Source organism: Acartia tonsa, chromosome 12 (genome assembly GCF_053477335.1).
Source record: "Acartia tonsa isolate MP-2025a chromosome 12, ASM5347733v1, whole genome shotgun sequence".
Taxonomy (NCBI): Eukaryota; Metazoa; Arthropoda; class Copepoda; order Calanoida; family Acartiidae; genus Acartia; species Acartia tonsa.
Window position 1 is genome coordinate 11,382,623 of NC_137271.1, and position 144,179 is coordinate 11,526,801.

Consider the following 144,179-nt stretch of genomic DNA (forward strand, 5'->3'; position numbering starts at 1 on the left):
AAGTGTAATAGTCGACGCAAAATTGTAAGTAAATTTGTTGAAAAACTGCTTGATACAGGATAATGTGTATGGACACACTTATATTTTTAGGACTTGATTATAGAGTTGCTTCGCTTATATTATTGTTCTTTGCTGTCCCAGGAATCAATATACAAAAATCAGATCAAACGGATAATTAGATCACATAAAAATTTGTTGTTAAAAAAAAGTAGAAAAATCAACATGTTTAAAATGTACATACGGACATTCTGGTAATGATTATAGAGTTGCTACGCTTTCTAAATCGTACCTAACTACTACAGGAATCATCGTGCAAAGTTTGAAATCGGTAGGACAATTCTAACATGCCTAAATTAACGAATAAAAGCTATCCGTCTGTGACGGAAATACGGACGGACCGATCCTATTTATAGAAAAGCTTCGCTTTTAAAAAATATTCATAGAATTATTCGTTCATTAATACTAAATTTATATTTTACATCCTTAATGAAATGGTAGGAAATACGAACATTAACACATGTAGAGTGTCAGAACTGAAAAAGTGGAATATGAAACAAGTCTAAAAGCGTTCCTTGGGGTGCAGGGGGTAGTATACACCAACATCCCCCCCCCCCTTACTTAATTTTGCCAGGGGCTGTATACACCTCCTACAAACCCCTTCTGCACGCCTCTGTATGAAATACTGGCTGACAATTAGTAAATTTGACTTTTTAAAAGCGAAGCTTTTCGATAATGAGGGATGATCCGTACGTTTGTCCTTCCGGATCAGTTAGGTCTTTTCGTTAATTTAAGCATGTTAGAATTGTCTCCATAATGTCCTTACGTCCGTTTTAAACACGTTATTTTTTAACTTTTTTATATCTTTTATGTGATAAAATTATTCGATTGATTCTGATTTTTGGAATACTGATTCCTAGGACTACAAAGTACAATGTTATAAGCTTAGCATCTCTATAATTAAGTCCTAAAAACGTAAGTAGGTCAACAGTATCCTGTATTTAAGCAGTTTTTAACAAATTTATTTAAAATTTTGTTAGGTCTTTTATACAATTACTAGCGGCTACGCCCCAGAGGCCTCTAGGGGCACTTAAGGAGGAGAGAGTCGAATTTAATAATTCAATTTCTTATTTTAGATTTTAAAAGAAAAATAAAATAAAAATTTTTGGGGGGGCGAAACAAAATTTTTTTTTTTTGGGAGGGGTTGCCCCCCCTCATTTTTAATTTTAGTTAAAAAAAAAAATTGGGGGGGGGATTTTTCAGTTTTTGGGGGGGTTGGGGGTGTCCCACCCCACAAGAAAATAGTTATAAACCTTTCCGGGACCTATGAGAAGCTACCCTGTTAAGGAGAACCCGATCGGTTCAGCGGTTAGCGAGATCCTTCGGTACAGACACACAGACAGACACACAGACAGACACACAGACAGACACATAGACAGACACACAGACAAACATCCTGTTACTTTAGTATAAGGATATTCTGATTATTCAGTTCTGACACTCTTCAAGTGATAATGGTCGTTTGTTCTACCGTTTCAGAGCTTCACTTTTATGGATGTTGTCATCCTTGTTAAAACAACGTGATAATCTTTATCTAAATATTTTTTTTTGGTATTTGCAATTTTACTTATCTTTCAATATTTATAAACATGTCTCCCTGGGCCAGTTTTTGTCTTCTAAATAATATAAAGTAGTAAGGTTTTTTTTTGTCGGAAGCTTAATATCTTAATAACTACTGAACCTAAGCTTCACATAGGTCCTATGATGGTTTCAGGCTATTCTTTTTTAAGTCTTTGGATAGTTTTATTCTTTTTTTCTAGCTCCTTTGAATATAGTGTCCCTAGAAGCTAGGAGCATAGCCACTAGTAAGTAATATAAAATAGTAAGATTTTTTGTTTAATGCTGAAGATCTCATTTTTCCCCCAAAAATTGGTTGTACTTTCCAGGGAAGCTTTGGGGTAGTCATAGGTTATAATATGTTTAATGTTATAATATAGACTAATTGACTTACGGATTAATTAGTTTGGCAATTGTGTTTATATGAAGTGGGATGCAGCTCCAAGCCAGAGTAGCTTTGCTCCTCTGTCCAAACACCTAATGCGTCGATGAGGCGGTAACAGCAACACCTGAATGGAAAGGTACCGAGCCACCACAACAGGGGGGAAGGAGTCACCACCCCGTAGACAAATTGGAAGCCTGTGCAATAAAGATATAATTTATTCTATCCACCTGTGTTTATTCTGTGGCGTAGCAACTATATATTAACCTGCTACTTTTGAAGCAAAGCTTTTCTGCAATTAACCTTGTCCCACCGAACATTTCCACAGATCACTTCCGTCCCGATACATTTAATAAAAGTGAAGCTTTTCTATTATTAGGGCCAGTCCGTCCGTCCGTAGGTCCGTAACGGTTAGCTCTTTTGGTCTAATTGGTTAGAATTGTCCTATCGATTTCAAACTTTGCATGCTGATTCCTATAACAGCCTTTACTTTTTTGATAACAAATTTTTGTATGTTGAAATTATTCTATTCATCTAATTTTTAAATACTGATTCCTATTACAACAAGGTAAATGTTATAGGCGAAGAATCTTTTTAATCAAGTCCTAAAAACGTCAGTATGTCCTTAAGCAGTAGTGTGTTTTTAATCAGTTGTGCAACAAATTTACTTACAAATTTTTATAGATTTAATATCAAGTTTATTCAGTTCTGACACTCTACAAGTGTTTATGTTCGTTTGTCCTACCATTTCATAGCCTCGCTTTTATGGAGGGTGTCATCCTTGTATTTTAATACTAGCCACCGCTCCCTTAGGCTCTAGGGGCTCTATATTTAAAGGTATATGAAAGGGCAGAAAAATAGCCCGAACCATACCCAGACTTATTCATAAAAATATCCTAAAACCATCTTAGAACCTAAAAGCTTCACTGTAAAGGAGAACCATTTCGGTTCAGCAGTTAGCAAGATCTTTAGCTAGAGACAAAAAAAGCTTCCAACTATATAGAATAGGATATGTATTGTATACTTTCATGTCATATTGCAATATTAGTAGTCTATTAGTACGTATTGGATCATAAATGGGATGGACGGACAAACTATATATAAAGCAGGGAGGGAGGGTACATTGGGCTGTTTATTACACTAGTTCCCAAAGTTTTATTCTAACGTTTTCTTATACAATACATTGGACTTTTATTGATTTTTGATTGGTTGTTTCATTAAGTTCAGTGTCCAAACGTTTTAACCATTAATTATAATCTACAGAAATGGTAATTTTGTGTATCATAATTGGGATGTATATTAGGGTGGGTCGATTTTGGACATTTTTTTCTGAGACCAAAGCGGGGATCTGCAACTGACTTTTATGAGTATAATACACCTCTGGATGATTTAAAATTTATCCTAAGTCTTAAAACCGCTGACGACCAGACATTTAATTGTATAGCCAGTTGTAAATGGGTGTCAAAAATTTATTGAATCAGAACTATGGCTTCATGGTGCTTCCAGGAAAGGCATTGGGGAGTAGAATCAGGAACTTTTGACCGTTTCAAAAAATCTCGTTCCTTGCCTGAGAAATTTTTTTAAAAACCTCTAAAAATTGGACAATTCTCAATAAACCTTTAAAAATGGTGGTTTTTTAGTCATTTCTTAGGCTAGGAACGAGATATTTTGAAAAGGACAAAAGTTCCTAATTTTACTCCTAGCCATCTAGCACTAATAAGAACTGAGATGATAAGTGGTGAGAACTTGAATGTCGTCTTTGCATATTTTTTATTAATAAAATACATTTTTAAGTGGTCGCATTCTTTTTCGGTCAGAAATTTTATTTAAGTTGGTTTTATCTGTTGCACACCTCCTCTTTGTCTAATACCGATATGAACTCGCCCTAATGTATATCAATTTATCAGCCATTGTCTTATCCCTACACTCAGAATAATTTGAAACACACTGTTGTCACTAAAAAGTACTCATTTCCAATGTCAAAATGTATGTATTAAGGCAAAAAACCAACTTTGTATTTAATTTTCAGGTGGTCCATGCGAGTAGTGCGTGTCAAAAGTACTAAATTGTTCTTTTTTAATATTCATACAATTATATAATATATATGCTTTATGTAATGTTATATAATATTAACTATTTGGCATCTAGTGCAGTTCACGGTAAAATGTTCATGGTAACTATTTTCTCCAAAAATCTGTGATTTTTAATGGCTGCTAGCTGCTAAACGGCTAAATATACACAGAATGCCCACTCAAAAGAAGGCTATAAATAATCTGGAATAGCCAAGATCAAATGATGCACAGGGAAAGAAAAAAGCGTCTTTTTAATAAGTCTTTTTGGATAGATATATTATTACTTGGATATTGCTCTAGATTTTCATGTACTATAATAAAGTGTTACTCGCAACGGGCTAAAAAAACGATGACCCTTCCCCCCATATCCATCCCCTTTACTCCGTCCCCTTCTACTGGATGAATGAAATGACCTATAAATAAGGTCCATGTTAGCAACCTAAGTTGACGACCAATTTCTCCCTGTCATAATATCCACGTATATCCTATATCATTTCTTGTTTGTCATGGGCTCATAGGGTGTTCGTGCTAAACAACGAATATTTTTATTTAGTAAATTTCTCATATAATAGTTATTTCTTTCATCATATCATAAACAGCTTTCCGCGGATATAGAATGTACAAATATAAGATTAAAACCAGTTTTTTTTTGCACCGAGGTGCTGAAGGCACGGGCTAAAAAAACTGGTTTTAATCTTATGATTGTACATTTTTATATTCGTAGAAAGCTGGATTTAATACGATGCTAGACATAGTTTTTTCGTATGGATAAGAACCGGTTCCTATCCACCGGATTCGAATGAATACGAGAAAATGTTTTATTTTTCACATGGAGAGAGGAGATCGTGGTCTGTATATTAATTTGACCCCTAAAGTTTTATTAAGACGTTCCCTCTGTTGTTGAAAACTTTGGGGAATTTAATTATTACATCTTGATTGGTTGGTAAAAAGAGATATATCCATTAGGGTAAAACACTAGAGGGAGAAGGGTTAAATAACTGTATCTCCCCATCGCAATCGTCTTGTGCTACCTTTCTATTGGGTCATTGAAAATCAACTAATGGTATCGCTTATATTAACACAGCTAAGTAGCAGAAAATTATTTAGAAGCAAACGAAAGAGGTCTTTGAAAAATGAAGAGAGGTAGTTGTCTGTATATACAATATACATCTATACTATAGATCTGTTATATATCCAATCTTCTTCAATTATAATGTATAATTTCAATCTTCAGCGAGGGTAATTTTGTTTATCATTGGATGTTAGTAAAAACAATAAATTTCTTGTACTGACCAATGATTTGTGGAGCTTCCCTTTTCGGATGTTGTCATCCTTGTTTCTCTACATTGTATGGACATAATGTGAATCTACCGTTTAGTTTCGTCACCTTTTGGACAAGATAAAATCATTTTCGGAGCTGATACATTTCATTTCATAACAAAATATGATTAAATTTTCATGGCTTTAAAGTAAAGATTGATTGTACTGCATATTGTAACATTAGAAAAAGTTTTTTTTTACATACATAAAAATAAGGAAATTTAAATTGTCTAGTAATAACGATTATCAACTAAGTTTGGTTTAAACGCCAGAGAATTTGATAACACCATTCTAAGGTGTGTAAATGAAATGAATAAGTAGCAGACTCTAGGGGCACTAAAGAAAAAGGGGGGGGGGGAGAAGTCAACCGCCCCTATTTTTAAATTTAAATTTATAAAGAAAAATAAATATTTTTTTTTTTTTTGTGGGGGGGGGGAAGATAAATTTTTATTTGTAGTGTGAAGATACCCTCCCAAAATAGTTTAAACCCTTCCCTGAAACAATAAGGAGCTTCACTGTACAAGAGAACCATTTCAGTTTAGCGGCTATCGAGATCCTTCGATACAGACAAAAAAATGTTAATGGTAATGTTAGTAGGCCTTATGTTTCTATTACTCTTTACTAAATCATCTGACATAAGTAGATTTCTAAAAATATTTAATTACAGTATAATTTCTCACGAAATTAATATGTTAAAATGATTTTTTATGTAACAAAAAGCCTTTAGAACTCGCGTGTTACAACATTTTTGTATCATGCATTACAGTAAAATAATTTATTATAGCTAAAATGAACGAATCAACATTATATATTTTATTTTATATCCTATAATATAAAGAAGTAAGTTTTTTTTGTCTGTAGCGAAGGACGTTGCTATCCACTGAACCATTATGGTTCTCCTTTATAGTGAAGCTTCTTATAGATACTGGAATGGTTTTAAGCTATTTTTGGAAAAAAAATCTGGGTATGATTTTTAGGCTCAATAGGTTCAGTGATTAGTGAGACCTTAAGAGACAAAAATTATCCTTATTATTAGTAAAATTCAGCATTTAGTAAAAATTTGGAAGAAGAAAGGGGTGTATATTAATTCAAACATCATCATAATTTATCGGACATTATCTTATCCCTTTAGTTCCCTGCATACCCTAGCTAAAGAGTAACTAAACTGCTATAAGTTTGACTTTCATAATTTTGATTGGCGATTTTTTTGCTGACTTACACATGTTTATTTGTTGTTATTTTGCAGGAACGTTTAAGGGAGAGATTAAAATGTGTGAAGGCACAGTAACAAGTTAACTTTTCAAGTGTAAAGGTGCTGTTATGTAATATATTAAAAAGTGATGTAATTTATGAAACATTAAAGTAGAAATATTATATCGTAGTTATTTATCGCATAGTACCATAGACAGCTTCCCGCGGATATTGAAATAAAAAATATAAGATTAAAACCAGTCTTCTGATTTTTATTTTAACATATTTGCAATACGATGTTTTACATTATTTTTCAGTATGGCTGAGAACCGGTTCTAATCAAGCGGATGTTAATGGGTTTTGAAGCCATAATGGAAATTCTAAAATCGTCAATTCATAATGTAAAACGATATCTTACAGTCCGTTTAAAGCTTATTTGACGATTTTTTCCTACTTAAAAGGAAAACTTGATACTGGGCACAGCCACTAGTATTATAGAAACAAACAAAAATATTAGTTTATTTAATAAAAATTTAATTTATCTTAATTAGTGTTATATTAAAACATGGATGACAACAAAAGTAAAGCCTAGTAAAACTTGATTGTTGAGATGTTTCGTTATAACATGGTGTCTTATCGCCTTAGAAATTACCATTTTAAACATCAAGGTAAAATAGCAAGTAAATCACGCAAAAATTTATATCAAAATATAAAATAGCTTTCTAAAATGTACTTCACTGTTACAGGAATCATCATGCAAAATTTAAAATTGATAGGAAAGTTCTAACATGACTAAATTAACGATCAGGGTTATCCGTTACTGAATGACGGACAGACAGGCCCAAAATTGTTGAAAAGCAAGGATCTTTAATAAACCTTCATTATTACTCTATGATTGACATATATCATCATTCATAAACCAGGGATAGAATGAACATTGGGCTTTTTATTACAACTAGCGGCTTCGCCCCTAGCCTCTAGGGGCTTTGCCCCAAGAGGTGATTAAAAAAATAAGGCGAAATTCGTTACAAGACCAAGGAAATCTTCTACAAAACCTAAAGAACCTAGGAAATCTTCTACAAAATCTAAAGAACCTAGGAAATCTTCAGCAAAAAAAAAAAATGGGGGGGGGATTTTTTGTTTTTGGGGGGGTTGGGGGTTGGGTCCCACCCCCCAAGAAAATAGTTTAAAACCACCACAGGACCAATAGAAATATACCCTGAAGAGTAGAATCCAATCGGTTCAGTGGTTACCGAGATCTTAAGCTTCAGACGGACGGACGGACAGACGGACAGACAGACATCGTACTACTTTGTATTATTGATAGTCTCCAAAGTTTTATAATAATGTTTTCTTATTATTTGTCTTAACTACTTTGTGTACTTTAATTGAATTTTAATTGAAGGTTCATTAAGTTAAGTGTCCAAGCGTTTCATCCTCTAGTTGTAATTTTGTGTAACTTTATAGGGGATTACATTAATTTATCAACCAATGCCTTATACCTTTAGATCCCTGTGCATAAATACACAACAATTTAAATACGTGTCACGTGACAAATTTATTAATATATGTATAGCGTGATTTTACTTTGTAGTATCAGCGCAGCTACTCTATAATCAATGTTTTGATAAAATCCATAGAAATATTAATAAATATTTTGCATAATTAAATCAATAAACTCTATATTGAACTTTTAGTGAATGGATTTTTATTAATTGGATATTACTCTAATAAAGTGAAACTTGCAGCTGGCTAAAATAACGACTTCCCCTCTACCCCTATTGGATGAACGAACTAACCAATAAGAAAATTTACCCTTGTCACATAATTCCCACGTATACTCTAAGTAAATACATTCTTCAGTGGTATACCTTTATTTTCAGTGAAAGATACCCAGTAGTCCGAGAATGTACAAACAAACCAATGAATTGGTCTCAATTCTCCTTGTTTTGTAAGATGTACTTTTTAAAAGCGATATCCTTCAACTGTACCCTGTAATTATGCAATATTGCAGCAAATCTATGGAAGACGAAGAAAGTCCCTCAAAAAATCAGCATGTTACGTTATAAAAACGAGGAATTATCCATCTCTTTTTTAGGGTTTTTTTCCCCACTCCTCCTCTCCTCATATTCATTTTTATAACGTCATTTAAGGACTTTCTTCGTCTTCAATTTATGTTTATGTTTATAATTACAAAATTATGTTCTGCTTATAAAGTTCTGACACACAACAAGATTTATTGTTAGTTTAACCTTCCTTCTGATTTTAGAGCTTCTCTTTCATGGATGTTGTCATCCTTTTTAATTAATTAAACCCTTTTTTTAATAATATTTGATAAACTCTAAAATGGCCTTATGTACCTTTTATGTACTGTACAAAATGGGAACCTCAATTAGCATTTATCTTATTGCTCATTAATAATCTTTATAAATAATTGGGCTACGTATGGCTGTCTGTACGTCTGTCTTAAGCATAACATCGCTGGATCCATGAAGTTATTCTTTTTAGGATAAAGAGATTTTATTTGTGGTTTTTGACTATTATCCAAGAGGTTACCACACCCTCCTTCTAAAAATTGCCCCACCCCTTACAAAAGAAAAGTCAATGCTACATCAAGTAGACAAACGGGGGACTGCCATATCCAGCAAATTTACAGTGGATGTGTTTTCGCCAGTGAAATGGATGTATTTATGACAAACTGAATTTTTACTGTATAAATGACAGTAAAATCGATTCTCATGCCATAAATACATCCAACACTGGCAAAAATACATCCAATATTTTTATACTATGTAAAAAATACATCTGACACTGACACAAACATGTATTGTGGTGGAAGGTAACACACCTTAGAGGCTAGAGACGTCACTACACAGAAGGGATCTAAATAGCTAAGACAATGGCAAGTAAAATGATATACATTCCCATTGATTATACACAAAATTACCCCTTATGTAGATTACAATAAGTGGTTGAAACGTTTGGACACTTAATTTAATGATCCACCCAATCAAAATTCAATCAACGAATAAAAAACGTTATTATAAAACTTTGGGGACAAGTGTAATAAACAGCCCAATGTACCCTCCATCATTTCTAAATTGAGATGGAGTTTACATTCTGCCTTGTTTTGAACAAAATTCAGCCGATTTTATGCTTCTGTTTTATGGATGTTGTCATCCTTGTTTTGTAACATCCCAGTAACTCGAACAGGTGAGAGGTTCTGGCTGTCTTATCTCTTTATATTCCACTGTGGGCTACAATTGAATCAAGACAAAAGTAAGTGCCGAGCCCTGGGACCTATGTAGGGTGAAAATAGACATAAATCCTTGATGATTCCAGGTGGAGACAAAATATTTTAGCGGGGTCTTTTTGTTTTTTTTCAATTTAAAGTTCAGAAAAAAAATTTAAAAAAATATGAAAATCTTTAATAAAAAACAAACAAAAAATAATTTTCAATATTTTTTTTTACTAAAAGATACAAACAACTTATATAAACACTATAAGCTTTAAAAAAATCACAATTTTCAAATTTAGACTTTCAATATAAAGATTTGTAGAAAAAACCTAACAACAAATTCTAACATATTTCTGATCAACATAGCAATAAAACGTCTTTTGCAAAATCTTTATCATCAAAAATAAATAGCACTTACTAAAGACTTTTTTTCATTTAAACTTATACTTTTCACATTAATTAACTTTAAAGATTGGTGTTTTCTAAAAGAAAGGTTGCGTGATTTTTTTATTCATAATTAATTGTCTAATTTTGAGATTCAGATAAAAAACTTTACTACTTTATATTAATGGATAATCTTCTACCAGCGGCTACGCCTCTAGAGGCATATGAGGCCCTTGGGTTGGGGGGGAAGTCGAACCCCCCTTACAATTACAGTTTTTTTTTATTTTGGAGAGTTAATTCTCTTGGGATAGTGGTGGTACCCTTTCCTAAAATAGTTATAAACCTTACCAGGACATATGAAAAGCTACCATGTAAAGGAGAACCATAGTTCACAAAGACTCACATAGAACCTGTTACTTTATTATAAAGATACACTAGCGGCTACGCCTCTAGAAGCCTCTAGAGGTAGGAAGAGGAAAAGTCGACCTAATCCCATTTGAAGACACCCTACCCAAAAAAGTTTAAAACCTTCCCAGGACCTATGAGAAGCTTCACCATAAAGGAGAACAATATCGGGACAGACAAAAACGCTTACTACTTTATTTAATCGCCCCTAGAAGCCTCTAGGGGCACTTAAGGTAGGAGGGGGAAAAGTCGACCTCATCCCATTTTAAAATTGAGTTTCAAAAGAGTAAAAAAAATTTTTTTGGGGGGGGAGGGGTGTGAAGACATCCTCCCCAAAAAGGGTTTAAAACCTTCCTAGGACCTAAAAGAAGCTTCACTGTAAAGGAGAACAATATCGGTTCGGCGGTTAGCGAGATCCTTCGTGACAGACAAAAAACGCTTACTACTTTATATATTAGGAGGATATATAAACAGAAACTCTACAATCAGAGTATGTCTGTTTGTTCATCCGTCTGTATAAAAACAATACAGAACATATTTATTTTGCTATAGCGGCTTCGCCCTTAGAGGCCTTTAAGGGCACTTAAGAGGTGAAGAAGGGGTTGAATTCAACAACTATATTTTTATTTTAGGCTTAAAAAGATAAAGTTTTTTTTTGTGTGTTGTGGTCCTTTTTTAAGGGGCGATTTCTCTTTTTTTCTTAAAAGAAGTTATAAACCTTCCAAGGACCAATGAGAAGCTACATAGTAAAGTAAAAAAAGAACCATATCAGTTCTTAAGCATCAGAAAGATGGACAAACAGACATCAATCTATTTTGTATCATAAATAGTGCTTTAAAGCAGGGAAAGAAATATCATCTGGAAAAAAAAATTTTCCTATCGTTTAAAAGTTATATCCCTGTATAAAAAAGATAGAATGTCCGTGTGTTTTTTCTGTCTGTGCCTAAAGTTCTTGCTAACCGCTGGACCAATTTGGTTCTTCTTTATTGACCTATCTTTTAGACTGATGATAGGATCAACATATTAAGGAGTAGTTTAGTGTCTATTAATCCTTTTATAAAAGTAACAGTTTCTGTGTCTGTCTGTTTGTGTGTATGTGTGTGTGTGTGTGTGTGTGAGGGTGTCTGTCGGTACCGAAGATTCTTTGTAACCACTTAACTGATATAGTTCTTCTTGGTTCAAGTTTTTCATGGTCCTGAGAAGTTTTGAGTTTAGAAAAAATTAGTACCTACCCAACATTTAAAAAAAACTTTTTCTTTTACATACTAAAACTGAAAGTAGGGGAGGGGTCAACTTCCCCCCACTTGTCAAGGGCCCCTAGATGCCTCTAGGGGCAAAACCGCTAGGGATAAAATTATTTTTATCTTGAATTATAATTAAATTGTTCTTTTTCCATTTAATAAAATATAATTGTAATTATCAACCTCAAAGAATATCCAGAATTAGGTAATTGGATTTAACAAGGGAAAAAGACAACATCCATAATTAGTGAAGCTCTTATGTTTAAAAGAATACAAATAAAGACAATAGCAAGTGTAACATACAGATACAAAAATATATTAATCAGAGCGAGATGGGACAATGGGCTGTTTATTAGACTAGTCCCCATAGTTTAATATAGGAATTTGTTATTCGTTGGCTTAACTACTTAGGGGACCTGTTGCGATTTTTGTTTGGTTGGATTATTAAATTAAGTGCCCAACATTTCAACCATTAACTGAAATATACAGAAGGGAGATCCATGTATCATATTTGGGAATGTAAATCAATTTAGCGGTCATTGTCTTATCCCTTTAGATCCCTGAATAGTAATTAAAAATGATCAATGGTTCTTTTTTTCTATGTAGCTTCTCATTGGTTCTTGGAAGGTTTATAACTTATTTTGGGAGGGTACCTCCACCATCCTAGGAGAAATCAACCCCTAAAAAGGACCCCATTTCACACACAAAAAATAACTTTTTCTTTTTAAGTCTAAAATAAAAATCTAGTTGTAGAATTCAACCACTTCTTCCCCTCTCAAGTGCCCCTAAAGGCCTCTAGGGGCGTAGCCGCTAGTACCAAATAAATATATTCTGTAATGTTTTTATACAGACAGATGAACAAACAGACATACTCTGATTGTAGAGTTTCTGTGTATATACATATGTATCTTTATAATAAAGTAACACGTTTTATGTGAGTCTTTGTGCACCAAGGGATCTCACTAACCACTGAACCAATATGGTTCTCCTTTACATGGTAGCTTCTTATATGTCCTAGTAAGGTTTATAACTATTTTGGGGAAGGGTACCATCACTATCCCAAGAGAATTAACTCTCCAAAATAAATGTTTTTAACTTTTTCATTAAAAAAAACTGTAATTGTAAGGGGGGGTTCGTCTTCCCCCCCAACCTAAGGGTCCCTATATGCCTCTAGAGGCGTAGCCGCTGCTAGTAGAGTATCCAATGATATAAAGCAGTAAGGTTTTTTATCTGAATCTCAAAATTAGACAATTAATTATGAATAAAAAAAATCACGCAACCTTTCTTTTAGAAAAAATCAATCTTTAAAGTTAATTAATGTGAAAAGTATAAGTTTAAATGAAAAAAAGTCTTTAGTAAGTGCTCTTTATTTTTGATGATAAAGATTTTGCAAAAGACGTTTTATTGCTATGTTGATCAGAAATATGTTAGAATTTGTTGTTAGGTTTTTTCTACAAATCTTTATATTGAAAGTTTAAATTTGAAAATTGTGATTTTTTTAAAGCTTATAGTATTTATATAAGTTGTTTGTATCTTTTAGTAAAAAAAAATATTGAAAATTATTTTTTGTTTGTTTTTTATTAAAGGTTTTTATATTTTTTTCAATTTTTTTTCAGAACTTTAAATTGAAAAAAAACCAAAAGACCCCGCTAAAATATTTTGTCTCCACCTGGAATCATCAAGGATTTATGTCTATTTTCACCCTACATAGGTCCCAGGGCTCGGCACTTACTTTTGTCTTGATTCAATTGTAGCCCACAGTGATTCATTAGAATTAAAATTTTATTTCAACACGTACTTTGTCAGTGCGGCGCCTGACATGTCTGTAGTAGCGTCGCTACTCTACATTACACATTTCCAGTCCTTAAATACCTACCTTGATTATGAATACACAACCTTTGTCTGCAAGTCCTTAGTATGGTGATCAGATGTGTCTGTTTATGAATTAAACTTCACGTTGTAAGAATCGCAGCTTTCCTATAACTGTATTTCAAAACATCCGTCGAAGCTAGCAAAAGTATCTCAAAAATCAGCATGTTACGTCATAAAAATGAGGGATTATCCATCTCTTATTTAGGGGTTTTCTTTCCGACTCCTCCTCTCCTCATCCCTCATTTTTATGACGTCATTGAGGGACTTCCTATGTCTTCCATCCGTCTTCCTTTACGCCAAAGTAAGGTATGTCAAATGTTTGTTATTTTCTGGGTTATTCCGTGGAGGGAGGGGACATTTGGCTGTTTTTACACTAACCCCCAAAGTCTTATGACAACGGCTTCTTATTCGCATTAAAGCCTTAGAACTTTCATTTAATTTTGATTGGTTGGTACATAAAGTTGAATGTCCAATCGTTTCAACCACTAATTGTAATCTACAGAAGGGGTAATTTTGTGTATAATCATTGATTATGATAAGTGACTAAATAAATTAAATGAACCTAGTAAAAGTGTCTGACTCTGATTATGACGTAAAAAAAATTAGCCAATGAGAGGCCACTATAAATTTTACCATTGGTCAATTACAGTGTATACTAGCCTCTTATATATTGGCTGATTTTTTTTACGTCATAATCAGAGTCAGACACTTTTACTAGGTTCCTTATATAAGAAGAAAGTAGGTGAACAAACAAAAATATGTTTTTTAATAATGATGATTATGCACTTATTTTGCAATGCATTTAGTTAAAAAGATAGCAGTTTTTTTTATCAATTTATAGCCGGTCGCAAATTTTGTTTATGCTAAAATAATAACTATGAAATAATAACTCCCCCTTTTAAACAGGTACCACAGCAGAACTGCTCTATTTTAACATTCAGCAGCCAGACTACATTATTTGCAGCTTCAGCATCTTAGCTGCTACAAATTTAGTGGCAGTCTAGCCCTAATAGACACAACAATTTGAAACAACTTTTAAGGTTGTTCGTTCATCTATTGTTTATCATAATATATTAAATAATAAGCGGGGGGGGGGGGGTAATAAGACACAAAATAGGACCAAACAAGACATTCCTTAATAGCACAGAAATATCTAAACAGCCTTTTTTAACCTCTAAATTATAGATATAAAGAATCTTCCCGACCTAGGAACCTTTACTATCATGGAGAGCCATATAGAACAGTGGTGAGCGAGATCTTTTAGTACAGACAAACAGACAGAAAGACATACTATTAGACAACCTATTACTTTTATACATGTATTATCAAAGAGTGATTTTAATATAACAATACTTTTAACTTTAAGTGTAATATGAGCTTTTAATTGTCTTTAAAAAGTAAGGCTATTCCAATTATCTGACTTAGTCTGTCAGTCTGTCTGTTTTTTTTAAGAGGTTGGAAAGTGTAATCACCTTGCGGTACTTTCAAATCTGCTTCAATATCAGTCATTGGCTATTTTTAATATCAATTCTTATTCAACAAATATTACTTAGACGGTTATTATCTATGGGTATCTTTAATAAAAGCAAAGCTTCTTTATAATTAGGGTCGGTCCGTCCGTCTCTTAGTGCTTTTCGTTAATTCAAACAGGTTAGAATTGTCCTATCGATTCCAAACTTTGCATGATGATTCCTGTAGTAGGTACTATTTAGAAAGTAACTCTATAATTGTTACTAGAATGTCCGTACGTCCATTTTTAAAATGTTGATTTTTAACCTTTTTAACAACTAACTTTTATGTGATAAAATTATCCGATTATTCTGATGTTTAGAATACATATTCCTATAACAAAAAATACAATATCATAAGCGAAACATCTCTATAATCAAGTCCTATATCTATCCTGTATTTAAGCAGTTTTTTAACAATTTTACTTACAATCTTCAACTTTTATTGATTTATGTTGTGATTATTCAGTTCTGTCACTCTACTAGTGTTGATGTCCGTTTGTCTTACCGTTCCAGAGCTTCGCTTTTATGGATGATGCCATCCTTGTTCTTTAAATTAGAACATAAATATTTTTACTTTTAAAAGAAAATATTGTTCCATTGTTTTCTATTTAATTGTGTTTATGGTTTGATTTATTTGAAAATATATTATCTTATCTTAATAAAAAGATTTTCTTGATCTTGGAATAGTGATTTCCATGACGTTAAGGCACAATTTTTTAAGCAAATCATCCCTGTTATCAAGCCTTTAGGCTTTTAATTATAATGATGATTATCTATTAATAAATGTTTGCTTTTTCATGATGTTATCAACCTCTTGATGAATCTTGTCTAGGGTCGGTCCGTACGTCCGTCCGTAACGGTTAGCCCTTTTATTAATTTTAGGCATGTTAGAATTGTCCTAACGATTTCAAACTTTGCATGATGATTCCTATAAATGTTAGGTACAATCTAGAAAGCGTAGCAAATCTACCAGAAAATCCGTAGTTCCATTTAAAACAAGAAGCGAGGCAACTCTATAATGAAATTCTAAAAATGAAAGTATGTCCTTTTACTGCACAATTTTGAAATGTACAGTTTCGTTTAGACTTAGAAATTAATGTTCTGCTTATTCAGTTCTGACAATCTACAAAGAGTTGTTGTTCGTTTGTCCTTCCTTCTCAATTAGAGTTTAACTTTTATGGATGTTGTCATCCTTGATCTAAAAACTTTACCAATGTACTTTATATACTAAGGATATGCTAAAATTGTTTAACTGTTTAATTGCAAATATATATTGCTTTGTTTGCAAATTCAGAGGTAACGTCCAATGGGTGATTGATTACCTCCCCCCCCCCCACCAAAAAATTGGAATATCCTACCCCCACCTCCCAATAAAAATTAAACTTCCATGTTAAACTTTGAAGCTTTGACGAGGGGGAGGGGAGTTCCCCAAAAATCCATTGACACCCATTGAAAAAATTAAACTTCCCCCCCCTAAAAAAAAATTCTTTAAATTTTCAAATAACAATATTTGTTCTATTTGTTTTTAAAGATTTATCAACGTTTTTAAACAAATTTAAAATTGGTTGTATCAGCAAAAATTCTTTATAAAATTATGTTACATTATGTACAATGGTACATACAATCCGTTGCTCACATTCAAATCATAGGCGTTAAAATTTTGAAGCTCATTATAGTGCCTACAAAAAATGACGTCATACAATAGCAATGACCAATAATAGGCAAATACACAGACTAAATTTTAATGACAGGCCAGTATATATTTTAATTGACCAATGGTAGACCAGTATGACGTCATTTTTTATAGGCACTAAAAAAAGCTTCGAAAATTTTAAAAGAACAACGTACAATGTCTCCGTTTTTATGTACTATGTCTAGAATAAAAATTAGATAATGCTTTCAATTGTTTAAATATAATTGTACATTTTACTCTGGGGTCCGTAAATAAGATTTGTTAATTTGTCACTACATCTCTATGTCAGAGTAATGAGGGAAGTTTGTCGGGGAGGTGATATGTTCGAATCTAGGCCATACGCTGTATATTAACTACAGACGTTAAAAATGGTTCCTACCGCTGCTATATCAGCCCCGCGACATAAATAGTTAGAGAAGGGGAAAGCCTTGGTCCATAAACAGGCCCAATTAATTACCATGCACAGTTAGGACTTATCAAACAAAGGTCGTGCAATCAAAGCGTTGATTGTCTGTTGGATTTTACTTAAATTTTTATTCCTATCTAAAATGTGAAATATTTTTTTCCTTGTTATTGCTTTGCTTCTTAATGGACATAATTTTTCTGTTTAATTGAAACAAATGGATAGTTTGATATATCATGTTGACACATCCCTGCCATTATAAACTTGGTTTTATGTGTAATCATTATGGCCTAAAGGTTACTTTAATTGAACTACAACATAACAATTTTATAACAAGGTTTTGTAACTTTAAGTTTAGGAAATTTAAAAGGTATAAATAAATTGATTAATTGCATTTGCTCTATAATTGAGATAAAACTGTATGTCTGCCAATGATTTATGAAATATAATTACGTTAGTTGTAATTTTTTGTAAGAAAAGAGAAAATATGAAAATCTAGAAATAACAGACAGATGGACAAAACAATGTATAGATTATATGGGCATATGTCATAGGAATCTTCACTAAAAATTTCAGCTTTCTATCTTTTTTTGGCAGTTTCGCCATTGATATTTTTAGTAGCGAAGCTGCTCTGTAATTCACTTTGCCTATCCATCAATCAGTCCGCACAACTGTGGAGAAAATGTTATTTTCTCAGTTCTTATTTAGGATATACAGCTGTAATTTCAGAGAAAAATTCAAGACATATGCTGCACAAATAAGCTGTACAATGTTTTGTCCGTCTCTATCTGTCATTTATTCTTTAAAGTTTTCGTGATTTTCTTCGAGTTTTTGCATATTCTCTCTCTCTCTTTTCTTTGTAATGAAAACTGAAAATCTGCTCTATAACTTACTTTGTCCATTTAACCATTAAATTATTTTTGTGCTTTGCCATTTAGATTTTGTTTTATTTTCAACCTTTAAGTAAATCTTATACAAAGAAAAGATCATTAAACTCCATACACAGATTCTGGTCCAGTTAAAGGAGCAGAGCTACTCTTTATTTTTTTAGAATCAGATTTGATTAAATAAGTTCAGTAGGTAAAGGATAGGGCAACAGATATATAATAAAACAGTACATTTGTGCTTCATTGGGTTAAATTTTGCTTTTGTCAGAGAGAGTGTGTTGCTTCCCACCCCCTCTTGGCCCCCCTTGACTTAGGAATATATAAGTCTCTCTAGGGACATTTAAGAACGGATAAGTTGACCATCTACCTTATAAATATTGGTATTTAAAAGAAAACGTTTTTTTCATGGGGGGTATTTCTTGCAGAATGGTGATGTAACTTACGCAGAAACCTTCCCTGGATAAATAAAAAGCTTCACTGTAAAGGAGAACCATTACAGTTAGCTACAAAGAAACATCATGTTACTTTTAGTTATATATAAATATTAGGATATTCTACTTTTCTTGATTCACTTTTCTTTGTAAAATCATTATTATGGAGTAATAATAATAATAAATATATATGTTGTTAAATACATTAATTTCTCGGGTTTTATCAATTTCCTTACTCATAAACAAATATTTTATATCAAAACTTCCTAGTAATCCCATGACCCTTATTTCCTTATCCAAATTGCGACCTTGAGAAAGCTTTTGTTATTGTTGATCAGCTGATCCCTTCGATGGCAAATTTCGTGGTTCCCAAAACTTAACAAAATATTTTTCGCGCATTTTCAAATTAATTTTTTAAGTTTTTTTTATTCATTTTGAAGTGAAATTAAATAAGTATGGAAGGGGTCATTGTAAATAAACTGTAAATTATACCGGTACCCAAAAATTCTCTAATTTATTGACTTAAAGTTTGCGACTTATTTTAGTATAAATAGTTTGAAACAATATTTTTATTCTACAAAAGGCATATTTTGTGTAAGATTTGGGATGTAAATGGAAATGGTTATTTTTGCAATTAATAAATGGTAAATCATTGTAAAAAATAGTTGGATCATGGAAAGAAAACGAAGTAGCGGGTTTCCATATTTACACAATATATACCTTTTGATAGGTTATTTTAGGTCAAGTAACTGACCCAAAGTGTTAAAATTTTAGACCCACAGGGGCTAGAAAAAGGAGAAAAGCTACTGCGAAAATACGACGAAACCCGTGCTTCTTCGTTTATGATCCAAATTTTTGTTGTTGTTTTGTCATGCAAAATTTCCGGCAACCATGAGGTAGGACATTGAGAGAGCTCTCCCCGTAAAAGCAGACGAGACAGCAACCAAGCAACAATGTGAGTGAGAGAGAGAGAGTGAGTTTAGGCAACAAACATGAATTTTAACAAGTTATAAAGTTAGACATAGTTACGTCATAATAAGATTATGTTAATTTTTTATTAATTTTGCATTGTGTCATTAAAAGAATGTTATTTTAACTTTATATGTCAAATTTATCGTAAAATTTACGATTATTCCTAATAAAGTCTAAAACATATGTTTTCTCGTATAACGTATAAAAACGAAATATGAAATGTTTATTTTTACTTCCCAAAAGCATTTATTATTAGGATGACATTTTCAGCATTTTGTCGAAAAACTTTTTATCTTTGACATTTACTGATTTACAATTTTATATTAGTCTTTAATTATTTATTTGTGAAATTTAGCCGTTTTTACTCATCTATGAAATAGCCTTTTTTGAGACCTCTGTTTAAAGTCGACTCGGAATTTCCTGGATTTTGACAAGTGATTATATAGTATTTTTTCATTCTTAAGATATTGTAAAGATGGATTTTAATTTTCTAGATTTTATTGTTAAGTTACGAGTGCCTTAAGTTAGCAAATTAGATCCTATTTTGTAAAATACCTAATATTTTTTGTCAAACTTAAACGCTTAGAAACTATACCCCCCCCCCCCCCTCAGACACCAAGAATTCATTTATATTCTTAATTTAAGTGTTATTTTATCTAAAACTTTTTTGTTTTTTTGGGGTATATTATTTATTATAAAAGCCATTAAAATTACCTTTAATTTTTAACTTGTCGGTTGAAGTCTTTGAGTGAGCACATAACTTTAAGATAAAAGGTGTATTTATGCACCCCCTTTATTTTATGGATTAAAATAGTAGAATTTCCCCCTTCTTTAACAGATATTTGAGTTTAATTTATGCAACGTTTTTTAAGGCCTCATTTAGGATATAATAAGATTTTAAAATTCTTATTAGTTTTCACAAGAAATGGATTATTCTCTATTTATAGAAATTACGTTAATCCCACACCCCCTTTCTAAAAGGTAATATGGCAGGTAGAATGATTAAATTAGAACTAGATACCTAATTATTGTGTATAATATTAAAACTTTGAGTTCTATTATTAAATCTTGATTTTTGTTAAAATAGCAATGTCTTATCTATTCAACTAATAATTTTATTTTACAGGAGGCCTAATTTTTTTTTGTCTTAATGGGGATGCACATACTAAGTATTTATTGTCAATTGATTTATCTTTTGAGGTCCCTGTGTAATACAGTCTAACGGACACATTGAGTTTTAATATAAATGCTTCTTGTGAATTGCTCTGTTTTATTTAAAAGCCAAGATAATCACATTTTCCTTTAATTTAATTCACAGCACGGATGAACAGTGGTTTTGAGGAAATGCTCGTTAGTCTAGGGAATATTCACTAATTTAAGAGATGTCGCTTTTGTTTTTTATTACCTACAAGCGGAAACGCCCCTAGTGGTCATTAGGGGCCCTTGAAGTGGGGGGAAGTAGTCGGCCCCACCATTTTTAATTGTAGTTTTAAATAGAAAAAGTTTCAGCATACCTCTTCTAAGGGAAGACAAGGCACTATATTCTTTGGTAGGTATTTCTTTTCTAGAAGTGATTTCTCTTGAAATGTAGATGGAGCCTAGGAGAACCTTATTGTTTTAGCGGTTATCGAGATCCTTCGTTAAAAACAAACAGACAGACATCGTTCTACTTTGTATCATAGATTTTTGATAACAAAGTGAGTTAGTAATAAAACTAGAAAATGTGTTAATTTGTATTATTAAAAACTTATCTTTATCATTGCTTAATCCTTATTGCTTTCGATTATGTTTTGCTATGAACTGTGGTTAACATTAAACAAGTTTAAAGAGTTCAAGCATATATTATATTTTATTCACTATTTTCCCTTTGAAATAAACAAAAATTAAATAGGAAATTATTAATGCTGATGATGGTTTTTTTTATTGTTTAAAATTTCCTTAAATTAAAAGTATTTAGCTCCGCTAACTATGCATTTTTTACCCTTGTGATTAATACCTCAAATTTTTAATTTCTTAACTTTTATCTTTTGTAATTTATAATTAAGATTTTAGTCAACTTTAATCATTTGGACTTACAACTTCAAATTTTGCTCTAGCTTACATAACCTTTCTCTTTATTAGGTAGGTACCTTTTCTTTTATTTTTTAAAAATAATAAAGGGAGAGGTCATTTTCTAGTAAATCCCGTAAAGGTGTGTGTTATAAGGCCTAAAAATAGTAGTAGAACGATAAGGTGCTCTATATATTTGTATTTCCTATTGAATAGAACAATAGGGAAGACATTTTTTTTTTTTTTTTGATAACCGTACCTGGAATATCTGAAATTTCTATCAAACGCTTTGTTTGGCTCAAACTGACACAAATAAAAAAAAATATAATTATAATAAATCAACCTGTAAAGAATGACTTCTTCCTTTGTTTAATGGTATAGATTGTTCTTAACCTTTACCTTGTACCTATAGAAAACATTATTATTATAATTATATTTTTTTTTAATTTTTGTCAGTTTGAGCCAAACAAAGCGTTTGATAGAAATTTCGTATTTTTTTTAGATAATCCAGGTATGGTTATCAAAAAAAAAAAAATTTCCCTATTGTTCTATTCAATAGGGAATACATATATCTAGAGCACCTTATCGTTCTACTACTATTTTTAGGCCTTATAACACACACGTTTACGGGATTTACTAGAAAATGACCTCTCCCTTTATTTTATAGAATCATCTACTTATGTTTTTTATATTTTTAGCTTAAATTTTTTTTAAAAATACCTACTTATAATTTTTCTGTTTATAATCTTTTTGTCTAGGGTATATAAGTGTATAAAAATGAAATATTAAACATGTGTAAATAAGTTTGTTTATGTTAACAAATTGTTTAAAAAATGCATAAACAAAATAAAAAAAGTTATTATTCCTGTAATTTCCTTATTTTGGGTTACTCATGTCAGATTGACAAAAATTAGGATTAAAGGTGACGCTCATTCCTTACGTCTTTTTTGTATTATTCTGTCCTAAGTATAAAAAAATCTTCCAAAATACTTGGCTTCAACTAATCAAATTCAATTTTCTGTCGTTAAAATATGAAGGGACAGTTAAGTATTTTTTAAAGTAGCCTAAAACCATCCCTTAACTTATGCAAAGCTTCCCTAAAATAAAATTTAATCGGTTCTTCTAGGGTTGGCGAGATCTTAAAGGACTGACAAAAAATCTTACCGCTAGATACAACAAGATTATCTATGTTATTGGCCAAATGTAATCTTATGCATTGGAACCGAATTTTGTTTTATTGTATTTTAAAATAAACTGATGAATGGGCTGTTAATTGAATTATTTTTTTTTATAAACAAAACAGAAACAAATATTCTCGTAGCTGTGTCATCGCCTACTTCCATCAAATAGTGTATTTTCACGGATTTTCCTATTTTTTTAATGAGTAAACTGTACAGGTTATGTTTCTATGTTTATTTTTAATTGGGGGGAGGCGGATGAGACACTTTTTAAAACTAAACCTAAAACCCAAAGGAACTAAACCAAAAATTAGATACAGCACTGAAATTTGACATCCCCTCCCTTCCATCTTTATAAAGTAGGAGAGAACGCTTATTTTCACTAAATCAACCGACAAAGTGAATGAAAGAACTCTAGGGTAAAGCGGGGCGAACTCGGTCTTTTTTTCGGTTTTTTGAACCTGCAAATCGTAAAAATTATTTTTTTAAAATGGAACCAAGACCAGTAGAAAGATCTCGGAAAAGTCGATCAGGTCCTAAAAGGACGTAAACCTAGGACATTGGGAAGTTTGTCAAAATTGATCTCTAAAACGGCACCGACTTCGCCCCGCCTTGAGGCGAAGTCGGTAGGGCATTTTCAAGCTTCGAAAAATCGATGACGTATTGATTTTATTACAGCATGCCCAAAAGGTAAAAGTTGCTAAATGTAATAAAGAGTATGCACAAAATTTTTTATTAAGTTAGGACAATTTTTTCTACCAAAAAAATAATTTTTCCGAAGTACGCGAAATTTGACTTTTTTTTCGAAAATTTTTTTGATAAAAAACATAAAAATACTACTAGAAAAAATAACTTTTTATGACTTTAAAGGCCTGATCCTTAAAATTCAGGCAATTTTGAATAGATTTGGCCAAAAAAAATTAGTTCTATTAGCAAAATTTCCTAAAAAAATCAAGTTGAAAAAAAGAGAAAAGTTTGGCAAAACCTGTGGTCGATTTTCCAGCTTCAAAAAACCTATGACATATTGATTTAATAACAGCATGCCCTAAAGGTTAAAGTTGCTAAATGTAATAAAGAGCATTCACAAAAAAAATATGAAGATCGGACAATTTTTTCTACAAAAAAAAATTTTCTAAGTACGAGAAATTTGACTTTTTTCTCTCGAAAATTTCACTTTTTTATATAAAATTGAAAAAGTTAGTATAAAAAGTGAAAAAACCGAATTCGCCCCGCTTCACTTTAAGTCGATTTAAGAAAAAACTATGCAAGCTTTTTTAAAGTTTTAAATGGAAATGGATAGCCTATTAGATTCTTAATAAAGCAGTTGCTTTATAGGGGTACAATATGGAACTGTGAAGAAAGGCGGCGCAACCGCCGAAAACCGCCGAGAAAAGGCAACAAAAATTACGGCGGGAAACGGCGGTTTTCGGCGGTTGCGCCGCCGTTTCTTCACAGTTCCATATTGTACCCCTATAAAGCAACTGCCATGCAAAATCTCAGACCTGTAACCCTTTTTTTAGTTGAGTTCCTTTGTTGACTCTTAGTTTTGGTTTCAAAAAGTGTCACTTTCGCCCCCCCCCTTTTAAATGAAGAGAATGACACATGTATCAACAGCTACTTTTTATCAACACTTAAATAGGGCCATCGTATTTATATACATTTTTAAAACTTAATACGTTGCTAAAATTCAATGTTTATGTTAATAATGCTCTGTTCCATTTTATGGAGTTGCTAGCCTTGTTCTATTTATATAAATAGCGGTTACGCCCCTAGAGGCCTCTAGGGATACGTAAAATTGTTACTTTTAAATCTATTTTAAAATCAGCTAATTACCAAAAATATATTTTTCGCCGATAGATGGTGTTAGTTAGGTAGGTATTTTTTTTAACTAATTGCATAAAATGTCCACATTACGGCGTTTTAATTTTTTTTATATTTTTATTTCGATTTCTCTGGTGAGGGTGGTGTTACCCTCCCCCAAAATAGTAAGTTATAAACCTTCCCGGGACCTATGAGAAGCTACCCTGTTAAGGAGAACCCGATCGATTCAGTGGTTAGCGAGATACTTTGTTACAAACAAACATGCAAACAGACAGACAGACATCCTTCTACTTTGTATTATAGATGATTAAATATATTTTAAACTATAAAAGTGTTCTACCTACATATTTTACCTAGCTAAGTTTGTTCTATCCTATTGCTTGTTAATTTTAAAATATAAAATATTTGTAATTTATATTTGTACTAAAGTCTTGAAACTATTCGAGGGTTTAGCAAATGTCCAGTATTTACTTTTATTTTTTTCATCTTTTTAGTATTGTTTTTCTTTCTGCTTCCTAGTATATAAGTTTTTTAAATGTTTACATTAGTATTAACATTAAAGTAAAACACTAGAGAGAAAAGGGTTAAATAACTGTATTTACTCATCGCAATCGTCTTGTGCAACCTTCCTATTGGGTTATTGAAAATCAACCAATGGTATCGCTTATATTAACACAACTAAGTAGCAGAAAATTATTTAGAAGCAAATGAAAGAGGTGTTTGAAAAATGAAGAGAGGTAGTTGTCTGTATATACATCTATACTATAGATCTGTTGTATTGACTGTGCCCTTAGAATATAAGTACATTTTTTCACGCAGTAGGAAATAGCTTAAAACCACCCCAAGACTCAAATTCATCAATAAAAAAGCCAAGACACATACATTGGACCTATATAAAGCCTCCCTATAATGGTTAACTCAATCAGTTGAGTGATTAAGCGTCATCTTGACAGACAAATTAATATAAAAACTTAATAGGTACTTTACATACATAGTTATATTTTCATAAACATTTTTTTCTTCAGAAGTTTAGATAACAACCCCTCCAAAGAACAATAATGTTGCTTGGAGGCGGAGGAGGGGGAGATGTGGGAAGGATGGGTTGGAAATCCTGTGCACACCTGGCTCTAGCTGTGATATTTGCCATACTGAGTGGCGCTATAGGAATGAGTCATTTATGCTTTGATAGCATTTTTATGCAAGCGCAGCATTAAACAAATCCCCTTTTTTAAGTAGCGCAAGGACTCAATAGTTCCAAATGTCATATTGTAAGTCTTTTATCAATCAATTATCATCAATTATGTAGGAATAAACTTTTTAAAACATATTTTTGGTTTAATTCATGTTGTATGATAGCAATAACCATTTTCAAAACTTCTAGTACCAACAGCTACCGTCTAGAACCGTTTGATAGCGTTTTGGAGTGGAAAAGAGTATTATGTGGAGATAGGTTTCGTGACTAATTTGCAATATAGATATCCAAAAAATGGCAAAACTTTTTGTTCGATTTAGGGAAAATAGACCTACTCATGCAAAATTTCAGATGGAAATTCGAATTCTAAGTGCCATTTGCTCACTGATTACGAGATGGTTGCATTACCCCCCACCCCCCCTTTATTAAAGTTTAGACTTTAAATCCTTTTTGACTTTAAGTGTTTACTTACTGTAAAGTATGATTGAAAAGTAAATATGACTCTAAATGTAATATACAGGTAGTGACCAATCAATTTACACAATTACTCAACAAGAACTGACAACACTCATAGATAGTAAAGATTTTCACAGGGATGTTAGCTTTACACTTAAAAAAAAGTTTAAGGGTCATGTAGATATTTTCTGTTCCAGCCTAAGCACAATGTTAAATTGGATTACTATTATATTTGTGACCTATACAGTTATTAAGCAGTAAAAAATCGCTTTGCAAAAAACATTAATGCTGATGAAATTTTTAGTACCTATCAATACTATTAAACATAAACAAAAAAAAACATATTTATTTGGGCATAAAAATTAAATATAGTCATAAAATCAAAAAAAAATATAAAATACAATTAAAATTACTTTAACAATGAACAACCTTAGTAAAATCTTAAAACTATTATTATATTCAAACAAATTGTAAGTCTAAGAGCTAACATTAAAATCTATAGAATTCGTAATGTTTTGAAATATGAAGGAGCTTTAGCCGTTACAGGTTTCTTAAAAATACAGAGAAAACATAAATTATCAGAGTAGAAAAATGTTCGTCCTTCTGTCTAGAGAAAAAAACTCGGCATTTACTAAACAAATTTGGTTTCAGTTTTCAGGGAATCTTCCAAGAGGTTCAATCATGGTTTCATGGTATTTTCATGGGACTTGAAGCAATCACGTCCTGGGAAAATAACTTTTTTTGTTGATTCATATGCTTTTCTTATAAGGTTTAACAGGCAGGCATATTAGAGAAGTACAGTTTCTTTTTGCACATTTTTATGAATTTTCTTTGTATTTTTAAAATTTAACCAGATTTGGGTTCTGATTACAGCCAAGCTGTAGCTGATCTTAAACTGTCTGCGCCGTCCTGTTTGCAGCAACTCAGGTAATTCCTTTTAAAAAAATTAATATACGGTGGATCAGGGGCGTCCAAGCTTTTTATTTTGGGGGGGGGTAAAAATTTTTTAAGGGGGGGGTAAAATGGCGCGCGAAGCGCGCCGCAAATTTTTTTTAACCCCCCCAAAATTTTTACCCCGGGGGTAAAATTTGCTTGGGAGGGGGTAATTACCCCCCCTGAAATCTGTTGGCAGGGGTAAAAGGGGGATGTGGAAAATAACCATTTGGGCAGGGGGGGGGGGTTTACTCGAGAACCCTTAGAGCTAGAGGGAGCTAATTTTGGATATAAGCTTCTATGGGGCCAAAGTTACTTTTAAAATTATCGTCGACCCCCCACCCCCCCCCAAATTTTTTTTTTGGGGGGGGGGCGGGTGGATTATACTATGGGATGTTTCTCATAAACGACTTGAGATAAATGGAGCAAACCTTGGGATACAAGTTTTGTAGGCCTATATTTGATATTAGAATTATCGTTGACCACCCACCCACCACAAAACCCCTAATTTGGGGGGGGGGGGGGAGGGGCGGGTGAATTATACTATAGGGTGTTTCTCATAAACGACTTGAGATATATGGAGCAAACCTTAGGATACAAGTTTTGTAGGCCTATATTTGATTTTAGAATTATCGTTGACAACCCACCCACCCCAAAACCCCTAATTTGGGGGGGGGGCGGGTGAAATATACTATAGGGTGTTTCTCATAAATGACTTGAGATAAATGGAGCAAACCTTAGGATACAAGTTTTGTAGGCCTATATTTGATTTTATAATTATCGATGACCACCCACTCACCCCCAAACCCCTAATTTTTTTTTGGGGGGGGGGGGCGGGTGGATTATACTATAGGGAGTTTCTCATAAACGACTTGCAGCAATTTTATTTTGGGTGCTACTCCCTTAGTTTTAGAGATAATTGGATGAAATCTTTTGGGCTGGGTCACTAATTACCCCAACTATTGGTATCTTTCAAAAAACGGCTGCGAGACCGCCACTCCCGCCGCCCGCCGCCATTTACCGCCGCCACTAAAAAAAAAACTTTTATTGCATTTCTCGCCGAATTAGGCAATTTGGAATCATTTGAGACCATGTTATTTTTTTCAAAAATTTTTCACCTTACAAGCAACCCTGCGGGGGATTTAGTCATTTTTTTCAAATTCTCAAAAAAAAAATAACATGGTCTCAAATGATTCCAAATTGCCTAATTCGGCGAGAAATGCAATAAAAATTTTTTTTTTGATGGCGGCTGTAAACGGCGGCGGGCGGCGGGAGCGGCGGTCCCGCCGCCGTTTTTTTAAAAAGATACCAATAGTTGGGGTAATTAGTGACCCAGCCCAAAAGATTTCATCCAATTATCTCTAAAACTAAGGGAGTAGCACCCAAAATAAAATTGCTGGTATGTCGTGTGATAAGTCACCACATTTCCCCCCCCCCCCCTTTACTTACAATTTTGTTTCGACTTTTATTTTGGGTGCCACTCCCTTAGTTTTAGAGATAATTGGATGAAATCTTTTGGGCTGGGTCACTAATTACCCCAAGTATTGGTATCTTTAAAAAAAACGGCAGCAGGACCGCCGCTCCCGCCGCCCGTCGCCATTTACCGCCGCCACCAAAAAATTTTTTTTTTGCATTTCTCGCCGAATTAGGCAATTTGGAATCATTTGAGACCATGTTATTTTTTTCAAAAAATTTTCGCCTTCCAAGCAACCCTGCGGGAGATTTAGTCATTTTTTTCAAATTCTCAAAAAAAACATGGTCTCAAATGATTCCAAATTGCCTAATTCGGCGAGAAATGCAATAAAAATTTTTTTTTTGATGGCGGCAGTAAACGGCGGCGGGAAGCGGGAGCGGCGGTCCCGCCGCCGTTTTTTTTAAAAGATACCAATAGTTGGGGTAATTAGTGACCCAGCCCAAAAGATTTCATCCAATTATCTCTAAAACTAAGGGAGTAGCACCCAAAATAAAATTGCTGGTATGTCGTGTGATAAGTCACCACATTTCCCCCCCCCCCCCTTTACTTACAATTTTGTTTCGACTTTTATTTTGGGTGCCACTCCCTTAGTTTTAGAGATAATTGGATGAAATCTTTTGGGCTGGGTCACTAATCACCCCAACTATTGGTATCTTTAAAAAAAACGGCAGCAGGACCGCCGCTCCCGCCGCCCGTCGCCATTTACCGCCGCCACCAAAAAAATTTTTTTATTGCATTTCTCGCCGAATTAGGCAATTTGGAATCATTTGAGACCATGTTATTTTTTTCAAAAATTTTTCGCCTTACAGGCAACCCTGCGGGGGATTTAGTCATTTTTTTCAAATTCTCAAAAAAAAACATGGTCTCAAATGATTCCAAATTGCCTAATTCGGCGAGAAATGCAATAACAAAATTTTTTTGATGGCAGCTGTAAACGGCGGCGGGAGCAGCGGTCCCACCGCCGTTTTTTTTAAAGATACCAATAGTTGGGGTAATTAGTGACCCAGCCCAAAAGATTTCATCCAATTATCTCTAAAACTAAGGGAGCAGCACCCAAAATAAAAGTCAAAACAAAATTGTAAGTAAATTGGGGGGGGGGGGGAAATGTGGTGACTCGTCACTCAACATACCAGCAATTTTATTTTGGGTGCTACTCCCTTAGTTTTAGAGATAATTGGATGAAATCTTTTGGGCTGGGTCACTAATTACCCCAACTATTGGTATCTTTAAAAAAACGGCAGCAGGACCGCCGCTCCAGCCGCCCGCCGCCATTTACCGCCGCCACCAAAAAATTTTTTTTTTTATTGCATTTCTCGCCGAATTAGGCAATTTGGAATCAATTGAGACCATGTTATTTTTTTAAAAAATTTTTCACCTTACAAGCAACCCTGCGGTCCCGCCGCCGTTTTTTTTAAAAGATACCAATAGTTGGGGTAATTAGTGACCCAGCCCAAAAGATTTCATCCAATTATCTCAAGGGGGGGCCTAATTCGGCGAGAAATGCAATAAAAATTTTTTTTTTTGATGGCGGCTGTAAACGGCGGCGGGCGGCGGGAGCGGCGGTCCCGCCGCCGTTTTTTTTAAAAGATACCAATAGTTGGGGTAATTAGTGACCCAGCCCAAAAGATTTCATCCAATTATCTCTAAAACTAAGGGAGTAGCACCCAAAATAAAAGTGGAAACAAAATTGTAAGTAAATTGGGGGGGAAAATGTGGTGACTCGTCACACGACATACCAGCAATTTTATTTTGGGTGCTACTCCCTTAGTTTTAGAGATAATTGGATGAAATCTTTTGGGCTGGGTCACTAATTACCCCAACTATTGGTATCTTTAAAAAAAACGGCAGCAGGACCGCCACTCCCGCCGCCCGTCGCCATTTACCGCCGCCACCAAAAAAATTTTTTTATTGCATTTCTCGCCGAATTAGGCAATTTGGAATCATTTGAGACCATGTTATTTTTTTCAAAAATTTTTCGCCTTACAAGCAACCCTGTGGGGGATTTAGTCATTTTTTTCAAATTCTCAAAAAAAAAACATGGTCTCAAATGATTCCAAATTGCCTAATTCTGCGAGAAATGCAATAACAAAATTTTTTTGATGGCGGCTGTAAACGGCGGCGGGAGCGGCGGTCCCACCGCCGTTTTTTTTAAAGATACCAATAGTTGGGGTAATTAGTGACCCAGCCCAAAAGATTTCATCCAATTATCTCTAAAACTAAGGGAGTAGCACCCAAAATAAAATTGCTGGTATGTCGTGTGATGAGTCACCACATTTCCCCCCCCAATTTACTTACAATTTTGTTTCGACTTTTATTTTGGGTGCCACTCCCTTAGTTTTAGAGATAATTAGATGAAATCTTTTGGGCTGGGTCACTAATTACCCCAACTATTGGTATCTTTAAAAAAAAACGGCGGCTGGACCGCCGCTCCTGCCGCCCGCCGCCGTTTACAGCTGCCATTAAAAAAAAAAATTTTATTGCATTTCTCGCCGAATTAGGCAATTTGGAATCATTTGAGACCATGTTATTTTTTTTGAGAATTTGAAAAAAATGACTAAATCCCCCGCAGGGTTGCTTGTAAGGTGAAAAATTTTTGAAAACAATAACATGGTCTCAAATGATTCCTAATTGCCTAATTCGGCGAGAAATGCAATAAAAAAAAATTTTTTGGTGGCGGCGGTAAATGGCGGCGGGCAGCGGGAGCGGCGGTCTCGCAGCCGTTTTTTTAAAGATACCAATAGTTGGGGTAATTAGTGACCCAGCCCAAAAGATTTCATCCAATTATCTCTAAAACTAAGGGAGTAGCACCCAAAATAAAATTGCTGGTATGTCGTGTGATGAGTCACCACATTTCCCCCCCCAATTTACTTACAATTTTGTTTCGACTTTTATTTTGGGTGCCACTCCCTTAGTTTTAGAGATAATTGGATGAAATCTTTTGGGCTGGGTCACTAATTACCCCAACTATTTGTATCTCTTAAAAAAAACGGCGGCGGGACCGCAGGGTTGCTTGTAAGGTGAAAAATTTTGAAAAAAATAACATGGTCTCAAATGATTCCAAATTGCCTAATTCGGCGAGAAATGCAATAAAAAATGGTGGCGGCGGTAAATGGCGGCGGGCGGCGGTCCTGCTGCCGTTTTTTTTAAAGATACCAATAGTTGGGGTAATTAGTGACCCAGCCCAAAAGATTTCATCCAATTATCTCTAAAACTAAGGGAGTAGCACCCAAAATAAAATTGCTGGTGTGTCGTGTGACGAGTCACCACATTTCCCCCCCCAATTTACTTACAATTTTGTTTCGACTTTTATTTTGGGTGCTACTCCCTTAGTTTTAGAGATAATTGGATGAAATATTTTGGGCTGGGTCACTAATTACCCCAACTATTGGTATCTTTAAAAAAAACGGCGGCGGGACCGCCGCTCCCGCCGCCCGCCGCCGTTTACAGCCGCCATCAAAAAAATTTTTTTTATTGCATTTCTCGCCGAATTAGGCCCCCCCTTGAGATAATTGGATGAAATCTTTTGGGCTGGGTCACTAATTACCCCAACTATTGGTATCTTTTAAAAAAAACGGCGGCGGGACCGCAGGGTTGCTTGTAAGGTGAAAATTTTTTTTTAAAAATAACATGGTCTCAAATGATTCCAAATTGCCTAATTCGGCGAGAAATGCAATAAAATTTTTTTTTTTTTTTGTGGCGGCGGTAAATGGCGGCGGGCGGCGGGAGCGGCGGTCCTGCTGCCGTTTTTTTTAAAGATACCAATAGTTGGGGTAATTAGTGACCCAGCCCAAAAGATTTCATCCAATTATCTCTAAAACTAAGGGAGTAGCACCCAAAATAAAATTGCTGGTATGTTGTGTGACGAGTCACCACATTTCCCCCCCCCCCCCCAATTTACTTACAATTTTGTTTCGACTTTTATTTTGGGTGCTGCTCCCTTAGTTTTAGAGATAATTGGATGAAATCTTTTGGGCTGGGTCACTAATTACCCCAACTATTGGTATCTTTAAAAAAAACGGCGGCGGGACCGCCGCTCCCGCCGCCCGCCGCCGTTTACAGCCGCCATCAAAAAAATTTTTGTTATTGCATTTCTCGCCGAATTAGGCAATTTGGAATCATTTGAGACCATGTTTTTTTTTTGAGAATTTGAAAAAAATGACTAAATCCCCCGCAGGGTTGCTTGTAAGGCGAAAAATTTTTGAAAAAAATAACATGGTCTCAAATGATTCCAAATTGCCTAATTCGGCGAGAAATGCAATAAAAAAATTTTTTGGTGGCGGCGGTAAATGGCGATGGGCGGCGGGAGCGGCGGTCCTGCTGCCGTTTTTTTTAAAGATACCAATAGTTGGGGTAATTAGTGACCCAGCCCAAAAGATTTCATCCAATTATCTCTAAAACTAAGGGAGTGGCACCCAAAATAAAAGTCGAAACAAAATTGTAAGTAAAGGGGGGGGGGGAAATGTGGTGACTTATCACACGACATACCAGCAATTTTATTTTGGGTGCTACTCCCTTAGTTTTAGAGATAATTGGATGAAATCTTTTGGGCTGGGTCACTAATTACCCCAACTATTGGTATCTTTTTAAAAAAACGGCGGCGGGACCGCCGCTCCCGCCGCCACCCGCCGTTTACAGCCGCCATCAAAAAAAATTTTTTATTGCATTTCTCGCCGAATTAGGCAATTTGGAATCATTTGAGACCATGTTATTTTTTTTTGAGAATTTGAAAAAAATGACTAAATCCCCCGCAGGGTTGCTTGTAAGGTGAAAAATTTTTGAAAAAAATAACATGGTCTCAAATGATTCCAAATTGCCTAATTCGGCGAGAAATGCAATAAAAAATTTTTTTTTAGTGGCGGCGGTAAATGGTGGCGGGCGGCGGGAGCGGCGGTCTCGCAGCCGTTTTTTGAAAGATACCAATAGTTGGGGTAATTAGTGACCCAGCCCAAAAGATTTCATCCAATTATCTCTAAAACTAAGGGAGTAGCACCCAAAATAAAATTGCTGGTGTGTCGTGTGACGAGTCACCACATTTCCCCCCCCAATTTACTTACAATTTTGTTTCGACTTTTATTTTGGGTGCTACTCCCTTAGTTTTAGAGATAATTGGATGAAATATTTTGGGCTGGGTCACTAATTACCCCAACTATTGGTATCTTTAAAAAAAACGGCGGCGGGACCGCCGCTCCCGCCGCCCGCCGCCGTTTACAGCCGCCATCAAAAAAAATTTTTTTATTGCATTTCTCGCCGAATTAGGCCCCCCCTTGAGATAATTGGATGAAATCTTTTGGGCTGGGTCACTAATTACCCCAACTATTGGTATCTTTTAAAAAAAACGGCGGCGGGACCGCAGGGTTGCTTGTAAGGTGAAAAATTTTTTTTAAAAATAACATGGTCTCAAATGATTCCAAATTGCCTAATTCGGCGAGAAATGCAATAAAATTTTTTTTTTTTTTTGTGGCGGCGGTAAATGGCGGCGGGCGGCGGGAGCGGCGGTCCTGCTGCCGTTTTTTTTAAAGATACCAATAGTTGGGGTAATTAGTGACCCAGCCCAAAAGATTTCATCCAATTATCTCTAAAACTAAGGGAGTAGCACCCAAAATAAAATTGCTGGTATGTTGTGTGACGAGTCACCACATTTCCCCCCCCCCCCCCCAATTTACTTACAATTTTGTTTCGACTTTTATTTTGGGTGCTGCTCCCTTAGTTTTAGAGATAATTGGATGAAATCTTTTGGGCTGGGTCACTAATTACCCCAACTATTGGTATCTTTAAAAAAAACGGCGGCGGGACCGCCGCTCCCGCCGCCCGCCGCCGTTTACAGCCGCCATCAAAAAAATTTTTGTTATTGCATTTCTCGCCGAATTAGGCAATTTGGAATCATTTGAGACCATGTTTTTTTTTTGAGAATTTGAAAAAAATGACTAAATCCCCCGCAGGGTTGCTTGTAAGGCGAAAAATTTTTGAAAAAAATAACATGGTCTCAAATGATTCCAAATTGCCTAATTCGGCGAGAAATGCAATAAAAAAATTTTTTGGTGGCGGCGGTAAATGGCGATGGGCGGCGGGAGCGGCGGTCCTGCTGCCGTTTTTTTTAAAGATACCAATAGTTGGGGTAATTAGTGACCCAGCCCAAAAGATTTCATCCAATTATCTCTAAAACTAAGGGAGTGGCACCCAAAATAAAAGTCGAAACAAAATTGTAAGTAAAGGGGGGGGGGGGAAATGTGGTGACTTATCACACGACATACCAGCAATTTTATTTTGGGTGCTACTCCCTTAGTTTTAGAGATAATTGGATGAAATCTTTTGGGCTGGGTCACTAATTACCCCAACTATTGGTATCTTTTTAAAAAAACGGCGGCGGGACCGCCGCTCCCGCCGCCACCCGCCGTTTACAGCCGCCATCAAAAAAATTTTTTTATTGCATTTCTCGCCGAATTAGGCAATTTGGAATCATTTGAGACCATGTTATTTTTTTTTGAGAATTTGAAAAAAATGACTAAATCCCCCGCAGGGTTGCTTGTAAGGTGAAAAATTTTTGAAAAAAATAACATGGTCTCAAATGATTCCAAATTGCCTAATTCGGCGAGAAATGCAATAAAAAATTTTTTTTTAGTGGCGGCGGTAAATGGTGGCGGGCGGCGGGAGCGGCGGTCTCGCAGCCGTTTTTTGAAAGATACCAATAGTTGGGGTAATTAGTGACCCAGCCCAAAAGATTTCATCCAATTATCTCTAAAACTAAGGGAGTAGCACCCAAAATAAAATTGCTGCAAGTCGTTTATGAGAAACACCCTATAGTATAATCCACCCGCCCCCCCCCCAAAAAAAAAAATTAGGGGTTTGGGGGTGAGTGGGTGGTCAACGATAATTATAAAATCAAATATAGGCCTACAAAACTTGTGTCCTAAGGTTTGCTCCATTTATCTCAAGTCGTTTATGAGAAACACCCTATAGTATAATTCACCCGCCCCCCCCCCCCCCCCCAAATTAGGGGTTTTGGGGTGGGTGGGTGGTCAACGATAATTCTAAAATCAAATATAGGCCTACAAAACTTGTATCCTAAGGTTTGCTCCATTTATCTCAAGTCGTTTATGAGAAACACCCTATAGTATAATTCACCCGCCCCTCCCCCCCCCCCCAAATTAGGGGTTTTGGGGTGGGTGGGTGGTCAACGATAATTCTAATATCAAATATAGGCCTACAAAATTTGTATCCCAAGGTTTGCTCCATTTATCTCAAGTTGTTTATGAGAAACATCCCATAGTATAATCCACCCGCCCCCCCCCCCCCAAAAAAAAAATTTGGGGGGGGGGTGGGGGGTCGACGATAATTTTAAAAGTAACTTTGGCCCCATAGAAGCTTATATCCAAAATTAGCTCCCTCTAGCTCTAAGGGTTCTCGAGTAAACCCCCCCCCCCTGCCCAAATGGTTATTTTCCACATCCCCCTTTGTTAAGCCCCCCCAAAATTTACCCCCGGGGTAAAATTTTTGGGGGGGTAATTTAAATTTTATCCAAAATTTAATATTAAAAATGCGCGCAAAAATTTTTTTTGTTAGAGATTTTCTATTTTGGGGGGGGGGGGTAAATACCCCCTCCTAAATGATTGAGGGTGCCGTAGGCACCCCCAGGGTAGGGGTAAATTTTAAATGGGGGGGGGGGGGGTAAAATGAAAAAAATTTTGGGCCCCAAATTCGTTTGGGGGGGGGGTAATCGCCCCATTACCCCCCCCCCCCTTGGACGTCTATGCGGTGGATAAGAACTGGCTATGAGCTATACCGAAAAAATCACATGTGTAGCATCGAATTACAGACAATTTCCCACGAATATTAAAATAAAATAGGTTGTATAATGTATATAAGCCATTTAGGTGGTTTAGAATTATGCAATATTTTCTTATTGTAAAAAAATAAATTTTAAGATTTGTTTATGATATTTACCTAATAAAATATTATATTTTATTATGTAAACATTTCATGGAAATACGTATCCTTTTAAGACACCACTAAAGTTTTTTCTTATAACTTCTTTAAAAGCTATTATAATTTTAACACACTAGTTTTAAAACGACCATTGACTTTTTCTGTATCATCCTCCTTTTAGGTATCCTGAGTTTGTATTACCCGATGGGTCTCTGCGTACAACATTTGCGCGGGAATCAGTTGAACAACCAACAGCTGTCTATCCGCCATGTTTGTCTGAAACTAGTGATGTCATCAGCCGCCATTTTGATTCTGTTTTTGCTTCAGTGGCAAACCTGCTTGAAAATTTGACTGAAAAGGTATAAAAAATTAAATATAGGTATTGTAAAAGAAATTTCTATTTGAATCAGTAAGTAAAAGGTAGGTAATTACTCCTAAAATTATCAAACACATAGGTAGTTACCTACCTAGTATAAAAAAATCTCCCAAAATAACTGAGTTTTCAATTTACTTACACATCTTATAATTTCAGGAGAGCTTAAGATGGAAATCTGCCAATGGTGAATCGGCCCAACCATTTAGTGACCTCCCTATCAAGGTATAATAACATCAAGGATGCCAATATCCTTTAATTCATAGAAATATGAGTTATAAAAACTATAGCGTTTAACATTATTTCGATTAATTTGGTTAAGGCACGGGCAAAAACTAGTTTTAACCTTATGATTGAATATTTTTATATTTATAGAAAACTAGATATAATACGATGCTAGACATTTTTTTCGTATTGATTAGAACCGGTTTTAATCCACCGGATTCGAATGAATACGAGAAAACCTATCCTCCATTTTTTTTCTCGCTTGGATGTGGATAGAAATTACCCTTTTTATCCCTTTGACTGTTTATTTCAGGAGCATATCCACGTGTACCATGGTGGTGTCAAGAGTGAGGAGGGTTTTGCCACCCCCTTCCACACTGACAATGGAATTCTGCTTCTCATCACCCCTTTTCAACAACATCCCCTACAAGTAAGTATTAGGTTGTTGGATGCAGGGAGGAAGGGGACATTGTGCTGTTTATTACACAATATACTAGTCCCCAAAGTTTTATAATAAAGTGTCCTTATTCGTTGACTTATTTATTCGGTTGGTTGTTTTATTAAGTTGAGTGTCCAAACGTTTCAAGCATTAATTGTTATCTAAGAATGGGTAATTTTGTGTATCAACATTGGTGATGTACATCAATTTATCGGCCATTGTCTTATTCTGCCTTATTGTCACTAGATCTTTGTATTACCTGTATGATAAATGTGAATAATTCGTAGATTTCTAATCTTTTTTCCTTATCATATTTATAATAATTTTTTTAGTCATAAAATTCAGGAATCTTAAGGGATGACACAATGAATGATAAATTAATTCACATTGTACACCCAAATTATCATAAACAAAATACCCTTATTTAGATTAAAATAATTGATTAAAATGTTTACGCAAAAGTGTCAGATCCGACCCCCCCCCCCCCCCTCCTTGATTGAAATGTTTGTACAGATAAATCACTATTCAATATACACTTTTAAAGTTTTAATCTAACAAATGACCGAACATGTTAAGAAACTTTGGAGTAATTGTAATTTATTGTCCATTGTCTCCTCCCTACCTAAATATTACAATGTTTGAAATTAAATGTAAAATATATTTTGTTAAGACGTAATTTATTGCCATAAATTTTACAATTATTTCATGTAAATTACAATTCATAGGTAATAATTTTATGTAATTAATAAAAAGATTAAGATTGGCAATCCGATTCTGGAATCTTCAAATTTTTGGACAATTTTAAAATTTAGAATCCGAATCCGGAATCCGTTATTTTATAGCGGATTCGGATTCTTAATTGGTAGGCTAAAATTAGAATCTTGAGTTTTTTTGGTCCGAATATTTCACAGTAGCTTTTCATGCTTATTTTAGGTTAGGTTAGGTTGAGTAAGGGTAAGAAATCCGAATCCGGTCCAAAAATTGGACGGATTGCCAATCCTTAAAAAAATAGATCCGGTATTGTTCACTGCAATACCTAATCCCCAAGATTTTTTGTTAGTTTGTCCTTTAATACATCGCTTAAGAATAGATCCGAATGATTTCTCAGTTTTGGGGAAGCTTCACATATCTTCTTGGAGCTTTACTTCTGAAATCTTGGGATGGTTTTAGGCTATTATTCTGCACTGTCACTTTTTTTCTTTAAAAGAGCCTCTGGTACTAGGGTCTATTCTGTTTGGGCCAAGTCGTAATGTACGTGATCGTTGAGCTTGATAGCCCTAGTTGCTATACAAAAGTGTCTTGTCCTACTCCGATCCATGACTTCTAACTTAGGTCCAAACACTAAGAAACAATGGCTATAATAATTACACACATCATCACTATTATATAAGAAGAACCTCTTCATTTCTTTGTTCGCATATTGTTATTTAATTTTAGTTATTAATATTTTAAATACATTTTAGATTAAAAGTGTTGGAGGAAAGATTATTGATACATCTAGTTTGGACGATTCTTCTGTGCTTATTCTACTCGCAAGGTAAGATTACAAAAATAGAAATAATCTATAATATATAGTAGAACAATGTGTGTCTGTCTGTCAGTCTTTCGGGATATAGTTTAATAATATCGCAAATCGCCGGACCGATTAAGTTCTAGTTACCAAGAAAATATAGTTTATTATATGACTGAAAAAAGTTTTACAAGTCTTTAGTAAATCACAAATTATTATAATTTTATAAACAGCTTTCCGCGGATAAAGTTGCCTGTAATACGATGCTATACATGATTTTTAGTTTGCTGAAAACTGTTTCAAATCCAGCGGATATTAATCGGATTGGAATTCATACTTGAAATATTTAACAAACTTTTTGTTTACCTACTCAAGTCTCTTCACACACACACACATCTCTTAATCAATGTATTTCTAGGGCACTCCCTGAATGGCTGTTGCGAGGTACCCGGGAGAGTAAGGAGTTCCGGCCAGCTCCCCATGCTGTTCAATCCTTGGCCACTAATATCAAGGACAGGACTGTCTTTGCAAGAATGATGGTACGCCTTTTTTTTAAGTAGCAAAGCTACTTTAAAAGTTTATTGTTCAGTTAGTTAGTTAGTCAGTTACAGCTACATTTTTCTCAGGGAACAACATAGAGGTATTGTACAATGGGCTAAAATTAGAGTTTTACAGTATTAGTTAAAGCTAGAAGCACAATAGTCTTCAAAACAAGATTTATCAAGAAAATTACAAGAATTTGGTTAAGAAAAAGATAGTCTTAATAATGAATTTTAGATTCATTGTCTTGTCTCTTTATCCATCTAAAGTATAAAGTAAGAAAAATATAGCTGTAGTAGAAGCTAATATTTCTTTTTGTAGTGGAACAACTTTATAACACTGATCCTATGCATAATGTATACATAAAGAGGTACTAAATAGATTAAACTTCTCCACTGATAAAACTTTTTTTTTGTGTAGGTTGCGCCACTGGATGCCGTACCAGCCTCTAGTTACGCCGCCCCCGTGCCATTCAGAAAGATTTTCTTCAACCAACCTACATCACAGGATTGTTTAACAAGTGAAAAATAGATAAAAACCTGCCTTAGATCTAAATTTTTAGTTACTTGAAAAATAAATCTGCTCGATGATGATTGATTTTTTAATTTACAGACAAAAATCCTATTACTTTATATGGTTACACGACAAACGCAGGAGTCCCAAACGTCGGAGTGGACAAACGCAGGAGGTTAAGATATGAATATACAAATAAGCCCCCCGCAGGGGTTAGGAATTAAAAAAAACCTAAAAATGGTTTAAAATAGGTTAGGTTAGGTTAAGTTTTCACTCCTGCGTTTGTCCACTCCGACGTTTGGGACTCCTTCGTTTGTCCTAGGACCCTTTATATTAAAGTTTAGCTGCTACATCACACAAAGGCAGAGGCCACTTACCATAAAAAGAAATAACCTGTTATTAGGTTTCAGTTTAAACTGAAGAGTAAATTTTTATTAAGGGTTGGACACCTGCATTTTCTTGGTAATAATGACTAGTGGACTTGTGGTCCAACATCAGATATTAAATTATCCATCTGATATCTAAACTTGAAGTATTCTTCGCATTTTATAATCGTATTTCATCCAAATAACAATAACACTAAAAAAACGGCCTAACCGACCAAAAAGTACAAATGTTATTATGTTAAACAATTGCCAAAATCAGGGTGACCTGTGCTTGACAGGTGAGGAACACCTTGACCTTGTCCAGAACTCCAGAGTTCCCAGGGAGACTATGGAGGGTCATGCAGGTCATGCCATGAAAATGGACCACTCTAAACACAATAATAACAGGTGAGGGACATGCAGGTCATGCTATGAAAATGGACCACTTTAAGCATAGTAATAACAGGTGAGAGTCATGCAGGTCATGCCATGAAAATGGACCACTCTAAACTCAATAATAACAGGTGAGGGTCATGCAGGTCATGCTATGAAAATGGACCACTTTAAGCAAAGTAATAACAGGTGAGAGTCATGCAGGTCATGCCATGAAAATGGACCACTCTAAACTCAATAATAACAGGTGAGAGTCATGCAGGTCATGCCATGAAAATGGACCACTCTAAACACAATAATAACAGGTGAGGGTCATGCAGGTCATGCCATGAAAATCGACCACTCTAAACTCAATAATAACAGGTGAGAGTCATGCAGTTCATGCTATGAAAATGGACCACTCTAAACATAATAATAACAGGTGAGGGTCATGCAGGTCATGCTATGAAAATGGACCACTCTCAACATAATAATAACAGGTGAGGGTCATGCAGGTCATGCCATGAAAATGGACCACTCTAAACACAATAACAGGTGAGGGTCATGCAGGTCATGCCATGAAAATGGACCTCTCTAAACATAATAATAACAGGTGAGGGTCACGCAGGTCATGCCACCATGAAAATGGACCAATTTAAACACAATACTAATATAATAAAATGTGATGAATACTTGTTTATACTATGGAGTAGGTATCTATAAAGTCAATAATGAAGTTAATCTCGTATGTGAGAAAATTTAATCTTTATCAAGTTTCAAAAGGTTTGATGGAAAAGCATTGTTTTTAATAAAATGTTTCGGTGCTATTTTTGGCGTGTAATTTAAATACAAACATAAGATGTTAAAATATCATAATAAAAAAAAAAAAATAATCTTGTTACTTAAATTAAAACTATCTATATATCATCTGATAATTTTAATGTTTAGAAATAGATTTTCCATGATGTTATTTTTCTATTAATACAGAAAACTTTTTTCCCAGGACTGAGAAGGCTTACAAAGACCTGAAAGATGACGAGTGTTCAGATCCTACAACTGCCTATTGTTGGATGGGTTGCCTCGCACTTCCTGATTCCTGTCCTAATCCGGTATATATTTTTATGAAAAACGCTGTTACAATATATTTAGTTCTTTTGCACTATGTAATTCTTGTGCTGACTAAGGTTTACATTATTGCCGGAAGCAAAGCCAAAACATATTAAAAGCTTGTACATACTTCAGTGTACAAGTTACATTGAATGTAAACTACAAAATAATAGAGATTCCAGGTACTTTGTTCTGCTTGAAATGTCAGTACACCAATGTCTAACTAGCTGACATACAGACAGACATCCAATACAATAACATACAGAAAGATATCCCATTACTTAGTTATCTATTTGTAGGACCAGTACGTGTGTACAAATTCAGCTGATAGAAACTATCATGATAACATACAGATAGACATCTTAATACTTTATTTTCTGTCTATTTGTAGGACCAGTACGTGTGTACAAATTCAGCTGATAAAAACTGTTGTACTGACCCTGCTGATGAAGGAACTGGTAAATACATTTTTTCACAAGAAAAATTGGCCTTTGTAGGGATATTAAGGGATAAGACAATGGATGATACATTGATGTACATTGTACACTCCTAATGATGTTAAACAAAATAAACCCTCTGCCTACAAATAAGTAGGTACCCAATGTTTTGTCACAATAAAGTGATTTTAATAAAATAAACAATAACAAAACTAAGATTAATTTTTTTTCAGGTAAATGTGCTGATATGGACCCGACCTGTACTTGGAAATGTTCTGACAAACCGGATGTATCTTCCAGGTAGAAACAGGATTCATACGCGCATTTTCCCCCCATGTTAGGAGCTTGAATAGATGTGCCTTAAGTATGGTTCAATTAAAAAAAAATAGGTATTAGAAAAAAAAATTGTTTAGACTGTAAATTTGTAGTTTTTTTATGTTATACTTAAAAAATTTCTTTGTTTGTTGACTGTTTTTTTTTATAGTTGGCTTATACTTGGTAAAATTCAAATGGTAAAGGTTCAGCCAGACGATTAGATTTTTTGGAAAAATATAATCACATTTAATCTTTAATTCATGTAACGGCATTTTATTTAATCATTGCATTCCAAAAAAACACAAAAAAAATAATAAAAATAATTTGAAAAATTCACCAAAAAAACAAACATATTTATTCATGACTTATTTTTAAAAATGATTATATGGAGAAAATTTTTTTGAAACAATCTAATAAAAGAACACTATAGGCAAATGTTATAACAAAGAATTTATTAAGGGGGGGTTCTGACACTTGCGTAAACATTTATTATAGGCTTTGTCTTTACTCTTTAGAGTGAGAGGATAGGTTATTTCCCAAAAAAGTTTCCTTTTGTGATGTAGTTTCCCTATTTAAAAAAATTGGAATCGGCCTCCAGGTTGAACTCTAACTCTTAAAAAAAGTATTTTTTCATCTTTACCTGTCCAGAGACAACCTGGAGGCCTGCAGCACCTGAACTTGAAAGCCAAATCCAATATTATTTTTAAAGTAGGGAAACTACATCCGAAAAGAAAACTTTATTGTGAAATAACCTATCCTCTCACTCCAAAGACAAAGCAAAAGTGTCAGAACTCCCCCGCCCCCCCCCCACACTGTTTTAAAAATATTTCTCCCTACATTTTATTTATTTTGTATTTTTGAAACAAGATGGCATTCAAAAAATAAAAAAGACAAATTTCAATATATTTTTAGTAGTTAGATTTCATATATTTTTGTAATTTTATTTGTTGATTTTTTTATTGTAAATAAACGTAATGCAAATTTAATCTCTTTTTTGTTTTTATTTGTCCTTTTGTTATTCTATTTTGATTTTTATATTTTATTTTATTTTGATTTTTATATATTATTTTGTTTGAATATTATAGCGTTTTATGTTATTTTCTTTTTCTCCCTTTTTTCAGACGATTTAAAGGGTTAATGTAGAGATTTTATTAACTAAGTGTTTTTTTAACATTTAGAAACATCCTGGAACGCTAACATATCATTATTAAATAGGTATTTGGAATCGGGGAGGGACTTTGGGCTGTCATTACACCAGTCCCCAAAGTCATATAACGTTTTCTTATTCGTTAGCTAAGCAACCTTGAGACTTTTATTGAATTTTGATATGTTGGTTTATTAAGCTGAGTGTCTAAGCGTTTCTTTCACTAATTGTAAGCTACAGAAGGGGTTAATTTGTGTATCATCATTAAGGATGTGCATCAATTTATCGACCATTGTCTTAACCCCTTAGTTGCCTGACTTGGAAGCGCAATTGGAATATGTATTAAAATCTAATTTTTAACCTTTCAAAATACCATAGTTTGTGAAATTTTAAAAAAGTTATTGATATAAACTCTTTGGGATATAGTCCCTTTCGTGACAACGCCTCTTAAGGGGCGTTTATTCGTATTTTCACAGTAGCTTTTCTTATAATGTCTAGCCCCTGCGTGCGGCTCTAACCCTGCGGGACCAATTGCCTTACCCTGTGGGGCAATTTCCTAATCTAATATAAATTAACATAACATAAAATAACCTATCAAAAGCTACTCTGAAAATATGACGAAGCGCCCCTTAAGAGGCGTTGTCATGAAAGGGACTAAACCCACTCTTTGAAAGGTTAAAAAAAGTACTTTTTGATCCAGACAATTTTAAAATATTTGACGATATTACACGTTTTTGGGTTAATTTCAATTGGCCTTGCTTAATAAATGTGAGAAGCTGTATATAAACCAATTAATTGTAGCTTCTTTGTATAATGTATATTTATAAATCGTGCAAAACATCGTTTGTTTCGCCATCTCTACCTTAATCCTCTACCCTTGGTTGTTCAAAACAAAAAGAGAAAAATGTTTATGATTTTTTTCTATAAACTTTTATTAATCGTAACTAATACCAAGATTTATTTGGTATTATTGCAAAATAATAATTAAAATTATGCGTTTCTTCTTTGAAAGTTTACCAATATTGTCATAAACTTCCATTAGATATAAAGAGAATTGTATAAGGCATAAAAAAAAAAAAAAAAAAAACATTCAGCCTTCATTTTTTTTCATTAAAAGTTTTAATAATAAAACAAAGATTGTTATTTAAATAGAATAGTACATTATTTTAGAATATTTCTTAAGCAGAGGACAATTAGTAAGTAGTAGGCAAAGTAGTTTTCCTTCGGATTTTCTATCTCATATCCCCCATTGAATGCGTTTGAATCCTATTTCTTACCAAACTAGTGCTCAACATTCAACAACGTCCCATCAGCAACCAATTACAACCGATCCTCCAAAAGAAAGGTGAAAAAATTTGATAATGTCATCTGGAGAGCCCATAAATGTATTCTCATTTAAAGCGAAAATTATTGTTAAAAGTTCAAAATATCTTATATATAGAAAAAGTAAAAACTACGGTAGTTTAACTACCCCTTCCCCCTTATTTTTTTCAAAAATGGTAGAGGAGGGAAGAGAGGTTCAGGATAATTTTTTCTGTCTAAGAAAGAAACTTTAGTCGATAAACGCTCTTTGGCTATGAATTTAGCCTTATAAACTTACAGAATTGGGATCTAATATGTTTAACCTTGCTCCGATTTTCGTCTTATAATTTGTTTCGGGTCATTGGTCCGTCGACTTAAGATTATTGTTAGACTCTGTTTTTTTTTTACTTTCTGTCCGTTACTGTCCACCAGGTTTAATGTCAGAAAAAATCGTGTCTTTTAGTTTTCTTGAATTTGTCTTTTGTGAACTCACCTGGTTTGCTGACTTTACGTTTGATCAGCTTTGTTTGGTTAAATTGTTAAGGACCACGAATGGTAAGCATTGGAGAAAGTTACCCCCCCCCCCCCCACCCACTATCTCGAATTCATTCATAAAATAAGGGAAGCTGTTTTCAATACATAACAGCTAATTCTTGTGAAAGTTGTAAAAGCACTAGGTACCTAGGTATTGATTCTCAATATTTTTAATTGCATTTTTTGTAGGTTTTGTATTCCCGGCTCTGGAACGGACATGTATATGGCAGGATTTGAGATCAGTGGGCAGCCGGATAATGCCTGTGTCATTCTATTTATAAAAGCCTGGACTTTGGATACCAGAGTCAAGTTTCTCTTTGGTTGTCTCGGCTGTATTGTTCTAGGTATGTTTTGTTCAGTTAATTCAATTTGATATGCTAATGCTAATGTCGTTTGGGTGAGTTGCACCTGGACTGAACAGTCAACTTGTCAACTCAAGGCCAGACCCTTGGTCCTTCACCTCATACCCGTAGTACAGTACATTACAGACAACCAACTCTCTGTGATGCACGACCTTTGTCTGAGAAGTCCTAACTGTGCATGGTAACGAGTTGCGCCTGTTTTGGGCCAAGGCATTCCCCCCACTCTAACTATTTACGTCGCGCATTTGACATAGTAGCAGTGGGAACCATTTTTAACGTCTTTAGTTTTGACGCGGTGTCGGACCGAGATTCGAACCTATCACCTTCCCGACGACGAGCGAATGCGCTACGTGTTGAGCCACGGTCGCGGGTTAATTCAATTTGATAACAAGCTAGATACCAAAAGGCAGAAAATAACATGTTAGAATGAAGGGAAAGAAAATGAATTATGCTCCAATTTCCTAGTTATACCCTTGTCCCATTTTTAATATACATTCAAAACTTACACATTAAGTTAAGAATGCCTATTTAACATAAAAAACCTTAAAAGCTATGAAGAAAGAAGTAACTTTTATTATTGTATATGTCTTGAAGAAAACTACGATCAAGGGGGGGTGGAGTTCTGACACATTTGCGTAAACCTGGTATATAGGCTTTATCTTTGAACTGAGAGGATAGGTTATTAGGGATAAAATCATTCTATCCTCTCAGTCCAAAGATAAAGCCTATATACCAGGTTTACGCAAATGTGTCAGAACTCCCCCCCCCCCCCCTTGTTCTAATGCTCAGATTGCATATCAAATTAATTATTTTTATGTTTCACTAATCCTCAGTAGTCAATTTTTATACCTAATTATATTTTAGGAATCTTCGTGGAAGGGCTTCTTTGCTTCAGAAGGCTCATTCAAAGTAGAAAGATACTCAGAATTATGTCAAGTCCTGTTAGAAGAGGTATATATATATATGGATAGAAAGTAGATACCTATTACCTAGGTAGATAGTTAGTTTTACTATCCACTCAAAGTAGAAAGATACTCAGAAAGAATTATGTCAAGTCCTGTAAGAAGAGGTATATATAGATAGATGAAAAGGATAGAAACTAGATAATTACCTATGTCGATAATTAGTATTACAATTCCAAATATTATTTAAGATTTATTTCACTTGTTGGTTATACCTTATACCTGGAAATTTACAGAGAAAATTATTTTATTATTTCAGGATGTATTATTGGTTTGTTCGGATTCAACATTGCTTTTGGATATCTAGCTATGCTGGTAAGTAAAAATTAAGTAGCAAATCAACAAATAAATAGTATAGATGAATACACAGACAACTACCTACCTCCCTTTCTTTTTTAAAGACCTATTTCGCTTGCTTTTAAATTATTGTCTGCTACTTGGCTGTGTTAATTTAAGCTACACCATTAGTTGATTGTCAATGACCGAATAGAAAGGTTGCACAAGGTAATTGCGATGGGGAGATACAGTTATTTAACCCTTTCTCCCTCTAGTATTTGACTTTAATAGCAAATCTATTCATCAATTTTCATTGTTTGCTGGCTGTTAAATATTCACGCAATTTAAAACAGATGTAATCACTAACACACAAACAAACTTTTATTGGCGAAAAATAGAATATTTCTTACAAATTGATTAGGTATGTAAGAAATGAAAATAGTTTTTACAACGTAATTCTTACCCTTATCGTTAATGAATTTAAAGATTGTACTATGATTACTTAATTACGTACGGATTTAAGTAGATTTTATTGATTTTGTTTTACAATGGAGTTTAATAAATTAAAAAATAGAGACAGATGCTTAGGTTTTTCCTTATATTAAAAACTGCTTTATATTTTTTTGTTCAACTACTTGTCATTTCCTTAAGAATATTTATTCAATTTTATTTTTAGGTTGCCATGACATATTCCGTAGAACTTTTTATCTGTATGGTTATTGGCCTGGTTTTAGGCCATGCAATTTTCAATACATCTGCCCCGGTAAGTAGCAAAAGATTTATTATTACCTGGATCTTACACCAAATTATCAAGTCCCACAATTAAGTGAAACTTATAGCTGGATAAAATAACAATCCCCTTTCTCCTCTCTTCCTGGATGAACGAACTGACCAATACGTGATGTCCATGTTAGTAACCTATTTTTGCTCTCATAATATCCACGTGTATTCTATTCTATATCCATTTAATTAGTATTTTATGGAGCTACTCTATAACCCTATAAAAATACTTTTTAAAATTAGTTTAAGTTATTCTATTTGAGGTGAGTAAGAGATCTTAATGTTCAGACATATATGGACACATTATAACTTTTATTCAGAATGATAAATATTTTTTTTTCTAGGTTGGTGAAAGTGTAGACCCTTGCTGTGCATCACAGGTAAATGATTGTTCTCGTTTTTTTTTCATATCTAGGTACAACGTTTGGCATGTTTCAGCAAAGGGAGGAATACTTAATCTTCCCTACCCCAGGGAGGGAAAAAAACGTTGGACTGTAATTACACTTGTACAAAAAGATTTATAATCAAATTTTCTTATTTTTTGGCTGAAAAATATTGGTTACTTTAATTGAATTTTTATTGATTAGTTCCTAACTAGTTGTGTTCAAAATTTTTAACCAATAATTTTGTTTTTCATCACTTTATTAATCGTCCTTTGTCATATCCCTTTAGATCTCTCTCCCTAACTCCACCTAATGTCTATCAATATAATTTACCTTTATAAAAACAATAGTTAGTATCAAAGTGTTAATATAATGTATCTAATTTAATTTTTTTTTCTTCAGGTTATTGGTCAAGCGAATCATTCTCAGGGCTCTGATTCCTCTCACATGTAGGAACCTTTCATTTTAATAGGATTATTCCATCTTATGAAAAAGACAGTCTGAAATACATCCAGTAAGACATTGCAGATAACATTTAATTTACAGATTTTTGGATTTAATTCGATTATGAAAAAATGGATCTACTGCAGTTCACGGTAAAATATTGCTGGCAACGAATATTACTAAAAATCTGTGAATTTAAAAGGCTGGTAGCTCCCAAACGGCTCAACGTACAGATCATTCCCGCACACTGTTTTAAGTGGCATAAGAAGGCCTACAAATAATCTGGAATAGCCATAAATCAATAATGCATAATTATCTCGCAGTGCAGAGAAATGCGCGAAAAAGGCCTATTTTACGCGTTTTTTCTTCAGTGAAGCTTTCCCTGTGCATCATTGCATCTTGGCTATTCCAGATTATTTGTAGGTCTTCTTATATCGCATAAAATGGTGTGCAGGTATGATCTGTACGTTCAGCCGTTTGGCAGCTAGCAGCTTTTAAAATTCATAGATTTTTAGCAATATTCGTTACCAGCAATATTTTACCGTGAACTGCAGTAGATCCGGAAAAATTCTTACTGCAATGTTCTAACACTTGTGTTTTAGTATTATTTTCTTTCCCAAATTACATTGAAGTTGGATTTTAAAACGACCCAAATTCAATTGACTTTAAAATCATTCCATACTTATTGATTGATTAGATATACCTACGTAAAACTTTTTTAATGATTTCTTTTTCATCCAGCATTTGTATACACCAAGTTTTATTTGATTTGGAAAGATATTTTTAAAATAATCAAATATTTTAAATGTTAAGAATGTCTTTCCTGTTTTTTTTATAACCCATAAAGTTTAAAAGATTTCTTTTGATTTTTCAATGCAATGATACTACCCCTACCTAGTATTATTAATCATTATAATTTTAAATGTGATTATTTTTATGGGTTATTCTTTTAAGTTAAAAAGATTAAAAAGTAACTAATTTTGTACTTGTTACAAAGTTAAATACTTTAACTGTACAGTTGTAGTGCTTTCATTAGATTTTAAATATTTAAATTTGCATTCCGTTTTTTTTTTAGATGCTTTCCATTAAAAGTATACAAACAGTTATAATTTAGAATACAGGGATTTTAAAAGATTTTTTTTGACAAAGTTATTTAGTTCATCCAAAGGATATAAAAAACTTAAGATATAAGCTAATATTTAAAAAGTTTTAAAACCCCAGTATTGAATATTACTGATATTTATAAAAAAGATATCTCTAAAGATATAAACTAAAAACAGAAAACTTTAGAAGATTTTTTTGTGGATTGTATTATTTTCTTGCACTTGTTTTTTTGCACTAGATTTAGTTATTTGCTTTTTTGACACTATGTTCTTTTTTTTATTCCTTAAATGTTAGGATATCATGTAACAATATTTTAGAAAGAAAACATCGCAAAATATTGTTATACCCTCACTTTATGACGAAAAAATATTGCAATGTTAAGGAAAAAGCCTACAGAACCCGAGCAACAAAAAAGTTTTGAAAACCGTTGCTTTTGCGTTGAAGGTAAGCCCAGGGGACCATTTGAATAAGGGTTATTGATCAAAGTTGCGCTCTTCCACCAAAATCTTATTATCTTAAAGTTGCGTCTTCTTTTACTTTCCCATGTGAAAAGTCTGGCTTTCATTTTTAAGCTTATGATAGCATCTTAATTTGATTGTCTCTTTAAATGTATTTTTTTTGATATTTTTATGAATTTGATCATAACTTTTTAAGGAAAATTTGAATACATCATTATTTAAACTTTATTTTATTATTGTAAGGAAGTTTTATATTTGGGATATTTTTATACATTGAAAAGAATTTAATTTGCATATAATGTTTAAGATTGAAATGATTTGATGTTATGAACCCTGAACATAAAAGGTTATAATTGTCTATTTTTTTTTGAAGGGAAGTATTTAGTTGAGTTTATTTAACTTTCTTTTTTGGGGGAGTTTATTTAGTGTCGTTAACTAAAGTATATAATAAGTTTTCTCTTGCATCGTATTATAAACAGCTTTCCGCGGATATAAAATGTACAATCATAAGATTAAAACCAGTATTTTAGCCCTGAGATGCCAAAGGCACGGGCTAAAATAACTGGTTTTAATCTTATGATTGTGCATTTTTATATTTGTAGAAAACTGGATAAAATACGATGCTATCCATAGTTTTTTCGTATGGATGAGAACCGGTTCTAATCCTCCGGATATTAATAAGTTTCGAATAAATACGAGAAATTAAATTATTTCTTGGGTAAATAATTAAGATTTAGAACTTGTACAACAAATATAAAGGCAGAATAATGTTTCTTATTATTGGTTTTAAAAAATGATTGATTTTTTAAAATGCCCTCTCCCTTTATGAAATGCAAAATGTGCCAAATTGAAAGTTTATTTTGCCTGTATACAAAAAATTACGTTATTTATTATTGTGTCTTAAAAAAAAACGATTTATTTGAATCAAATAAGTTCTCTAGGTATTTAAACGTCGTCTTAGATTCCTTAAAATTTTTAACTCGGGCATTTAATATTGTCACAAAAGAATAAACAAAAAGTGCAATATTTTTTTTTTTACATTTTTTTGTGATTGTTTTTAGTTTTTAGTATTTTTTTTTTGCATAAAAAGTAACTTATTTGTCCTCATGTCCTCATAAACTTAAAAGATTTAATAATATTTTAAGATTTTTATTTTAAGACTTTTTTTTAATTCCAAATCCTTAGATTTTATTAAGAGAAAATAGGTTACTTTTTAAGACATTTTTTAGGTGCTTAAACTCAATTCATGTTTTTATACAGCCATTTATCTTATAGAAATTTAATTCAAATACAAAAGTAAACAGTAGTGATATTTGATTAAAAGAATTAGCAAACCTTTCAAAGTACTTATTTGGAGCAGTATAAACATTAGAAATGGGTTTTTGTCGACCACTCTGTACATATGTTTTTTTCTCTCTTTTGCTTTGCAATGCATAAAGAATAAGCTTTTATGTCAAGGATTGGGGAAAAATATTCTGAAAAAAAATAAACAATAGAACAGGTGAGATTATTGAACAATTAGGTTCATACTAGATCAGGTTGATTGTTGCAAGGGGCAGCTCGACTATGGATAGAAATGTTAATTTTGGATTTATAAAGTTTTTTTTTGTCTCTCATACCTATAATACTACCTACACATTTGAATTTCATTTAAAAAAATGTCTTTCTGATACAAAAAAGTATTAAATACCCCCTTTAAAAATGCATTCTCACATAAACGACCCCTTAAATAGTGGATGTAAATATTCTTTTTTCTCCCTGAGGTAGTCATTTTTTTCCCCCGGGAAAAAATGCGAGAAAAAATATGTTTTTTAAAAAGAAATCTTCTATCGGTTTCAAACCTTTTCCATTCGATAGATCTTCCCTACTTTGGTAAAACTGTCAGACCGATTTTTGAAATTCAATCTGTGAAAAAAGATATTCCAGTTTGAATTTTTTGTTTTGAAAATATTAATTTACATGTATTGACGCCATCTTGGATTATGATAATTTTTTTGTTTGAAGATTTTTTTTACAAAATAAAAAATAAAAAATTTTTACAATGAAAAAAAATCTTTGAACTTAAATTGACCAATAATTCAAAGATTTTTGCTATTAAATTTGGAAGATTTTTTTTGTTTTAAATTTTAAAGTTTACCTTGGGGGAAAAAATGACTACCTCGGGGGAAAAAAATGCAAATTAAAAACCAAAATTAAACCACATTTTAGCATAAAAATGAGTTTTTGTTTAAATGAGAATGATATTCCTAACCAGTTTTTTGTTTAGGAATGAATATAATGAAAAATATTCATTCCTAAACAAAAAACTGGATAGGAATACCCCATTCTGGATTGTTTAAAGTCTTAATGCGACTAAACAAAAGTCATATCTGCTGCCAAAATACTTTTGCAAATTCAAAAGTCCAACCCGTAACAGTCAGGCCCACTTACAGATCGTTTGGGTTCGTGGGGGGGGGGGGGGGGGGATTTAATATTTCATGTCTCAATACTTTATTCGTAAAATTAATCAGTTATAGCCATCTATCTTTTATTCAGAGATAGTTAAAAACTTGCGGAGGGTCAATACGAAGTTGATAAGGGGTTAATAAATCTTAACTTAAATCAAATATTCAATCATTCTGTTCTACAATTTTGTTTGCAGAATGCTTTTCCCCATTCAGAATTAAAGGTAGCAAGGAAACCTTTTTGATGTAAATTAGTTTTTCTTGCGAGCTTTTTAAAATAAAAAGGATTTTTGCTGATGTTTTACTTCTCTATTTAATTAATTTTTTTCAGCTAAAAATAGTATAATGGAAAGGGAATAAGAGACCTTAGATTAAGAGAGTCCTTGTTTTCTATTTTAGACCTTTACTTAGAATACTAAGTAAAAATATAGAATATTATTGCTTACTTTTTTTAAAAAAAAGATAACTTCTTTAATTTATTTTTATAAAATCAAAAAAGTTTTTATATTGATTGATAATCTATGGCTTCAAAACTCCATTTTTCTGTTTTGTTTTCTTGTTAAGAATATTGCTGATGCCTATCCTTTTTATTTTAATAATTTTTATATATGTAGTATTGCTATGATTTTTTTGTTTTGTTTTTATATTTAGAAATGATGCATGCTTTGATTTTATTTTTTATAAAATTTCATATACATGATATTGATTTTAATTGTATATTATATACCTAGATTTGTACATAGAATAAAATATATTGGATATTTTTAAGTTTTAATATATTTGTAGTTTCCTATATCTATCCTTTATATTATTTTACAGTATTCACAAAAGGGTATAAAAAGTTTAATCACATTTATAAGAAGTGCATCAATCAGCTATCAATTGCCTTATTAATTTATTATTTTGAATTCTAAATCTTTAGATTGTAGATTAAAGAATAAGGGACAGACATTGACTATAAAGGGGGGGGGGCGAAAGTGACACTTTTTGAAACCAAAACTAAATGTCAACAAAGGAACTCGACTAAAAAAAGAGTTACAGGTCTGAGATTTTGCATGGCAGTTGCTTTATAGGGGTAAAATATGGAACTGTGAAGAAACGGCGGCGCAACAGCCGAAAATCGCCGTTTCCCGCCGAAATTTTGTTTGCCTTTTCTCGGCGGTTTTCGGCGGTTGCGACGCCGTTTCTTCACAGTTCCATATTGTACCCCTACAACGCAACTGCCATGCAAAATGTCAGACCTGTAACTCTTTTTTTTTAGTTGAGTTCCTTTGACTTTTAGTTTTGGTTTCAAAAAGTGTCACTTTCGCCCCCCCCCCCTTACACTGTTTCCCAAAGTTTTATAAACATTATATCTCATTCTTGGACTTAAAAACTTTGGCAGGTGTAATTTTGTTAATCAATAAAAATGATGAAATAAGACTTGCATATTTAATTTACAAAACACTATTCTCTAGATATTTTGTCATTTTTGTTATTCATTCGTAAGTGACGCTTAATTAACAAATTACGCGTTATATATAAATTGAACACACTTTGATAAAAATGCGCGTCACATTTCATACTAACATACTATCATACATAGTTTCGGGGTAAATTACATAGGGAATTTGTCCTGTTATCTTTAGATTTTAAATTACATTTTTATATATAATCTTATTAACAAGAATGAGAGCATCTATAATAGCGAAGTTTATAAAATCAGAAAGGCATAAAAACGAACATTAACAAACACAGAGTATCAACGCATTTAATATTTAACATTATTGAGAAGTTAGAAAAACACCTGAAATTACTTAAATGACTAGATAATTCTAACATGAACAAATCTACGATAAGAGCTATCCATTAAGGGCTGATGGACCAACCCTAAATGTAGAAAAGCTTAGATTTTAAAATTACAAGCCAATATTTCTTCTAGTAATTATGTGTTTTTACTCGTAGGGCTCAAGACACAAGCGGCCTAGACGATAATGACATTCAAACTGTAGCAATTCTTCACCATTAGAATATAAGTAAACATTAAAGGACTTCAGGACAAACGCATTGAAATCAAATAGTAGGACATGCAGATATAATGCAAATTGGTTTTGTATTATGTAGGAGTCAAGTATTCACTATAAAAACAAAATATATTCTTTAACAACCTACTATTGTATACTGTTTTCTTCTTTAACCAAGTTAATATTTTAATTGACGGTCTTGTTCTACTATTTGTTTATCAGAATACTTGTTACTGTTTCTAAGCTTATTTAATAATGTATTTATTAGTTTTATAATATTCTTTAAACAAGGATGAAACATTCATAAATAATGAAATAAAGCTTATTAATAAAGTATAAATAAGCGTGAAGGGGGGGGGGAGTTTTTTTTATGATTAACCTATGTGGGACCTAACCCTGCGGACAACCCAAGTTAAAATTTTCTTACATTAAAAAAAAAAATTTTTGAGACTATTTAGATATATAGAGTGGCTACACTTAACAAAATGCAATAATTTTTAACTTTTAAAAATGCTCAAAGATCATTTTATTTTAACAACAATTTTGTTAATTATTGCAAAGCTTTGTATATAAATATTTAAATAAAGGACAACTCAAATATCAATATAAGTTGAAACAATTATTTACAATACATTTGTATAGTATCTTAATGTATGAAGAAATTAAAAATTTCATGAAATTGTGCCTTAACAAGGATGGCAACATCCATAAAAGCGAAGCTCTGAAACGATATGGCAGACGAACATTAACTTTTGTTAAGTGTCAGAACTGAACATACAAAATATGAAAATATAAGGTTTGACAAAATTATACGCAACTTTGTTGCAAAACTTCTTAAAGGGAGTGTGAACGTAAAAATTTCTCATCTGATTATCAAATCTTAAAATTTACTAAGCACATTTCACTACACTGATCAACCAAAAACGTCCTATTAACAAAAATATCCAGGAATAATGCCTTGATTTTATGGTATTTTGAGAGGGAAAAAGGAAAAAACAGGGAAAATCTGAACGTTTTTGATTCTTATAATGTTTGTAGGGATATTTAACTTGTCATATATAGTTGAAACAATTTACTTACTGTTAAGGATTTATTTTATGCTATAAAATTGCCAATTAGTTTTTTTATAACGTAGTAGTTAGGTAATAAAGACATATTTTAAATTCGTATTATTGACAAAAAAAAAATACCTCACTGTCTACAAAGGGTTGAATCTCATAGGTTATTTAAAATAATAATATCCTTTTTTATTGTGTTGGACAATAAATAACCCACTTTGGAGAATTAGTTTACACTTTTATCAGAATGTTTATAAAAAAATATTGCGTCTTTATTATTTACAAATTTGTAATTAAAGGTGGGCGAGAGATGGGCCATCTAAAGTTAATTGGATAATAATAAAAAACCTGTTTCTGGCTTTGTTATTGTATTTGGTTTTCAATAAAAAAATATTGCTTATTTTATCAATTTCTAAGTAACTATACATTAGTTTAAAGCAAGGATTATGTTAAAAGTCAGCTTAACTGTTAGGAAAAATCTAGAACTATTTGAAAAAGTTCAATTTTAGCTATAATGGGAGAAAAAATCAATTTAATGGACATTTTATATAATACGGAAAATTTCTTCCTTTCCCTGTACCTTATAAAAATCGTCGGAAAAAGCCGTTTTTTAAGCAAACAAAAGCGCGTTTTGCTCTATCTGTGAGATATTATGAATGAGATAATGTTAAGATTTGATATTAAGATGAGAAAAATTTACGTTCACAGTCCCTTTAAGTACAGAATTATGTTTAAGGACATACTGACATTTTCAATACTTTATTATACAGATGCTTCGCTCATAATATTGTACCTTATTGTAATAGGAATAAGTAACCAAAAAGTCAGATCGATCGGATTATTTCATCACATAAAAATTTGTTATTAAAGTAAAAAAATCAACATGTTTAAAATGGACGTACGGACATTCTTGTAACGATTATAGAGTTGCTACGCTTTCTAAGTCATACCTAACTACTACAGGAATCACCATGCAAAGTTTAAAATCGATAGGACAATTCTAACATGCCTAAATTAATGAATAAAAGCTAACTATCTCGGACGGACGGACCCTAATTATAGAAAAGCTTCACTTTTAAAAAGAGATAGAAAGGCGTTCTATAACGTATTTAGTAGATAAGCGTAGCTTCGCTAAAGTAGATTCAAACATATCCAAGCTATTTATTTATTTTACATATAGTAAATATCGTATCATGATACCTATATTATTATGTATATTTATACCATACACTTTGTGTAATAAATGTTTTTAAAAAAGCTTTTTTTTGTTTATTTTTTTAGAAACCTTAATGGAAGGGATATATCATCTGGATCAATATTTTTGTAAATTTATTATCCGAATTAAATTATGTATTATATTCCAAAACAATTTTTTGCAACATATTTTTTTTTGTTCAGTGGCCATATCCGTTCTATTCTAAGATGGATCTTTAAATCATTTCAATGGTGCGCCAAATCGAGGTGATCCAACTTTCCACCAATGAGAGCACAGCATTTTACGAAATGCCGCGCTGTGATTGGCTGAAATTCAGCGCACCCCGATTTGGCGCACCATTGAAATGATTTAAAGATCCAGCTCTATTTAATGCTTTTTAGTTGCTTTTTGATATTGTTGAGTTAGCACTTTTTAATGAAACACCACAATTTTGTTTAAACTTTTATTTAGAATGTAGTGTTTTTAAAAGCGAAGCTTTTCTATAATTAGGGTCGGTCCGTCCGTCCGTACGTCCGTCCGTACGTCCGTCCGTCCGTCCGTCCGAGATAGTTAGCTTTTATTCGTTAATTTAAGCATGTTAGAATTGTCCTATCGATTTCAAACTTTGCATGGTGATTTCTGTAGTAGTTAGGTACGATTTAGAAAGCGTAGCAACTCTATAATCATTACCCAAATGTCCGTACGTCCATTTTAAACATGTTGATTTTTTTACTTTTTTAAATAGCTTTTATTCGTTAATTTAAGCATGTTAGAATTGTCCTATCGATTTCAAATTTTGCATGGTAATTCCTGTAATAGTTAGATACAATTTAGAAAGCGTAGCAACTCTATAATCATTACCAGAATGTCCGTACGTCCATTTTAAACATGTTGATTTTTCTACTTTTTTAACAACAAATTTTTATATGATCTAATTATCCGTTTGATCTGATATTTGGTATATTGATTCCTGGGACAACAAAGAACAATATTTTAAGCAAAGCAACTCTATAATCAAGCCCTAAAGATGTAAGTATGTCCATAAACATTATCCTGTATCAAGCAGTTTTTTAACAAATTTACTTACAATTTTGCTTCGAATCTTATACTTTTATATTCTGATTATTCAGTTCAGACACTATACAAGTATTAATGTCCGTTTGTCCTACCGTTTCAGTGCTTCGCTTTTATGGATGTTGTCATCCTTGTTTTATGTTAATTTAATCTAGCTCGCATTAGGATAATGAATAATGTAAAGACAACAGGTGTTAAATTTATGTCTCGAATGATGAAAAACAAAACTTCGGAAGATTAAAATTATTGGTTGAAAAGTTTGGACATTTTTGATTTGAACCCGCCAATCAAGATTTAATAAAAGTACCCAAAGTTTATGAGCCAACCCTTAACATAATATGTTAATAAAACCTTAGGTACCAGTGTCCCCTCCCTCCCTCCCTATCTACTGTAATAATTTTTAAAATAATATTTTTTATACAATAACATTTAAACCACACCAAAAGAAAAGTAAGAAATACAGCATCCAAAAATTAAATCCAAAACATAAGCCTATTTTCTGTCGTTTTTGATTAATGCTTTTTAGAAAACTCTATCCTATTTGACCATGGTTTAAAATAGAATGTTTTTATAAAGATTTTGTGTGAATGTGGATTTTACTTTTCCAATTTTCATAAGAAAATATTTGGAAAAAGATTTGATGCAATTTTTACCACCTACTTCCTATTTAAAAGTCAATTTTTTAGTTTCCAATTTAACATTCGAACATTCGGATCATGGAAAGAAAATAAAGTAGCAGGTTCAAAGTATTTTCATAGTAGCTTTTAATAGATTATTTTAGGTTAGGTAATTGTTAATGATTGTCCCGCAGGGTTAGAGCCCTCCGTCCGTAGGGGCTAAAAAATGAGAAAAGCTATTGTGAAAAATTGACGAAATATGTTACTTTGTTTTCTTTCTATGGTTCGAACATTCCTATACTAAACTTTAATGCAAAGTAATAAGTTGTGTGTATGTGTGTTTGTCCGCAAAGAGCCAGGGAGGAAGAAGACATTTAGCTTTTTATTACATTAGTCCCCAGAGAGTTATGATAACGTTTTATTAGTCAATAGCTTATTAAACCTGAGGACTTTAATTAAATTTTTATTGTTCTGTTCATTTAGTTGAGTGTCCTAATATTTCAACCGCTAATTGTAATCTTCAGAAGGGGTTATTTTGTGTATCATCATTGATGATGCACATCAATTTATCGGCAATTGTCACAGATCCCTGGCTAAGAGCACAGTCAACAATTTTCAAGGATAATTATTATTGATCTATCCAAGCTAAGTTTTATGCTATACGACTAATGCGTGCACCCCCCCCGCCCCCCCCCTCCCAAAAAAATTACAGTAAAGATTCAAAAGACCAATCAAATCTTCAGCGTGACAACGGATTTTCCTCCAACGGCAGCATCAGACTAAAGCGATCGTGTCCGCCCACCTGTGGCGGTGATATGGACAATGGCGACGGGCACGGCAGATTGTCTGCCCCTATTATCCAAGATAGCGAAGGACAAACTGACTGTAAGCTGGTATGTGAAAAGTGCCCGGCTCTTGCAAGATAAGTAAGTCATTTTTGCAAAACTACTCATTTATTTACTTTGTCTGGTAAAAATTTTTTTCCTCCATATTTTTATTGACAAATTCTTTGCTAAAGTCAAAGACACGTACATAAATTGTCGATTTTATTATTTTATCAACCTGGTATTTCTTGTGAATTTGTTTTAATATTATTTTTAATCGTATACAGATTATACAGTATTTCTATACAGATTATGTTAGGTTAAGATAAGAATGTACAAATAATCCCCCTGCAGGGGTTAGGCATTTATTAAACCTAAAAGATGGTCTAAAAAAGGTCAGTGTCCACTCCTGCGTTTGTCCACTCCGACGTTTGAGACTGCTGCGTTTGTCCTAGGACCTAAATTTCAATTACAATGTGCATAATTTTGTATGATAAGATATAAAAATAGTACAATAAAAACAAATTATTTTCTTTTTGAGAGGACTAAAATATCAAAGTCAAACTATTTTTTGGATATATATTTCTTTTCCTAGATTATTATTATTTTGTAGATAACTTTATTCTATTTTAGCACTCAGAGAACTGTAAAATAACTAGTGACCAAAGAACATATCCTACTATCTCAGAATGCCACCTTAACGGCACAAATCAGCAGAAGTTACCTTTCCAGCAATCTGGTGATTATAAATCCATAGAACCGCATAATGTACCATTTCAACAAGCAACCAAAGACTGTAGTACCTCCGGTGACGTCATAAGCATGCATTTTTGTTGTGAAAAAAATCCGTCAATTAATATCAATCAATCAATAAGAGTTTCGCGCGCCAAAGGCGTGAATGCCACGCGCAGTAATTTACACCTTGGAGGCTTAGGAAGAAAATTAAAGTCAAGTGGTAAAAGATTATTTTTGAGGCAAAAATCTCTAGTTTTAAATGAGAAAAAGTTAGTTTAGATAGAATTTGATAATGACTTATATTAGGATAATAAAATGTATTACCAAAGCTTAATTAAGTCGCATTAATTGTTACTATTACTTTTTTTTATCATGTCCCTTATTCAATGAAAAATGATAACCTTTGAGTTGAATTTTTTTTGCAATTAAACTATTCCTACCTAGCAAAACAAAATTGTAAAAGGTCTAGAAATTTTGAAATTAAATAATTTTTCAACAGTAGAATGAAAAAAGTTTCCTTTAAAAATTAAATTTTATCTTAAAAATACTATAAATCCTTCCTTAATGATAAATAATTTAAAGCAGGATGGCAACTTTAAGCATGAAAATTTAGTTTTCTGGTGCCTTTTCCCTAACCAAATGCTTATATTTTGTAGCTTTTAAATAATACTTAGTAAAAATTATTGTGCAATAATTGTTATTAAATTTGATTTGTTATGTATATATGTTATTATAGTATATTTTATTAATTGTTTAGCTTCAAATTTATAGTCGGGATTTAATATATCGATGTATGAAAACTAGTTTTTTGGAAAGCGAAGCTTTTCTATAATTAGGGTCGGTCCATACGTCCGTCCGTCTGTAACGGATAGCTATTTCGTTAATTTATGCATGCTAGAATTGTCCCATCAATTTCAAACTTTGCATGATGATTCCTGTAGAAGTTAGGTTCGACTTAGAAAGCGTAGCAACTCTATAATCGTTACTAGAATGTCCGTACGTCCATTTATTTGATTTTAAAACTTTTAACAATCATTTTTATGTGTAATAATCATCCGATTGATCTGATTTTATGGAGTACTGATTCCTATTACAATGATTAAAAGGTCTTAATTTAACGACATTAAAAGCACTAAAATTTGTTGAAACGGATAATGTATGCAAAAACTTATTACATCATCCTGTATATTTTTACGTTTTTGTAAAAAGCTGCAAATAAAAAAATAAAATTTTCAGTATGGCGATTATTAATCGCTAGATTAGAACCGGTTATCAGCCATACTGAAAAATCATGTTTAGCATCGTATTACAGACCATTTTTTACGAATATTAAAATGAAAAATTATAAAATTAATACCAGTTCTGATAGCAAAGGCCTTGGGCCCAAAGGGGCTATAAAATATTTTCAATACTTTTTGTTTTTCATTTAACATTTGCGATGAGCTGACTATAAAACGATGCGATAAATAACTATTATTTAACTTTTTCATATGACTTTGTATGGAACGTATTGAAACTATTTTTAGAAACGCTTTGGGCTTAAAACAATATCAAAAGTACGCAGTCTATCCAAATTAAATATTAGTTTCATCCTCTTATACAATACTAAATATTTATATTAAAGGTTATAAATTGGAGACTTTTATGCAGCAGGGGGGGGGGGGCTGGGGGAAAGTACTTTTTTCTAGGGATGATTTCTCTGAGAAGGATGGTGTTAACTGTCCCCACAAAAAAGTTCAAAAATTTTCACAGGGCCTATAAGAAGCTTCGCTGAAAAGGCAAATATATAGGCATATCGTTCCAGGGGTTAACGAAATCTTTCTCATTGGTTAGTACATAAATTTTTATTGGTTATTTCAAACTAGAAGTTTTTAAACTTAACAACCAGTAATTAAAATCTAAAGGAAGGATAATATTATTTTTAATTATTTATCGATCATTGTCTTGTCCCTTAAGATCACTGTTTGAAAGTTAGAAACTTTGATTTGCCACCTTTATAATTAATTACCTTGAATTGTGGTGTGGAAGGAGAATAAAAAGTTCTCAATCTCCAGGCATAATGGATAGTTTTCTTCGTCTGCTAGCAAATTGCTTTCTAATCTTTTGTAGCGACTTGGCTGTGATAATATTCCCGACGCTATTCGTTGATTTTCAAACACCTAATTGAAATTTGGAACAGGGCCCTTCTGGAAGGAGACATACAATTATTTAACTCCTTCCCCCTCCAGTGTTTTACTCTGACATGAATATCCTAGCTTTTTGATTGTGGCCTAGCCTTAAAAAGTATGGGCTCGGCAACTCTACAGCCGTTTTTTGATCTTAACTCACACAGACAAACATCCCGGTACTGAAATACAATTAGTATTTAAATTCATTTACAATTTAATTAAGTTAGTTTGAGCTTAAAGTAACATTTGATTTAATAACAATAAACTAGTATTATGAATGTTTTATATATATTTAGAATTTGATGCATTTTTTTTGAACTTTTCCTTCTTTTTTACCTTGTTATCTCATTAAGTCTGAGATTGTAATCAAATTATCAATAATTTTCTTCATGGTAAATTGGGGAAAATGATTTTTACAAATATTAGTTTTTTTAAAACAACATATTCCTCCCACCCCCCTAATATTATTTTAAATATCAGGGTGAGGGGGGGGGGTATTAATGCTCAACATGCACTTTGTGTGAGAGCGCAGGTTTATCCCTTACTCCTGAACTGATCCTTTGGTTTCTCAGCTTGTAATGAAATTATGAGTGTTGGCCACAAATCCCTCGGATTAGGATAATTTCATCTACAAAATATATCCTATATTCTATTATAGATTAGAAAAATATTCTATCATATTTTTAGTAGAGCAGCTACTTAATAACTGATGTTCTTTTATGTAAAACAGTCTGATATAAGTTATCACTCTGCAGGCTTAGCCCCTTCCCTTTTTGGGATTTGCTTCTGAAGAACAGTAGCCTGAAAACCATCCGAAGAAAACCATCAGATTCCAGGAACTTTTATCGTACTATAGACACTTAAGGTGGAGGGAAGGGGGGGAAATCACCTCCCCTTTTTTAAATATAAGTTTTTCAAAAGAAAAAGAAAATATTTTTAAGCGGGATATTTTTTCGTCTAGGGGATTTCTTTTTGAAACATTGGGATATCCTCCCCTAAAATAGCTATAAACCTTTTAGGACCTATGAGAAGCTACATTGCAAAGTGGAATCGGTTCAGCGTTAAGCGAGATCCTTCGGTACAAATACAGACTCAAAGACATCCAGTTACTGTTATACAAGGATAGCAAACTTGTTTTCCTGAAATGAAAATTAACATTAAATCCAATATGAAATTATGTAAATCAATGTCTGTTAAATATTAAATAAAGATGGGTCAAATGTCAAATAATTACTCAACAAATGTATGCAGTCATAAGGCCAATAAAATATTATTGTGTTGATGATATGCTAACAATAACAACAGATTTATAATATAGATAACTACCTGTCCCACTTTTCCAATGACCTTTTTCGTCTGCTAGCAAATTGTTTTCTGCTACTTGGCTGTTTTAAAATTTCCGACATTATTTAGGTCTTATCAAAGACCCATTTAAGAGTCGGCACAAGATCATTGGGGTGGGGAGATACAGTTATTTTACCATTTCCCCCTCTAGTTTCATACTTTTTTTATTTTTTGCCATATAGTCGACGTAAAAACATTAATGAAGACAAACTTACAACAAGGACATATAAAGAATCTTTCATAAAACAAACACAATACGAATAAACTTTATTAAACTCTTAAATATAATATTAATCTATGATACATTTACAAATAACGAACACTCATAAAAACAGCATGTAATAGAACACAGCTAACAATCTGCAGTACAGCATATAGAACCGGTTTTGGATTGTTTGAGTTTCCCGCGCTTAGGCTGACAACAAACTCTGCCTGTTTGTGCTTGGAGTGGAGTTTCTGTTGCACAGATCTAGCCAGTCCCTCACTAAAAAAATATTACTTTTATATATTGACAATAGGTGTCTAAGATCTAATCTTTTTCAAGGGTCATGATCTATCTGTCTGTCTTTTTGTCTGCCATTCTGTCTGTCTTTCTGTCTGTCTTTCTATCTGTCTTTCTATCTGTCTTACTGCCTGTCTTTCTGTCTGTCTTTCTGTCTGTCTTTCTGTCTGTCTTTCTATCTGTCTGTCTTTCTGTCTGTTTTACTTAAGTCTGTTTGTTTGTCTGTCTTTCTGTCTGTCTGTCTTTCTGTCTTTTTCTCTCTGTCTTTCTGTCTGTACAGAAATATTGAGTTCAAAATTATAGGTGAATGCCTCCATGAAATTATCTATCTACTTACACCCTTCTACGGAGTACACTAATATTAAACAATGCATGATAGTTGAATAACATCATAAAACTATCTACCTATCTATTTACCTCCTTCTTGGGAGTACAGAACTATTGAGCACAGAATTATTGGTGAATACCTCTATGAAACTGTCTATATATCTATCTGTATATCTTTATATTCTAAGAATACCTCTATGATATTATCTATCTATCCACTTACCTTTTTTCTTGGGGGTACTGAATGAAACTATCTATATACTACCTCCTTCTTTGGAGAACAGAAATATTGTCTGTATGTCATTCTGTATATTTATATCTATCTATTTACCTCCTTCTTGGTAGTACAGAAATATTGAGCACAGAATGATAGGTGAATGCCTCCATGAAACTATCTATCTTTATATTCTAAGAATGCCTCCATGAAACTATCTATCTATCTATTTACCTCCATCTTGATAGTACAGAAATATTGTCTGTCTGTCTGTCTGTCTTGCTGTCTATCAATATCTATCTATTTACCTCCTTCTTGGTAGTACAGAAATATTGAGCACAGAATGATAGGTGAATGCCTCCATGAAACTGTCTATCTATCTATCTACCTCTTTCTTGAGAGTACATAAATATTGTCTGTCTGTATGTCTTTTTTTTCTGTCTGTCTGTCTTTCTGTCTATCTATATCTATCAACTTACCTCCTTCTTGGGAGTACAGAATGATAGGTGAATACCTATATGAAACTATCTACCTATCTAATTACCTCCTTTGTGGGAGTACAGATTGTCTATCCGTTTGTCTATTTCTATAACTATCTATTTACAACCTTCTTGGGAGTACAGAACTATTGAGCACAAAATGATAGGTGAATGTCTTTATGAAACTATCTATCTATTTACCTCCTTCTTGGTAGTACAGAAATATTGAGCACAGAATGATAGGTGAATGTTTCTATGAAACTATCTACCTATCTATTTACCTCCTTCTTGGCAGTACAGAAATATTGAGCACAGAATGATAGGTGAATGTTTCTATGAAACTATCTACCTATCTATTTACCTCCTTCTTGGTAGTACAGAAATATTGAGCACAGAATGATAGGTGAATACCTCTATAAAACTATCTATCTATCTTATTATCTCCATCTTGGGGGTACAGAAATATTGATTGCCTGTTTCTGACTATCTATATCTATCTATCTATCTATTTACCTCCTTCTTGGTAGTAGAGAAATATTGTCTGTCTGTCTGTCTTTCTGTCTATCTATATCTATCAACTTACCTCCTTCTTGAGAGTACAGAAATATTGAGCACAGAATGATAGGTATTCACCTCCATGAAACTATCTATCTATCTATTTACCTTCTTCTTGGGGAGTACAGAACTATTGAGCTCAAAATTATAGGTGAATGCCTCCATGAAATTATCTATCTATCTACTTACACCCTTCTATGGAGTACACTATATTGAGCAATGTATGATAGTTGAATGCCATCATAAAACTATCTACCTATCTATGTACCTTCTTCTTGGTAGTACAGAAATATTGAGCACAGAATGATAGTTGAATGCCTCATTGAGACTATCTATATTTATATTCTAGGAATGCCTCCATGAAACTATCTATTCTATAGACTTACCTTCTTCTAGGGAGTACAGAAATATTGAGTACAGAATGATAGGTGAATGTCTCTACGAAACTATCTATCTTTATATTCTAGGAATGCCTCCATGAAACTATCTATCTATCTATCTACCTCCTTCTTGGTAGTACAGAAATATTGAGCACAGAATGATAGGTGAATGTCTCTATGAAACTATCTATCTATCTATTTACCTCCTTCTTGGTAGTACATAAATATTGTCTGTCTGTCTGTCTGTCTTTCTATCAATATCTATCTATTTACCTTCTTCTTGGAAGTACAAAACTATTGAGCATAGAATGATTGGTGAATGTCTCTATGAAACTATCTATCTATCTATCTGTCAATCTTTATATTCTAAGAATGCCTCCATGAAACTGTCTTTCCGTCTGTCTATTTGTTTTTCTGGCTGTCTGTCTTTCTATCTTCTGTCTGTCAGTTGGTCTTTCTGTCTGTGTTTTTCTGTCTATATCTATCTATTTACCTCCTTCTTGGTAGTACAGAAATATTGAGCACAGAATGATAGGTGAATGCCTCCATGAACCCCTTGACTACCAGCAATGAGTTTGAAAAGGACAGCTGTCTGCCAGCCTAAAATAAATAAATATTAAAAAGCTGTTGTCTTTTTTATTGAAATAAAAATTTCTCGTGTACAGACATACAACCCCATAGATCATCTATAAATCGGTTGAGATAGAGCCAAAATAACAGAGTACTTAACTAGGGTCACTTTATATGACAGAATAACAAACCTTTAAAGACAATTGGTTTGAAGGTCCCAAGGGCACAAAAAAGTATTCTTTGAATGATATTAAAATGTATAAAGTTTCCTCTCCCCGTTATAATAATCATGATAAAAACTGTGACTACTGCAGCTAAGTTAGGCGTGTGTCATTTAATGCAAAAATAGTCGAATTGCTTTGCTCATGATTTCTTATAAGAACTTCAGATAAGGTTCATAATATCAAAGGGTTATTGCCAGAACTCCAAAAACTCTTAGTCAAATAACAATACTAATTGGTTATACTTTATTATTTCAATTGTAACCACACCGTAAAATGTTTGTAAACATACTGTTTATTTTTCTGTACAGTAACTGGACAAAGTGTCTCAAAAATGTTACGTCATAAAAATGAGGGAGATGAGAGGAGAAGTAGAAAAGAAAATCCCTTAAAAAAAGATGGATAATCCTTCATTTTTATGACGTCACATAACTGATTTTTTACATGCATCTGTATTAAAAATTAAAAGGACAAGACAATGGCTGTTAAATCAAGGTTCATCTCCTATGATATGATACTCAAAATTACCCATTCTGTAGATAACAATAAGTGGTTGAAAAGTTTGGACACTCAACTTAATGACTCAAACAATCAAAATTCGATAAACTCTATTATATTAAATTCAAAACTACTCTGGGAAAGCTTTTAGTAAATTTTATGAATATAAATGTAAATTGTTATCCTATATTCTAATTTGAATTAAAGTATAAAACCCAGAGATGGAGTGTGCAAAAACACGGATAAAGGGGTCATTATTATGAACCCCTAGCGGCTGCCTTCCTATCATCCAAGGCTAGGAGAGTGCAGACAAAAAGCCTAGAACCTTCCTAAGACTTAAAATAGCCTAAAACTATCCATGGAAATATGTTGACCTTTTCTAAAGTGGAAGATTTAATCAATTTAGTGGTCAGCGAGATCCTAACCGTTTATAATAATTGAAAAAAAAAATAATAATTATTTCGGGGGAATGTGGGGATTTTGAGAAGATTTTTGGAACCATAGCGGTTAGCAAGATCCTTTAGTACACACAGGCAGATATTTTAAATATTTAGTCGTAAATGCGTAGTAAATTGGGGGGGGGGGGGTAAATACCCCTTCCTAAATGGTTAGGGGTACCCCCAACGGTATAGGTACAATTGTAATGGGGGGGGGGGGGGGTAAAATAAAAAATATTTTGGGGTTGCCTCCAAGATTCGTTTTTTTTGTGGGTGGGGGGGGGGGGTAATCACCCCATCCCCTTGGACGTCCTTGATTGTTAATAAAGCTATAATAAATTTAAGCTGTTACTGATTAGCTTAGAACTAGCAACGCCTGACCCTTTATCCCAGATGCAAAACACTCATGCAAAATTAATTCTCTAAAACATAGAGAAGGGCTTAATGCAAGATGGGGTAGTTATACAGTTTAGAAAACTGTCTTTGTTTTATTGCATACTTTCGGCTACACCCCTAGAGACCTCTAGGGGCAAGAGAAGGTGGAGGAGGGCACGGCCCTCTACTTATTAAAATTTTAGTTTGAAATTGAAAATTTCTAAAAAAAATTGTGAGAAATTTTTTCCCAGGATAGATTTCCCTTGGAAAGGTTGTGTATTCCCTTCGAAAATAGACTTCTTCTAGATATGTGAGAAGCTTCACTTTAAAGGAGAACACATACAGAGACACAAAGACATCCTGTTAATTTTATATATTTATATTTAAATATCATATAAAATTTAGTAACGCAGTCACTGTATAACATGCTCTGTACGTTCGTTATTTTTGATTAATTCTTTTTTCTATAAAATTCTAAGATTCTATCTAAATGCAAAACCTATTTCTCTTTCTAATTCTTTTCTTCTCTCTCTATCTAATTATCTATCTATATTTCTAATACTCTTTCTCTCTCTCTATCTTTCTCTCTCTCTCTCTCTCTCTGCATAAATCTTTATCTATACAAGACTAGCACAATTTCTACAGTGAAAAACATTTATTTTTGTGTTTTAATGTTAAATTACATATAGAGTTATACATTTTTAGGTCATGTTATGTGTTTTACACTTTTTAGGTTTCAGAACATATTTTTTATACAATTTCACCCTGTGCATTTTCCCACAAATTATTTAATTTCTTTCTCTCTTTTTCTCTTCCCTCTTCTCACTTTTTCTCCATCTCATTTTGCAATGTAATTTAGAGCAATTTAAACACATTTCTTTATGAGATCCGAGATAATAGGGTTTATGGACTTTAGAAAATTAAGTTATAGGATAGATTCAAAGTTCTACAAAAAGGAGTCAGACACTTTTACTAGGTTCAGAAGTTCCAAGATAAAAATCTATTTAAAAACAATGGATATAGAATCTACGTGGATATTATGACAGGGGAAAATTGTCAATTAAGATTGCTAAAACGAACATCATTTATTGGTCAGGTCGTTCACCCAGTAGGAGGGGAGGGGGTAAAGCGTGTGGATGGGGGTTCGTTATTTCAGCCAGCTACAAGTTTCACCTTATTAGAGTACAAGATAATATGGTGTAAGATCTCAGTAATAATAAATCCAATGCAATGTAACAAAACCCAAAAGGAAAAACCAAGGGAGCAAGGTAGGGGTGAATACCCACTTTTATGGCGAATGAAATAATAGTATGTCCTCTATGACCATTAGGGTGGGTTGATTTTGGACATTTTTTTTCTGAGGCCAAAGCGGGGATCTGCAAATGACTTGTATGAGTATAATACACCTCTGGATGATTTAAGAAATCTCGTTCCTAGCCTGAGAAAAACTAAAAAACCTCTACAAATTGGACAATTCTCAATAAACCTTTAAAAAATGTGTTTCTTTAGTGATTTCTAAGGCTAGGAACGAGATATTTTGAAACGGACAAAAGTTCCTGATTCAGCTCCTCAAGGCCTTTCCAGGGAGCACCATGAAGCCATAATTCTGATTCAAAAAAAATTTCGAATGTCGTCTTTGCATATTAATAAGTAATCAAATATATTTTTTAGTGGTCGCGTTCTAAAACTCAATTTTTTTAAATTCTTTTTCGGTCAGAAATGTTTTAAAGGTTAATTTTATCACTTGCATATCCCCTCTTTGTCTAATTCCGATATGAACCCAACTTAATGACCATACAGTATATAAAATTTCATATCAGACGTGTTGCATTAAAAGTGATTAATAAATCTTGGGACAGCAAAGGTTCAACACCCCATCTAATGTAATGATGTCGACAATCCCTTTTAAATTTAGTTTTCAAAAAAAGAAGAAATTTTTTTTTACACCCACCCCCCTTTAAAAATTTAAAGTCATATCGGTCCAACAAACACAGGTGGATAGACAAACATCCTGCTCCTTTTAAATAAAGGTTGTATTAGGTCCTCTATTCTTTCATAGCTTATGCTATTTTGTAAGTGCAATGTGCATTATGTAAATTAATTTTTTTTAACTATATTTATATTATTTTAAGGGATAAGATATTGAACGATAATTATTGTAAGTACCCAAAAATGATTTATATCCTTTTATGGATTATATTATTGGTTGAAAAGTTTGTACACCGCAAGTCTAAACCAATCAATCAAAATTCAATCGAAAAAGTTTTTAACGAATAAGATCAGAAGATGATTAAAGTCTCTCAACAGATTATGGCGTCAAACGATAAAAAATAACCAATGAGAGGCCAGCATATATTTTACCATTGGTCAATTATAGTGTATACTGGCCTCTCATTGGCTATTCTATCGTATGACGTCATTATCTGTTGAGGGGATTTAATCATCTTCATAAGATTACATTGATTCAAACTTTTGGCACTAGTTAATTTACTTTCATATGTCCCCACCCTTCCTTCTCCTAGTTTTAAGAGAAGGGTGGCTAATTAATTTTACAAATTTTTTGCTTACAATTAATATCTCATACTGTTATCCACAAGGAAAAATTGTAAGTAAATTGATTATTTCTTGGTTTTTCATCCTTGTTAACATCCCGGCTACACTTAAGCATGAGTGTGTTCGACCGTCAGTAAATTCAATGTAAATTTCTGTCATAAGGACTTTATTAAATCTAAAAAAAGAAACATAACTGTGATCGTTAAAATATCAATTTCATAAAATCTAGTTTGCATCACATTTACGTTCTTATATAAAAGTAACAGGATGTGTGTCTGTCTGACTGTATGTGTCAAAGGATCTCGCCAAACACCTAACCGATTTGTTTCTCCTATACAGTAAATTATCATAGGTCTTGGAATGGTTGATAACAATTTCAGGGGATGGTACCGCCACACTCCCCAATAAAACTAACCATAGAAAAAATTGCTCCATCACCAAAAAAATATTTAGCTAAAATTAAAAGTAGAGGGTCGCCCACCTCTCTTCAAGTGCCCCTAGAGATCTGTAGGGGGCGTAGCCGCTATTATATAATATATATAGCTACTAAACTTATTTCAAAAAGTTTGTTAGTAAATATTTGAATGTTACATAACTTTTAATTATGAATATGAAATGAACTAACCTCTATTTTGAAATGGAATTCACATTACAAAATTTTTAATTATTACAATGGCATCCATGTCCAAAAAAAGCGCAATGATAATTACAACAATTAAAGTATAATTACGCTCCAGAGGCCTCTTGTGGCACTATATGCTCCATTTTACACTTTACAATTTTTAGGGGGTTAGGGTTTTCGTTGGGCAATATCTCTTGGGGGGGGGGGGGGGGGGGGTAGAGGTACCTTGGCCCAAAAATAGTTATTACACTTTCCAGGACTTTCACTGAGAATCTTCACTGAAAAGGGGAGCAATATCGGTCCAGCGGTTTGCGAGATTTTTCAATACACACAGACATACAGACATCCTGTTACTTTTACATAGGGATATGCGTATTAAAATACGCGTGTCTAGTTAGATCCCGTAAACAGCTGGGCAGTTTACATGGCAATTATCAGATAATGTTATTTTTTATTCTGGATATTTTTAAAAAATATTTCAATTTGTCAATTAAAAAAACAGATCTATAGTATAGATTAATATACAGACAACTACCTCCCTTCCTTTTTCAAAGACCTCTTTCGTCTGCTTCTAAATTATTTTCTGCTAATTGGCTGTGTTAATATAAGCGACACCATTGGTTGATTATCAATGACCCAATATAAAGGTTGCACAAGGCGGTTGCGATGGGGAGATACAGTTATTTAACCCTTTCTCCCTCTAGTGTTTTACTCTAATAATAAAAATGCACATCCAATTACAAAAGATATATTTACAAACAGATGTACGGACAACATCATAATTATAGATTAGCAGCACTACTACAAAACACCAGAGATTTAGTGGGATACGACAATGACCGATAAACTGAACACATCAACAATGATGCTACACAAAATTACCACTTATGTAGATTACAATTAATAGTTCAAACGTTTGGAAACTCCATTTAATGAACCAACCAATCAAAATTCAATAAAAACCTACAAAGTTCCCATGGAATAAAAAACGTTATCATAAAACTTTGGATACCAGTGTAATAAATAACTGAATGACCCCTCCCTAATACATCCTCATTATTTCAACTATTGTCTATTTCAAACGAGAGAGATTAAATCATGGGTAAATATGAAAATTAACCAACTTTTTTTTTATAGAAAGAAATTTCCTGCTGTACCCCTAGCACCTAGGGACTCTCCCTATTCCAAGAGCTATGTAAGGGGAGCAGGACAAAGACAGCATACTACGTGCTATATAAAACTTCTTTATAATGTAGAACATTATCGGTTTATAGTTTAGCTATTTAGATGCATGTATATTTTATTTTTCATATATGCTTGTTCATGCCACTGCTAGTTTGTACAAAGCAATCATTTTAAAAAAGGCATGGAAGCCAACGAAGAAGATAACATAAACAAACAATTAGAACCATCATATTTTAAGTTTAAATTACATTTTGCCTGAAACTTTCATAAATTTATATGAATTAGGAGAAGATAAATTTATTTTCCATTGTCCTCTCCCTTTTCCCCAGGTAATGACAAAATGTGCACATGAAACACGAAAGGTCTCTCTCTCTCTTTCTCTCTCTCTCTCTCTCTCTCTCTCTCTCTCTCTCTCTCTCTCTCTCTCTCTCTCTCTCTCTCTCTCTCTCTATCTCTATCTCTATCTCTATCTCTATCTCTATCTCTATCTCTATCTCTATCTCTATCTCTATCTCTATCTCTATCTCTATCTCTATCTCTATCTCTATCTCTATCTCTATCTCTATCTCTATCTCTATCTCTCTCTCTCTCTCTCTCTCTCTCTCTCTCTCTCTCTCTCTCTCTCTCTCTCTCTCTCTCTCTCTCTCTCTCTCTCTCTCTCTCTCTCTCTCTCATTTAAACGACAATGAATCACAAACTTTTATAAGGGTAATTTATTTCAACTAAAACAAGGATGACAACATCCATAATAATAAATAAAAAACTAGACAATAGTTCTAGATAATTGCTGGAAGGAAAGAGAAAATGGTTACTCTGGTTGGTTCATTAAGTTTAGTTTCCAAATGTTTCAACCACTAATTGTAATCTACAGCGGGGGTAATTTTTTGTATCATCATCATTAGAGATACACATAAATTTATCGGCCAATGTTTTAGATCCCTAGGAAGATTTCAAATTTTTAGTTTTCAGTTGCAAATTTACTTTATAATTCAATATGTTCGTCCGTCAGAAAGAAAATGTAAGGGTGAATTTGTTTATTCAGCCATTAATCAAGATAGATTGCTTACTTTTTTTGTGAAGAACGTTATGAGCATCAATAATTAACTTACTGTGTCCGTCGGTTTATCGGTAATGCTCTTAGAATATGAATTTACTTGGCTTCTATTGAAATAGACGATTTTTTTTGCAGATTCTTAATTGAGCCTAATTTTTTTGTGTCAAACATATGATTTATGTTATTTATTAACTGCTTTTAAAGATAAACGGCTAAGATTTTTATGGAAATTTTTCTGATCAATAAGTATTCAGTTTATAGCCAGTGCTACTCAGTCATGCCGTTTATAAGATATTAATGAATATGTTATTGTTACCTTACTCCTAGTATAAGCAGTACTTTCCCCATCGAACATTTAAAAAATGCGATTAAATATTCGTGCCGTTTATAAGATATTAATGAACATGTTATGCCTACCTTACTCCTAGTATAAGCAGTACTTTCCCCCATCGAACATTTAATAAATGCGATTAAATATTCTTGCCGTTGAGGAGATATTAATGAACATGATATGGTTACCTTACTCCTAGTATAAGCAGTACTTTCCCCATAATACATTTGGTTAAACCAGTAGGCTCCACTAGTCAAACGGTCCTGAAAACAAAAACAAATGTGAAGTTAGGAAATTATTTTGTCATTATGTCATTATGGAAATAGCGTTATTTGGTAGTTTGAATAATGTAATTATTAGAATAGCTCAATATGGTAGAAATAGAATATTTATAAAATTTGCTATAAATTGCTCTAGTACCCAAAGAAATATACCTTTTATTCGTTGGCTCAAAAACTTTGGGTAATTTAACGAATTTTGATTGGTCGGCCCTAACAACAAATCTATAGTATAGATATATATACAGACAAATATCTCCCCTCATTTTTCAAAGACTTCTTTCGTCTGCTTCTAAATTATTTTCTGCTACTTAGCTATGTAATATAAGCGACACCATTGGTTGATTTTCAATGACCCAATAGAAAGGTTGCACAAGACGATTGCAATGGGGAGATGCAGTTATTTAACCCTTTCTCCTTCTAGTGTTTTACTCTAATGTCCTAACTATTAGTGTTCAAACTTTTTACCCAAAAATTTAATCAACTAAAGGTATAGGTTTTAAAAGCGAAGCTTTTCTATAATTAGGGTTGGTCCGTCCGTCCGTACGTCCGTCACAAACGGATAGCTTTTTTCGTTAATTTAGGCATGTTAGAGTTGTCCTATCGATTTCAAACTTTGCATGGTGGTTTCCTTTAGTAGTTAGGAACGATTTAGAAAGCGTAGCAACTCTATAATCATAACAAGAATGCCCGTACGTCCATTTTAAACATGTTGATTTTTTTACTTTTTAACACCAAATTTTAAGTGATCTAATCATCCGATTGATCTGATTTTTGGTATGTTGATGGAAAACAATCCTGGAAAAACTAAGTATAATGTTATAAACAATGCCACTCTATAATCAAGTCCTAAAAATGTAATTATGTCCATAAACATTATCCTGTATCAAGCAGTTTTTCAACAAATATACTTACAATTTTGCTCCGATTCAAATACATTTATATTCTGATTATTTAGTTCTGACACTATATAAGTGTTAATGTCCGTTTGTCCTACCATTTCAGTGCTTCGCTTTTATGGATGTTGTCATGTTTGTTTTTTCATAATTAGGTTGGGGACATCAATCTTTCGCCCTTTATCCTTTATCCTTTAAGATTCCTATAAAAAAGTATATGTAGACAGAAAACCCGCGATTGCAGCGTAACACATTATCGAGAAGGTGATACGATTCGGATCTTGGCCTAATACTGCGTCATAACTTAAGAAGTCAAAAATGCTGCTATGTCATGTTCACGACAAAAAGAAGTTAGAGTAGGAGGAATGCCTTGGTCCAAAACAGTCGAAACTCAGATAAATCCACAGCTATGACTTCCAGTCAAAGGTAGTGAAAACAAAGGATTGGTTGTCTAAAGGACGGTTGTAATCATTGAGCAATCTTTGGTTCCATAGATATACTGTAATAGAAAATGACTTTGTATCCCGTCCTCAAAGTCTATCCGAGGCTAAAAAAGTAAAGACAGAAATGGCTAGACCAACTTGTAGTAATTGTAGAGTAATAATGTTTATAGATACTAAGCTTACCTTTTGAAAAACCATACCAATAGCGTAGTAAGTATCTCTAAGATTTAAGTTAAATGGAACACTCCACATTACCATTAACCTAAAAAACATTCTAATTTAGTCTGAATTCTACAAAAAAAACACAGGGATGGTATTTATGCCTGAAAATTGCATTTTTAAAATTGTAATTTCTAAATACAATGTCAATAAAGTAACCCGCGAACATAACCCGCGACCGTGGCTCAAAACGTAGCGCATCCGCTTGTCGTCGGGAAGGTGATAGGTTCGAATCTTGGGCCGACACCGCGTCATAACTAAAGACCTTAAAAATAGTTCCTACTGCTGCTATGTCAGATGCGCGACATAAATAGTTAGAGTAAGGGGAATGCCTTGGCCCAAAACAGGCGTAACTCGTTACCATGCACAGTTGGGACTTCTCAGACAAAGGTTGTGCATCACAGAGAGTTGGTTGTCTGTTGGATGTTACTTAACCTAATATCCTTGGGTGTTTGGACAGAGAAGGGTGCGTAACAGTCAACATTAGTTCTCCTGGATTGCTGTACCAGGACCTGGACAGTACATCAAGTCGATAAGGTCCTTGACTGCAATCCCGCCCGTATGAGGTACTTTACTAGGTAACCCGCGACCATGGCCTAACATGTTGCGCATCCGATCGCCATCTTGAATCTTGACTAAACATTGCTTCATACTAAAGACGCTAAAAATGGATCCTACTGTTACTATTTCAGATGCTCAATTTTAATAGATAGAGTAGGGGTAATGCCTTAGCACAAAACAGGCGTTAGGGCAGTTAGGATTTCCAGGCAGAAGTTGTGCAATAAAAAAGAGTTGGTTTTCAGATGGGTGTTACTTGAACTAATACCACGCGTGTTTGGAAAAAAGGAATCACTGTGGGCTAGAATTGAATCAAGACAAAAGTAAGTGCCGAGCCCTGAGACCTATGTATGGTGAAAATAGACATAAAACCATGGTGATTCCAGATAAAACCAAAATATTTCAGCGGGGGCTTTTTGAGAAAATTAGATTTGAAAATTTCAAGTTCAATTTTCACCCACTAGGAGTTGCCGCAAATTATCTATTTTAAATTTTGAACAACTTTGCTTTTTTTAAGTTCTTCATAAAACCACTCCTGAAGGGAGTTAATAAATGGCCATTTTTATCACTTGCTTTGCAAAGGTCACGAAAATTTAGCCTAAAATAAATCATATATGGAGAGGTTTTAAGAAGGACTTCATAAAAGCAAAGTTGTTCAAAATTTTAAATAAATAATATTTGCTTTTCTTATTAGATTTTATTTATTTAGATTACTACCAGTAATTATAATCATAATACTTATTTGAAAAGTTGTGTGATTTATATAAAGTTATGCTTAAAAAAATCCTTTTCCTTGAATTTATAAAAAGTATTAATGTCTAATGCATCCAGAAAAATGTTAAAAGACTACAAACTTTTGAAATGGAAGAAACTTTTATGATTTAGATCCACATCCCATCCAATAACAATAAAAATGAAGAAATACGTGGATAAGTGTCGTCAATTAGGTTGCTAATTCAGACCTCATTTATGGGTCAAATTGTTCATCCAGTAGGAGAGGAGGAGATGGGATAAAGAGGATGAGGGGTTGTTTTTTTTGCCAGCCACAAGTTTCACTTTATTAGAGAACATCATAATCTGGTGTAAGATCCAAGTAATAATAGATTCATTAAATAAATAAATATATAGATTAGCTCCAAAGTCGTAGCGGTTCCTTGCCCACTATAAATGCAGAAATTATCAACCCATTTTATCCGACTTATTATTATGTTCAGCTATTGGATGTTACTGCCTATTTTTTAGAATACTTTTCCTGTCCTAGATCACAATGCAAAAAGTTTTTTAGAATATTTATAGGTGCAAAAATTTGATGGTTATACGGTTCATTCATTAATCATGACAGCAAGTGAAAACAGATTATTCGTTGCTGACCCCCCCCCCTCTTTATTAGCAAAATAAGTTGAAAATAATTCTCAACCAGTGAATCAAGCCTTCGAGACTACCCAATACCCAATCTAACCTAACCCAATCTAACCTTAAAATAACAATTAAATGTTTCTCAATTTATTAAAAAGAATAGAGAGGGGGGTTGTTGTTCTATGCTTGACTAAGCACCTTGGGAAAAAACACCGTTTTTCTTTTTAACCTAGCCCGCTATTGCCTAAACATGGTTTTGCCCTTTTAATTTAAAAAAAAAGAGTAAGAAAGCTTTGATAATAGGGTTACAAAATTTATAAAAAAAATATTGGAGGTTTAGAATCAAATAAAAAACTGTATATAATCTAACATTTTCCCATATCTAAAATAATCCTGATTAAGACAAAATTTATTTTACAATGGTACCCTATATTGTACATAAAAGTAAAGCTAACCTTCAACCATTTTATAGTTCAAAGTTGCTTGACATAGAACAAACAAGATTTTTGCATTTTTTAAAAGCATCATGAATCCTACTTTAGATCATATGGAGTACAGGGATGATTAGGTTCAGGAGTAGCGCAGCGATTACATGTATAGAATATAGAAATTTATACTTTTTCCTTAAGCAAATCTTTTCTACATTAGGTATAGGTGGATCTATTCTACATTTGAGTAAATAGGTATATTAAGAGTGAAATTTATAAGCCTTTAACTAAAACTGATGTACAACTATATTTGTTGTCTTTGGTTGTTCTTTGCATTTTAGACAATTATACTCTTATGGGTGTAATCTACATTTGAGTTGCTTAATTCTGATAATAGATTTAAAAAGTTCCAGCACTATAATTTCATTTCAGGGATGGTAAACCTATAAGTGTATCATTTCAAAACTGTAGGTGAATTCAAATGGATATAGGATATACGTGTATATATCGACAAGGTAAAATTTGTCGTTAATTTAACTTGCTAATATGGACCTCATTTAATGGCCAGTTCGTTCATCCTGTAGAAGGGGCGGGGATGGGGTAAAGGATGTGGATGGTGGTATCGTTATTTTATCCAGCTGCCAGCATCACTCTATCAGAGTATATTAAAACCTGGTGCAACATCCAAGTAATAATATACTGATTCTACGAAGCTGTCTATAGTGCCCTAACAAAATGGCTTTTGGCCTACGTATTCTATTGACTACAGGAAATACCCTATAACCCATCTCTTTTCTAAGGGTTTATATCCCCCTTCACCTTTTTAATTCCCTCTACTATGACGTTAATAGAATTGGTAGGCCAAGATCTGTGACATACATTGCCATTTTCCTAGGGTACTAAACACAGCTACGTATTCTACTAAATTGTGGGTAATGTTAACCTGAGGTTGATATCCATAAGCCTCCACGAGAGGATGCCACAGGTGCCCATAAGAGGGTTAGTCTGATGGGCCACTATAACCTCTCTATATCCAGGATAAATGTTTCTAAATAGAAAAAAAGGGATGACAAGTAGCAAAGCACAAAAAATCATGTATGGAAAAACGGACCAAATGGCCAAATTTATTTATGTATTAAAATTATGACCAACAGGCAAACGGACCAAATTATTGTACCCTATCTTGGACCTTTAGTTGTACTAATTGTACCCTACCTTGGACCTCCAATTGTACTAATTGTACCCTTCCTTGGACCTCTAGTTGTACTAATTGTACCCTACCTTGGACCTCTAGTTGTACTAATTGTACCCTACCTTGGACCTCTAGTTGTACTAATTGTATCCTACCTTGGACCTCTAGTTGTACTAATTGTACCCTACCTTGTACTTCTAGTTGTACTAATTGTACCCTACCTTGGATCTATGTTGTACTAATTGTATCCTACCTTGGACCTCTAGTTGTACTAATTGTACCCTACCTTGGACCTCTAGTTTTACTAATTATACTTTACATTTGACCTCTAGTTTTACTGATTATACTCTTCCTTGGACCTCTAGTTGTACTAATTGTACCATACCTTGGACCTCTAGTTGTACTAATTTTACTCTTCCTTGGACCTCTAGTTGTACTAATTGTACCATACCTTGGACCTCAAGTTTTACAAATTGTACCATACCTTGGACCTATGGTTGTACTAATTGGACCTCTAGTTGTACTAATTGTACCCTACCTTGTACCTCTAGTTGTACTAATTTTACCCTACCTTGGACCTCTAGTTTTACTAATTGTACCCTACCTTGGACCTCTAGTTGTACTTATTGTACCCTACCTTGGACCTCTAGTTGTACTAATTATACCCTACCTTGGATCTCTAGTTGTACTAATTGTACCCTACCTTGGACCTCTAGTTGTACTAATTATACCCTACCTTGGACCTCTAGTTGTACTAATTGTACCACATTCAGGGCTAGCTTCAACATCAAGTAAAGTGTACAACGACCAATTTTCAATACTGAAAAAGTACATATGATGTCAATATAATTCCAGTAAGGCTTCGAAACCAATTAATAAAAAATTATGTATCGTATCCTAATAGTTATAGACAATTTTCTACGAATAGTAAAATGAAAAGTTATAAAATAAATTCCTGTTTTGTTGGTCTGGGCCCTTGGCCCCTCGGGGCCAACAAAACCGAAATTAGTCATATAATTAATCTTTTACTATTCGCGGAAAGCTGTCTATATTACGATGCGATTAATAACTATTATGATTAAAACTATGATTTATTGTTTTTAGGAAAATTTAATTATTGAGGAACAGTTACAGTTGAATTTGAATAGAAAATTTTGGCCAATAGGATTGTTCTATTAATTTAAAAGTTTTGGCATAATTTTTGGCATACTTATGCTATATATCAATAGTGTAAACAACAAATTTACAACAATATCTACCTTATAATACATCTAACATTACTTTCAGATTTGTTCATTTTGATATCCCTGTAGTTATAACTTGCTTAAACCAAGTAGCTGTGTTTAGTGCCCTAGGAAAAGGGGGATAGAAGTCACCGCTTTTGGCCTACCTATTCTATTGATATCATAGAGGGAAAAAGAAAGGGAAGGGGGAAAAAACCCTAGAAAAGAGATGCGGTATAGGGTAATTCCTGACGTTATTAGAATAGGTAGGCCAAAAGCAGTAACAAATATCCCCATTAGGACACTATAGACAGCTACCATATTGGGTGTATAAGCAAGTTTTCCTAACAGTAGTTGTATTGAGCGAGGGTCCATTATTCACCAAACCTCGCTGTTCTAACCTAAAGTATATATTAAACATGATCGTTTATCTAAACCTAAGGTTTAGATTATATTTTGACAGTCTATGGTCTGAAAAGCTTTCCTTGGAAGCATGCTGTTTCCTATAAAATCTTTTAATCATCAATGAGGAAGATAATCTCAGATTATAATTAACCACAGTTTGACCTCAATATAGCGTTAAATGACTATTTATAAGAATTTTAAATAATTATTTTTGCTGCATTAATAGTCTAATTTTACTCTAAGACAATAAAGAAAAAATGAGCTATGGAGTTGTGGCATTAGGTAATAGAAGTAAAGTGGCTCCTGAATTAATCTACATTCCTTTCTCAACCTCAATTTTATGATATTCTTAAATAGTAAAAAAGAAAAAATAGGATGTTAAATATCCTGAGTACCCATATCAATTACCAAACTATATAAAAAGTCAAAATATCAAATAGGATGTAAACATCCATAACACACAAAACAATATTTAATGCTAACCTCTTTAGGGCTTGGTGTCGCTTCGGGTTTCAGACCTATCCACGCACCTTGAAACATACGCCGCGTCTCAATAGCGGTGTAAACCGTCCATTCGCCCTATAGACAACCAACCCTTTGATTGCACGAACTTTGTCTTGGAAGTCCTAACTGTCCTTGGTATTGAGTTGCGCCTGTTTTGCACAGAGACATTCCCCTACTCTAAATATTTTTGTCGCGCACGTGACCTGACATAGCAGCAGTGGGAATCATTTTTAACATCTTTAATTATGACGTGTGGAGCCATGGTCGAGGGTTAACCAATATGTAATACTTACAATTTTTTATGAAATTTTCCAGAGTAGATGAGCGGCAGTTGCAGGATTATTCCAAGTTCTAATAGCATTTTTTTTCTGAAAAAAAAATATTTTTTATGATTGGTTTGGAAGATTTTTAAGCAGGGAGGGCGTTGGGGGGGGGGGGGGACATTTGGCTGTTTCCTTTAAACCCTAAAGTTATATAATAACGTTTTCTTATTCGTTGGCTTACAACTTTGGAAACCTTTATTGAATTTTGATTGGATGGTTCATTAATGTGAGTGTACAAACATTTCAACCACTAATTGTAATCTACAGAAGGGTTAATTTTTTGTATCATCATTGAGGATGTACATCAAATTATCGGCCATTCTCTTATCTCTTTAGATTCCTGTTTTTAGGGAATTTTGATTGAATGGTTCATTAATGTGAGTGTACAAACATTTCAACCACTAATTGTAATCTACAGAAAGTGCCTATAATTTTGTGAATCATTATTAAGGATGTACATCAAATTATCGGCCATTGTCTTATCCCTTTAGATTCCTGTTTTTAGGGAATTTTGATTGGATGGTTCATTAATGTGAATGTACAAACGTTTCAACCACTAATTGTAATCTACAGAAGGTGCCTATAATTTTGTTAAAGATGTACATCAAATTATCGTTCATTGTCTTATTCCCTTAGATTCCTGTTTTTAGGGAATTTTGATTGGATGGTTTATTAATGTGAGTGTACAAACGTTTCAACCACTAATTGTAATCTACAGAAGGTGCCTATAATTTTGTTAAAGATGTACATCAAATTATCGTTCATTGTCTTATCTCTTTAGATTCCTGTTTTTAAGGAAATTTTAACCTATGTTGGATTATTGACTTATATACGCCCCAAAAGCATAATACATTTCTTCAACGAATGCTATTCTTTTCTAAAAGTTAGAGACGTTCACAAGATATTAAAGTTCAATAAAACACATACACGCTCATATTTGTTTTATGTTACCCCAGTAAGAAAGAGAAAGATTACAATATTAAACTTTTTAATATGTGTAAATTTGTTTATTTCCGTCAACTCTTAACCTCAACAAGTTAACTTCTTTTTGTGATAGTTAAGATTTAGGATGATTTAAAGGTTTTTAGGACTAAACTTTACACTTTTTCGATAAATATAATAAGTCACACTTCAACGTAAAAAAACAGTAAAAATTTAAAATGATAATGAGCTTTTAATTATAGAGCTTAAAATATTTTTACTAGAATGGCTTCGAAACCGATTAATATCCGCTGGATTAGAACCGTTTCTCTGACATTCTGAAATACTATGTATAACATCGTTTTACAGACAATTTTCCACCAAGATTAAAATAAAAAGCCACAAAATTAATACCATTTTGTTAGCCCGGGCGTTTGTCCCCTCTGGGCTAACACAACTTTTAGAAATATTATAATTTTCCATTAAAATATCTGCAGAAGCGATGATTTGAACTTTGGTAGATAAATATTTCAAGTAATGTCTTTAAAAACCTTAACCGTGTAAACTATTTTTATTCAAAATGCAAAATTGCAAAAAAATATTATATTCTGAAGAATAAACGTTTTCCGTTTTTTCTTAAATATTTCATTATTATATTTTTTTCATGTTACCAAATATTTTATTTTTCTGCTTGTTAGTTTTAGTTTATAAGATACTCTATATATAGTCTCTGTGTGTTTTTAAAAAGCGAAGCTTTTCTATAATTAGGGTCGGTCCGTCCGTCCGTACGTCCGTCCGTAACGGATAGCTTTTTTCGTTAATTTAGGCATGTTAGAATTGTCCTATCGATTTCAAATTTTGCATGGTGATTCCTTTATTAGTTAGGTACGATTTAGAAAGCGTAGCAACTCTATAACCATTACCAAAATTTCCGTACGTCCATTCTAAAAATGTTGATTTTTTTACTTTTTTAACAACAAATTTTTATGTGATCTAATTATCCGATTGATCTGATTTTTGGTATATTGATTCCTGGGACAACAAAGTATAATGTTATAAGCGAAGCAACTCTATAATCAAGTCCTAAATATGTGAGTATGTTCATAAACATTATCCTGTATAAAGCAGTTTTTCAACAAATTTACTTACAATTTTGCTTCGACTCTTATACATTTAATTTTGATTATTCAGTTCTGACACTATATAAGTGTTAATGTCCGTTTGTCCTACCGTTTCAGTGCTTCGCTTTTATGGATGTTGTCATCCTTGTTTTAATTCAAATACTTCTATAAGTAGTACCTAACTCATTCGGAAGTCCTATTCAGACTTAGCTGAGATGAACCTGTTACTTGATATTTATAACATTTCAATTCCTTTGACGATTTGGAACGATATTATAAACGAACCATTTGAAGAAAAATATATATTCGAAAACTAAGGATATCATTCAACTTTAGACTAACGAAAAATTGAGGGACGAAATTGAATTAAAAATTCTTTACATTCTAAGTTAAAGAAAACTTGTATTTTTGGACAAAATCGTTCTTGGTCTTGTCTTGTTAAAAATGGTATCCTTGTATCTATCAAAAATCTTTTTAAGTTTTCCTATTTTTTTGCTGACCCATATTGTTTTTGCAAGCGAAGCTACTTTATAATTTACTTCGTTTGTCCATACGTCAGTCAGTAAGGATGGAAAATATGAATTTGACTGAAGGAGATGGATAATCCCTCATTTGTATGATGTCACATGGCTGATTTTTTAGTCACTTTGTCCCACTACACATAGATGGAAAAAGAATTTTATTTAGTTTGTGAGCTTACCTAGCTAACAAAACAAACTTTCTCATTTCTGATCTGAAACCGCACATACAAACTAGAACAAAGAGTAGCTTTGCTTCAGAAAAGAGTATAATAGGCTGAAATTTTGGCGTCTCTAGCTTGTGTTTCTACAATTTCTATGAGATTAATTATCTTCACAAGGGAAGTTGACAATTTCCTCTCAATGACAAATTTGTCAGGAATGATCCCCCTTTTTTCCCGACCCCCCCGACTCTTTTTAATAATAGTAAGATATGTTAATGTTACAATAATCTTTTTTAAGCCCCCAAATAACCAAGTAGCGCAGTAATAACGAGCCCACAGCATTTGGTATGGGCAGGGGCTGTCATTCAGACAATTAATTCTATTTGAAATTGCCGAAAATTAAATGTTTGTTGGCGTAGAGTTGGCGAAAAACTTTTTTGTGTATAACTGAAGGGAAGTGGGTAAAAAGTGGGGGGGGGGAGAAATAAGAGAAGGGAGTTGTGGAGAAATTTTCACTTAGAATTGTTTGTCAAAATCACCTTCCCTTTTCCCCTGGGTATGGGAATATATTCGCGGAATTAATTCCTATTTTGTTAGACCCAAGGGTCTTTTGCTATAAAACAATTCATACTAAGAGATGGGAAATAATGGTCAAACAACCTGAATAGAATTTTATTCAAAAGTTTATCAAACTTCAAAAGGGTTTCGCTCTCCATTACGAATACATGGAAAAGTAAATTGGCATTTTTACATTTACATTTTTATATTCGTAGTCTTCAGATAATGGTCAATACGTTATAGTGTTGTATTTTAAGTAATAATTCTTTATTCTTCCCATTGCTCTTATTTATGTTAGCCATCAATGTCGTAAAATCTGTAAATTAATCAAAGGAATGTTTATTTGTTTAACTCTTTCCCAATAAGTTTACCAGGGAGAGAGTTGATTATGATGTCCCCCTTGCTCCTGGATAGGTTGTAAAGGGGCCTGGTATAGCTATAGTCCCCTCCCATGGTTGATACTTGGGCACAGTGGGATCTTTTGCCAAAAAACGGGACATTAAGGGTAGACAAAAGTAAACATCAATAAAAAAGCTTGTATTTGACGAAATGATGTAATTTCTTTTGCTTTAACTCAAAAATAACATAAATTTTGCTCCTGTTAACTTCTAATGTGCATTTGGTAAGTACGTCTGGCGGTTTTGGAGGAGCGAAGCTACCCTATTTTTAAAAAATCTATAAACCTTCATAACTTTAGTTAGGATAGGAATATTTTAACAAAATAAACGTCTATGTAAATATTTCTTCAATGCAAACAATGTTTGTGAACATGAATATAGCGTCAGGTGCACCCAGTTCGAGTCCCGGCATTTTTAGGTAGGTCCAGTATAAGTAAAATAGGACACTAATAAGGCATGTTTTCTAATGTTTTTTTTTTACAGATATAAACAACAATAACATAATTTTCAAAACACTTTTGATTTTGTGTTAATACCTTTATTCTAAGTCTAGCTATCTTAATTTAAAGTTTGTATAAGAATATAAACATAATTGCTTATATTATATTCTCTCTCAAACGTATATTTCTCTCTCTCTCTCAGACGCATATATAATGTTTTTGCAATATTATAATTAATCACCGAATTTGAATTTCTGCTGAACCAAAACCAGTTAAAAATACAATTTTTTTCAGAACACATGAAATTTAGCAAATTTAATTGCTAAAATAAAAGTATTTATAAGTCATCTTTTTTTAAGGACTCCTTGTTCCCTTAAATGTCCCTTAAAACGGCAAAAATCGTTAAAAATCACACCTACGGCGGCAAATAACGGCGAAACGGTTGGTCGGAGGCAACTAATGCATAAGTAAAGAAAGTTCCGCCTCAAAAAGTTAAAAACATTGCAGAGATGACTTTGGGCTCTAAAATGACTCCTTCCCCCTCTAACGAGGGAAAATTTCAAATTAACAAGAACGAAATTCTTCAAACCATGCAATGTAAAATGCTCAATTACTCAAAAACGGCCAGGAGGCCCCAGGTTATGAAAACTGTTTTAAACACAATACATGTTGTATATTATTATTATTATTGCAAAACCCGGGGCATCCTGGCCGTTTTTGGGTAAAATGGAGAAAACTGATTTTTTGGGGTTAAAAATCTTAATATTTTTGGTGAAATTTTCTCACAAAATGTCAATTTACACCACCAAAAAAGTATTTTTTAAAAATTTTTCTTTAATCAGACATTGGTACAGGTATCTGAAAAGTACCTCAATCAAAAATTATTTTCATAAGATGAACATAAATGTATTTTTTGTTGCTTTGAAAAAATTGTGTAAAAAAATCTGGAAAATCATCAAAACTGAAAAGAAATTTTTCACTACCTTTTTTAAAAATGGCATAAATCCGCCAAAAATTAATATTTTTAAAAAATTTCTTTTCTAGCTGTCTACTTACAGCCATTATTAATTCCTCGGATAGATAAAAGTCAATTTTAAATTTTTTGGATGTCCCACTGGATCCCACTGTGTTGGGGAGAGGCATAGCTAACCAACCATTAACTTTGAGCTTATTTTTGATTTTATGTTTTTGCTATCTTACTATCTATCTTAATTTATTGTATTCAGTTACTTGTCCACCTTTTGAAAATAAAGACATTTTCGGAAGTTAAGATTGGCTTATTATTCAGCAAAGCTTGCTTTGCACTAATTGTCATTCGTCACCAAGAACTAAAAATATCACCCGCCATGCTAAACTTATTCCTTTTCCCCTAACTATTTCTAGTTTCCATATTTATAAAATTCTCTTCATTTAAACCATTTATAAATGCCCAAGGCATTTTTACATATGAGATTTTAGAAGAAAGAAAAAAGTGGGAAAGCTAATTTTGTTTTAGATTTTCTGAAATGATGTAAAAAAGAACAAGTATGTCACTAAGTAAAGCAGCAATAACAAACTTTTAATATTAGTATTGAAGAGGAGTTTTTTTATTCACAATATTGATAATGTCAGATTTAAAGACTTGCTTTGATTGCAATGAAAGTTAAATATTTTTTTTTCATAGACCGGTTCAAAACTTTAATAATCAAAGGACAAAGAGGCTTAAAATTTTTGTTCTTCAAATTAGCAGCGTTCAAACGTTTCCACTAATTATTTCAAAACACAGAAGAAATAATTTTGTTTATCAATTTTTAGTCCATTTTCTTCTCTTTTAAGACGATGACTGTTTTTTTGGGTATAGTCCCTTTTGTGATATCGCCTCTTAAGGGGCGTTTTGTCGTATTTTCACTTTTTCTACTAACCTTGCGTTGCAATCACCTAACGTAACCTAAAATAACCTATCATAAGCTTCTGTGAAAAAACAACGAAACGCCCCTCAAGAGGCGATGTCACGAATGGGACTACACGATTTTTCTCAACACAAAGAAGAAGAAATCTAAAAAAAATTAGGAGATCATACAACATAAGGAGCCATTGAATTAATGAAAAACAAGGATAAAACATCAATAAAAGTGAAGCACTGAAACGGTAGGACAAACGGACATAAACACTGGTTTAATGTCAGAACTGAATAATCAGAATATAAAAGTATAAGAGTCGAAGCAAAATTGTAAGTAAATTTTTTTGAAAAACTGCTTGATACAGGATAATGTTTATGAACATTAGGGTGGGTCGATTTTAGACATTTTTTTTTCTGAGACCAAAGCGGGGATATGCAAATGATTTTTATGAGTATAATACACGTCTAGATGATTTAAAATTTATTCTAAGTCTTAAAACCGCTGACGACCAGGCATTCAATTGTATAGCTATTTGTAAATAGGTGTCAAAAATTTATTAAATCAGAACTATGGCTTCATGGTGCTCCCAGGAAAGGCATTGAGGAGTAGAATAAGGAACTTTTGACCGTTTTAAAAAATTTTGTTATTAGCCTGAGAAAACCTCAATAAACATTTAAAAATGATGGTTTTTTAGTCATTTCTAAGGCTAGGAAAGAGATATTTTAAAACGGACAAAAGTTCCTGATTAAACTACTCAAGGCCTTTCCTGGGAGCACCATGAAGCCATAGTTCTGATTCAATAAATTTTTTACTCTCATTTACAAATAGCTTACAATTGTATGTCTGGTCGTTGGTAAAAGGTTAGTAAATAAAGGGTTAGGAAGCGAAATATGACTTTCACTGACTTATAGTCGGAAATTCATTATTAAATTGGGAAAATGCACAAAAATATTTAGATCTCTAGCACTAATAGCAACTGAGATAATAAGTGGAAAGGGCTTGAATGTTGTCTTTGCATATTTTTTATTAAATACATTTTAAAGTGGTCGCATTCTAAATCTCAATTTTTTAAAATTCTTTTTCGGTCAGAAATTTTATTTAAGTTAGTTTTATCTGTTGCACATCCCATCTTTGTCTAATTCCGATATGAACCCACCCTAAAGGACATGCTTACATTTTTAGGACTTGATTATAGAGTTGCTTAGCTTATAATATTTGTTGTCTCAGGAATCAACATACCAAAAATCAGATCAATCGGATAATTAGATCACATAAAAATTGTTGTTAAAAAAGTAAAAAACATGTTTAAAATAGACGTACGGACATTCTGGTAATGATTATAGAGTTGCTACGCTGTCTAAATCGTACCTAACTACTACAGGAATCATTATGCAAAGTTTGAAATCGATAGGACATGCCTAAATTAACGAAAAAAGCTATCTGTCTCGGACGTACGGACCGACCCTTATTATATAAAAGCTTCGCTTTTAAAAACGTTTTACTCCTAGCATAATCTTAACAAATCTTTACTGCTCTGTTTTTCTATATTTTTGTCCCTTTCTGTGTCAATATGCTAGATTTACAAAAATGTGTCAAAATACTATAGATTGAAAAATGAACCCTTTTCTTATATACAAATACATCCAGTAGGGTAAATAAAATAATTTTTTTACACACGGACATTATTTTTAAATAAGCTTTTTTCATTTATGGTGTAAAAAAGTTCTAATAACACCATGAACATTCCTGAAATAATTAGACATGTGTTTTAAGCGTGGTGTAACCTTTATACCAAGAAATTATAGAAATACTTTTATTATTTGTATTTTTTTTTATAATCTATTTTCTAACTTCAGTAAAAAAAAATCATCGATATATTCAATTTTTAATTATGAAAACAAAAATTCAAACTAGGTTTGTATTTAAATAAGTTCTGTGCTATATTGTTAACTAGCAGCTGCGTTCCTATCATCTAGGAGTTATGTCTTCCAAGGAGGTTGGAAATTTGAAAAAAATATCCTAAAACCACAGTTAAATATAAGAATAAAATAGACTAAGCCACCCACAGACCTATAAGAAGCTTTAATAAAATAAGAAACTCAACTGGTTCAGTAGTCATCGAAATCTTAACAACAGAAAAAAACCTTACTACTTTATATGATAAGATTAAATTTATCTTCAAAATTATTCGCTCTCTTTCACACATACTGAAGTATTTACCTTACTAGTATAGTACTCTTTTACAATGGGCCTTTTCTTAGCATTATTTACCCTCTTCACGGGGTATTGATACATTAGATCTCAGATCAAGGGTACAAATAATTTTGTTTGATATTATAAAAATTGCGGTTTCCCTAAAGTTGCCTACAGGAGCATAGAAAATCTCCTCTTTATTAACCCTTACAGATCATGTCATTTTTTTGGTAGGTAAGATAGAGAGTTGTGACTTCATGACTTTTTAAGTTTAGTAATTATACGTCTGCAAGAGTTGATTTTATTAGGATATCTGGTCTGTGTCGGTCATGGTGTCCGGTCAAAGTCGGTTGGGTAGCACCAAAATTTAAAAAAAAATTTAAATAATTCTTAATTTCTACATTATGACTTTGTATAAAAGGTAGAAACCTAAAATTTTTTTGGTGAATACTTATATATCAATGACCTTATGAGAAAAGTGGTGTTATGACCGTTTGACCGCACCCTGACCGACTTTATGACCGATTTTTGTCCGGCTTTTACTACAGACATATATCATGAATATCATGGCTTCTATTACAGCTAGAGACCTATAAATTTTTTTGGTAAATCCTTGAGAAATAATAAACAGATAAAAATATTAATTGGCGCCGCCAACCACCATTTTAACGCCGTAACCGCCGAAAATGGCGGTTTCCGTTTTTTGCCGTTTTTTGGTGATGATCAGAAAAAGTAATTTTTTTGTTATGAAAAATAAAAGTTCGTCCTAAAATTTGGTCACCCTAGCTTCAAAATTGGCCGCTCTACAGCTGTTTTAAAATTTAGCGGCTGGCCGCTAAAAAGCGGCTAAGGAGCGGCCTGGCCGCTATGACTAGAAAAAGTAATTTTCTCTAAAAATACACATGAACCACCAGAAAAAATTTTTACGTCTTTATTTGTAACAGAAGCCGAGATAGAGGGGGGGGGTCATGGGGGGGGGTCAATATGACCCCCCCCCCCAATCTATTAAGGTGGGAATAGGGGCCCGATCTGTAAGGGTTAAAATAAAGTAAACTAAGGTGGTAATCTTTTTCTTGCCTTATCCCTGCGGGGGACCCAATCCCTAAACTGCGGTGTCCTAATCCTACGAGCTACCCTATACTCAATTTAACCTCGCCCAACTGATCTAAAGTAAATTACAAACAATTGAAAAACTACCATTTTCAATATATTTTAGATAAAGAAGGGGGGGCGGGGGCAAGTTTTACCAGGCTCTTTGTGGAAAACCATCAATAAATATTACATAATTGAATTCATTTCACATTTTCTGTACTTAAAAGTTCAGCTTTATTGAATAAAGCTTAAACCCTTGTTTTCTAATTTAAACATTGTAGAGAGACAAAGAAATAATGTGTGCCATTACTTCTACATAAATACCCTGATCACGTAAAGGAGACAAAGTTTTCAAAAAAGGGTAGTAACTACATTTCTAAGATTTCATCCCAGAAAGGGCTAGATATAAGCTAGATTTAATGTTAAGGTGTCTATGGAAGAGCTTTAGAATCCTTAAAAATATCTTGACATATTTGCACCTAATACCCTTAGCAGAATATCTTTATATTACAGCATTACAACATTCTGAAGTAATTAATTTTGTCAAGCAATCAAAATATCAAGCTATACAAATTTTTTAATAACGTTTAATGTAAAGATTTCAATAATAACCAACCATTTTAATGTATGAGCTAAATTGGGCCAAGGCATTCCCCCTGCTTTAACATTAAATACCTTAGTTATTACACAATATAAGATTTGACCCTGTCAACAAGCAACATGTTATTCATCAGTTGAAGGCATTCAAAGGCTAATTAGCCCTTCTCCCAATTTAAAAAAAAAACAATTTACCACAAACCCCTCAATCTAAAATTAACTTCCCCCCCATAAAAAAGCTTAGATATCCTTGATATAAGTTATTATTTGTTGTTTTGAGTTTTTTTCCTCTTGTAAAAACGCTTATAAAAATCCTTTTTTTGTGTCAGACGTAGTGCAGTTTCACCTAGATTAATTATTTTATTTTCCTTGTCTCATGTATTTGTTTTTCAAGCAGATTTTCAAACTTTACAACAATTTACTACAATTTTACTTTTCAGTTAACATTGAAAACATAACAAGTTTATTTTTAAATTTCAAAACAGCAAAGACAGTAATAAGCCAATAATAATGATTTTATTATTACTTGGAACTAACACTAGAATTTTATGTAATCTAAAAAAGTGAAACTGGACAAACGAACTGATCAATAAATGATGTTCAAGTTAGCAACCTAAATTGTCACAATTTTTTCCCCTCTCATGTATATTCTTCATCCATTGTAATAATTAAAACAAGTGATTATGACAAGATTTTTGGTTTTAGAATTGAACATATATATTTATTATGTGATTATTAAAATATTGTTGACTGCTTAATATTTTTTTAATTCTTTTAGTAGTTGACAATTTATTTAATCAACAAAAATCTTAATATCCAATACATGTCTTAAAAAGGCAATAAAAATGTAAGCCATTTCTTTCTTTGTAACTTTGTTTATACAAGCAATAAATATTTTTTCTTTTAGGCCAAAGTAGACAGATCCTTAGTTGTCCAATTATGATAGCCATTGGCTGTGATTCAGCCAATTAACTTCATTTGAAATTGAAAAATTTAATATTTTGTAGGTGTTAAGGTGGCGTAAAATTTGTTTCTGATGTATCAGAAGGGAAGTGAGTAAGAAGAAGGGGGAGAAAAAGGAAAGGGGTTTGTTGGGAAATTTCACTTAGAATTGTTTTTCAGAATCACTTTCCCTTGTCCCTGATGATAACAAAGCCTGGCTTTATTAAAAATTTCATGAAATTAGGCAATTTATACCCGAATAATTTTAATCTTATCCCCATCACTACAATTATTTCACATGAACATTGAACAAATATAAATTTACTTCAATAAGTGAATTAAAACTAAAAATTGTGTTTATAGAAAATGTGTTCACACCATTGAAACCGATCATTTATCATTATGCTTGGGAGAGGTTTTCAATGCCACTCCGGACGGCGGGAAAGATGGGATTATAATGATGCCAATTTTTTTGGGTAGCGAAGCTACTTTATGAATTTTTATGTTGGTCTGTATGTGCTTATTTCTCTTCTACACCATGACGTTTACCCTTTTCTGTCTTTAAAATCGAGATTATTTTATAGACTTAAATCTAACTTTTCTTTCTTATCTTAATATAAGCAAATGCCTAAATCTAACATCATAATTCTCATGTTTTCATAATTATGCTGTTTTTTTTGCTATGCCAATTAAATGATTTTTAATTATGTAAAGCTTTATCATAATCCTAATCCTATAATATAAAGTATTATAGTATTTTTGTCTGAAGCTAAAGATCTCAGAAATTTCTCATGGGAATGGATTGAACTTTTTAAATGTTTTTCTGAACCGCCAACCTTCCCTAACTTATAGGGGGGAAATAACTAGTAAAATTATATTTTGGTAGTTATATGTGAAGAAAATTCAAGACAGTGAGAAAAGTAAAAGAGAAGTTAGTGGCAATAGCCAATATTATAAAAAATAAAAGAACGTTATAAAAAATTCTTCAATGACTATTCTGATGATAACTAGCAGCTACGCCCCTAGCATATAGGTGCTCTGTATTCCAGTTCTAATAGTTTTAAATATAACAATCTTTGCATTTATTAATTCTATGTCTGTTATTTTTAATGGATTTCTTATTACTTAGATGTTATATAATTTTTCCTGTTCTCTAATAAAGTGGGATACACAGCGGGCTAAAAAAGATATTCAGCTCTTCCCCTCTCTATACCCCAACCACTCTTCTACTACTGTATGAACAAATAAACGACAGGGGAAATAGCAACCTAAATTGTTCTAGTATTTTTTGCTGTATAATTGTCCCCGCCCTTCTGTCTGACAATTTTTCAACACTGCTCAAGAGATGATAAAAGAGTGTTTGTAAAAGTAAGGAAATTACAGTCGTTAAGCTTAGAAACTTCACAAAATAGTGATAGATCTAAAATTAAAGTATTTTGATATGAAATTATTTCTTTTAATATTTTTAAGGTACAAAGAAAATTCTTTCTCGTATTTATTCGAATCCGGTGAATAGGAACCGGTTCTCATCCATACGAAAAAACTATGTCTAGCATCGTATTATAAACAGCTTTCCGCGGATATAGAATGTACAATCATAAGATTAAAACCAGTTTTTTTACCGGTTTATAATACGATGCGAGAAATAACTATTATTTCTTGGAGAACTAATATAAAATAGAATATTTTGTCTACTTTCTTCAATAGAAATCATTATTGATTTAAATCATCGTCTGCCCAACTATTCTAATATCTCAGGGATCTAAAGGGAAAAGACAATGGCCGATAAACTGATGTACATCCCCAATGCTGGTAAATAAAATTAGCCTTTCTGTAGATTACAATTATTGAATAAAACGCTTGGACACTTAAATTAATGAACCAACCAATAAATTTTTTCATCTCAAATCCCCAAAATTGTAAAGACAACGATTAAGAAAACGTCATTATAAAAGTTTGGGGACTAGTGTAATAACCAGCCCAAAGTCCCCTCTCACTCTGCTAATATTACTTTAATATGTCTACTTTGCTTCTTTCTCCCCTAGGGAATTCAGCCGATAAGAAAATAATAACATAAATTGAGCCAGGCCTTTTCTAGACCCCCCTCCCTCCCCTCCCCCATTCCATCACTTTATTTCGCACCATCAAACCGCAAGGACAGGTATTCTGTAAAGTTGATAAAGAAAACTAAATTTTGTAATATTTAATATATGAATTGTATTATAGTTTAATGTATATTAAAGGGATAGTTTCACGAAATGCATTTGAACATAATTTAGTAAACCGCATATTTTTTGCTAGTTAATGGGTTAAGCTATATTTATATGGCATATATTTGAAGGAATTTCAATTTTCTACCACGTAGTTTTGAAAATATCAAGACTTGAAAATCGTCTTTTTATTATATATGCAATTTAAAAAGACAATTTTCAAGTCTTGATATTTTAAAAACTACGTGGTAGAAAATTGAAATTCTTTAAAATATATGCCATATAAATGTAGTTTAACAAATTAAACAGGAAAAAATATAAAAAAAATAAATTAAGTTCAAATGCATTTCGTGAAACTACCCCTTTTAAAAATTTAAAATAAAACTTTGCAATTCGGCACCTCGGGGCTAACAAAGCTGGTATTGATTTTATGACTTTTATTTTAATATTCGTGGAAAATTGTATGTAATTTGGTGTTATGCATGATTTTTTTTCTGGAATCTTATTACAACAAAATGATTTATTAAAATGAAGAAGGTCAATTTTAATTTTTGCCAATTTCTATACAACAATTTTACCAAAATTTATTATTTCCAAAATGAATATGTACTCTGCTTATATTCAGGGATCTAAAGGGATAAGACAATGGCTGATAAATTGATGTACCAATAATGATAAAAATAATTACCCCTTCTGTAGATTATAATTTTTGTATGGAACGTTGAACACTCAAGTTAATGAAACAATCAATAATATTTAATTGAAGTACCCAAGGTTGTTAAGGCAACGAATAAGAACATCTTATTATAAAACTTTGGGGACCCATAATTGCTTTTTATATATCATGTTCCTTTTCCCGCTTCTCACCATCCTTTTCAAATATTGAAAAAGAATGTTTATTCAAAAATACCAGATAGGCAAAAGTTAAAAAGTCAGCTCGTTTTTCTGCACTGACTCTACTTTTTTTTCTATTTGTGTTTTTTTAGTTGAAGTTTTAGAAATATTAAAATCAGTTGGGTATAGTCCCATTCGTATCATCGCACCTTATGGGGCGATTCTTTGTATTTTTCACAGTAGCTTTTATCCTATTTCTAGCACCTGCGGGGGGCTCTAACCCTGCGGGGCTAATTACCTAACCCTGTGGGGCAATTCACCTAACCCAATATAACCTAACCTTAAATAACCTATAAAAACCATTTTAAAAATACGACGAATCGCCCCTTATGGAGCGATGTTACGAAAGGGACTATTCCCAATCAGTTTTGTTAGCCCGAATCTTCGGCCCCTCGGGGCTATCAAAACTGGTTTTAATCTTGTAATTTTTCATTTTGATATCCTTTGATATCATTTTTTAGCTGTCTATAAACAACTCCTACATATGCAAAATACCGATCAGAAATATATTTTACTATTTTAATCTACATTATTGGTTGGTCTAAACGAACGAAGACTGGGAAAAAGTAAGATTAATGGGCGTAGTTGCTCACTTTAACAAATCATTTTTTAGTCCACAACTTATGTAAAATATTAAACACTGGACGAAATAGGTCAATAGTTTCTAGGCAGAATGGATATAGATAAAACTTGTATATATTGTTGACAAGGGAAAATTTTTCGTCAATTTAGCTTGCTAATATTGATCTCATTTATTGGTCTCTTTGTTCATCAAGTAGGAGAAGAAGGGATGGGGAGTAGGAGAAGATGGGATGGGGAGTAGGAGAAGAAGGGATGGGGAAAGGGAGTGCATGGGACGGGAGAGGGGGCATTTTAGCTAGCTGTTAGAATCACTATCCGAGCACATGAAAATCTGCTGCAACATCGAAGCAATAACTTTTCGATTATAAGCAGAAAAAGAAATTATTGAAAACACATCATGAAAAAATTATTAAAAAGTAAGCTTTAATTAAAAGGTAGGATCATGGAAAGAAAATGAAGTTGCGGGTTTCGTCGTATTTTCACAGTAGCTTTCCTCCTATTTCTAGCCCTGCGAGGCAATCATTAAAATTTACTTAACCTAACCTAACTTAAAATAACCTTTCAGAAGCTAATGGGAAAATATGATGAAACCCGCAACTTCATTTTCTTTCCATGACCTAAAAGGTATGCTAAATGGTAATATATTTTGAAGCCTGTTTGTAATCATTTTTGCATTACTTAATTTATCAATTAGGGACGCGTTTTATTTTCTAGGTAACTATTAATTAAACAAGGATGATAACATCCATAAAAGCGAAGATCTGACATGGAAGGACAAAGAACATTAACACTTGTTGAGTGTCAGAACTAAATAAACTGAATATTAATGCATATGTCTATAGAAAATTTAGGTAAATTTGGTGCAAAACTGTTAAATACATGTATCTGTTTAAGGACATACTGACGTTGTTAGAGATGATTCGCTTATAACACTATACCATGTTGTAATAGGAATCAGTATTAAAAAAATCAGATGAATAGGATCATTTTAACATTTAAAAACTTGTCGCCTAAAAATAAGTAAAAATCAGCTTCTTTTAAATGACGGACTTTCTGGTAACGATTGTAGAGTTGCTGCGCTTTCTAAGTCGTACCTAACTGTTATAGAAATCAGCATGCAAAGTTTGAAATCGATAGGACAATTCTAACCTGTTTAAATTAACGAAAAGAGGTAACTGTAACGGACGGACGGACCGACCCTAATTATAGAAAAGTTTCGCTTTAAAAATGTATTATGATTGCGAATTCACAAAAAATGCTAATTAAATATTAATTAAATAATGTTTTATTCGTGAAAAAAGTCTGCCAAAAAATGAGAGAAAAATTCAAGGACAAAACTTTATTCATAAAATCTAAATCTAAGTTGTATACATTACATTTTTAAGTCTGAATATCTCCTGAAAGTTTGTTGATTTTACACACATTTAAATTTAAAACCATATTTTGCTTTTGAGTTCAAATACTCAAACAGTTAAAAGCAAGTCTCCTAATCTTTAAATACTTGCTTCAACTTTATATGTGTCTATGTATAGTAAAACTAAAGGAGAGAAATATAAAAAAAATGTAAAATTCAAAAGTAAAATAATTAACTCTGAATGAATAAAATGATCAACATTATGATTTTAGAATTTTTTTTCAAGCTGCACTGTAAAGGAGAACCATATAGGTTCAGCAGTTAGAAATATCTTTCGTTACACACAGAAAGACACAGATCCTGCTTTGTATATAAAGATAACATTCCATATGTGAGGGAAATAATTTTTTTTAAGGTCTATCTTATTTTGTCTACGTTCACGTTAAAATAAAACGCAAATTGTTTTAGATTGAATATTACAGTAAAACACTAGAGGGAGAAAGGGTTAAATAACCGTATCTCCCCATCGCAACCACCTTGTGCAACCTTTATATTGGTCCATTGAAAATCAACCATTGGTGTCGCTAATATTAACACAGCCAAGTAGCAGAAAATAATTTAGAAGCAGAAGAAAGAGGTCTTTTATAAAGAAGGGAGGTAGTTTTCTATATATACATCTATACTGTAGATCTGTTGGTTGAACTATATTTTTATTGTTTTATATACAACTATATAGTACTTAGGCCTACATTTTTTTGCAGTGAATATCAGATAAAAATGTCTGAAACATTCCCAATTGTCTGAACAAACAAGCAAATGTGGATGAAAAAACGTCGAGGGTGTTGTAGTTTGTTTGTTTGTCTGCTCATTACAATTCTCTTTCATGTTCACCTGGAATTTATTCCATTCCTCAAATTGTTGGCAGTAATTTACTACACAGAAGCAGGGATCTACAGGGATAAGACAATGGCCGATGTAAATCCCCATTAATGATACACAAAATTACCCCTCGTGTAGATTAGACTTAGTTGTTGAAGCCTTTGAACACCCACTTAATGAGTCAACCTATCAAAATTCAATAAAGTCCCCAAAGTTGTTTAGCAATCGAATAAGAAAACTTTATTATAAAACTTTGGGGACTAGTGTAATAAACAGCTCATTATCCCCTCTCACACTGACAAAGTAGAGTGGATGCGTGGGCGTGCCTACGAGGGAGGGGGGGGGGGGAGTTGTATTTTTTTTTGTTGCGCTGCTACTCCACATTAAGTTTTGTCCGTCTGTCCACAAGTCTGCCACACAGCACACACAAAAACACACACACCTTCCCTGTCTAGAGAACACACCCACACATACATACACCTGTTCTGACTGGTACATGCTAAAAACACAGACAGGCATAGTTTACTTTTTTCCTATAATAAAATTTTCCCTATAATACACTGTTTTCTGCCCTTTTTTCATTCTTTTAGTCAAGGTATTTTTAGGATACAATTGTGTTTGTTTCACTTTAATTAAATATTCAACATAAGAAAAGAAGTACTCTAACTTTTTAACCTTAAACAATGTCATTAAACACATTTTAAAACTTAAAAGATTTCATTTTGCTTTCAACTTTTTCATTACTTAAAAAAATTTCTTTTAAACAACACTTCATATGGAAATATTACTTGTGATTATCAAATTCTTTGCCAAAGTCAAACTTACGAGAATTATAATTAAAAACTTGGTGTTTTTGATGTCCTAGAAACGTAATAAATCCTATACCCATTTGCAAAAAAATTAAAATAAAGATACATTTATTAAAATTATATACTCAAAATTTACAAAAACATGTTGTTATATAATTAAAAATTCAAATTATGCCAACAAATGATATGTGTATGTATGTAGTTGTTTGTTATATAGAAATTAACATTGAATAGAAAATTATAGAAGTATAAAAACAACAGATCGATAGTTTAGATGTATTTACAGATAACTACCTGCCCCCAAGGACTTTTTTTATCTGCTAACAAATTGTTTTCTGCTACTTGGCTGTGTTAATATTACCGACACTATTGGTTGATTTTCAAAGACCCAATTGGGAGTCGTCACAAGGTCCTTTGCACGACTCCCAACCCCGTCCAAAAAAATAGTATGGAAGGAGCAAGGACTTCCAGGGGGGGGGCGGTAAAGTGGTGATTACCCCCCCCCCCCCCAAACGAATTTGGGGGTGCCGTAGGCGATGCGCGCCATTTTACCCCCCCCCCCCCAAAAAAAAAAAAAAAAAAATGACCCCTCCATAAACAATTTTCACACACTCCCCCCCTAAATAAAAAATCTTGGACTCCCCTGGGCAGGAGAATAAACTCCTTATTACCTTATTGTAAAATCAAGGGCTTTGAACCAAGGGTTTGGAGTTAGGGGGGGGGGGGGTAGGTAGGTGCAATTACGACATGAATTTTTCCTTGGGTTTTGTTAAACTTAATTCATAATCTATTCTTTATTTTTCCATGAAGCTTTTACATAACATAAAGAGAGAGAGAGAGAGCAATACCATATTCATTTTCATTTCATTGAAATTATCAAAAATTTAAATAAACATAACTCATAACAGCAAAACAAGAATATTTATTTGCAGAAAAAGCGCATCGAATAGAGATTTCGTAGGTTTAACTTTTTTAAAGACTGTAAGAAACGGATTACTCTTATAGTTTATTTGGGAATGTTAGAATTGTCCTATTGGTTTCAAACTTTGCATCATAATTATTCCTCTAACACTATGGTGGAAATTTAAAAAGCGTAGCAACTCTTTAATCTTTACAAGAAAGTCGTATGTCCATATAAAATATGCTAATTTTAAACTTTTGCCACAAAATTTTATATTTATTTGTTAGTAAAGCCTAGATTAAAAGAGGATACAAAACCATAGTTATTTAAAATAGAAGAATTCTAATTGTACTATTTGATTTCTCAGATATTTAATGCATCTTAAGACAATTATTCTTATAAGCATTTAGCTTTAAAAAATATACTCAAGATAAATCTTCCTTTCTATAAATAGTATTTTACAATTATTTAATATTACTTATTCTTTCAAATAAAAAGAGGCAATAAAGGTGGGAAGGATTAAACCCAAATTTTTGTCTAACAAAATTGACTAGTAGCCTCCAACAAACAGGGAGATAAAGGGTAACTCTTTCCTTGAGGTTTTAAAGGAAGGGGGTGGGGTATGTTTTCTATGTTTTCTAGGGCCATATCTTCAACAAGAGGTCACATATTCCTAACAAAATTGCAGATATGAACATCCAGATGTTTACGAGATCTTAGCTTACATACACACAACTTACTACTTAGAAGTTTTTTTTATGAATACAAATTAATATAAGTCTAAAATTATCTGTCCATGTCCCTGGCTTACCGATGCACCTGTTTGAAAATGAAAGTTGTAATATAATGTAAATGTAAATAAATGGAAAAACCAGCTCTTGCTTAGTTTCAGCTTTTTTTTTGCAATCTTGGTTTTTCCTGAATTTAATAGTCATTTCTCGCATCGTATTATAAACACCTTTCCGCAGATATAAAATGTACAATTATAAGATCAAAACCAATTTGTTTAGCCCTGTGATGCCGAAAGCACAGGCTTTAAAAATTGGTTTTAAACCGGTTCTAATCCACCGGATGTTAATCGGTTTCGAAGCGATACGCGAAAAGGGGGGCGGGGGGGGGGGGTTGATAACAAATTAGGATCAGACCTCTAGAGTAGGTCCCAAGGCACTAGCATCCCGACTATTTCAGACAACCAACCCTTTGATTGCACATCGGACCTGCTTCAGAGATCTTTAGCTTTTACAAAAATAACTTTTGGTTTTATATAATACTAGAGGCCTCTAGGGACACTTAAGGTTAGATGAGAAATTCCGACCTTCCCCATTATAGATACTCTCCCTAAATATTGTTAAAAACCTTCCCTGGACCTATAAGAACAATCACTAAAAAGGAGAACAATATCGGTTCAGCAGTTAGCGAGATCCTCTGCTACTGACAAAAAAGCTTACTACTTTATAAAATAGGAGAATTTAATTATATAATTTTTTTTAATAATTAGAGAGTTTATTAATATTGAAAAAAATAAAATTTTGACAGTGCTTATACAAATTAGTATACATCAAAAGTATTTTTGTTGATGAAAGAATATGAAATAATTATTCAAAATTATCATTTTCTATTTTGTTTATGAATTGTACTAATCATTATTTTGATTAATGGATGTATTGAGTAGATATTTATGAATGAGAATTTTATTGGTTTATTGGAGGCCTTTTTTTCATGTTATCAAGTTTATTTTCATAAATTATAATGAAATTGGTTAGTAAAATGTGTATGAAAATCCAATAAATAGTTTATTCTATTAAAAGTGAAATAGCACATTATATTAAAAGAAAAGTTGATAAACAAAAATTTCACTTTCTTTCATTCATTGGATGAAGAATGTCATTTTTAAAAGCGAAACTTTTTTATGGTCCGTCCGTCCTTAACAGGAATCGTTAATTTATTAACTCTAGAATTGTTCTATCAATTTTAGACTTTGCATGGTGATGATTACTTTAGTAGTTATGTACTATTTAGAAAGCGTAGCAACTTTTTAATCGTTAATAGAATGTCCGTACATAAAATTAAAACATGTTGATTTTTAACCTTTTTGACAACAAATTTTTATGTGATATCATTATCCTATTTATTTGATTTTTTGAAATCTAATTCCTATTACAACATGGAATAATGTTATAAGCGAACCATCTCTATAATCAAGTCTTAAACTATAAGTATGTCCTTTAACAGAATCCTCTAATTAAGCAGTTTTGCAACAAATTTACTCACAATATTTTTTTCAAACTTATACATTGTATACATTCTGCTTATTCAGTTCTGACACTCTTCAAGTATTAATGTTCGTTTGTCCTACCATTTCATAACATTGTTCATTGCCTTTATTTGAAGAATGCATTCTATAGAGATTCTACGCAACTAAAATATAAGATGCGCCTTAGTGTATGTCTAAAATACACACAAACAGTTTAAGAGTAGTATATTTTTTTTAATAGATGCTTTTTTTATTTTGAAATATTTTTTTATAGTGTATGTAAGACTAGAAGCCAAAAGTTCTCAAGTTCTAGAATATCAAAAAGTTGTGAGAGGAGGTAAAATAGGTAGAATAGAGAAATGTAAACCAGGGCTCGGCAATCGCGCCTCAACTGCTACTAAGCCTCAAATTTAAACAAGTTTGGATGCTTTGAAATTTTTTTCAAAAAGAAGGATTGCCTTATTTGGTCCAGGTTTAGACTTACAACTGATTTTTAAAATTGTAAAAGGTGGATTTCCCTAAGGCTATAAGATGACTGAGGCGCGGCTGCCGAGCCCTGATATAAACTTACACATAGAGTGATTGGCGACCGCAGTCAAAACACAAGTAGAAAAGGTTGCGTGATTTTAATTAGACAAATTGCATCTACATAAAAAAGTAAAGCTATGTTTGTATATTTTTACACAAGAATTGCCTTGAAGTTCTTATTTTTGATTGGCAATCACAGACTTTAGCTTTGCTTTAATATTGTGACTTATTATCCCTGGAATTACCATTTATAAATTCCAGATAATTTAAATTTTCACATCTACAAAGTTGGTGAAAATTTCAAAATATCTAAAACATTAACATGAAGGAAGTACTGTAATATTTCAAGTAAAAAATGTTATAAGCGAAGCTTCTATATAATCAAGTCCTAAAAATGTAAGTATATCCATGAAAAGTATCCTGTATTTAAGCAGTTTTTCAAAAAAATTACTTACAATTTTGTTTCGACTTTAATACATTTATATTCTGATAATCCAGTTCTGACGCTCCACGAGTTAATGTTCATTTGTCATACAATTTTACAGCTTCGCTTTTATAGATGTTGTCATTGTCATCCTTGTTTTTACTAAAAGCAGTTAGAACAAAGCCAAAATAACGTGAGCTTTTAGTCTTAGTCTGCCTTGCAGTGCCAAGGTTATGTAAAAATGAGAATGTCAAACTTATATGCATTTAAATCTCTTTTTCACCTTGTAATTTGAAGGGGAGGTGTCTCCTCTAGCATTGCTGCCAATTAGAAAAAATACTGTTAAAAAAATTATTTTTTTTCAAGGTATTCTGTTTTAAGAAAGAATTGAAAGTAAAAATTGTAAATTACTTAAATGATAAGTTAAGAATGGTTTCTTAATTTACCAAAATCAATTCTGGAACTATTATCCATGCTTTAATTTTTATCCTATTTTACAAAGTATGAAGATTTTTTTGTCTGAAGCTTAAAATCTCAATACTAACTAAACCGATTGGGTTATCTTTTTTTAGGTAAGCTGCATAGGTCCTGTGATGGTTTCAGGCAATTTTTTTTAGATTTTTGTCTTAGGATGGTTTTAACAAATTTTTCTAGCCCTTCTTTGTACCTTTTAATACAGTATCCCCAGTGGCTAGGGAATTAGCCGCTAGTATCTTTATATTCTATCTAATCAGTCTATCTGTCTCAACTATATGTTCTTGATATTAATCTTAAACTAGAGTTAAATATTCAAATTTGTAAAGGAAGACAATTCCTCATAAACAATTAGAAATAATGCTCGCGTAAAATTAGATAATTTTTAAAATATATTATTCTTCGCTTATTTCAGTTTTGGGAGGATTGCAATTATATGGAGATGGAGAAAAAAAGGTTTGTGGACTAACATCATTGTTTAATGTCTTAAAATTAATTATTAATCTTACATTTTGTTTTCTTCAATTAGACGTAATTGTCCAGATTTCTGGTTGATCACTAATACTCCCCCCTCTTTTGAAATTTTTAAAAAAGGGATGTTGGGGGAGAGATTTTCCTCTATGTTTAAACCATGCAAGGGGCACTAACCTTCGGGGATTAAACCTGCGTAGCCCTGATCCAGCGTGGATAAACATTACCTAACCTAACAAAACAAACGAAAACCACCATTCCATTATTTTAAAATAAGGAAGGGGGGTGGGGGGGAGTTTAATGCTCACAAGGGTACTATGTAGGAAAGCCCCTGATTTTCTTTCAACAATTATATCCGTTTCCCCGACTCTTATGTAATTAAACTAATTTGGTACAAATGTATGTTGACATGCCGAGTATCTTTAGACCAGGGAGGGAGGGAGAGGACAGTAGGCTATTTAATACAGTAGTCCCCAAAGTCATATGATAACGTTTTCTTATTTGTTGACTTAACAATCTTGGGGACTTTTAATGAATTTTAATTGATTTAGTTAAATATTAAATCTACAAAAGGGATAATTTTGTGTATCATTAATGAGGATGTAAATCAATCTTTTTAGCTTGTAGCGCAGCAATAAGAAGCTAACAACTTATTCAACGGAAAAGGAATTTCATTTTTGAGCTGGTATTATTTGTAAAATTGAATAAAATCAAAAGTTTTTAAAGACATATCTATTATAGAAAAATTTGCTTTTGATGATTTAAGGGTAATGTTTAAAAATAATTAAATTATGAAAATTACTTAATGTAAAACAATAGAGGGAAAAGGGGATAAATGATAGCATGTCACCACACCGTGGACCCTGCACGGTCTTTCAAACAGTCAAGTCGCTATAAAAGAGCAATAAGCAATTTGACGAAAAAGGTCCCCAACACTGGATCTAGGTAGTTGGATTCTCATCTATACATTTTTTTGCCCGAGCTGGATCTTTCAATCATTTTAGTGGTGAGCCAGATCGGGGTGAGCTAACTTTCCACCAATGAGAGCACAGCATTTTATGAAATGCCGCGCTGTGATTGGCTGAAATTCGGCTCACCCCGATCTGGCTCACCACTTAAATGAATTAAAGATCCAGCTCCGTATTTACTTTAGCGTGCCTTCTTTAGCTCATATTAACTCATTGAGGAAAACTCTAAATAATCAAATTAACATCTCAAATGTCTACTATGAAGGATGGGGATGTATTATCAAAATAAATTCGGTAATAGTTATTTATTGCAACGCATTATTGACGGGTTTCCAAGGATATTAAAATGACAAGCTATAAAACTAAAACTAGTTTTGTTAGCCCTGAGGGGCGAAATACTGTAAATAATTTTCTTTTTTTATATCTTTGATAAACTACTTTTATTTTGGAAATTAAAAGACAATTCATCTTACCTCATGAAGTTTTTCAAAATGAATAATTTCCCTTTTAGAAGGGCATCTTTACTTTTATTAGGGTTCAGAATGTCTATAATAATTTCTTATAGCTACCTTTTATAAATATTACAAAAAATGTAAATATTGTATTTAGAACTACAATCTTTAAATAAAATTTATACAACCATAAAATTCTAAGCTTATTGTACCTTATACAAACAGTGTTTTATTTCTTTATTCAACAATTGTTGCTGCACTATTTATAGACATAATTATCCTTGTTTTTAAGAGTATATGAATCACTATCCTGTATTTTGTAGTAGGTTTTGACAAGTTTCAGACACAAACTTTAAAGCTCTAAAGCATGATTGACGGACAGTCTAGTAGATGGATTGATAAATTGATAGATTAATATTTAGATATATGATGGACACACAGTCTAGTAGATGGATTGATAGATGGATAGATTAATATTTAGATATATGATGGACACACAGTCTAGTAGATGGATTGATAGATGGATAGATTAATATTTAGATATATGATGGACACACAGTCTAGTAGATGGATTGATAGATGGATAGATTAATATTTAGATATATGATGGACACACAGTCTAGTAGATGGATTGATAGATGGATAGATTAATATTTAGATATATGATGGAAACACAGTCTAGTAGATGGATTGATAGATGGATAGATTAATATTTAGATATATGATAGACACACAGTCTAGTAGATGGATTGATAGATTGATAGATTATTATTTAGATATATGATAGACACACAGTCTAGTAGATGGATTGATAGATGGATAGATTAATATTTAGATATATGATGGACACACAGTCTAGTAGATGGATTGATAGATGGATAGATTAATATTTAGATATATGACAGACACACAGTCTAGTAAATGGATTAATAGATGGATAGATTATTATATAGGTAAATATACTTTTAAGCAGTGTGTTAGGTTTCGGAACCCATGTAAGAAGGCAAGTCCAGTAAGTCATACCACTGGTGGTATAAACCCCCAAATAGTTATTAACCTATTAAGTTCCCAGAACCTATGAGAAGCTAGATTGTAAAAGAGTAACATATCGGTTTAGTGGTTAGCGAAATTCTTCGGTACAGACAGACACACACAAATCCTGATACTGTATCATAAGGATATGTTTATCTATCTAATTTATTTGTGGATTTGTAGTACAACCAATTGAGAAAAAAGTGTTTTACCTTTTAATCTATTTATACCGTCTAACTTATACATTTATCAATTTATCTATCTATTACATAGTCAACTATCTATTCATATTTCTATTCATCTATCATACATGTGTATGTATCTAGCAAGCTATCCAAAGAAGTATCTATCCATCGACGTATTAATGAAGATATATATCCATCTACATTTGTCTATCTACATATAAGCAAACTTTATATCTATGTTTTTTATAATCAATTTACAAAAAATATCTTTTTCCATATATCTATCTATCTACATACTACGAAACAATAAAGGTTCTAAGAAAGAGAGGTATTGTCTGATTGAGCCAACAAATGAATCGCATCGGAGCATACATGAAATCTCATTGGTTGAATTAAACTGAAGTTTTCTAGTTTTTTCATTAGAGCTGTTCTTTCAACTTTTACTCGAATCAAGTCCATCACATGAAGTACTGCCTTCATATAGTTGTTTCACATCTATGTATAAATACGCTTCATCTATTGCAATCGTTGTAAAAAAATAAAAATCCCTTTATGAATTTAAGTTAATATTTTATATATTATATTTTATATAATCATATTTTTTTCTTGAGTTTCTATTAAAACAAAAAAATAATATTTCGGACTTCAAATGTACATGATTTATAATCTTTAATTCGTATCTATTATAAACATTTAAAATACCTAAATTCATAGTTTTTTTATGTTTACCTCGAAATAAATTATATAAAGATAAAATAACAACAAATAGCAATGCAACAGTACGTTCGTTACGTTTTCAACAGGACCTAGCGTTGTACTGTGTATACACTGTACACAAATGGGTAAGAGGAAAGGGCATATTTTTTTCATTTTGTTCATATAAAGAGTCAGCTGTAAATAGTCGCATTTCTGAAGATAAAGCTTTTCTCACGTAAATTATATTGTGTTAAAACTTATTTTCTAGTATAGTGTAAAGCATATTAAAAATCCTTTTATAAGTTAGCTATGAATTGTTGAATTCTTTAATATAAAGTAAGCTTTCTAGAAATTATATACTCGAAAAATTTAAAAGTTTTATGTCAGCTGGAGGAGTTCCTTTGTCAGATTTACAAAAAACGGGTTCACACTATACTTCTTTTCTCCTAATTCTATTTACGAACTATCTATCTATGTACATATTTGTAAAACCAATTTGGAAAGAATATACTTAATTCCATATATCTATCTATCTACATACTACCAAACTATCTATCTATCTATTTATTTGTATAACCAATTTGGAAAGATCATACTTAATTCCAAAGATAATCTAAATATGGGTGTTAGGCTGCATCTATTTTCTACATTGCCATCTCACACAATTCATTTGCAGTTTACTTTTTAAAAGCGAAGCTTTTCTATAATTAGGGTTGGCCCGTCCTTACGTCCGTAACGGATAGCTTTTTTCGTTAATTTAGGCATGTTAGAATTGTCCTATCGATTTCAAACTTTGCATGGTGATTCCTTTAGTAGTTAGGTAAGATTTAGAAAGCGTATCAACTCTATAATCATGACAAGAATGTCCGTACGTCTATTTTAAACATGTTGATTTTTTAAACAACAAACTTTTATGTTATCTAATTATCCGATTGATCTGATTTTTGCTATATTGATTCCTGGGACAACAAAGTATAATGTTATAAGCGAAGCAACTCTATAATCAATTCCTAAAAATGTAAGTATGTCCATAAACATTATCCTGTATCAAGCAGTTTTTTATAAACAAATTTACGTACAATTTTGCTTCAACTCTTATATATTTATATTCTGATTATTCAGTTCTGACACTATACAAGTGTTAATGTCCATTTGTCCTACCACTTTTAACAGTTATAAATCTATCTCACCCATAACATTTATAAATTAGTAACTACTGCTACTTCATAACGAAATATATTTCAAAGAAAAAAATCTTCATTATCAATCGCATCTTTTAGTGAAGTGAATCAAGCAAGTATAGCTTGGTCAGTTGTCCTACCGTTGTCCTACCGTTTCAGTGCTTCGCTTTTATGGATGTTGTCATCCTTGTAAACATAATTTGTAGGTAAAGATTTATGGAAGGTTTTTAAGAAAAATTTATTAATATCTTTATTAGAAGGAGGACAAAGTGACTCAAGAATCAGCCATGTAACGTCATGAAATCTTAAGCAGGTGATAAATCAGCCATTTCCCATCAATTAAGTTTGTCTAGAGGCACTAAGCACATAGCCGCTATTTAAAATAAAATACTATTTTTTACAACGATAAAACAAATTTTTGCTGCAAACAATTACGTCTGCTATTATTCAATAAACAGTAAAATTAGTTAGTTTTGGCGATTTGAAGGCAAAATAGTTTTCTTCAGATGTAATATTCCTGTTCCTAATCGCCCCAGCCTAATCCTTATGTTTGCCGGGGGAATGCATTAATCCCATTTTCTTTTTTTTAGCAAATTATTTTCATATTTTGTGGATTTTTTTTCTTTTACGGACAATAAAAATGTTTATAAAAATGATAACAACATTTTTAACTAGTTGAAAGGATTCGATGATCGATTCGAATTGAAATAATTTTTCAATTATGCCGTAAATTTATACAAAAAATATCAAGCTAACTATCTTATTTAGCAGCTTATTTTATCCAGACAATCCCATTGCCTTACAAACGGACGTACAAAAATTAATAGATATTCAAAGAATTAGAATAAAAAAGTTCTTAAATGTTATAATGAATACTGTTTCGTATATAATTATTATAATTTAATTATCATAACTTGATTTAATTATTCTCAAAAATAGAGAATCACATTGAAGAATAAATAGTAGAACTAGACAGTATTATCTAAAACATTTTTTTTAACCATTTATTAACAAAAAAGACAACTTATCATAGCAGACACATTCTTTTAAAATACTCTATTTATTTATATTAATCTTTATCTTTCATACTATTTCACTAGAGGCCTCTAGGGGCACTTGAGGAGGGGGAAGTTGATTTGATAACTCTTTTTTATTTTAGATTCAAAAAGGAAAAGTAAAAAAAAATTGTTTTGGGGGGAAATTTTTTTCAATTGTGGATTTCTTTTCTACCCTTTCGGTCCAGCGGTTAGCGAGATCCATACAAACAAACCAACAGATAGATAGACATCCTGTTACTATATCATAAGGATATTTTTAAAAATTATTCCTCATCCTTGATTATTTCATCTAAGTAAAATTTGGTTATCTTAAGTTGTGGAAGAATGGATTTATTATTACTTGGAACTTACACCAGATTTTCATGTTCCATAATAAAGTGAACTCTGTAGAGTGCTAAAATAACGATCTCCCCCATCCTTGTCCTTTACACCATCCCCTCCCCCACTACTGGATAAACGGCCCGACCAATAAATGCGAGGAGATATTGCAACCCTAATTGACGACAATTTTGCTGCTGTCATAATATCCACGTATATTCTACATCCATTTGTAGAAGTTGATAATTAGTGGAGCTTCAACTTTATCAAAGCATTTGACAGTAACAAGTCATAGTATGGTTAAACCAAAGAATATTAAGCTTTTCTATAATAAGGGTCTGTCCGTACGTCCTTCCATCCATGCGTAACGGCATGTTAACACAATAGTTTATTTCTCAAACTTGGCATGATGATTCCTGTAATAGTTAGGTACTATTTAGAAAACGTAGCAACTCTTTGAATAATACCAGAAAATTGGTATGTCCATTTGATTTTTAAAAACAACATTTTATTGCTCATGTAATTATCCAATTTACTTTATCTTTGGAATATGGATTCCTAGGATCATTAGGTAGAATGTTACAAGCAAAGCATCTCTATAAACAAGTTTTAAATTATAAGTATGAAGATATTACATATCCTGTATTTTAGTATTTTGGGGCAGATTTATAAAGAAATTTTTTCAAACTTCAAATAGTACTGCACTCAATAATTGTTATTGTTCGTATGTCCGAGTTCTGCTTTTATAGATGTTATCATCCTTAAACAGAGAGAGCCGATAGAAGCTTACAAAGCTCTTAAATTAACAATAACAGTAATATTCAAAATAATTTTACCTTTATCAAAGTAATTTACAATTGGCAAATAAGAGAACATACTTTAAATTCATTTATTGAAAGAGTAGGAAAGCAAAGCAGATGTGGTAGAAGTTGATAATTATTGCAGGTTTAACTTTATCATAGCATTTAATGTATTAATTAAAAAGTATAAGTATATTTTAGAAACAAATATTTTTTACCTATGTTTTAAATTTCACTTAATTTAAAGTTTATCGAAGATTTTTATGAAAGACTTTTTTAAAGCAGATAAGGTAGAAGTTGATAATTATTGCAGGTTTAACTTTAACATAGCATTTGATGTATTAAATAAAAAGTATAAGTATGTTTTAGAAATAAATATTTTTAACCTATGTTTAAAATTACACTTAATTTAAAGTTTATCGAAGATTTTTATGAAAGACTTTTTTAAAGCAGATAAGGTAGAACTTGATAATTATTGCAGGTTTAACTTTATCATAGCATTTAATATTGATTGAATGTAAAAATCACTTTTGGAATAGATATTTCTCGCATCGTATTATAAACAGCTTTTAATTATAAGATTAAAACCAGCTTTTTTAGCCTCGAGGTGCCGAAGGCAATGGCTAAAAAACTGGTTTTAATCTTATGATTGTACATTTTTATATTATTAGAAAGCTGGATATAATACGATCCTAGACATAGTTTTTTCGTATGGATGAGAACCGGTTCCTATCCACCGGATTCGAATGAATAGGAGAAAAAAAATACTTAAACCTTTACAATAACGAATTTACATGAGAAATTTTTAGTTGGTCGATAAAATGAATTATCATACACAAAATTACTGCTTGTGTAGATTAAAATTAGTTGTTGAAACGTTTAAACACTCAACTTGTTGAATCAAAAGTCCCCAAAGTCGTTAAGCCAATGAAGAAGAAAACCTTATTAGAAAACGATTAAGTGATGTATTATACACAAAATTACTGCTTGTGTAGAAAAAAAATTAGTTGTTGAAACGTTTAAACACTCAACTTGTTGAATCATAAGTCCCCAAAGTCGTTAAGCCAATGAATAAGAAAACCTTATTAGAAAACTTTGGGGACTTGTGTAATAAACAGCCAATTGCCCCCTCTCTGCAAATTAATGCGATAATATTTTCTTAAAATAAATTGTTTACACTAAAAATACCTTTTCATTTGTCACTTTTACAATGATTTATATAATTAATTTAATTCACTTAATAATAAATCCTGATGTAAGTATATTGCTTGAGTTTCAAGACACAAATAAACACAAGTTTGCCGGGGAATATGGATAGGCCTTTGCTTATACAGGGTTAGTTCAGGAAAACACACACACACTTTCACACACATACACACACACACACACACATTCAGATACGTAGATCGAGTGGTGGTTTTAATATGGGTTTGGGGGAAAAGAAATTAGAGAGAGTAAGCAAGGGGAAGGAAATTCTCGCACTCAAATATGAGAAATTCCGGGGATTGGAGCTTGAAAAAGCCCATGTAACATTTTTGGGTGGTTGCTACCCCCCCCCCCCCGCCCCCCATTTAACACCCACCCCTTGTAAATGCCAGAGGCTTAGATTATATTTTTTTCATATTGTGAGCAAAGGGAAACTGGTTCAAGCTTGCTTTAATATTAATAAAAACATATATAAACTTTTCACCACAAATAATAACTTTTCCAGTATGGCTTTCAAACCGATTGTTATCCGCTGGGTTAGAACTGGTTCTCAGCCATACTGAAAAATCATGTATATCCTCGTATTACAAACTTAAACTAATACACCAGGCTTGTTAGCCCAGGCCTTTAGCCCCTTGGGTCTAACAAAACTGGTTATAATCTCATAATTTTTCATTTTAACATCCGCAGAAAGCTATCTATAATACGATATATAAATAACTATTATACACACTAGTTTGAATTTGTAGGTTTATAAAAAAGATCTCTATTTCATCGTATAGATAGAAAATTTTAAGGGAAGCTATATATTAGTTATGATAAGGTTTTAAGGTTAAATTGAAGGTTAGTTAGGTATGTAATATATGTAAGGAATATATAATTTATAAATTAAAACGAATTGTGTTGCTTTCATACAGAGTACCTTGTTCAGCTCCCTCCATAATTAAAAAAAATATATATTGAGTTCATGGGGGGGGGGGGGTAGATATACCACACTTTTCTGGGATCTTGCCAGATCAAGTATCAACTGTGGGGAATACCAAAGGATGACTCCATGCAAAATTTGAGCCGGATCCGGCCAAAACCGGCCGGGATTTTTATAAAAAAACGGCTTTTTACGGTTTTTAGGGGGTATCTGTAAATCAAGCCCCCTCCTGGGTACGCCCCAATGATGATTTTTGCTTTAAGGTCTGATCTGAATTCCTCAACACTGGATATGACCCCTAGAGTTGAAAAAATGGTTAAAATCCGGTCTTTTGACCGGTTTCCGGCCATTTCCGGCCCAAAAAAAAATTTTAAAAATCAAAATTTCATCTAAAATTTAAAAAAAAATGCTTTAAATTACATTTTTCATTAATAATTTTTCAAAAACCAAAAACCTTGGGTAATGAAGATAATTTTAGCAACTTAAAATGTGAAAAAAGGTTGAAAATTGACAATCTTGTGTCAATTTGAAAAATGTTGGTAAATCTTAAAAATTTGACGGATTTATACATACATTAGAATTTAGGTTGACTATGGTCTTTAAGACACGCCATATCCAATAAAATTGCAATGAGAAGGTCTAAATGTTTTTCTGAACCAAAATTCTACATACCCTGGCGGTTCCAGGGATATATCATTAAGGCCGTACGGCTGGCCAGAAAGCTTTTAACAGGTGGCCGACTAAAAGCCGGATTTGATAGTTATCAACTGTAAAAAGTAGCGATTTTCGTTTTTTTGGCTAAAACTCATGCAGGGAGTTGTTTTTTGGGATTGACACACAAAAGCAAGTTTGTACAACTTTTTTGGGCGGACATTTCTTTACTTACGCATTATCCGCCACAGGTGAACCGTTTGGCCGTTATTTGCCGCCAAAATCGCGATTTTCAGCGATTTTGCCGTTCACGAGGTTTTAACGACCATTTTTGAGGGGAAGGAGTAATCCAATCAATATAACTCTGAAATACTTTTCATTTGCAAATCAAATTGGCTACATTTCATTTGAAGTAAATTTTTTTGTGCGTCCAACCGTTTTTGTTCCAGTTGAAATTTAAAAAATATTACTTTTTGATTATAATTATTTTTTTCTTGTAATTTTAAAACTAATTAAACACTAATTGTTAGTACATCATAATTTTGATAATTCATTGCACATTTCAATCACTGATATTTACTACTTAATAATTTTTAATTTATCTTTTAATTATCTGATTAATCTCTAATGATTATTACTTTGTAAATCTGAATACTTATTATTCATCTCTAGCAATTATTTATAAACTAAAAAGTAATAAAAATTATTATAATATTACTATGTATTAGGTTAGGTAGTTCAATTGATAATCAAATAAAGTAATTTAGAAATGGTGATAGTTACTACAATATAAAAAAAAAATTATAACAATATGAATAAGTATTGATCAATTAGTAATAGGATATTTTATATGATTAATAATGATAAAATCATAAATAATAAGTAATAAAAAGATAATGATAATTAATATGAGTGTTTATTGATAGATTTAAAATAGGTTATGTAATATAATTTATTGATTGATTTGTAATAGGTTATATTATATGATAATTAATACTTATAATACTATAACTGAATAATAATAATATTATGCATAAATATGGTAAGATAATATAATTCATAATTAAAGTGTTATAATCAATAATAAGATAATTTGGAGCCTGCGTCTTAAAAAATTATTTCTTCCAAACTTGTTTCTTGTGGGGGGGAAATACATTTCATGGGGTTGGTGTAATTAGTAATTGTTTTCCTTTTTTTAAAATTTCAACTGGAACAAAAACGGTTAGACGCACAAAAAAATTTACTTCACATGAAATGTAGCCAATTTAATTTCCAAATGAAAAGTATTTCAGAGCTATCTTGATTAGATGACTCCTTCCCCTCAAAAATGGTCGTTGAAACCTCGTGAACGGCAAAATTGCCAAAAATTGCGATATCGGCGACAAATAACGGCCAAACGGTCCGTCAGAGGTGAATGATACATAAGTAAAGAAATGTCCGCCTCAAAAAGTTGAACATTAATGAAGAAGTGTCCTAAGTCGCTAAATCGGCTCCGTCATCCCCTAAAGGGGCAAAAAACCAAGATTTTTTGAAAAATCGTCAAAAATCGTGCCTTTGGCGGCGCGTATCAGCCAAACGGTTCACCCGTGGCGGATAATGCGTATGTAAAGAAATGTCCGCCCCAAAAAGTTGTACAAACTTGCTTTTGTGTGTCAATCCCAAAAAACAACTCCCTGCATGAGTTTTGGCCAAAAAAACGAAAATCGCTACTTTTTACGGTTGATAACTATCAAATCCGGCTTTTAGTCGGCCACCTGTTAAAAGCTTTCTGGCCAGCCGTACGGCCTTAATGATATATCCCTGGAACCGCCAGGGTATGTGGAATTTTGGTTCAGAAAAACATTTAGACCTTCTCATTGCAATTTTATTGGATATGGCGTGTCTAAAGACCATAGTCAACCTAAATTCTAATGTATGTATAAATCCGTCAAATTTTTAAGATTTACCAACATTTTTCAAATTGACACAAGATTGTCAATTTTCAACCTTTTTTCACATTTTAAGTTGCTAAAATTATCTTCATTACCCAAGGTTTTTGGTTTTTGAAAAATTATTAATGAAAAATGTAATTTAAAGCATTTTTTTTTTAATTTTAGATGAAATTTTGATTTTTAAAATTTTTTTTTGGGCCGGAAATGGCCGGAAACCGGTCAAAAGACCGGATTTTAACCATTTTTTCAACTCTAGGGGTCATATCCAGTGTTGAGGAATTCAGATCAGACCTTAAAGCAAAAATCATCATTGGGGCGTACCCAGGAGGGGGCTTGATTTACAGATACCCCCTAAAAACCGGAAAAAACCGTTTTTTTATAAAAATCCCGGCCGGTTTTGGCCGGATCCGGCTCATATTTTGCATGGAGTCATCCTTTGGTATTCCCCACAGTTGATACTTGATCTGGCAAGATCCCAGAAAAGTGTGGTATATCTAGGGGGGGGGGGGCAAGTTTTTATTTGTTTGGTTATTACTTTAGGTCCGATTAGGATGACAGATATAGGCCCCGCAGGGTTAGATACATCCAAATGGGGTTAGGTATAGCAAAGAAACATAACCCTTTTATATTATTTTTTTAAAAAATTAAAATTGGGGGGGGGGGTCAGTGCTCAACAGACACTTTCTGTGAAAGCTGCCAAAATATCCAATTTTACCCAATTTATTTGACAAATTGTTATATTTAGTGCAATTTATTTTACCTCGTCACTAAGGCTCCACTGGATAGACTTACATACATGCCTTAATCATAGAGTAGCTATGTGCTAGTAAAAAGTAACTCCACCCTAGCAGATTTCCAGCATTAAGTAACAAAACTCCTGGTTTATGGATTTATAATGATGAATATGTGAGAAAATGGCAAGTGTTGGTAACACCCAACAGGAGACAAGGTCATTGCCATCAAATCAACATGATAGTCCGTCATTTACAAAAAAAAAGAGAAATGTAGATTGTCAAAACTTAATGAGCAGAATATTAATTTAAAAATATAAACATAAATCGTATGTAAACTTATTGCAAAATTGCGTAAACAAATGATGCTGGAATTAAGGACACACTTACATTTTAATTATAGAGGTGCTTTGCTTAAAATATTGTAACTCCTAGTAATAGGAATCACTGTTCCAAAAATAATTTGAAAAGGGTAAATATATCATACAAAAATAAAATACAAATTAATAAAATATAAACAAAAGGTTTGACATCTGTTTTTTTAATATGTTTCTGACCAATAAACATCTACTCAATAAATCACTTAGTCCGTTTGTCTGTCTGTAATGCTCTAAAAAATTCTATATATCGAAAAAATGTTTTTTTTTTCTCTCGGTATCTAAGATAGAAGGTTGATTTGTTTTATTGAAAATTTTTTTACCTATGGACCTACTTTATCAATCACTTTGTCAGTCTGTCTTATATTACAAAAACTGAAATATGTGTTCTCCAGGGATCTAAAGGTATAAGACAATTGCCGATAAATTAGTGTACATCCCCAAAAATAATACACACAAAAGTTTCCCTTCAGTTGATTACAATTAGTGGTTGAAATGCTTGGACACTCAACTTAATAAACCAATCAATCAAAATTCAATATAAGTCCCCAAAGTTGTTGAGTTAACAATTAAGACAATTTTATCATAAAACTTTGGGGACAAGTGTAATAAACAGCCCAATGTCCCCTCCCTCCATGTTTGTTTTTAGCACAGGTGAATTTAGAGTTAACATTTATTTGGAGGTGCAAACTCTTCCCCCCTCCCCAAACACACTTCATATACATCCCCTCTCCATATCTAATAAAAATTGTTGATGTACAAGTCATGGGGATATCATATTTCCGACATTCTATTTGCTACATAATGACGGGTTTCTACAAATATATATCTGTCACTATACCATTACAGCTTATCAAAAGTACCCAGGGCGTCGTAGCTAAGTGGTAACGCACTGAGTTACGGTGATGAGAGTTCGAGTTTTAGTCCCCATGTGGCAACTCGAATTTCTCAGTTGAATACATTCACGCAACTTCCCCTGGTTGTGTAAGAAGGGGATTAATGAGTAAGTTTGGATACTCCATAGTCACGTACATATTATCAGTACTACCCTTATCCCAAGCTCCTCTGCGGTGAGCGTCATTCATTACAGTGACTTAATTTGGGACACCTGCCATACTCGGCGAGGGTGAGGTAATAATAAGTAGCTCTCATGAGATAGCGGGTCAAGTCATAATGTGCTTGAACGTGGAGCTTGGTAGCCCTAGTGGCTTTACAAAAGTGTTTCCATGACTACTTAGGTCCAAACCCTAAGAAACTATGGCTAATCAATCAATTAAAAGTACCCAAAGTTGCTGAGCCAATGAATAAAAATGTCATTAAAAACTTTAAGGACTATCAATTGTAATAAACAGCCCATTGTCCCCTTTCTTCCTGATTACAGCTAGTTGTTATGAGATCGAGTCCTGACCCAAACCACATAATTACTAGGGGTATTTTGTTCTGCTTTTTGGTGCGTGATGATTATAGTAGTGATGCCTTGACTTTTAGACGCTCAAAACAACATTAACCTGCAGACGCACATTGTAACATCATAGGACCTACAAATGGACATACACGTCTAGAAACCATGCTATTAGACGAAATTGTCCTTACTGTGATTTTAATGCATAAAAACCTTCCTAAAAATCAACTTCATAGATATAAGCGGAAACCTAAGCTTTTATTGTGAGTGTTTGTGTGTGTGAGTGTGTGTGTGTTTGTGTTTGTGTTAAGAACTGGCGTTTGTTTGTCTGATAAGTTTAATAAGTGATAAAGGTTAAAAATCTAAATGTAAATGTAATGTTCCTTTGTCTGATTCCATTAACTAGAAATAGCTTGAAACCATCATGCCTAAAAATCATAATGTGAATCGTATGTAGTAAAAAAAATTTTGCCTGAAAAGTGTTTTTTAATCTATTATGACAAATATATTTTCTATTCAATTAATCTACCCCTGAATGTACAGACAAAATAATAAACGAATTTTACAAAAATCCTATGATATAAGACAATAGACGATAAATTATGTTCATCCCAAAATGTTGATAATCAAAACTACCCTTTATGCAGATAAGCTTTTTGGTTCAAAAGTTTGATACTACTGGTTTGAACTGAACAATCCAGATTTAATAAGAATACCCAACGTATAAAAGAGCGTATTAATAAAATTTCGGGTACAAAACTAAATTTACAGTCCAGTGTCCACTCCTTCCCGGCGAATTCTATGATACAAATTAAATGATTTTGACAACAAACATGTTGAAAATACATCCCACTAAAAGGAAACAAAATGGGTGAAACAAAAAGATGATTAATTATGTTTTAAATAGAAATATCAGAGCTGGATCTTTAAATCGATTAGTGGTGCGCTAAATCGGGGTGGTCCAGTTCGGCGCACCTAGATATTATTAGATTTCAATCTTTAAATCAAAATGGAATGGGTGAACCAGCGCGCCCAGTGGCGCGGTACTGGCGCGGCAATGGCACTAAACGAGTGTCATTGCCGCGCCAAACTGGGTGAACTGGATCACTCTAATTTAGAGCACCACTAAACGATTTAAAGATCCAGCTCAGAATCTACATATAATGTTGTTATTAGGTTTTAATTCAAAGTGTCCACCAGTCCTTCTAAAACGTGTTGTGGGGAAACGTGATTTTCTTGGCTCCTCTTCAAGATGGATGCCTGAAATATCATGTCCATAATCATGTTATTATGGAGCTTATTCAATTATAAAACATCCGTTGCAGTTGGACTGCTTGTAAGCAGCTTTTAAGCCGTTTCCTGTCCTTTTCAACTGATTTCCACATATCTTTGGTGTTTGTGGTCCGATTTTCACATTTTTTTGAGGGAAGTGTGAAAATTAAATTTCCCGTCGTTTTAAGTTTTTTTTTATCTATACATGAAAGAACAAAGAGCTTTATTCTTCATTTATTTTACAAATCGGTTATTTTGGATCCAACTTCACTTTTTTGTAGTAAAAGTATTAAATTTAAATTTTATAAATATTTATTATTAAGCATCTACTCTTTCTAAATATATTTTGATATTTTTATTCTTTGCTACTTATGGATGTTTTTTATCCTTGTTTTTCTAAAATATTGTATACAGAAAAATCTTTGTATGTTTTTCATGTAATCATTTGCAATGCTATTGTTAAAAATCGTAATAAAATAATCTAGAAAGTTTTGCATCGAACAACAATTCAAAAACTGTCTTATCTGACGTATGAAGGGATGTATAGACAGACCGGATTCTGAGTATAGAGTAGCTTCGATACAATTTAATATCAATAATTTAACACAAGTATATCAATAAAAAATAGGTTTTATGTATATATTCAAGTTAATGGAGAAAGGCCTTTTCTCCACATATCTGTCATTTCCTTGGTATCTAACGTATTAACATACAGGAATGTTTACAGAAAAATACCACTTTTAATAAATTAATAGAAAAATTGTAAAATGTGTTTAATATCAAATGTTTGGCTCTTGTTAAATATCTAGTCTAACAAATGAAAATGGTTTGTTGTAAAAATTATTGCACTTTACTACACTCCTTTTAATGGATATAGGATATACGTGGATGTATTGACGATGGAAAATTTGTCACCATTTTAGCTTGTTGATATGGACCTCATTTATTGGTATTTGTGTTCATCAAATAGGGAAAGGGGATGGGGTAAAGAGGTTGGATGGGGGTATCAATATTTAAGCCAGCTACGAGCATCCCTTTACAAGAGTACAAGAATAGTTATTTCTCGCATCGTATTATAAACGGCTTTCCGCGGATATAGAATGTACAATTATAAGATTAAAACTAGTTTTTTAAGCCCCGAGGTGCCGGAGGCACCGGCTAAAAAAACTGGTTTAAATATTATGATTGTACATTTTTATATTCGTAGAAAGCTGGATATAATACGATGCTAGACATAGTTTTTTCGTATGGATGAGAACCGGTTCCTATCCACCGGATTCGAATGAATACGAGAATAGTTATTTATCATATTTTCGTAATATTGTGAATGCTAGAAAGGATATTAAAATTATTTCAACAATTTTGGTCATGTGATCAAAATTTGAATTTTCCTTCTACTATTGCCCCCTCTGGGGGCGAAGTAGGTGGAAATTTAAATTTTTGTCACTTGACCTTAATATTGGTGAAATAATTTTGAATGACCTTTCTTGTATAAGCAATATTAATAAAATATGATACTTGGTTTTGTCTCATTCTCTATCTTTTTCTTAAATTCAAAAAAGTCTATCAAAAAATTTACATCATCTAAGGGTGAACAATAAATATCTCTGTCTATTTTTCTCTATATTTCTTCCCCCTCCCCCCTCCCTCACTTTTCTGTCTATTTCCTTCTCTCTCTCCTCCTCTTTTGTACGTTCATTTATACAATAGAGATAACCTAGAGACAGCACAAGGGAATTTTGTTTACATTATGTATCAGCTATAAATTGTTGAATATCTTAGGTTAAAGCTTTCCTTGGGTGAAATATTTGAAGAAAATATTTCTTCCATCATATAATGTGAAGCGTATGACACAACATATAATAAGTTAGTTATAAATAATCTAATTTCTTATAATAAAGTTATCTTTCTAAAAATTATATCATTGCAAAATTTAGTTGCAAATAATGTTGCCTATAGGGCTGTATTTCATATACAACAAAAAGTGAACAAAGGTTTCTTTTTAAGAAAAAAATGGGGTCAGATTGACCATCTATGTCTAATGTTTATACCCACATCAAATATTAAATTATAACAATGTACAGTAGAGTGGATCAATTTTGGACATTGGATTTGTAATCAACATCTACAGTTTAAACGTCATATAAGAAACCTAAATATAAAAAATTTATTTTGTCCTTGAGGGGAAATGGGGGGAAGGTGTTTCCATGCATTAAAAATTTTAGAAGTTTATTCTGGAGGTGCAACTTTTTTTCTTTCAAAGTATTGCTTTATGCATCTTTTTGAATTTGTCTTGTTGATTAATATAAGAATATCAAATTGGTTTTAAAAAATATTCATCCAAGCATGAAAAATCTTAAATTAAATGTAAAATCTCTTGGTTTTTAAATTTATTTATGGATTTTTCTTGCTAGGATCAATAGTTTTAAAAACAGATTTTTTATTCTTATTCTACTCTTCAAGACAAAATTGGGAAGGTGCATAAAGCTATACTTTGAAAGAAAAATAATTGCCCCCCCCCCAAAAAAAAAAAAAAAATTCTCCCCACAAGTGTCTTTCTAAAAGTTTACATGCATAGGCGAGCCTCCCCATTATTCAAAATATTTTCTTTTCATTGTTTGGTCTCTTATATGATGTTCAGACAGAAAGTGTATGTAGCACATTTAAAATTAGAAAATCATTGAAAATCAAGCCACTCTAATGTACAGCATTTATTTCTTCAATTCCACAGTACAAAATTATTCCTGTATTTAAATTTAACATATCATATAGGAAAAAATATTCTTGTATTTAAAATTAAAAATCATGTTGGAATTTTTTTTACAATTTTTAAATAATGTACAGCAAATTATTTCCTTTTTATCTCATGTTTTGAAATTTATAAGATAGTTAGAATAAATTACAGAAATAATGAAAGATTTAAAGAAGAGAGCGTCAGGGGGGGGGTCGAGGGGGGTTTCCCCCCTCAGGAGAGGGGGGGTTGAGGGGGGTCTCCCCCCTCAGAAAAAGCTTGGGCTTAAATCTTCAACAAATAAAGAAAACAAAATTATTTTAAAAATATCTTTTTTATGTTAAATATTTTTATTTTTGTGACACTTGGTTTTGAATGACAAAAAATGTTGAAATAAATATTACCCACTGTATGAAATGTTAAATTAGAAATCAATAATTATGTTGGAAAATTTATTCTCATTTTATACTCTGAAAAAAGGAATTGACAAAAAATAATAATTTTTATTCCAAACTTTTAAAACAGCATGCCTATTTCTTATTGGTTGACACTCGATTTAAAATAAAATAATGAATATTATTTCAAGACCAGAAATAAATTTGAAATAAATAATTTTCTTTCCCCTATATTTTTTATTCCAAAATGCCAAGAATTAATTTTGAAATAAAATAATTTTCTTTCCAATATTTTTATTCCTTTTTCTTATTGGACGTCATTTTGTGTCCAATGAGAGACTAGTGTTTAAATATTTTAAAGCTTATTACAGCATTTATTTTGAATATGATAATAGCAACATTCTCACATTAAATGTGATAAAATCTGTTACAACATCCAAGTAATAATATATGGATTCACCTTTTAATCTTGACCTAATTTCAATTTTAGGAAGAAAACAACATTTAAGTTTATATTATTTTGAGCTGCGTTTTTATGTTTAATAAATGCAACCAACACTTAACTTGTAGATAAGCTTTGCTGGTATAGAATGTAAACATGCATGTACTATAAATGTATAGATATAAAGGATTAGATAAGATTTGGCATAAACCTGTACATGGGTTTCCTGTTAAGCACAATCAACGTCTACAAAAAAGCTTTAAAAATAAGTCCACAAATCAGATCTATAGTATATATATATATATACAGACACTACCTCCCTTCATTTTTCAAAGACATCTTTCGTCTGCTTCTAAATTATTTTCTGCAACTTGGTTGTGTAATATAAGCGATAACATTGGTTAATTTTCAATGACCCAATAGAAAGGTTGCACAAACCGGTTGAAATGGGGAGATACAGTTATTTAACCCTTTCTCCCTCAAGTGTTTTACTCTAATGTCGACAACAAATTATTATCTACTAGCCGCTAAGCCCCTAGCATCGAGGTGCTCTGTAGTTGAAAGGGCTACACAATTGCTTTAAGCCATACAAATTATCAAAACTGAAAATAAAATAGCCTAAAACCATTACAGGACTTTGTGAAGATTACCTAAAACAGCCCCTTAATTCAGAATTTATTAAGTTCTTACAACACTTACTACTTTATAAATGAGTATTTCATTTCTTACCAAATTTGTAGACTTGTCCTTAATATAGACATAATTCGTTTTAAAAATAGATTCTAATGTAGAATTTATTTATCTAGATGGCCAATCAGACACAACAATACCTCCAACATAATTGAATTTCTAAATAAATGATAACCAAGTGGAGCAAAGTCATTTATTTTGCTAAAACACCCAGGGCATTGGTGAAGTAACACCCAAAGGACAACCAGCTTTTTAACAACCTTTGTCTTACTGTGAATTTAATTGAGTTCCACCTGTTTGTTGACTAAGGCACTCCCGTTACTTGCATATGCCTGTAATAGAAGCAGTCGGTATCATAATTTATTTTATCTAGTAAGACTCAGTGCATTACAGTCTCGAACTCGATGAACTTGATAAATATCCAACAGAAATCCAAACGTTACCAATTACTATACTGCCGTTAGTTGTTAGATGACGGGTAAAACCATATGCTTATTTGTAGTTGGTCTGTAACAATGTAGGTGGGGTGATCACTCATCTTTCTCATATCCTCAAACATTCTCAACTTAATATATATGGATAATTGGAACAGTAAATATGCAAACCAATTAATGGGGAATGGTTAAAAGTGAAAAGTATTCATTCCTATCAAATGAAAGGCGATGAAATCAAAGAATCATTTGTTAGGAAATAAATTGTAAATAAGGGAGGGGTAGAATTAGGGTTGGGCCGGATTTCCAGTGTGGCCGAATATCCGGCAATATAATCTTTTATATATTACATTAAAAATCTCTGCTATTTTAAATTTTAAATGGCTGTAATTTTCTTATTATTGAAGCTCGAAGAATTTTTTTCTCACACAGTCACACTTATTTCAATTACCAAATATAAGTATAAGTATTAGTGCTCAATTTACACTGTGGGGGGAAGCATCATAATAAACAAAACAAAAACAGTTTGTCAAATATTTAATATATAAACCATAAAAATTACAGCTTTTCATCAAAGAATAAGATGTAATGCCAAGAAGGAAATGATTTAAATTTCAGGCCTGTTTTCATATTCTTTTCTTCATGTAACTGTTACCCACTTTTACTTTATACATATTTATATATCTTATTATTATTCCTGATAATTGTATAAGTAAATGTGTTGATCATTGTTAGATAAATAGGAAACTAAGTAGCCTGTCCCTAGGGGGTTCTTATACAAGACATGTACATACATTGTACATACATGTGCATTACAAGAGCATATACATTATTATAAATAAATATATTTTTAGATATTTAAATAGCAGTATAATTTCTTGTATATTGAGATCTTTAGGTAGTTTTATCAAAATATTATGATTTTCTATAAAACTTTGTAATAATTATAAATAAGGTTGATAACTATTTTTGTAGATTTGCTAGCTCCCCCCTCCCCCTATGTTAAAAGGCTAGAGAAATAATTTCTCCATACACCAATAAACTACTAGGCAAGTGAGTTATATCTTTAAAGTAAACTTCACATAGCTACGGTAATGGTTTTAGGCTGTTAGTTTTTAGATTTAAGTCTCAGGATGGTTTAAAGATATTAATATAGCCTCTTTCTGATTTTTCCCGAATACACAAAACACCTAGAGGCTAAGGGCATAACATATTGCATAGCACAAATATTTAGGATTTACTTTTTTCTAGCACACACAGAAAAAAAACAATGTCTACATAATGTTTTAGAAGTTAAGACTTTTAACAACTTATCCTACTCTTCTTCTTTTTTAATAACATGGATAAAAGGAGGGTTATTATCTGTAATGTAATTGGGGCGGTATTATCCTTTGATTTCAAATGAACATCTAGAGAACCCAAGGGCATCATCTGCTTGTAATGGGATGCAATACTCGAACACCCTTTGTTAGATATTAGGTTGAGTAACATCCAACAGAATACCAACATTTTGATTGCACGACCTTTGTCTGAGAATTCCTAACTATGCATGATAATAAGTTGCTCTTGTTTATTAGCCAGGTAATTTACCCTACTCTAAATATTTATGTCCCGCACCTGACATAGCAGTAGTAGGAACAATTGTTAATGTTTCTAAAATTACAAAGTGTTAAAAATTAAAAAGTGTTATTGTTAAAGGGGCTGTTTCACTTAAAGTGTCAAGCTGTAACTCACTAAAATAGACAAAAACCTGCCCAGCATCTGTATGAAGCTTCCCTGCAATAATAAGTCAGACTATCATGAAAAACAGACAGAGGTACTGAAATCTCTTTTAGAATAGGATCTAAATTTTAAGAAATTTTATCTTCATAGTTTTAAAAATCATGACATAGATATTTTTCAATGGTTAGCTTATTTATTAATTTAAGGTTCTTTTCTGGTAGGTGTAGTAAAACTAAAAACTATAAACAACATGTTGATAAATACAAATTTTGAATTCAAATACATATTACTTTTGCTCTGAATGACTATGTGAGAAAAGGGCTAATGGAATTAAGAAAGAAACTTTGTTTTACAAGATTTCCTACTTCCCTACTTTAGTTTTGGACAGGGATAATAGGGCCAGAATTGTAATTCAACATTTGTAAAATTAAATAGTTTGGTGCTTTCATGATAAGTACCTTTTTTGAGCACTGAACCCCCCCCCCCATATTTTAGAAAAAAAGAAGAAAATTAAGGGGGTTGGTAGTTTTTGTATTTAGGTCAGGTTAGGCTAGGTTATATTGGGTAGCCCTACAGGGTAAGGGCACCGCAGGTATGGGACCCTCAGGGTTACGGCATAAAAAAAAAGAATACCTGCCCCTTATTTTTAATTTGATTTTAAAAAAGAGGGTTTACCAGTAATTAACAGGAACTTTTTGTGAAAGTACCAAATATTTTAATTTTATTGAGCAGTTGTTTATTTGGGTTGGATGTACTGCATCATTTTATTAGTAGAATTTCAGTTTGTATGTTTTTTTTGTGAATATTCCTGTACGGAGAAGATATTAATTAGGCAATAAGCATTTATGCAATTCAAATGTCAGTATCACTTTGTTTACATTATACTCAGCTTCTACCAATAACGAAATTAATTCAGAAATAAATCACGAAACCTATACATGTTTTTCAGCTGTTGTTGGGTGGTAATACATGGTAAAATTGACGACCTCTCCATTTGCCCCCCAAATATTATTTTAGATTTATTTTGCTTGTTGAATATACCTTATTCCTGCCTTATACTGTAGAATTTTCGGATATTGTCCCTTTTGTGGCAACGCCTCTTAAGGGGCTTTTCATCGTATTTTTACATTAGTTTTTATAGGTATATTAGGTTGGGTTAGGTGATTGCTCCACAGGAGCTAGAAATAGGGGAAAAGCTACTTTAAAAATACGACTATACCCGAATTTTCTTTCTGATTCTTTTCATTTCATTTTGTTTTACCCTAATCTCAAAAATACGCCCTCCTAATAAAAATATTAGGGAAAATAAATATAACAGTGTATATGAAATATATATTTTATAGAAAATACTTTTCCCTATATCTGTGATTTTTACACAAAGTAAATAGTTAGTTCACATGTTTTTCTATCAATTACACAACCAATGATTCAGAAACTATATCACAGCAAGGTATCAACACAATATAGGATACAATTCTTAGGTGATTATTCAGTATGCTATGGCTAAGGAACAGGCTAAGGTTAATTTATGAGACACTGACTGTAAAAACCTTTTCCAGTATTGCTTCGAAAGTGATTAATATCCGCTGGATAAGAACTGGTTCCTAAACATACTGAAAAATCATGTACAGCATCGTATTACAGATAATTTTCTATGAATATTAAGGTTTTCATCTTATAATTTTACATTTTAATATCCGCGGAAGGCTGTCTATAATGCAATGCAATAAATATCTTTTACTTTTTGTTTAATATCAAAGCTGCCTTTATTAAAATGCTGTGTTGAATTGATTTTATATAAAAGAATATAATTTTAATAAAAATTTATTAGATATTATTATCATTTGATTCTTTATTTGTCTTAATTATTTACATAAAAAGTTTACATCTTAATTATAAGAGTTATTATAACAATATTAAAATAAACTAATCCAAGATATTTTCTTATATAAAAAAAGGTGTCAGTTGATTATAAAGCAGAAGTAAAAAAAAGAGAGAGAAAATATTTATAATATTTTTAAAGGTTTTAATTTTGTATGTTTTGAAACTTAATAAATGTATGGCTGGTTTTTTGATTATGTTATTTTTAGATTTAAGTCTGAGCATGAATTTAAACTGTTTTACTAGCCACTCTCTACCACTTCTATTACAAATCCATTATAAGCTTGGACTACAGTCGCTAGTTACTAAAAAGGTGAAAAATATATATTCTTTATTTTTAAAAAAGCTTACTATGGGCCTTGGATAGTCTAATGCTATTTAAGGCCTCTTAGTTAGTCTGGGGATGGCTTTACACAATTCTATTGGTCTCCTTTCCCTAGATGCTATACGCTCATACTAGTATTTTTAAAATCATAAGAAACGTCAAAAACTCTGGATGTAAGAATTATAATTCATTTGCTTAGAAGATGATTAAAGTACCGCCACAGATTATGACGTCATATGATAAAATAACCAATGAGAGGCCAGCATAAATTTTACCATTGGTCAATTACAGTGTATACTGGCTTCTCATTGGCCATTCTATCGTATGACGTCATAATCGGTGGAGGGACTTTAATCATCTTCCTTTGCTTAGTATCTTATCTATGTATTTTGGTACAAACGGTTAAGGGTAACATTAGACAACTATTTATAAATTCCCCCATTTTCCTTCATGGCGATAAACACACAAACAATATACTAAATTAAAATATAAACAAATAAAAAAACAAAAAAATCCCATAATGTTGATTTATTTAAAAGAAAATAAAAAAGGTTTTGATCTTATGCAATCAAACGCTTTTGTAAAGTCTAAAACACACAAATTATTTATTAGTTTGCTTCGCTACTAATAAAAATAAAGGTTGAACAAAAAAATTAGTAAATTGAAATATGTGTTGATCTTGTTGTCTCATACATAAGCGTATTCCTTAGGGACCTTTAGATATGTATTTTTAGCTTAACACGTTATATCATACATATAAATAATATGATCTTTCAACCCCTGTTTATGTAAATAGCGGCTACTCCCTTAACCGTTAAGGCTTTAACAAGGATATTCTTTTAAGAGATAGGGATCAATATACTGTAAAATACACTGTTTCAAAAAGTTTTATAATTATTCTCTTATTCGTTGGCTTATAAAATTTGGGGACTTTTATTTAATATTAACTGGTACAAATCATTAGTAACTAAACTTTCTATCGTATTACATCCAATTTTCTACAGATAATAAAATAACAATCAAAATATTAATAACCCCGACTAGTAACTGGTTTTAATCTTATATTTTTTTTCATTTTAAAATCCGTTGAAAGCTATCAATAACAATTTGCGATAAAGAATAAAAACTGTTATAATTTCTAAGTATGATGAAAATTGAGTTTAAGTTTACTGAACTACTATTTATAATGTAGATATATGTAACAGAAATATCTCAAATATCTACGGACAGAAACACGATTTTTTTTACCAAAAAAGGTAGACAAAGTTTCCTTTTATACAGATTATAATTAATTGTTGAAAACTTTATACATCAACCAATCAAAATTCAATAAAAAGTACCAACAGTTTTTTAGCCAACGATCAATACACAGATATAAAACTTTGAATTCAAGTATGATTTACAGTTGAATTTCCCCTCCCTTCATGTATAATTGTATTTTGTTTTCAGAGATGGATCTTTAAATCATTTCAATGGTGCGCCAAATCGGGGTGAGCCAACTTTCCACCAATGAGAGCACAGCATTTTACAAAATGCCGCGCTGTGATTTGCTGAAATTCGGCGCACCCCGATTTGGCGCACCATTGAAATGATTTAAAGATCCAGCTCAGAACACTGTTCCCTGCCTGTATGTTCTTAAGTATCTCTGGACATAAATAATGACACAATTTATGAACAAATGTTTCTCTGCATATCATATTCATCACTTCACAGTGGGTCAAGGATGGACAAAATATATATTTCTGTACTTTCTTGTGCAACTTTGTTATTAGCACATTTCTTACAAAAGCAAATAATTTATAATTTTGTCCTTTCTTGTGCCACTGCACTGTATGGTTAATTATTGTTAATATGAGCCCATTTCTTACAAAAGCAAACAATTTACAATTTTTTACTTTCTTGTGCCACTGTGCAATATGATTAAATATACAATAGTGTAAATTTAATTTTGTACATCCGTGCACCACTGTGCAGTATGGTTAAATATTGTTAAGATGAGCCCATTTCTTACAATAGCCATCAAATTAGAATTTTGTACTTTCTTGTGCCACTGTGCAATATGATTAGATATACAATAGTGTAAATTTAATTTTGTACATCCATGCACCACTGTGCAGTATGGTTAAATATTGTTAAGATGAGCCCATTTCTTACAATAGCGAACAATTTATTCATTTTTCCTTCTTTCCGGGTCAGATAAATTGATTTGAGTACATTCTAATGGTTTAGCCCCTAGCCTTCTGGGCTTCATCCCCGGAGGGGCTAGGGAATTTAATAAAAAAATGAAAAAGGTACTTCTTTTTGTTGGGGGAAATTGAAAAAATATTAAAAATAATATAAATCTTTTTAGTTAAGGTCTTTACAATGGTTTTAAGTTTTTTGACAGATTTCTTGCAAAACAAGGAAATCTTTTATGGATAAAATGTTTAAATTCCTTTAAATAAATTATCTATATTCCATTTATTGTTTATGGAATAGTTTTGTTTAAAAATTTCCCATAAAGAGATAGTAAGTGTAGTAACTTTTTTTTGACCGACCAACATCCAACATTAAAATATATTCACCCTAGAAGCTTATATTGGTGAAGCAATCATCTATTACATAAAGCTGTAAGGTTTTTGTCAGTCCGTTCAGACCTCGCTTAACACTGAAAAACGCAATTGAATTCTCCACTTTAGGAAAGCTTCACATAAGTCCCGTAATATTTAAAGGATATTTAAAATGTATTTTTTGGGATGGTATTAGTCCATTTTACTGCGCTTCTTACCGTAGATTCTAGGGCTGCAGCTTCTAGTGGTCTTGTAAATAGCTGAGAAAAACTGCTTTGTTAAGATAAAGTAAAATAATAATGTAGAAATAAATATTCATATTGCTAATAATATTATACATTATCCCTTATGGGAAAAATGAATAAGTAATTTAGCCAAATTCATTAAACCAAAAATAAAAAATCCAACATCGAAAATTGCTATTTAGATTTATTTTTGCTTTAAAGGTAATTCTTCAAGTTGTTTTCATCTACATTTAATTATGTTTTTGAATTAATTTGCTTAAATTCTATTTTTGTTAAATGTAAGTATTATTTTTCTCTGACGTTTTATTCCCCTTCTCAATCATATCTTAATTTTCTTTTTAAGAAAATAGGAACTATGGGTTACAAACAACTCGGGGACAGGAACAAGCATGACAACATCCTTTAAAGCAAAGCTCAACAAATTAGACAATCATACAAACGAGAACCCAGTAAAAGTGTCGGACTGATTATGACGTAAAAAAATAATGAGCCAATGAGAGGCCACTATAAATTTTACCATTGGTCAATAATGGCCTCTTATTGGCTATTTTTTTACGTCATAATCAGTCCGATACTATTACTGGGTTCTGCAAACGAACATTATCTAGTATTGAAATTTGAACAAAAGTATATTGTTATATTTTGCAAGATGACAAACTTACATTTTAGGGCTTGTGATTACGGAGAAATTGTGCATAAATTATGCCTTATCGTCGAAGAAGTCATCATCCCAAAAATAGGAGAAATGCCTAAACAAAGTGAGCTTGTCATGAAGGCTTGACGCTTTAGAATTTTCCTATTCTAAGTGTTTATTTTAATTCTGAAAATTCTCAATTTGTTCGTGATAATATGCTTAATCTTATGCATCCCTTTTCGGGTGGGGATTTACAAGAAGGGATATGCATAAATTCAAAATGATAGGAAGTGGGGGGGGGGGGAGGGGCTTGAGTGAGGAGAAATGTATGATAAGGGGAATCAATTGCATTCGTTTCAGACAAATGAAAAATAGAATATATATTTTTTTAATGCTATATTTTAATAGTTTCCCTTATTTAATACTTATATTTGCGGAAACTTTTGATTTAATGAAATCTTCCAATTTTTAACATTTACAAAACAGCCTGCTTTATTGCACCAAGATCCATGACATATCTATATAAAAAATAAATGTCTATATATGAGCTCAAGTTTTCCAAACGATAATTGTTTAAAACTCATAATGCTCCAATAATCCGTAATAAACTCTCATTGGCCAGAACAAATTATTTTACTGTATGAAGAATAAATTCATTTTTTTATTTCATGTTGCTATTTGAATTATATTGAAGTATTAGATTTCTATCCATAAAACAGAAAATTTAAATTTATAATATAGTAAATAAAAGAAAAATTATTTTTAAAATAATTTGATACTAGCGATACATGCTTAATGTGGTCAGATAATGAACTAAAATTTTACAGTTAACTAATCATTTTAACCCTTTCAGGACGATAATTTGAAATAAAAAATATTAAGATCCTAAAATAGTTTAGAGAAAGAAATCGTCAGGGAGAAGATAATGGAAGAATAGGGTTAATAGTCAGAATTCAGATAACCAAAATAAAGTAAATAAAACATTGATTAAACCTAGTCAATAGCGAGATAATTATATCGAGCCCAACTCTAGTATCACATATGGACCACAGACACGTTAATTGTTTAGGTTGGGTTAAGTAATAAACAAAATAGTACACCACTGTTTTAATGGGGCAGGATGAAAGCTCACTAAAAAAACTAAATAACGAGGTAGGGGTTGAGGAAAGTTCTATTGGTCCAATAAATTAATATTGAAAGCGTATCCTTTTATTCACTAATTCTTGTAAAATGTTAACGCTTGAGAATATTTTTTTTAAAACTTTATCTTTGCAAGCCCTCTGGCTAGGGGCGAAGCTACCAGTGATGTTAAAAGTAACCTATTGTTGATAAAAATTGCTGTCTTAATCTTACAAGTAATCACTTTGCAAGCTATCATAATATCATAATACCCAGGGATCTAAAGGGATAAGACATTGGCTGATACATTGATGTACATCCCAATGTTAATAGACAAAATTACCCCTTCTGTAGATTACAATAAGTTGTTGAAACGTTTGAACACTCAACTTAATAAACCAACCAATCAAATAATTGTTAAGCCAACAAATAAGAAAACGTTACTATAAAACTTTGGGGACTAGGGTAATAAACAGCCCATTGTCCCCTTTCTCTCTGCGTAATACCTTAGCAAGGAAGTCACTTTTAAATACAGGCGAAGTATATTTTCAAGAAAATATTGAAGAGAACGTGGTAAAAATATCATAAATAAAGCATAACTAATCTGTTTATCTGTTAATGATAGAATAATATTAGAATATAAATATTTATGTATGCTTTTATCTATCTATCCTTATGAAGATTATATCATACCAGGGATCTAAAGGGATAAGACATGGCCGTAAAATTGAAATACATCCCGAAGCACGATACACAAAATTAATCCTTTTATAGTTTAAGATTAGTTGTTGAAACATTTGAACACTCAACTTAATGAATCAACAAATTAAAATTCACTATAGTCCCCAAAGTTTTTAAGCCATTGAATAAGAAAACGATATAATAAAACTTTGGGGACATTGTCCCCTCTCTCTCTGATATTATATTGTTTATTTTATAAGAATACATACCTAAGATAATGTACACTTAGTACATACAAATGTGTACATACACTTAAGCAAGAATTGGTCATTATTTTCTAAAAAGTACAAAGCCTCTGGAAGAGATAATTTAAAATACAATATTAGATGCCTGTAACAAGAAGGTAGACAATTGAAAGCATAACAACTCTTTAATCATCGCAAAAAAGTTCGTACGTCCTATTAAACATGTTGATTTTTTATGTCAAATTAAACAAAAATTAATTTCTTTTACTAAGCTTAAAGCGAAAGTGTTTAATTACCTGAATATCCCAAAAACTATGATTCTGCATCTTTAGCAATTTTAAAAGATTGACATAAATTTTGGACAAATTTTGATTGTAAATATTTTATCCTTTTTTCATTACACTATTATTGTAAATGTTCGTTGTTTGCCCCTTTTATGTTTGTTTTTAGATATTGTACCAGTAAGAAAAAGAAAACTAGTTGTTTGTTGTGCACACCTCTAGCCTAATATTATTATATAGTGACCATTTCCCTACCAAGTTTGTCCAAAAAGTGGCAATTAATGGCAAAAACTTGGCAATATGGGGCCAACAATAGATGTTTATATAATATTAGATAAATACTTCATTATTGTGATTATTTAATATTAATGAAATTTTACTGTTTGGAAAGAAGGGCAGGGATCTAAAGGGATAAGACAATGGTCGATATATTGATGTACATCCCTAATGGGGACAAAATTACCCCTTCTGTAGATTACAATAAGTGGTTGAGACGTTAGAAACCAAGCAATAAAAGTCCCTAAATGTTGAGATAACTATTGAGAAAAAGTTATTATAAAACTTTGGGGACTATCGTAATAAACAGTCCAATGGCGTTTTGTCAACTATTCACCAGTTACCAAACCATATTTGTAAAAAGAAAACGTTTGAAAAAAAATAATCTTCGTAGAGAAATACTATAATCAAAGAAAACCCAAAAAATACATATTATTGTAAAATCAGGATTATATGAGTGTCTTGTGTTAATGTCAGTTAAGATAACTGAAACAGCTTGGGTCTACATAGGGGGGGGGGGGGGGGGGAATTGGGCTGTTAATTATAATGGTACCCAAAGTTATTTAAACGCTCTAATTTAGGAAATTATATGGAATCTAAATTTGTTGGATTAAACCAATAACATATAATAGCAATGTATATTGTAAATTGTCAGTGGGGATGTACATAAATTTATCATCCATTGTCTTATCCCCTTAGTCTCTTTAATTCTAATGTCATTTGAATTGCGCGAAACAAATCTGCCTGATAAATAAAACCATAGGAATGTCTCAGGGATATAAAGGGATAAGACAATGGCCGATTAATTGATGCGCATCCCCAATGATGACACACAAAATTACCCCTTCTGTAGATAAAAATTAGTGGTTAGAACGTTTGAATAATCAACATTTAACAAAACAACAATCAGAATTCGGTAAAAGTCCTCAAAGTTTTTAAGCCAACGGACAAGAAAACATTATTTTAAATCTTTGGGGACTAGTGTAATAAACAGCCAAATTCCCCCTCCCTCTGTGGGAATGTCTGCAGTTTATTAACAGGCTACTATTACAGATATACTGCCAACTAGGTTTGTCATTAGCATTATACACTCATAGATAGATAGATAGATAGATAGATAGATAGATAGATAGATAGATAGATAGATAGATATATAGATAGATAGATAGATAGATAGACAGATAGATAGATAGATATATATATAGATAGATAGATAGATAGATAGATAGATAGATAGATAGATAGATAGATAGATATATATATATATATAGATAGATAGATAGATAGATAGATAGATAAATAGATAGATAGATAGATAGATAGATAGATAAATAGATAGATAGATAGATAGATAGATAGATAAATAGATAGATAGATAGATAGATAGATAGATAGATAGATAGATAGATAGATAGATAGATAGATAGATAGATAGATAGATAGATAGATAGATAGATAGATAGATAGATAGATAGATAGATAGATAAATAGATAGATAGATAGATAGATAGATAGATAGATAGATAGATAGATAGATAGATAGATATATAGATAGCTAGATAGATAGATAGATAGATAGATAGATAGATAGATAGATAGATAGATAGATAGATAGATAGATAGACAGGTAGATAGATAGATAGATAGATAGATAGATAGATAGATAGATAGATAGATAGATAGATAGATAGATAGATAAATAGATAGATAGATAGATAGATAGATAGATAGATAGATAGATAGATAGATAGTTAGATAGATAGATAGATAGATAGATAGATAGATAGATAGATAGATAGATAGATAGATAGATAAATAGATAGATAGATAGATAGATAGATAGATAGATAGATAGATAGATAGATAGATAGATAGATATATAGATAGATAGATAGATAGATAGATAGATAGATAGATAGATAGATAGATAGATAGATAGATAGATAGATAGATAGATAGATAGATAGATAGATAGATAGATAGATAGATAGATAGATAGATAGATAGATAGATAGATAGATAGATAGATGAATAGATAGATAGATAGATAGATAGATAGATAGATAGATAGATAGATAGATAAATAGATAGATAGATAGATAGATAGATAGATAGATAGATAGATAGATAGATAGATAGATAGATAGATAGATAGATAAATAGATAGATAGATAGATAGATAGATTGATAGATAGATAGATAGATAGATAGATAAATAGATAGATAGATAGATAGATAGATAGATAGATGCAAAGATGTTGTGTGGTTTAAAAGGAAAAGATATTGAAATATTGGTATTATGATATAAATAGGTAGAATCACTCATTTTGGCTTCTTTCAATACTTTACCCCTTCCCCTATCAAATTTTTGTTACAGTTATTTTGAGGGGTAAAGGTGTATTAAATGAAATAACAACCTTCAGAAAACAATCATTCTATAACACGACCTTTTTCTAATAGTAAACGTGGTAATGGCTAGGCCTAGCGGGGGATAAACTGTTTAAGCCCTTTCAGTATAAGCTTCATAAATACATAAAGTGAAAAACACGAGGGGAAGAGAGGGGGGGGGAGGGTTGTTATGAAAACTATAGATTAAAGGAATTTTATCAATAAATATTTACATAAAATGTTCCTTAGATGTTTCAACAAGTCTCAATTTTCTGAATATTTAAGACAATACGTCATACAGGGAATAAATATTCTCAAAAAACTTTTAAATCAAACAAAGCAGGATCTTAAGGGATAAGGCAGTAGACAGTAAATTAATATACATACCCAAAATCAAAATTATCCCTTCTGTAGATAAGAATTCAAAAGCTTAGACTCAAATTTCTCTTTTTTACTGTATTACAGTTTAATAATAAATTGCTTATAGGCCAAAATTGTCATAAAGATGATTATCCCACCCTATTCTAAAACACCAGACAAGCTGCTTTGAAGTATTGCTACTTTACATAAATAAAAACAAGGATGCCAACATCTATAAAAGAGAAGCAATAAAATAAGAAGGACAAACGGACAATAACATTTGTGGAGTGTCAGAATTTAATAAGCATAACATTAATACAGAATATCTTGTTGTCCAAAGAATCATTTATCCAAAAATCTGCAAAATAAACAAGATTTAAATTGACTTACTGACTTTCTGATTATAGAGTTGCTACACTTTCTTAAAAAAGATTAAATTAACGATAATAACTATCCCTCCGCTTTAAAACAAGGATGACAACATCCATAAAAGCAAAGCACTGAAGCGGTAGGACAAACGGACATTAACACTTAATGTTAGAACTGAATAATCAGAATATAAAAGTATAAGAGTCGAAGCAAAATTGTAAGTAAATTTGTTGAAAAACTGCTTGATGTTCCAGAAATCAATATACCAAAAATCAGATCAAACGGATAATTAGAACACATAAAAATTTGTTATTAAAAAAGTAGAAAAATCAACATGTTTAAAATAGACGTACGGACATTCTGGTAATGATTATTGAGTTGCTACGTTTTCTAAATCGTACCTAACTACTACAGGAATGACCATGCAAATGAAATTGATGGACAATTCTAACATGCATAAATTAACGAAAAAAAGCTATCTATCTCGGACGGACGTGCGGACGGACCCTCCCTAGTTATAGAAAAGCTTCGCTTTTAAAAATTATCAATATGTTTCATATTAAACATTTATTACTTATAAAAATTACTTTAATAATATAAAGTTAGCACAATTAAATATCATAATTAAGTTCTTGCTGTGACAATACTGGACTCAATCTATGCTTGCTTCCGGAAAATGAAATTGTAAGTGTAAAGTTTGGACGTTATTCCATCAAGTTTATTTTTGAGCACAAGTAACCCCCCCCCCCCCCTCCTTTACTTGAAATAATTTTACAACTTTAGGTCAGGTTTAATTAGGTACTGGAATGCCTTGTAGGTATAGGCCTTACAGGGTTAGATCATCCCGTAGTGGTTTGTTAAAGGAACACCCCCCCCCCTTTATTTTAAATTTTGTTTTAAATAGAGGGGGGGGGGGCAGTCCTCGACTTCATTGAAAAGCACCAAAGTTTGAAATGTTCCTCATATCTGAAGAATAATATTTAGTCAGAAGTTTTATACAAATTGGTTAATCCTTCATATTTAAAATAGTAACTTTTACCACCCCGTCCTTCTAAAAACCATCTATGGATAAAACAGATACGACCATACTTTTTTTACAATCATTTTCAAAAGCGAAGCTTTTCTATAATTAGGGTCGGTCCGTCCGTCCGCCCGTGACATATAGCTTTTTTAGTTAATTTAGTCACGTTAGAATTGTCCTATCGATTTTGCATGGGGATCCCTGTGGTAGATAGGTACAATTTAGAAAGCGTAGCAACTCTATAATCGTTACCAGAACGTCCGTACGTCCATTTTCAACAAGTTGATTTTTCACTTTTTTTAACAACAAATGGTCTAATTATCCGATTGATCTGATTTTTGGTATACTGATTCCTTGGACAAAAAATTACAATATTATAAGCGAAGCAACTCTATAATCAAGTCTTAAAAATGTAAGTATGTCCTTAAACATTATCCAACATCAAGTAATTTTTCAACAAATTTACATACAACTTTGCTTCAGCTCTTATATATAAATATATTCTGATATTCAGTTCTGACACTCTAAAAGTGTTTATGCCCTCTTGTTCTACAATTTCAGAGCTTCGCTTTTAAGGCTGTTGTCATCCTTGTTTCATTTGAAGAGCATTAAATTTTTAGAAGAAATATAAACCGTTTCTGTTTGAGGAAAACAAATGTTACAAAATTTATGTTAAGATGCTATTAACTCAGCTGAATACTTATTCAACGTATAATTTTATAGTCCATCCATTTATCTGCTAAACCAGGTCTAATATATATACCTATCTATCTATCTATCTATCTATCTATCTATCTATCTATCTATCTATCTATCTATCTATCTATCTATCTATCTATCCATCTATCTATCTATCTATCTATCTATCTATCTATCTATCTATTAATCCTACTTCCCCTATTGTTTCTAATAAACCATTATTGTGTTCTAATTATCAGTTTTACTTTCATCTATAATAATAAATTATCTTTTTCTCCTCCACCCTTTTTTTGCTTATAACTATTATTAACCAGGAATCTAGAGGGATAAGACAATGGCCAATTAATTGGTGTAGACTCCCAATAATGTATGTATGTATGTATGTATATTTCAAATTCAATTATTATACATATGACAACGTTTATGTAAGTTTATAGAAGAAAAAACAATTACAATTAATCATAATGCAAAATAGAACATAAAGTCATGATAGACAAAATTACTCCTTATGTAGATTACAATTATTGGTTGAAACATTTAGACACTCAAATAAATAAACCAACCGATCAAAATTCAATAAATGTCCCCAAGGTTGTTAAGAAAACGTGATTATAAGACTTTGGGGACTAGAATAATAAACAGCCTAATGTCCCCTCCCTCCCTGATTATTAACAGAGGTAATTATTCCAAAAAACAAAACAGTAATAGATCTAAAAATCAAGTAAATACTGAATTAATTAAAAAAATTCGTCGTATTTTTACAGTACCTTTTCATAGGTTACTTTAGGTTAGGTTAGATAATTGCCCCGCAAGGTTATGCAATTGGCCACGCAGGGTTAGAGCCCCTCGCATGGGCTAGAAATAGGGAAAAAGCTACTGTGAAAATTGCCAGATAGTCGATATTTGATTTGTTATAACAGCATGTAAACATAATGTCAGCTTTTCAGATTTAGGGTAACTAGGGTAAGAAAATAGCCTAAATCCATGATACGGCCAGTATTATATTCTTTAATTGCAGGCCATTTCAAGGAACCTAAGGATCATCTGGACAGAAAGCACCAAACTATGCATAAATTTATTTAAATATGTGTAACTGTAATGATATTTTTTTTTGTTAAGCTTGTTCATGTTTTTTATCATTATTGTAACTATTGATTATAATTATATTTAACCCTATTGAGGGGAGAAAACGAAGCTTGCAAATTACTAATTTCTATGGAGTACTAGATTTTATCTTCTTTTATAATATCTATTTACGTTCTTTTCAAAAATATTAAAGCAGAAGGGGGTATAGAGATATAACCCCCCCCTCCTACACCTCTCTTTACCCCCATTGATAAGGGTCAAACAGCCAGAAGTAAGAGGGGTGAGGGGAGTCTAGTTTATAAAGTTTAAAAACAATTAAAAACTTATTTCATGCTATAGAAAAATTAAACGTTAAGTAACACATTTCTGTTTATTTATCTTCGAAAGACGTATATCATATAAAATTACTATTTAAAAGCAGGTATAAAACCAAAAAAAAGAATGAGTTCTTCGTAAAGCGTTGTATCTCTACATATATACACAACTGACATAAATATTGTACTTTGAAGGATATGGAAATAGTAATTTTTAAGTCTAAATCTCAAAACTTGTTTTAGCTTCCACAAGAATATCTAACCCTAAGTTTACAATATACCCTATGTTGATCAACCTAGCCTAGTCATAACTAAAGATGTTGAAATATTTTGGTATTGTCCTTTTCGTGACATAGCCTCTTAAGGGCTGTTTCGTCGTATTTTCACAGTAGCTTTTGATAGGTTTTTGATAGTATCTCATGACTGCTATTATGACAGACTCATGTAAGATTATAAAAAGTAGTAAGATTTTGGTTGTCTGTTAAAATCTTGCTGTCCTGCACAGAACCAATTAAGGGTAAGCTTCACACAGGTATAGGGATGGTCTTTTGGTAAGTTTTTACCCCTTTGCCAAGACTTACTACTCCTACCTACTTTGGATAGTAATAACCTTGTTTAAAAAGCCGCACAAAGTTTTTGTTGATGATAAAAAATAGTTTGGGAATTAACTTAGGATTTACAAGAGCAGAACTTACAGCTTTATACTTTACCTTTGTTAACAAGGACGTACAATTTATTTTAGAAAACAAGTATGACAACACCCATAAAAGCGAAGTTCTGAAACGTTTGGACAAACGTAGGACAAACAAATATTAACACTTGTATAGTGTCAGAAATGAATAATAATCCGAATATAAATGTATAAAAGTCGAACGAAACAAAATTGTAATTAAATCTGATGAAAAACTGCTTAAATACAGGATATTGTTTAAGGACATACATACATTTTTAGTACCTGATTATAGAGATGATTCGCTTATAACAATGTACTTTGTTGTACTAGGAATCAGTGTTCCAAAATTCAGACCAATCGGATAATTTTATCACATAAAAATTTGATGTTAAAAAAGTTAAAAATCAACATGTTTAAAATGAAAGTACGGACTTTCTGGTAACGATTATAGAGTTGCTTTGCTTTCTAACTCGTACCTAACTTCTATAGGAATCAACATGCAAAGATTGAAATCGATAGGACAATTCAAACATGCTTAAAAAGAGCTATCCGTTACGTACGGACGGACGGACCCTAATTATAGGAAAGCTTCGTTTTAAGAATTTAAAGAACTTTTTTAGTGCACTATAGATGCCATAAATGGATATATACTTGGATATATTGACAAAGGAAAATTTGTCGTCAATTTAGATTTGGACCTCATTTATTGGCCAGTTCATCAAGTAGGAAAGGAGGTAATGGGTTAAAGGGGATGGATGGGTGGGGGGTATTGTTATTTTCGCCAGGTATGAGTATCACTTTATAAGATTACATGAAAATCTGGTGCAAAATTATGCCAAATAATATAGTTATGAAGTTAAAACTTTTATTTGTTTTAAAGCTTTTTTAATGACCATAAGTTGTAAACTTTAAAGTGTAGCATCTCTTTAATTATTATCAAAACTTAGATTGTATTAGATAAATACATACATTTTTTAGTTATTTCAACTCTTAAATTTGATTTTAGTTATGATTATCTTGGGATAATTACGTTCATATCTTGCATTTTACGCAATTTTCAACAGACTTTCTACGTTAAACAAAGCATGATATAAAGCTATTTTATTGAAAAGAGACTATCCATAGAAAAACACACATATTTCGGTAAGTTACATCTAATCCTTATTAACCTTCTTTAGTCCTTATTTATACATAAGTTTGTTTTTTAGTATTGACCGAATTGGTATATTGAAAATGTTGCAATCTCAACTCTCAGATTCATTTCACTTTGTTATCCATTTATATAAAAACTTTGTCAGTTATAACAGCGACGAGGCAGGGAAGGAGAGGCCAATGATGAATATATACATCTACGTCTATTTATTCTCCCAATATTTACTAAAAGCATAAGTTTGGAAGAAAATTAGTTTTAAATTATCATTAAACTATCCCTCTTTTTTAGTATTGGGTTCTAGGACAAACGCAGAAGTGTCTTAAATAGTAAGTTTATTAAGTGTAGGATATACAGTAGGATATATAAGTTGGAAGGAATTCTAATGTTAGGAGGAGAATTGAAATCTGTATCAAATTTTAAGAATTTTTTTTATAAAATATGTTTTTTGTATAATTCTTTATCTAAAAGCGGAAATACAATTTAAGCTAATTAATTTTGACATCTGTGATTGGTGGATTGAAAACTATCTGCGCTCTGATTGGAGAAGCTTAAGTTTTGTAAATCATTCACCCAATTAGAGCGCAGGTAGTTTCAAATCCACCTATCCTATTGGTCAAAATTAATTAACTTAAATTGTATTTCCGCTTTTAGATAAAGAATTATACAAAAAACTAATTTTATAAAAAATCCTTAAAATTTGTTGCAGATTTCAAATCTCCCCCTAACATTAAAAATCCTTCCAACTTATATATCCTAATATACAGGTTAGTTAAGGTTAAGAATAAGATATGAATATACAAATAAGCCACCCCCGGGGGTGACGCATTAAAATAATATAAGATGGTTTAAAATAAGTTAGGTCAGGTAAGTGTCCATTCCGACTTCTGCGTTTGTCCTAGGACCCAGTATTCTAGTATTCTAAACAAAGACAATTTTGTCCAGAAATGGAAACAAACCAACAGAAAACTATTGAAAAATGAACTTAGCTGTGATATCAAAAAAGGAAAAGGATATCTACTTAAAGTGGAATATCGCACACAATAACAGAAATCATTATTAATTCATCGTTACCGTTCCCACAGCTGCTATGTCAGATGTGTGACGTAAATAGTTAGAGTAGGGGAAATGTCTTTATTATTCATTACCATGAAAAGTTAGGACTTCAAGGTTTAGTTGTATGTTCGGTGTAAACCTTACGTTATACCCTGGGTGATTAAGCGCAATTCACAAGCAGAGTATGTTTAAGGTGGCATGGAGGGGACTTGTACCCTCTGCGTCACAAAGAGATCATATTATCCCTTTATCCCTGAAGTATGTAAATCCTGACCTTACTGGACAAATCTTTGAGATGAGGCTCTGCTTTCATAAAAAAACTAATGTAACAAATTTCTAGTTCATAGTCACATAGTCTAGTTCAAAGTGTTGAGTAAAAACAATGATGACAACATCCATAAGTAGCGAAGCTCAAAAATGATTAAGGGATATCGGGAAAAAGTGTTATAC

The 144,179-nt window shown here is 32.3% G+C and overlaps 2 protein-coding genes across 22 annotated transcripts; one reads left to right on the top strand and one right to left on the bottom strand.

Annotated features, from left to right (window-relative positions):
* Positions 1 to 21,668: 21,668 nt before the first annotated feature.
* LOC145334328 (uncharacterized) lies at positions 21,669 to 61,337 on the top strand. 21 transcript variants are annotated; one of them, XM_080179751.1, is made up of 25 exons: positions 21,673 to 21,737; positions 25,690 to 25,826; positions 26,375 to 26,447; positions 26,813 to 26,858; positions 27,167 to 27,239; positions 36,824 to 37,001; positions 37,175 to 37,240; positions 37,554 to 37,670; positions 39,143 to 39,216; positions 39,608 to 39,728; positions 40,150 to 40,233; positions 40,885 to 41,015; positions 41,983 to 42,088; positions 42,478 to 42,544; positions 42,757 to 42,823; positions 45,268 to 45,327; positions 46,008 to 46,162; positions 47,045 to 47,131; positions 47,402 to 47,457; positions 48,095 to 48,181; positions 48,543 to 48,578; positions 48,984 to 49,030; positions 50,512 to 50,573; positions 50,895 to 50,933; positions 54,976 to 55,441. In XM_080179751.1, the coding sequence occupies exons 2-24, from the start codon at positions 25,723 to 25,725 to the stop codon at positions 50,897 to 50,899; spliced, it is 1,902 nt and encodes a 633-aa protein (XP_080035877.1). In that variant the 5' UTR covers positions 21,673 to 21,737; positions 25,690 to 25,722; the 3' UTR covers positions 50,900 to 50,933; positions 54,976 to 55,441. The 21 variants fall into 21 exon arrangements, 18 of the variants coding, with proteins under 18 accessions (XP_080035868.1, XP_080035869.1, XP_080035867.1 ...); XM_080179742.1 differs by lacking the exons at positions 48,984 to 49,030; positions 50,512 to 50,573; positions 50,895 to 50,933; positions 54,976 to 55,441 and adding exons at positions 41,089 to 41,131; positions 59,722 to 59,904; positions 60,436 to 61,337 and having other exon boundaries at positions 21,669 to 21,737; positions 40,885 to 40,972; XM_080179743.1 differs by lacking the exons at positions 48,984 to 49,030; positions 50,512 to 50,573; positions 50,895 to 50,933; positions 54,976 to 55,441 and adding exons at positions 41,205 to 41,247; positions 59,722 to 59,904; positions 60,436 to 61,337 and having other exon boundaries at positions 21,669 to 21,737; positions 40,885 to 40,972.
* Positions 61,338 to 64,326: 2,989 nt separating this feature from the next.
* On the bottom strand, positions 64,327 to 82,218 carry LOC145334278 (tereporin-Ts1-like). Its single transcript, XM_080179673.1, has 9 exons — positions 82,148 to 82,218; positions 81,289 to 81,346; positions 80,982 to 81,028; positions 80,459 to 80,542; positions 79,474 to 79,578; positions 76,153 to 76,231; positions 74,541 to 74,615; positions 67,000 to 67,106; positions 64,327 to 64,533 (listed from the first exon to the last, which is right to left on the bottom strand). Exons 1-9 carry the CDS (start codon positions 82,213 to 82,215, stop codon positions 64,356 to 64,358), a joined length of 801 nt encoding a protein of 266 aa, XP_080035799.1. The 5' UTR covers positions 82,216 to 82,218; the 3' UTR covers positions 64,327 to 64,355.
* Positions 82,219 to 144,179: the final 61,961 nt, after the last annotated feature.

Excerpts from the sequence above, each read along its gene's own strand:
- LOC145334328 (XM_080179742.1), top strand. The coding sequence starts at position 25,723 with ATGTTGCTTGGAGGCGGAGGAGGGGGAGATGTGGGAAGGATGGGTTGG. Across the intron at positions 25,827-26,374 it reads GCCATACTGAGTGGCGCTAT|AGGTAGTGACCAATCAATTT; the intron begins AGGAATGAGTCA and ends AATGTAATATAC. Across the intron at positions 45,328-46,007 it reads ACCGATCCTCCAAAAGAAAG|GTTTTGTATTCCCGGCTCTG; the intron begins GTGAAAAAATTT and ends CATTTTTTGTAG.
- LOC145334278 (XM_080179673.1), bottom strand. The coding sequence starts at position 82,215 with ATGCTATTAGAACTTGGAATAATCCTGCAACTGCCGCTCATCTACTCT. Across the intron at positions 76,232-79,473 it reads CTTATGGATATCAACCTCAG|GTTAATGGTAATGTGGAGTG; the intron begins GTTAACATTACC and ends AATGTTTTTTAG. Across the intron at positions 74,616-76,152 it reads TTGGTATGGTTTTTCAAAAG|GACCGTTTGACTAGTGGAGC; the intron begins GTAAGCTTAGTA and ends TTTTGTTTTCAG.